The following is a 144,179-nucleotide window of genomic DNA, read 5'->3' on the forward strand; positions in this document are numbered from 1 at the left end:
GTCCATCTCATGATGATGACTAATTGATTTGTTTAAACATGAACTACGGGAACTATATGTGTTTTTGTTTTAGAATTCGAACTCTTAAATATATTTGTGTCAGTTGTGAAATTAAAGACAACCCATATACGATAGTAGTCTAAAAGGATATGAATCAACATCCGATTGCGGATTGATAAACAATAGAGTAGTGAGGCATCCGCCGTGATAAGATGACTCGCTCTCAATTGAGAAAGTCGCTTATCAGTGCCAGACACACATCTAGATACACATGCCACGAAAAAGGGTGTCATACATATCTATATACTTTTCTATAAAATTGCTTAGATATTTTAATGTTCAAACTCAGATAATCAATAGGGCAAGTCTAGATAGATGATCACAACCCCGTGTCCTACTTTTATTATTTGTTAATTATATTTCAATTTGCACAAAACTAACCAATATTGAAATCACATTAGCTAAACATTGTTAGGATAAAACTTAGTACTCATACACATCTTCGGGTGAGCTCGATCTTATTATATTACTTGGCATTGTCATGCACTTTTAGCCTTAGAGCACATCAAGTTTTTGGCATCATTGTTAGGGAGATAATTTGAAATTGAAATTTTATTCCAAAACACTATGAACTAAAGCTTTCTTATTTTTCTGTTTTTATTTGGTTCTGTTTTTATTTTGATGCGAAGAATCATTTTAACAGGAAACTTGGTTGAACCGGTTGATGAGATCGAGCCTTTTTTACATGAAAGACGCTGACTCTTAGCTTTGAAGCAAATGGATGAGGAGGAAGATACCAAACCACTCAAAGACTACGCAATTCCTACCAATGAGGAACCACATTGTAGCATTGTACATCCGCCCATAGCGGCCAATAATTTTGAAGTTAAGCCATCAGTAATAGGCATGATCCAGCATGATCATTTATCACGGTTACCTACGGAAAACCTAAATTTTCATCTATCTATTTTTGTTGATAGTTGTGCACTTTAAAGGCCAGTGGCATCGACCAAAATGCCACCCGCCTTAGGTTATTCCCCTTCTCGCTAAGAGCCCGAGCCCGAGCTTGGCTTCAATCTCTTCCTGCAAATTCAATAACCTCATGGGAAGAATATAAGGCTGCTTTCCTTGTGCGGTACTTCATGCTAAGCAAAACGGATCAAGTGAGAGGCAAGATCAATAACTTTAAGCAGAAAGATGACGAGTCTTTCTTTGACGCTTGGGAGTGTTTCAAATACTCTTGAGACTTTGCCCATTCCAAGGGTTAGATAAATGGTTGGTAAGACACACCTTTTATAATGGTCTCATCTATTTTACGAGGATGACTCTAGATGCAGCCACTGATAGTGGGCTTATGATAGGCCGCAAGATGTGGCTTATAATGTGATCAAAGACATGGCAAATAACCACCATTCATGGGGAAATGCATGAGAAAAAAGTGCTAAATCCCTTCAAAAGGGTGGGTTGTATGAAGTTAGCCAGTTTGATCATATGAATGCAAAGGTACACATGTTATAACAAAGCTTGAACATTTGTCTATAGCCTCAACAACACATGCACCTATAGCTGTTATAACTCCCACCACCCTAGCATGACCTTTTTGTGAGGTCTCTAGGGGGAACGAACATTCTGCTGGAGATTGTCAAGTGATCTTAGTGGGAGGATCCAACCATGACACTATTAAATATGACAATAATCAGAGAGAGAAAACTTATTAGAATACCTATAATCCGAGGTCGAGAGACCGCCCTAACTTCTCTTACAAGAACAATTAGACTCAATATCGTGGGACTATTTGGGTTCCCACAAGGCACAACTCATAGAAATACAAACTTAGAGACCATTATAAAGAGTTTCATGGCAACACAAACTTGAAAAAATGATAACTTCAGAAACCCAAACCTCCACACACATGAGGTGCTGAGGCAGCTGACCACAAAAATTAAGTCTATGTCCACACACAATAAGATGCTAGAGACACATATTTCTCAAATAGCACAACAAAAAGCTTCAACATTAATCCTGTGGTAACAAGAAATGTAAAACATGTGGAAAGTTTTGATAAAGGTAGGGTTCAGGTAGAAAATTCTAAAAATTCCGTTGAGAAAAGGACGGAGGAAAAAGAGAGTGTTAGTAAGAAAGAAGGAGAGATTAGAAGGATGTGTCAATTCCACTTGAAAAAGAGATGGTCGAAGAGGTAGAGGAGGAAACACCATATGGTGCACCTCCTCCATACAAGCCTAAGATATCTAAAGGTGTGAAAAACACTATAAAGGGGGAGTTTGAATAGGGTTTTAAAACACAAAGCTTTTTATAAAAAACATTTCCCCTTTCTTTGAAACAACAAGTTCTTTGCTATTGATAATAACTAAAAGATGCAGAAATGAAAGAACATGTTATTTTTATACTGGTTTACTTGAGAAACCCTCAAGCTAGTCCAGTCCACCCTTCCGAGGTGATTTTGCCTCTCTCAATCGAGGACTTAATCCACTATAACCGAACCAATTACAATCGCACGGGAAACAACCGGTGACTAACGTTTTCACAGACAACCCTATGAATAACAACCGGCACAGGCAACCCCTGTGACTAACAACCTGCACAGGCAATCCATATGACTAACAACCTCTAAGACTCTCTAGTCCTAGACTTCTCGAGACAACTGACTTCACTCGGTCTCTCAAAGAACGATCAAACAACCTTTGATCACGGTTTGTTTACAGTATAAATGCTTTTACACAAGCAGGATGTTTCTTTTTCAAATCTAAGACTAAAAGAAAAATAAAGCTATTAACAATATATACAGATTGAGTGTGTTCGTTGAGGTTCAACTTCTTCTTTGAGTCTTCAAACCCTTTTATAGCCAATAGAATAATATAACCGTTGGAGGGAAAATTCTGAATATTGCAGAATGTTGGCGGCTTGCTTGTAGTTGGAGACAAAATAGTACGCAATGTCCGTCCTTTTCTTGGAATAGAGCGAAACATCTGCATGTACCTTGTACTCTATACTACAGTATAACGTTAACTTTTTCTTCTTGAACTTCAGAGGCTCATAACATGAGTTGGAAGAAAAAGAATGATATTTGAATTCTTCAGAACTTCAAGTCTTCAGATTCTTCAAAACCGCGTCTTCAGAGTCTTCGGCACTTGGTCTTTAGAATCCTTTTGTCTTCAGAAACTTGAGTCTTCAAAACTTCAAGTCTTCAGAGTCTTCAGAACCACGTCTTCAGAGTCTTTTAGCACTTGGTCTTCAGAACTGGTTTCTTTAGAACTTTTATTAGAGTGATTACTTCAGATGCTTCTGCTTCTGAAGTTTTTGCTACTGTTCAATAGAACTTTGTAGCGCGGAAATATAACCTGATGGCTTCTGATGTTTTGGCCATGCCTTCTCATCAGAATCAAACCTGTTTGTTAGGTACTCAACAATAACAAACGTTAGTAAAACAAAATTGTTCATACACATTGTTATCATCAAAACTCAAAGACGTATTGCAGAACCAAATCTTATTCTAACAATACCTTTCCCACAAAGGATTTTCAAAGCAAAGGTGGAGGCTCGGTTCATAAAATTCGTAAAAATGCTTAAAAATCTCTACATGAACGAGCCTTTCACCGAGTTCTTGTACCAGATGTCAACTTATGTAAAATTCCTCAAAGAAATCCTCTCCATAAAGAGGAAGTTGGAGGAACATGATATTGTTGCCATGACGGCCACCCGTAGTGCGGTTATCCAGAGTATGCCGCAGAAATTGAAAGACCCTGGAAGTTTTTTCATTCTTTGCCAACTGGGAAAATGAGCTTTGATAGGGCACTTTGCGATTTGGGGGCTAGCGTTAGCCTAATGCCATCTGTATGTAAAAGGTTGAATATAAGAGAATGAAACCTACTAATGTATCCCTGCAAGTTGCTGATAGATCAACTAAGTACCAAATTAGGGTATTATATGATGTGCCTGTTAAATTAGGAAATCTCTTCATACCCACTTATTTCATTATCATGTATATTTAGGAAGACCCTCATATGCCTATCAATGTTGGTAGTCCTTTTTGTGCATTGTTGGTACAATCATTAATGTGACAAGGGGTACGTTGAGTATGGAAGAAGGAAATGAAAGGATAAACTTTAAAATGACCACTCGATTGAAATAACCGTACATGAAGTTCTCGTGTCATTTGATTGAGGTACTAAAACCTAGTGATAAACAACCCCCCCCCCCCCCGCTCCGGGTGAGAAAGACAAACCGAGTGAGAAGGTCAAACAGGTTAGAAAAGACAAGATGGTTGAAAAAAATGATGAGAATGAAATGAATAAGAAGGTGATTAAGAAGTACATATTTCCCCATAAAAGAAATAAGAAAGGGAGCTCTAATCATGTAAAGTGGTTAGGAAAGTGGCCATGGAGCCCTAAGAAAGAACCACCTTGAGTGTCTGACACTCGGGGACCGTCCAGCTTAAAAGATGTTAAACAAAGCCCTTTGTGGGAGGAAACCCACATTTTGTAGGATCAAATAAACTTTAGGGAAGAAACTCATCGAGAATAAGCTTAAAGGGAAGGAAATTGAGAGAAAAAACAATGTGAAAACCCGACAAAACCAAAAAGGAGCAAAAATCAAGAAAAATGGGCCTCCATAGTAAAAATTGGGATGGACACGGGCTGGTCATGACTGTTTACAAGGCCTATGTTGGCCCAACATACACACCTCTCCCTTAAAAAATAACCCGCCCCATACAAAAAATTGGGAGTGACTCGGGCTGACCTAGGATTTTTTCAAAAATTCCTTCCTCTCCCATGTCGACCCCACTAGCCACAATTTTAGCCAATCACAAGCCACCCCACCACCCTAAACTCCCCATTAATTATATTTTTCAAAAATGTATCAATCATTAAGCATAATCACCATCTCTCTTCATCTTTTACCTTCCAAATTTCTCTCTCAAAATCTCTAAACCTCCATAACCAAAAAGCTTAACCTTTAACCCCTTTTCCCAACCAAAACTAAAACTCCTTTCACAAAACCTTCACCATATCCAACCCTTAATAACATGCCTTAACCAAAAACCCCAACCAATCACTGAAATTTCTCAAAAATTCAACAATGGCACCCAAGAAACCTGACAATAGAAAACAACCAGTGACCGCAAGAGTGAAGAGAAGAAGAAAAATTTCTTTAAATGTTAATCCACATGGCATCGTCTTCACTAAGGAAGGGAACAAATAAAGGTATAAATATCTTTCTCAAAGGTGTATTATTTTGACCCGGTACGCCGATGATCAGACTATTGAAATCCTAGGTTTTTTGAGGTAGATAGATTGCATTCTCTTGTGCATTGTGAGTTTCTTGTTTATGCCCGCTTAAATCTAGAGTTCTCGTGTACTCTGGAGATTAAGATGTTTAAGGAATCAGATGGATCCTTGGTCGGAGGGCTTAAATTTAGAACTATAGGTACCCTGAATTTTCGAATGCATAACTCCGATTATAAGATTCTTATAGATACCTTAAGGGACATTTTGCACCTGCCTACTAATGGGGAGCGCAATTTCCCCAAATCTTTTAGGCTAAACGAATTTTGGGCCTACATTGTTGGAGAGGCCCCTTATAATGCGAATAGTGCCAAAGCCTTTCGCATTCAGAACCCCATTTTCAAGTACATCAACAAAGTCCTGGAGCACATTATGTTTTCTAGAGGTTATATCACAAGGTTCATTACCATTTGAAAGTTGTCTCTTCTCCATGCCATGGTATTTGTTATTGTTGTTAAATAGTTGAGCCGTGTTTCTAATTCTACCAAAGGGGATATAGTAATCGGGGGTTGATTATTCCCATTGCTAAGCACGTTGGTATCCCTTTTAATGAACACGTTGAGCTCCCTGTCATAGGCCACTCCCGTTGCAATATGGAATCCCTCATAAATATGGGGATGATTTATCGCGTGGAGAATATTACGGCTTAGTCGTGCATGGGAAGCCTATATTTTACTTATCAAGCAAGAAAAAAATCAACGTAGGCGTGGAAAGGAAATGGTTGTATAATTTAGATACCTTCCGCCAAAGAGGAATCGGATAAGGAGGGTTTTCCAAACTAAAACTAACGATGCATGTGGCGCCGTGGATAATGATACTGATGCACGTATGCCATTACCTATCATAAAACCGGTAGCACAAGTTAGTATTAAGATTAGTAGGGTTGGATACATTTGGAGATTGAATACTTAAAAGCATAACAACAAAGACAAGGGGTTGAGCAAGCCTGACAAGGTGTTATGGTTGAAGACATTTATAGGTCACTTCAGAACCTCCTGTTGCGTTTCCCACCTCCTCAGTGAGGTGTTCTATGAGTTTTCTCCTTACCTTCCTCTACTTTGATTGAAACATTGAGGCTAACGTCTAGTTTAAGTTGGGGGGGATTTCCTTATTTCTACTTTTATATCACATTTTAATTTTTATCTGTTTGTTGTTCTATTTTAGGATAGTTTATTTAAATATTTCTTGCATCATTGTTAAATTTTCCAAAATTTAAGTTCTTAAAAAAATTATGAAAAAGCTTTTGAGTTTGAGAAATACCTAAGAAAGTATATAGGTTTGAATGAATGATATGCAAAGTTTAGAGACCCTAGGAAAGTTGATAAAATTGGTATTACCCGAACACCCTAAGTTTCCCGAGTAGGATACAAGTCTAATGTGTATTTTGTATCATAGTATTTAGATTCTGAGAAACACTTCCCAAGTAGTTTATTTTGATAGTCTGGCATATACTTGATTAACATGTATGTATGATCGATTGAAAGAAGAAAAAAATTAGCACCAAAAAGATGAAAAATGGCGGTAAAAGGCAACCACGCATTCTAAGTTGGATAACTTTCACCGGTTATTTAGCCCAACGGTGGTTGAACCCCAAACGTCAATAAAAATAAACATATAAACTACGTAATTTCATCTGTAAATAAAGAAGGCAAGTAGCTTCTTATTTGGTGTAAAAACACAAATTCTCGACTGATCTTGTGTGTGTGATGATTATCACAATTCAAATTTCCCTAATTTGATTGTCTGAACAAAAGGGAAGGAAAATCCAGAAAGAGATGTAAGTCCAAAGCATAGTTAGAGAATTAGTTGAAATAAGACCCTTTTATTTGTATCTATTTTACAGTCGCGTCGATTAATACATAGTTTTAATCGATCAAACTATTAAAAAGGCCTAAGAATTGTTTCTTTTTTAGTCAAAATTTTTTTAATATAAAATTGCCTTCTCCTCATTTCAAATCACACCAGTTTTTGAATAAAAATTTCTACTATATTTCCTTCTCTCATTATTTTCTAAAGGGTTAATACATATTTTCACCCCTGCCATATGGACTTGGTTTGAAAAATCCCCATGCCAAAAAAAAAGTTGTAAGAATGGCCTCAATAAATTTTAAAAGTTTCATTTTGGCCCTATATCAGGCCACGTCATCAAAAAGTCTAATGTGCCAATGTTTTTTTTATAACTTTCTTATGAATGGAATTTCCACATCATATATTCAGCCAGTGCAATGACATTAATGCCCTTAGTTATTATATCTTCTTCAACAAAAGGACCATCATAAACTTATATTAAGACAGTGGATGTTGTACACAAACATCAAAACTCAAGTGCACCTTACATAAATCTGCAATATCCTTGGCGCCTTTGTCATTAGCCAAAATATGCATCCCAAATGTTGGATCCTTGTACCATATAGTATGTACTTCCCTATATCCCAGATCCTTAAATATACCTACCAACTCGAAATAATTCCACTTATAAACATCACTTTTCAATTATGAAATTGTAACATCATACCAACTTAGTTCTTCATCTACAAATGACCCTCTGTGATGAATAAACACATAAAAAAACTCTTTAATTTTTGACCTATTTAAAACAAAACCTATATTAGAAAGGAGGAACAAGTGTGAAAAAACCCTAAAATGACCACACATTCCTTTAAACCCTAAATAGAGGTAGCATAAAACTAAAATTTTATACTAGAATTCCGAGATCCGCAAAAACCCTAAAACGACCATATGTTGAGTTAAACCCTAACTGAGAAAAGGGCTAGAAATTTGTGACTTACCGTCTTGAAACCTTGCATATGCGCTCCACAAACCTACGTTCATATAAAAAACGATGTTCGTGTATTCATTAAGTCTAAGTCGTCGTCTTATCCATTGTCATCACGTTTATTTTCAAATGTTTGTGGTTTTGGTTCAAGTCTAAATATGACTCAGTTTGAATTCAGCATGGTTTCTAATTTCATTTTCACATCAAAGTCGTGTGGACAATACATAGTTATTTAATTTGATTTTGACTAACATAACTAACAAAAAAAAAAATAAACCTGACACAGTTTAAAAAAAATATCAGATCAAATAATATTTTTAAAAGTCAATGGATCAAAATAAACTCCAAATAAAAAATAAGGGACGGAAAAATATTAATCATAATAAAAATTTAGTTTGTCTAGGAGACAATTATAAAATAATCATTAATAATATTTGAATAAATAAGAATTTCTTTCCTTAATTTTTTATTAAAAATAGAGGTAAAGACATTAATATAGACCCAATCGTAAATATATATAGATAAGTTGGTTGTGATGTGTATATGAAACCGTAAAGAGGGGAACAGTAACTAAGTAGTAGTTCTTAAAACCAACATGTTACTAGAGATAAGTTTGGTTAAGAAAAATGTCACTATTTATCCAATAACGGTTGGCATTTGTACCCCATCTACAATCCCACTTTGAAGAATCACCATTAGAATTTCTACATTTGGATTAACTGATTAAAGTTATATGTTATTGTCATCTTACCCATAATTTGGTCACTGATTTCAGGATCACATTGATTATGCGTAAAATTGATACCATGATCCTACCCACCATAATTACATCACTCATTCTAATAGTAAATTGGTTAGGTACTTAGAGTTTTTTTTTTTTGACAAAAGGTACTTAGAGTTTATCTCTTAGTAAATTCACTTTATAAAAAAATCATTAGGCAAAGCCTTGATTAACTATTTCTAGTAGAACAGCATGCAAGTAGATAACTTCCTTGTCTTAAACCAAATTAGGAGATATAACTTCTTTCTTTAACAAAAAGCAAAAAATTACATGCTAAATACGAGTGCGAATCACACGAGTTTGTTATACGTACTTATGTCAAGTGTTAGTAAAACATGGAATAAATACTATATTTAATTATTTAAATAATTTATATAATATAATATTTAATCAATATAGTTGTAATTAAAATACATAAGAGACATGTTTTTCATCAAAAAAAAATATTTTTAATGTAATTGAATGAAATAGTTATTATTATCGTAATTCTATTTTGATTACTTCCACTAAATTATCATGATTATTTTTTGCAAATTCTAAGTGGATTTGATTGTGGTTCAATATTGGTCTCCTGTGTGTTTTAAATATTAGTCATAAATTGTTGCGACGCGAAAAATATCCAAGCACGAATATGCTCGAAAGCAATGAATTCGTCATCAAAGTTTATTTTTTAAAAAGGAAAACGTCAATAAAATTTTAAAAGAATAAAAATATGGCCGTCGCAATCAAATTCGAGTATGGGAATCGATTATGCGCGAGGAGGTATTAGCACCCCCATAACATCTGTTGTAAACAATGGTTACCCTTAATTAGTTTTTTCGAATAAATGGTGTTAGCCTAAGGTGTTCGCTTTCTCCTAATTATTACGATGTAAAAAGGAAAAAAAATTATTAGGGTGTTTGACAAGACGTTGAATCTTGCTCATACGCATCCTCATGTGCGATGAGGAATTAAAATCTACTTAGTTCTTTGTAGCAAAAACTTTTGTGTTAGTTGATTTTAAATAAAAGAATTTGATCGCGCAAGGGCGATAAAAAGATTTACATCCAATATCCCTTTTTAATCTGAGGAAAAAGAAGTTATTTGTCATTATTTCTTAAGCGGAAGACAAGTATTTGACCTTAAACAATACGTACGTCTTGCATTCGATTACACGAAGATAAAAGGATATACATCCAGTTATCTCTTTTTAATCCGATATTTTTCGATTTGAATATTAATGTTAACAGAGTGGGAGAACTTAAATAGGACGTAAGTCTTGCATTTGAAACTTCAAAAACAAAGGGATGTATATCTGGTTACGTTACCTTTATTCCGAGTTGTGTTTATGAGATTCAAAACGATCCAATTGTATAATTTGTGTTTTGAACTCTCGAAGACCAAAATAGATATACATATATTTAATCGATTTTTGTATTTTTTTTATTACTATATTGAAGACTAACTTAGTAATTTACAACTTGTGTTCAAATGGCTCAAAAGATAACCAAATTGTTTTATTTATTAAAAAAGTCAAGCTTAGGTTTTTTTAAAGCCTATTTAATTAAATAGACCAGACTTAAGCTATCAAAAAAGTCTATAAAGTCTTATAGGTCGACCTATATTTTCATATATATTAAAAATAGTCTCAATATGATAGCCCATATATGCATATATATTAGAAAAAAAAGACTAAATAGGTTGGCTTATAGATGCATATATATTAGAAAAAATGTTCAATAGGTCAGCCTATATAAGCATATATAGGTCGACCTATAAGGCTTCTGAAGTAATATGGATTAATTGAAAATCTTAATGAGAAACAAGCTTTTAAATAGGTTTTCAAGTCAGGTCAGACTTTTAAAAAGGTCAGGTCAAGTCAAAAAAAAGAGCCTATAGTAGGCAAGCTCAGACCTTATAAGTTTATCGTAGGTCAGACTCAGGCCTTTTAAATCCTAGTCTAGCCAAGCCTATTTTCACCCCTATTTGCGACTCAAATATCATAAGTTCACAAAATATGACGTTCTTTTTTTAATAAAAAATAGTTCGACCATACTACAAAGCAATTATTTTTTATTTAAATTTTTTTATACATAATGAATAATTCTTGCTAAAAGTTAAAACTAGTGTGAATTTAATATAGGGGTAAGAAAAGCAATGGACCTTGAGCCCACACACAAGTAACACATTCGCATATAGTTGACCTAGTTGACCACATGGGACTTAAATCATTAAATAAAATTGTGGTATGTGAGTGATAAATAGAAGTTAGCCTAAACATTTTGTAGTGTTATATTTGTAAAATGTCTCATCTAGAGCGATGCCCTTGGACCACCCCAGAAAAAGCGACGATAGATGGTTGCCCAAAAGGAGGTATCGTCTCGCTCCGTAGTATTTCATCGCCCTTATAAACATGTTATCTTGCCAATTGTGTCGTTTCATTTTTCCAAATAAAGTGGCACAAAGAAACACATAATGGTAAAGTGTCCGGGCAAAATTGGGGTATGATAGAAGTGATTAACTTTAAAGAGACTTTCTCTCCAGTTTTATCGAATGGATGTCAAGACGACATTTCTCAATGGCAACGATGATGATGATGATGATGATGATGAAATGATTTATAAGGTGCAAATTGACAAAATTCATTTTGGTTTTGAGGTGAATGTTGTTGAAGATTGTGTGTATCACTAATTCAATGGGCGCATATACATTTTCCTAATCTTGTATATCAATGACATACTTCTTGCCGCTAAAGATATATGCATGATGCACGAAACCAAGTAATTCCTATCAACAAATTTTGAAATGAAATATCTTGATGACACCTCCTTTGTATTAGGAATTCAGATACACCGAGACCGGCCTTGAGGTATTATAGGATCATCAGAAAGAAGCTATATCTAAAAGGTAATTAAAAAGTTTGGCATGCAGGAATGTAAACTAAGGGATACTCCAATTGCTAAGGGAGACAAATTTTGTCTCAGTCGGTACTCACAAGAAAACTTAGAAATTCAAGAAATGAAAAATGTTTCTTACGCGTCAGCTGTAGGGAGTCCAATGTATGCCTAAGTCTGTCTCGTCAAGATATTGCGCTCATAGTTGGGGTATTGAAAAATATTTGAGCAATCCATTAATGGATTATTGGAAAGTATCCAAAAAGATTATGAAGCATTTAAATAGAAAAAAAATATTATATGCTCACATATGGGAGATTAGACAAGTTAGAGACCATTAAATACTCTAACTCAGATTTTGCTGGATGCCAAGATAGTAAAATATCCACTATTAGTGATTATTGATGGGTTTAGTTATGATTGATATAGTGAAAATCACTTTGATCATGTGTACTGACATAACTAATTGACGAGATAATCTATATATGCTTAAAGAATATAATGGCAAATTTTGAGCTCATGAAGTCTAACATATGTGTAAAGTTACATATGTTACCAGTGGGAAATTGTTAAAATATTTGGGTCACAAATGCAATAATACATGTGTTAGTGGCATTATTTAACTAGCCAAAACTATAGTAGTCTAATTAATATTAAGTTTATGACTAAAAGCATAAATGTCATTAGAGATAAGGTTATTGTGTAAATACCATAAGTCAATATCTAATTCTATAAGGGGCGAAATAAGAATATTTAAAACTAAGAAATAAGTCTAAGGTTATTTATATGGGTTACGGTCCCTATTAGTATAGCAACTGAAATACACTATTTATCAGGATTTTCTCTTCATCCCTATCAGAAGAGGTTCAAGGAACCCTAAGGAACTCTATAAATTGAAAGATCATGTACCCGTAAACCTTCAGCGATTTCAATGGAAAATTCAAGTATACTTCTGTTTTCATTCTCTGATTGAATCCTGGTATAAATTTAAGGGATGTGAGTCGATGACATATTTGACTCATAGGGATTAGTTTAGAGTTGTGTTATTGATTTCTATATCGATAGAAATCATAAGTTTATGAACAGATCTAATAAAAAGTACACATTCATAAAATACATTACACATAGATTGTTTACAAGCTAAGAATACACAAACAAACCAAAAGCAACAACATGACATTCACATATCCATTATCTTGAGAACACGATCCACGTTAATATAGGAATGATAACCCACTATCTTTTTCAAATTAAATTAAGGATGATTTCTTTTACTTGTGTTTGCGCATTTCGAATATTTTTGGTCTTAAGATTGTCCAATTTTATTGAATGTTAAAAAATAATTTATGACTAGAGATAATTTTATAATGGGTGTTAGACTCATAAGTTGTCTTAGCCACTACGAGATATCAATTGACACACACTAAATTGCTTATGGACACACACAAAATTAGCTTATTGTCAGACACCAAAAGTGCAAATTTAGACCCCAAAAGAGAAAATCACAAAATTGAAAACAAAAATAAAAATAAATAGATTTAATAGAGGAAGTAATTGCGAAATGTAGGAAATCTATTGTGGTTTTGAAGGTGGAGGAATAGTTTCAAATATTGCATGTGTGAGCAGCTACAGAGGAGAGGGGTACATAGACCATTGTTAAGTTTGACATGCTAAGAACAATCTTAAACTTTCCATTTCTTGGCAGTGGTGGTTCTGGTGGTGACCGCATTAACAGAAAGATAGACTTAACATTGGTTTATGATGGAGAGAAGGAGTATCCGATAAGTGAATTAGTTCTAGTAAGACTATGAGAGTGTAGTTGAATGGAGATGGGGTGTTGTTCTCCATATAAGAAAAGATGACCATCATATACGTATATACGTGGGAGATTAGAACTATCATATAGGTGGGAGACAGCCACCAAACTCTAATTTAGGAGAAAAATTCGTAAAAAGAAGGGAGAGCGTCTTTCTTCTCCTATGTGTCATTAGTTTTTAATAAAATTCAATCAACCTCAAAGTTATTATCTCAAGAAGATTTAACTATCATCTTATTTGTGGTTTTAAAATATTGTGCCTACTTACATTGAAATTGAATGTTCTTTTATTTGATACGAGAATGAACTACACTTTATGACAATGTACAAGCCTAAACGAATAAAGGATTTGGTTACAAATATGGTTAGTGGTAAGAATAATTTTTTATATTTTGAAAATAAAGTGAAAAATGTGAGACTTTATACGAAAAAATTTATAATTTTGTCATTGTAAAAATTATATGTTAAATAATTAACAAATCTATTGAGATATTGTAGTTGTAAGGATGAATATTGAATCACAACTAATTTATAATTTTTAAAAAATTATTTCTTTTACTTGGTTTGTAGAAGTGCTTTTGCGTGAATAGAGATGCTGTCTTTTTAATACTATTTTTCCAACTATATAAATTATACACACAAAGATTTAATAAAATTCTATAATATAATTAACTATCATCTAACAATTGTGACCTCAACGTGTTCGGTGAACAAAGCCAAAAGTAATTATATGTAATTTGCACAGAAATTGATTTTTTATTTATAATATTTGTAGTATCAACATTTTGAATCAGAATTGGATCCCAAAATATTTAGAGTGAAGTTGAGTTGGGAACAATGTAAAAGACAACTACATTTAAAGTAATCTTGATATTTAAATTAAAAATACTAATATGGAAAACTTGTTCTTTACATTTGATGAATTTGTTCTTTACATTTGGTGAATTGAGTCATGAAGGTGTTACCACATTAATTATAAGAGGATCTGCATGACATGTTGGCCATTGCCCAGTTTCCATACACCTGCCTTAAAATAATATTAAAGGAGTCAAAAGAAAAATAACTTTTTCAGGTTGGTTTTTCATGGCACCCAAGAGTTTTGTGTTAAGAAAATCTAAATGTTAAATGGCACCCACAAACTTTACACGAATTGGCATATCTTCTCATTTATATTCTCTGTGGCAGCCATAGCAACTGATCAATTAATTAGCTTTTATTTGTGTCATTTTTTAAGTTTATGAATGTAAAATGAGTTATCATAGAAGCAACATTTCCTAATGTGTCCTTCAAAAGTAAAATGTTTTATATTATATGTTCAATATATCAACAATCTTTTAAGATTTATGTTTGTAATACATTAAGGGATATGTATAGGATAAGAATGAGAAGATATTGGGAATTTCTATTTATAGATTGTACATAATAAAAAGTACAATGACTGTGACAACTCTTAATAGATAAGGGTTGTCAGAAATTTTAAGATTTGTTGAGATTAGAGTTAGCCTAGTTGATGGAATGAGAAGTTTTTTATAAGTCTTTCTCTATGTTAATAATTAGATATTCCTTAGTATCAAGATAATGATATATTAATAGCCTCCCAGAGGTCTTGAATCGTAAGAACTTAGTCTCTCTAGAATATAGCAACCCTCGTGGAAGTGGGTGGTTGATATCCAGAAATTCAAGAGAGATAGTTAGACTCCCACGACTTTCTAAGTAATGACTATTGACCCAATACACGCTTCCACACAATTGCACGTTATACACAGAGTAATGAGAAGTTGGGCGACACATTTAGATAAGGGGTGATCAAACCAGATGCGGAGTGCTCGAATAAATACAGGGGAGACTCAGTAAGGGTAACACGTAGGCCTCTCGCCCTCGTCCTAAGGTCTTCCTCAATCATTCCACTACACAGTCTCTCAAACACGAGAACTCGTAGAGGCTGGAGTGCTTTAACCTTTCACCTTCGAGTCTTTCGGAGGATCTCGGTTGAGGTGTTTATCCCTACCCTTAGGTGAGAATTGGTCACCATTCTTCTGACGAGGTCCAATGGGATCCTTTGGGTGAGAGTTTATTGAGCCTTTCTAACAAGACTTTGTTGACTCCCTTAGGTGAGATTATGTTGAGTCCCTCAGGAGAGACTATGTTGAGTTCCTCGGGTGATACTTCATTTACTAGGCATCGCCTTGCATGAGTAGTTAAGCCTATGACGTGCACAAGGATGCAACTAGAGGAATTCAAACGTCCATCACCGAAAGAAATGGAACTTCAAATCGCTTTGAGAGACGGAAGCGGTGCTTAAGCAAATCATGCGTTGCATTAAATACAGCTAAACATGAACTTTCTTGGGAAGTCAAGTTTTTCCTTACTTCATGCACATGCATGTCTAATTCAGAGAATCTTTCCCATTTTTTGCAATTTTTGAGATACATAGGTGGGGATATGTTGCCCCTACTTGTTTTTACTCTAATGGAAATTTGCAACCTCTTGCTTTCCATTTTTTCTGCACAGTATTTTTCCTAGAGTCTTGTGCTACTAGTGGGAAATATATCCTCCAAGCTTTTAATAAAAAGTATCAGTACGATTTTCCAGCCCGTTCTTAGCTTTTCTTGGCCCCTTTGATAATGCAAACAGTGACCCAAAGATCTTTATATGTAACATTCTTGTTTCTTATGCCCCTTATCAGGATTCAATGGGAAAGGGCGACAAAAGCATTAAAGTGCGGAATTTTGTGTCCCTGTATTCTAATAAAGAAAGAGTTACAGCCTTTCAGCGGAAAATCGATATCTCCAGTATTGGACACAAAAAAATGTGATCCTAGAACCTTGTTCCAAAGAGAATAGAGCTAACATGTCCATCGTGGGTGGTTCACTCGTTACGTCTTTCTATTTTCATCTTCCCGTTATTTTCGATTTGAGGGTCTTAATCCCTTTTACACAATTTGAGGATGAATTGTTATCAACCGCGAAGATCGCCCCCTCCGAGATTACACCCAACATATGGAGTATTATTAGGGCCTTTGAAATTCCGTGTTTCCAGTTGGAGGTTAATCTCCTTATGGGAATATTATTCTCTTTCTTTAGTGTCATATTGATGTTTGCCAATGGGAAGGCAACTCTTTTTAACCTCCGAGGGAGAAAAATAACGGGCCTTTACTCCAATCCATATATTGATTGGAAAAATAAGTTTTTTAGAGTTGGGGGTGATATAGCACTTCGATGGTTATGAATATGGAGACGGGCACTCCCTACTTACCATTGCCTTAGACGAATGATTTTAAGGGTTCCTTAGGATTTTCTCCTGGTGACCTTAACTTCTTTGAGCGGGAGGTGGTTTAAGAATTCTCTAGATTTCAATATATGAGCTCCCACACCATGATATCCTTAGATTTAAAGGGTGATTACAGCGGGATAGACGGCTATCACAAACATAGAACACACCATCAATATCAGACAAATAACATAAAATAACATAACTTAACATAGATCTTTTATGACATACACTAAATACATAACATAACATAACATTAATATTTATTAACATATATCTACCATGATGTTTCATCACCAACAGATGGTTTAGGATGTTTCATCATATTTAGAGTATTTGTGGTTGTTCTTGCAAGTGTCTCATCCATCTCGATTGGACCCTTAGTTGTGTAACGATGAAATGTACTCCACATAACACTTACATCTAGATTCATCTTCAACTCAAACTTTTTGAACTTAATCTTCTCTTCATTATCAACCATTGGTGAATGATACTCAATCATAACCATTCTTCGACTGTCAATGTCGTGTAAGAGAATCTTTAGTTTGGATTACAAATCTATAATAGAGATATTCTCTATGACCCTAAACTCAAAAGAAGACCTCATGTCGTTGAAGTAAACAAATGCAATATATCAATATTGATCCATTTTTGGATGTTTGTGTTAACAACATACGCGGAATTTTTATATTATTTTTAGATCACTATAGACCATACAAATGTAATCACGTCTGATAGATAGGTCCGAATATTGAAATTTGGATTCACCTCTTTTTATCATGTACAAAGATCATATGTTCTTCTAAGTTAAACAAGCACACGGAAGATCATATGATCTTCTAAGTGTACAACCACATTTTAAGCTATTGGGGTATGCATTCTCTGCTCGCACAACTTCGTGATAAATAAATTTCAATCACGCTCAAGATATATTACCAACCAACTATGAATATAGATTATTGTCTTTGGATTTATGTTCTAATATTGTATGATGTAGCCAAATGATGTTTGTATCTTGCTATGCTGATTTTGAATCATTTCTTTCACTGATTCCCAACCCTTACAAAAATCCCATTTACTATTTCCCAATCAGATTATCAATGTAGCATGAGAAAATTCAAGTCTATCATTTGTAGTATTTCCAAAGTGTCTAACATGATTAATTCATGCACAAGTAATTTTCTCATTCACCTTGTCTAATATAGTGCTTTCAACATATTTCAAGAAATCTGGATATTTCGTGGAAGGCCTTTTGAACTGTATGATAGATTCAACATATAACTTCTATGTATAAGAATTTATAATAGCATTCTAGGCATCCATTATGCTTTCCAAAATATGACTATGTTTAACCATTTTCCCGTCTTCACCCTTGATTTGTTTGGTCTATACCATCGGCTTAAGTTTACATCTCACATTTTTTTGTTATATGATACCTACATAGTAAAACATATGATGTAGGAAACACATTTGAAACCAAATCCATCAATACGGTATCACGATCGGTGATAATCACCTGTGGCATGTTTTCTTGGTCTTTCAACAATTCTTGACACACTTCCAAAGCCCATGTAACATTATCCTCCTTTTCACATTCCAAAAATGAAAAGTCAATTGAATAAGTCATCTTTGTATAACTAACTCCAAAATTTTCCAAAGGAGGAAGTATGTACTTATTTGTCTTATATGTTCAATAATCAACTCAACGGAAAATGTATTGAACAACTTCACGGAATCAAGATGAGCCCAAAATATATCTTGAACAATTTTTGCAAACACTGCATACATGCCTAATTTTTTAGACACTTTCAGGGTTTTTCCTTTTTAAAATTATGAATACATTTTTAGGCTGAACCATGTTCAATATCCTATCCAAAACAAGTTTATTATTTTCATCATTCAGAAGACATACAATTAGATGACCAACTAACTTGTGACCTAAATCATGATTATGTACACCACTAATCACATTAAATGTCCATGTATTATTTGCCTTGTGGTACTCGGGCAACTTAAAAGAACATTCACATTTACTTGTTCTAATGTCATCGTGTTTCAACTTTCAGATAGGTTCTTTATATCATCCATTTTTTCGCATATCATCGTAACAAATGCATGTATTATATCATAACCAGAATATGGCCTCCTCCCGATAACAATGTCAAACTCTAATTTGATAGCCTCCATGCGGCCTTAATCAAGCATATGGCCAGGTAAAGTAAACTCATGTTTATTAGGAAATTATTTCCGAACATCAATATGGACGACAACTTATTAGGGTAATTATGGATTACCATCCTTAGATGCATTAGCCTTAATCACTATATCTGAGTGTTTGATCACATTATCAAGGTTTTTATCACAATATTAGGGTGCACCATAACTAGAACTAATAAAAAACAAGACACTTATACACTGACCAATCCTACATGAATTCAGATATCAATCTCTGAATTATGTGTTCATAGTACCAAAAGAAAAACTAGATTATCTATATGGTGATCAATGATATAAAAATACATTATTTGTAATTCCAGATGATTTTTCTCTTTTTGATGTTGAAATACAATGAAATGTTGTTTGCAAGTGAAAATCTTGATTAATAATGCAAGGAGATTATGGAAAAGTTTGAGGTTTTCTGTGTTAAAATCATATAGTGTACTACTACTGCAAGGTAATGTAACATTCATTTTCCCGCCTGATGTTTAAGATTACATAATCCAAATGGTTTATTTGGATTCTAAAATCTAGATTATTTTTTAACTTGGATGTAATTGCCTTTCTCGTAAAGAGATTTGTTGAATAATTGATGCGTTTGAATTTCAATCTTCAAACAATGCATAAGGACTTTTTTTTTTTTCATTAACTTCTATATTATCATTTAGAAACACAAATTTTCAACCATCTAAGTTTTCACATGGTTCTTTGACCTATTGAACCTGTTATCAATTTATCAATAATCAAGGTGTTTTGAACTTTCCAACTTTTTATAATGCGAGACAATTAAGCTCATTTGTAGTGCAAATTCATTTTTTTATTAATAAGTAATTAAATATAGATTAAGATAGATAAACAATAAAATTTAATGAGATGAAACTGATACAAATATAATAGTCCCTTTCTTATTATTTATTATTTGCAAAAATTAATTTTTTAATTTTTTAAATAATTAATATATCTAATTTATCTAAATCAAATACATTAATTATTTAATATATTCAAAAATAAAATGAGAATAAACTCCTGTCTTGCATCTTTTGAAAAAATATATATATATGAAATTCATGCATTGTCTTTTCTATTCTCTCTGTATTATATTATAAGTAAATTTTATTTTTTAAATTTATTAAATAATTAATGTATTTGATCTATATATAGCAGATATATTAATTATTCAATGAATTTAAAAAGTAAAATTTGCTTATAATTAGGGTTGAAAATAGGTTAGACCGACCTATATGGACCTATAGGCAAGCCTACTTAAGGTCGGATCAGGTCAAGCCTATTTAATAAAAATGTCAGACTTAGTTTTTTTTTTAAATCTATCTAATAAAATAGGTCAGGTCTAGCCGACATATAAGACTTCGTAAGTAATATAAATTAATTGAAAACTTTAATGAAAAATAGACTTTTAAGTAAGCTTTCAGGTCAGACCAAACTTTTAAAAAGGCAATGCCAAAAATTTTTTATAATAGGCCTTAGACCAGACTCAAGCCTTTTAAATTTATCATAGGTCAGACTCAGACTCAGACTCATATCTTCTAAAGTCTAGTCTAATCTAGCTTATTTTCACCCCTACTTATAATATACTCTCTTTATTCTCCTTTATAAACAAATTTTAACTTTTAATTTTATTAAATAATTAATATACTTAATATATAAATAATCTAAATACATTAGTTGAGTGAATTTAAAAATCAAATTTTATTTATAAAAGAGAATGGGGGAGTACTATTCAATTTTTACAAAACAAAAAATTTAAATTACTTCATTAAATGAAGGAGCATTTAAAGAAACTAAAATTGTAATATGTGTCTGGACTGAAATCTTGAGCAGATTGGTGAGAGAAACAACAATTCACAGTCATTCTTACATTCAATTACTGCCTCGTAAAAATAATAAGCATTTTCAAAATGGAATATTCTTAAAAGGTCCTATATACTTTTCTTTATTTTAATGCATAATTTATTGTTGGTTCTAGACTATCTCAAATAATTTTTTTAACAACTACACAACAAACATGTGCGTTCGCAATGCACGGATTCGAGTACGGGACGCGCATTTGTTTCAAATGTGTATTTTTTATTAGAAAAATATTTGATATCTATGAAAAACTAATAATTGAATGTATAGAAAAATGTCTGATACCCGTGAAAAAATAATAATTGAATGTATAGAAAAATGTCAGGTACTTATGAAAATAATAATTGAATGCATAGAAAAATTTTGGTAGATGTGAAAATATAATAATTGAATGTTTAGAAAAATATCTGATACCCGTAAAAAAATTATAATTGAATGTTTAAAAAAATGTCTGGTAACCGAGAAAAAATTATAATTGAATGTATAGAAAAATGTCTGATACCCGTAAAAAAAATAATTGAATGTTTAAAAAAATGTCTAGTACCCGTGAAAAAAATAATAATTGAATATATAGAAAAATATTCGGTACCCGTGAAAAAATAATAATTGAATGTTTAGAAAAACGTCGGGTACCCGTGAAAAAATAATAATCTAAATATATAGAAAAAAATAATAATAATTAAATGTACAGAAAAATGTCTGATACCCGTAAAATTGAAATAAATTGGATAACTATTGAGTCCTATCTACTAATGTTTTCTATGCTAATGTTTTTACAAATTTAAAAATACAAAAATAAATAATTTTTAGTTGGTTTATAAAAAATAAATTATAGTTTTGTTCTTAACTTCTTAAATAAAAGATAAATAATTTAGGTATATTATATTTATGTTTTTTGAAAATGAAGAATTTTTCTTAAAAATATTATAGAAACATAGTTAAATATGGAGATCTCATCAAAACTTATTTTTTATATAGATGTCTTTTCTCTCTCCCAAAAATTAACAAAAATAAAAATTAGTTTTTATGATAATTTTTTAGATCTAAATAGTAAAAAGTAGGTATAATAGGGGAAGAAAAAGTAGCATTTTCTAAGAAATAATTTTTTTAATCTAAAAAAATAGCAGCATGCATTGCAAGATTGAAAGAGTTGGAAAAGAGCCGAAGTTGGTACTAGATTACCCACGTGACAGCACAAATTAAAAATAGGGACAATTACGCACTTTCTAGACCAAACTTATTTTCTTATATTGTAGATTACTCATTTAATAATTTTTTTTTATATTTTTACAATAGAGAAATTGACATTCTTATATTTCACTTCAAATATTTGACTAGGATTTTTTAAAATTCCTGGTTTTCAATTGCGAAAAATCAACATTTGTAATTTATTTTTTCTATCAAATATAATTTATACAAATAAAAGTTTATTTCAGTTGATTAATATTTTGACTCTGATTGATGTTGTAATCTTAAACTCACGTGTTTTCAATAATTAAAAATTGTCACTAAATTAATTATTTAAATAATTAGTTATGAGTTGTCATAATATAATGCACATTTATCAGGTGTGTTCAAATTTAAACCGATCCAAATAAAAATTGCAAACTGATTCAAAAAATCAAAAACTATATAAAAAAAAAACAAATATTATTTGATGTATTTGGATGTCATTTTATAAAAACTGCATGGTTCGAAATAAATTTTAGATTGATTTTTTAAAATCGATCCAAACCAAATCAAAGCTCAAATATATATTTTATATTTATTTATTTATTTATTAATATAATATGTTGTGTTAATTTATCAATGATACTTATTTTATTTAATACTATTTTTTAGTTTAGTTAAATCTATTTATTTTTATTATTTTATTTATTTCAATCATAATCGATTATTCTCATTATCTAATATTAATTTTTAATATAATATATGTTATATATTATATCATCTCTATTATTTATTAGCATTTTTATAATCTTAATCAATAATAAAAATTGTAATTAGAATAACCAAAAATCAATCCAAAACAAACCGCAAGTAATTGGATCGGATCAGATTTTTTTAATTAATTATTCAAAACCGAATTGAACCACGAATAAATTTATCTTTGAAAGAGATGAATTTTTACCTCAAAATTGATCCAAACCGAATTGTAAACACCTCTAACATTCGCGGGTCACTAGTATAAATAAATTTATTTATTTTTAAATACATTTGACAATTAATAATATCCAATTCATATATAAACTAAATATATTAATTATCAAATGTATCAAAAGAAAGTCAAATTTACATATTAATAACTAATTATTTGATTTTTAAATGTTTTTAAATAGAATATCATCGTTGAAATTTTATAAAATTGGATAAAATATAGTTTTCCTTCTTTATTTTATCTTATTTATGATACTAGTCTCCCTACTTTAAATAGTAACACTTCTCTCTCTCTCATTCTAAGAGTAAATTTAACTTATAAATTAGATTTTTCTTTTAGATTTAATTGAATGATTAACTAAATAAAAGTGTTAATCATAAAATATTAATTATTAGATTAGATTCAATATGAAGACTATGATTTAAAATATATATATATATATATATATATATATATATATATATATATATATATATATATATATAAATTTTAAAAAAATTAATTATATTTTTTTAAATGAATTTATTTATTATAAATTAAAAGAGTGATTTTAAAATTTAATAATTTTGATATTCAATGTAAGAACTTTTAATAAATTGAAATTACATGTTTTGAAAAAATTCTTCATTAGAAGCTATTTTAAATAAATTCATATTTAAATTATTTTACTTTATTTATAGAACTAATCTTTAGTATTGGCAATATTTAAATTTTGATCATGTTATTTAACTTTATTTTATAAACTAATTTATTTATATGAGGATTAATTTTGTGAATGGATAAAATAGAGGGACACAAATAATAATTAAACTTAAAATATTAAATAATAATAATAATAATAATAATAATAATAATAATAATAAGAAGTCAAATAAAGTGATAATAGAAATCTTGACTAAAAAGATAAAGTTAAATAATAAGTCAAATAAAGTCAAATATTAAATGTTGATTTAAAGTTAAAAAAATTATTTAAGAAATAAAAAAACATTATTATGACCATATTATATTGATCATTTGTTATCAATAAAAAGTTATAAAATTTTATTTTTTGTGAAAAATAAACTTGTAAAGTGGCTAGAAACTATATATAAAATACTCCCTACATTACATATTGATAGTAAATTTAGAAATCGAAAAAACAACTCATACTAAATGTAGTTTTATATTTTCTATAAGTAATATTTTCTTAGAACTTTTGTCTTAAAAATTTTTGTATAAATATTTTTTAAGTGAATTTATTCCACTATCCATTTATAATAGAGATTAATTGTTATGTAAAAAGTTTTGCACAATAAATCTGGCACTTATCCATAATCTTTATTTTAGATATATTTAATAAAGGGTAATGCTAACGAGTGTCCCGGGGCGCTGATTAAGAGATTAAAAAAGTAAGTAGAGCATTGTTTAATAGATTAAAAAGATAATTTTTTTATCTAAAATATATGTATTTAATGCATTGAAATCATAAATAATTAATTTTTCTAAAGAATATTATGTTTATTCAATGCATTAATCTAGAATAATTTCTTTATTTGTAATGCTTAACCAGTTTTTCCAGAGCACACTCGTTAGCATGACCCTCTAATAAAAGTTAATATTTACTACGCGATATAAAATTTATACTAAATTTCCATTTCAATTAAATTTTTTAAATAATAATAAGAGATTAATTGATATACACAATCAATATTTCAATGTATCAACCATTGTCAATTAATTAAATTTTAATAATAAATAAAACATTAACTAATAAAAACACTAAAAAAATCAACGGAAAACAGGAGGATTTAAATAGTAAGAAAAGGACGAAAAAGCCCCTGATAAATGCCCCTAACTTCTATAAAATGGGTTAGTTTACATATGAAAAGAGAAAAGTGTAAGAAAGAGTTATTAGAGAAAAAAAAAAACATGGGCATGAATTGCAACAGAGTAGAACACTTTGAAGAATCCACCATGAAAATCCAAACTGAAATTCCAATTCATCAAGTTCGTTTACCACCACAGCGAACTTCACTCTTCAAACTCAAACAAAGACTCTCTGAAATCTTCTTCCCTGATGATCCTTTACACCGTTTCAAAAACCAACCATCTTTCACTAAGTTTCTTCTTACTCTTCAATTCTTGTTCCCCATTTTTCAATGGGGCTCCAACTATAGCCTCAAACTCCTCCGTTCCGATATCGTCTCCGGCCTCACCATTGCCAGCCTCTCCATTCCCCAGGTAAAGGTTGCATGAAATGGTTGCATGTAGTGGTTGCATATGTCTCGGTGTCTGATATGTCTGATCAATTAGACCAGACACCAAACACCGAGACATATGTTGTATTAATTTATTTTTATTATTAACAGTATTGTGTTTGGTGTCTGGGTCTATCTGAAACTATTTGTCTATTAAATTGCAGGGGATAAGTTATGCGAAGTTGGCAAACTTGCCACCTATTATTGGATTATGTAAGAATTTAATTTAATTTTGTTTATAGTTTTATTTAATTAGTGAAATGATTATGATGGAAAAAAATTGAATATGATTTCAGATTCAAGTTTTGTGCCTCCATTGATATATGCTTTGCTTGGAAGTTCAAGACATGTTGGAGTTGGACCAGTTTCAATTGCATCATTGGTTATGGGATCAATGTTGAGTGAAAGTGTTTCTTTCACTAAAGATCCAACTCTTTATCTTCAATTGGCTTTCACTGCAACTTTTGTTGCTGGTTTATTCCAAGCTTCCCTTGGCATATTAAGGTTGATTTTTGGTCAAATTCAGAATATTTTATAGTATTTTAAGATTATTTTAATTGGTTTTTCAATTATAAAAAAATTAATGAATGTTTGATTTTGACTATGTTCAGGTTGGGTTTTGTAATTGATTTTCTATCAAAAGCAACATTGGTTGGTTTCATGGCTGGTGCTGCTATCATTGTTTCATTACAACAATTGAAAGGGTTGCTTGGAATTGTGCATTTTACTAACAAGATGCAAATTATTCCTGTTTTGCTCTCTGTTTACAACCAAAAGAATGAGGTAAATATTAAATAAAACTCTTATAAGCAAATATTTTCACTTCATTAAATAATTAATGTATCTTACTTATATCTAGATCAAATACATAAATTATTTAATAAATTTAAAAATAAAAATTTTGTTTAGAATAGTGTGTGTTTAGTTTCTATAAAAAAAAATATTATTTTTTAAGTCAACTAAAAATGATTTATATTTTTATTCAATTTTATCATTATTTTTAGAGAAATAAAAGTACTCTCTTTTATAAAATATGGAGATTAAAAATGGATAAACTTTTTATAGAATAATTTTGCATTTACTATATGGGTTGTCTTTGTCTTCAATACAAATTTGGTCAATATTGTCCTTGCATGATTTCTAAGCAAAGGATGGCTATTTTATTTTCACATATGCTTTCTTGTGGTGCTAATTACAATTATAATAAAGAATCATATTCCAATTTTTTTATCTTTAAAGATTCTTTTTTGCTTGATCACTAATAAGAGTTTAATAAAAAAAATTATAACAAAAGAATGAGGGTATAAGGGTAATTTTTAAATGTTATGATGGTAGTGTAAATTAACTAAAGTATCTTAATTTTTTTTTGCAGTGGTCATGGCAAACTATTGTTATGGGATTTGGTTTCTTAGCATTCCTTCTCACAACAAGACACATTGTAAATTTCTCTATCTTTACATTAAATCATATACTATATGATAATTTTCTTTGGCTATTTTATTTATTCATTTTTTACTTTTTATAAGATTTAAATAAATATTCTTTATGAAAAATTTGCATCAGAGTTTGAGGAAACCAAAACTCTTCTGGGCTTCAGCAGCTGCACCTTTAACATCAGTTATTCTGTCAACAATTTTAGTCTTTCTTCTCAGAAATAAAACTCATCAAATTTCAGTGGTAAGAAAATTTTATACTTACTTCATCGTAACCGTTCGATTAAAATATCGATCGATTTTAATAACCGATTATCTGTGTATTATTCGGCAGATTGGACACTTATCAAGGGGTGTTAATCCACCATCAGTAAACCTGTTATACTTCAATGGTCCTTACTTGGCTCTTGCTATCAAAACCGGCATTGTCACTGGGATTCTATCTCTCACTGTAAGCACTGCATCGAGATTTTGTACTTAGATATATCGCATGATGTTAACTGTGTGATTTACTCGTATTCGACCAAATTTTCGTATGTTTTTTTTAGGAAGGAATTGCAGTTGGTAGAACATTTGCAGCACTGAAGAATTACCAAGTGGATGGAAACAAAGAAATGATGGCTATTGGTATAATGAACATAGCTGGTTCTTGCACTTCATGCTATGTCACAACGGGATCGTTTTCTCGAACGGCTGTTAACTACAATGCTGGAGCACAGACTGCTGTTTCTAATATAATCATGGCTTCAGCTGTTCTAGTCACCCTTTTGTTTCTCATGCCGCTCTTTTACTATACGCCAAACGTTGTCTTAGCGACCATCATCATCGCTGCGGTGATTGGACTGATAGATTATCAAGCTGCACATAAACTGTGGAAGGTTGACAAACTTGATTTCTTGGCCTGCATGTGCTCCTTTTTCGGTGTTCTCTTCCTTTCTGTACCTTTAGGCCTCAGTATAGCGGTAAGCTGATCTGAATATACGAGTTTAAATACCGTGGCATCGGTATTGTAAAACTTTGTTGGTGTTTACGTGTTATTTATAACAATTTTACTGGCGAAAATCTTCAGGTTGCGATATCAGTCTTCAAGATCCTACTTCATGTCTCGAGACCAAACACTTTGGTTTTGGGGAACATACCAGGAACACAAATATTCCATAACATAAACCAATACAAAGAAGCTTTAAGAGTTCCTTCGTTTCTCATTTTGGCTGTCGAGTCTCCAATCTATTTCGCGAATTCAACTTACCTTCGAGAGAGGTTCGATAAAAAGATTTCTAAAATTTGAATTTGTTAAGTTCAGTATATATTTCTTTGAATGAATGCATGATTCATATGATTAAGAGCTTCTCCTATCACAGGATACTGAGATGGGTGCGAGAAGAGGAAGAACGAGTAAAAGAAAATAACGGAAATGCATTGAAGTGCATAATTTTAGACATGACAGGTAATGATTTCATCGCTCTAACATCGAACAACGTGCACTATCGATCGGCTATGAACATCTTCACTTAACAATGTTTTCGTTTTTTCAGCTGTCACAGCAATAGACACAAGTGGACTTGAAACTTTAGGTGAACTTAGAAAGATGCTGGAAAAGAGATCACTTCAGGTACAAACACTAATCGACATTGATTTCAAACGGCCTAAAAAAACTTCGATTATTTGCTTTCTAACATGTTATAATTTGCTACTGCAGTTTGTGTTGGTAAATCCGGTTGGAAATGTGATGGAGAAGTTACATATGTCGAAGATTTTGGATACCTTTGGATTTAAAGGCGTATATCTCACAGTCGGAGAAGCTTTGGCTGATATTTCGACATCAGAGAAAGCTGAACCTTGATTTTCAATCAAAGGTGTTCTAGGATATGGAAGAGATCTTAGAAGAACCGTCGTAGTTTTTTGTTTTTTGCGAGAAATACTCGCTTAAGGGAAAAAAATCTTGTATTTTCTGCTACATAAGCAATTTTTGTACTATCTGATTAGAGGGAAAGTGTTCCTAAGAGAGACATGTTTTGGCATCAGAAATGAAAGTATTATTGGTAATTTGGTATCAGTTTCTTGTTTGCAAGTTGCACATGTTAATAGCAACAAAGTTTAGAGTTAGAAGTTGATCACTTAATCAATTTTGTCCTCAAGCCATGAAGTGATAATTAGGCTCAATAAGCTCTTCATAAGAAGAGAGTGAAAGAACTTTATGGATACATAATTGAAATTTTATAGTTATTTGGTAATTTGATAGCTCTTCATAACAAAAATTATCATTCCAAATTCAGGTTCTGACCAAACCAATAATACTCAAACAATGCAACAAGGACAACAACCAAACACCATGTGGAGTTGCCAACATGAATCAAACCACTAGAACAGTTCAAAAGAATCTGCTGAACCACACCGAAAGAACCGAACTATGACAGTAGTTCACAAACTAAAACTATTCATCACGGTTTAGTTTTTTTCCAGTGCAGTTCGGTTTGATTTAAAGGCTCAATTCATTTTTCGGTTTTTTTAGGAGTTCATATATTCAGTTCGATTTTTTGGTTTTCTAAACAGTGCTAATATCAGTTAATACTAGCAACTTGTCACAGTTCAATTCACAGAGAATCAGTTCGGTACAAAAAGGTAGAATTCAATTTTCGGTAAAATTAGTTCAAAGACACGGAACCAATACACGAACCCTTTACACTAGATTGGTTTAATCTGGATTCTAGTGTAAAGGTTCGTGCATTGGTTCTGTGTCTCTGAACTAACTTTACAACCAAACAATTAGCAGTTCGGTTGTAACAATTCAATTCGACTCGATTTTCCTTCCTGGACCAAACCGTGAAACAGTGTTTGCAGACAAGACAAGATATAATATTTTATCATGTATAATATAACTCTTATCCAAACATCGACACGTGATATACAAACAATACAGTATACAAATATGCAATATGATTGGGTTTAGAATAGCAAAAGTGGAATATAAACAAAAGTAGAATCAAAAAACAATGATAGACAATAAAATATAGATGAGAGAGGGCCCAGTAGCCACTTTCAGCTCATCCATCAAACATTACAATGCACATAGCTGTTCTGAGTTATCATAATGGAGAAACTCTTTTTTTTCCTAACTACAAAACCATGAAATTCGGTTCTTGATAACTAACACATAGCATATTCTGCACAGCAATAACCAAAATCCAAAAGCAAAAACAAATCCACATAGCCGATTGTCTACGCCTTTTACCTTCACAATAGTTTCATAAAAAAAGCATATTATTTGGAAACTTGCAGAGCCATGAGGAAGATATCGTCATGGTAACTTGAGTTAGGAGAGTGCTCTTCTGAGTTATTGCAAGTTTTCTCCATTTCATCTTCTGCGAAAATCTCCTCCGATCGACACTTAAAACTGCAAAATGCTTTCTCCGCACTGCAACATATATATACAATAAATTACGACTAATATTAATGTCTTAACTGAAAAAAACTCGTGATAGAAAAGTGACATGTTTAAGACAAACCTATATGCGTAAATGACTTCCTCCTCGTCTAATTTCTTACTACACGAGTAACAAAAGCTCGTAACACTGTCAAAACGATGAGGCGCTGATTCTTGAGAAGATTTGAAAGCCGGTTCTTCTTTCTTGCTGAACTCGGTAAAGTCATTGTTGTCACACTCCAAAATGCAGTCACCGAATATATGTGTTCGCTTAGGATTTGGACCATGAGAGATTATACAAGTATAATCCTCCGAAAGCTCTATCTCTTTTGCAGAGAGTGAGCCTACATATATCGGAAGTGGACATGATTTGATTTTTAAAGAATCATCTATCTGTGAGCTTCTGTTCATAACCGGAGCAAAGCTCGATGTTGTAGACTTAACTTCTACAAACAAATCATTGGTTCCCGAATTAGAGTTTTGAGTTGAGTTGATCAACGAAGAAGGTTTGGAGGAATCAGGCAAAGATTCCCGATTGACACCGTCGTCAAATCTTTCAACTTCCGATAAGGGACTTTTGGTTTCAGAAGGAAGTGAAATTACATAGTTTTTGGGCAAGGAATTGGTTTTCAAACCAGACGCAAGAGAAAGGTTTTTGTTTGAGAATTGACGCATGCCATTCTTCACCTGTGATCCGAAAATTATATTTTTCCTCTGAAATTCACCAAGGATCTCGTCACTAGATATGGTTTCGTTAACCAGAGAAGTTATGATGCCAAGGCCTACTTTACTTCCATCTAACGGCTTCTTATGCTCAACTTTCCTAGAAGACTTAACACCGAAAACATTACCAAGATTCGAGAAGAGTCTGCAATCGAGAGGAGAAGTAGGACTCCAGACGGATTCAAACTCCGGTAAATTTTTCACACCAACTCCCATGCTTGAACCAGAAGTGTGAAAAATTGAGGAGCATATTTGTCTCGGGCTTATTGTTTCAGAAGATAAAGAGAAATTGGAAGAAGAATCGGCCATGATATCAAAATACTTCCGAGAATTTACCACCTCATTCCTCTTCAAAGGATGAAATCAGCACTTCCTTCCAGCATCATCACATTCTGAAAAACTAACGAAAACACCATTACGTAACCGGTTATCTACTTTGCATTTGCCATAGAATAGTCAAAAAATCGGCAAATCGATCAAGAATATTTGCAACTCCCAGTAAAATCTCCGTTTTAACTAAATCTCATTAGAAATTGAGGAACTGATTCAACTAAAACACTTTCCATAAACATTCCCAACAACAAAATGCTACAAAATCAACTTGAAAAATATAATCTATGAACAAAGATCTAGCAACTAGGAGACATAAAAACAACATAAATTTTTCAGATGATCAGAATCCAACAATACAATGGCAAAAGATTTTTATTTTCCTTTTTAACATAGTTTTCATCAAATACTCCGAAATCAACCATGACTTATACTAACTCAGAATCTGATTATCATCAAAAACAATCAATCTGTCAAAATCTACAAAAGGGTCTCTGATTATTTACTCAAAACAAGAAGAAAAAAAAACCTTCATTACATGAAAAGTAAAAACCGCAACACATTTGAAGAAGCAGAGTAGAAAAAGAAAAGAAAATCCAAGAGCTCATAAGATTGATGTCAGAAATTTAAGGAACAGAAAAAACAGACAAATTTACTATAAATTAACCTATTTTTTTTTCAACAGAAATGCAAAATTGTTGCAATAGAGAATTGTTTCAACACATTTTTCTTACTTAGTTTAAAAAATCAGAAGAATTTTTGCATCATCTTGTTCGGCCTCTTGCATGCATCGAAGTCAGAGAGACACAGTGAACCGCTTATTCTGAAAGTACTGCTTCTCTCTCTCACTCTTTTTCTGTCTTTCTCATCTCTCTTTCATGATTGAGGTCAGAAAATACGTATGGTACATGTATATACAACGTATTTAGTATAATATTCATAATTCTTTATTTATAATGTTTTATTATTATTTATTTATTGATATAATGCTCAAAATAAGATAAATAAAAATAAAATAAAATAAATCAAAATGTTTTTAAATCTTACCCCTCCATTTCTATAGTCAATTTTAATTTTTTAAATTGTATCTAGCTTATATATAATCTAAATATATCATTTATTCAATAAATTAAAAAAAGTCAAAATTTATTTATAAATGGAAATAGAGGGGATATTTTTTATAGACTCTTCTTATAGGAGATTAGCGGCTGTAGCGTAATTTAAATTGATTTTAGGATAAAATTCATCTGACTTAAAAATAAAATTACTCATCGCTTTGTTTTGATTTTGATTTTGAATGACAATTATTTATTTTGAATTGATTTTTAAATATTCAAATTAAAAAATATAATTTTTTAATAATATTAATATTATAAATCCTATAAATAATATATTGTAAAAATATATATTGTATAATATATTAAAAATTAAATTTTTAAAAAAAGAAATATCAATTATGTCTGAAACAAATGAAATATTAAAAAATAATAAATAATATTAAATTAAATATCAACAAATAATAAATTAATACAATATATCATATTAATAAAAATAAATAAATATAAAATATATGTATATAATTGGTTCAGTTTTAATCGATTTTAAAAACTAATATGCATATTGAATTTCTGAATCAAACACATTTAATAATATTTATTTTTTTATAATTTTAAATTTTTTGAATTAATTTATAGTTTGTTAATTTTCTTTTAAATCAATTTACATTTTTTATTTGGATTTGAATACTTTTATTGGAAATTTCATATTTAGATATATTAGATAATAAATATAAATATTTTCTTAACTAAAATTTGAATTTTATATCATTATATTGTAAGAGACTAACCTTTTTTTATATGAAATCTATTAATAAATAAATTTGTTCTTTATAATGTATGAAAAATCTTATGAATAACATATTATGCTTTTTTAAAAGTGGATGAAAGATCATGAGTGATTTATTTTTATAATGATTTGTAATAATGTTGGATAGAGAAGTTCAACCATAAGCAATAAACTATAGCCGTACGAGTTGTTTAAAAGAAAAAGGAATAAAGATGACAAGTTGATTATTAAATAAAATGCTTTTATTAATCTGAAATTTTAACAATTCTGTAAAATTAATTAGACTTTGATTTGGATAAGTTTTCTTCATTGTTGATAATTTTATGGGAGGGTAAATAAGAAAACAAAAAGGACAAAGGAGAAAAGGTGAGTGTGACCAGGCTCAGAAAAATAACTGACCAAAATGTTCACAACTTCATATTTTTGTGTGGGTCCAATCTAAGATGGGCCACAGCTTCACCTTTAGTTTGTTTCAAAAATATTTTGTGTGATAGAAAATAGAGAGAATTAATTTTTTTTCTATATCAATTATTTTGGTTTTTAAATAGTTTAGTGAAGAATATCAAATCAAATTCGTTTCAAGGTGTGAAATTGTTTGGATACAAGGGTTTTTTATGAAGAAAAAAATGAAATGAGAATGATAAACTGTTCAAAGATTTTACAAACACATCTGATTGATTTTAATAAGACATGTTCATCTCTTTGTCGGTGCAAGATCTTTTTATATTTAATTAACTATGTAGCACATAAGGACATAATTTATACATGATTGATCTTGTAACAATTTATTTGTATGACTCGTTTGTTAATGTCATTTACATGAAATTTTATTGAGGGTTTAATTTTTCTGTCATACACATAGTTTTAGATTTTGAGAAGACCACTCCAACAAATTAAATAAATCTTTTTACGGGCCAAAACAATATAGTCGCATGTGGTATAATTGTCTAAATGAATATGTGTTAAGGGGAGACATAAATATGATTCATTTGTCTCTGTATTTTTATGAAAAGATGTGGAAGATAATTTGGTGTAATTTATATTGATGACGTAATATCATCGAAATTCTTAAAGAACTTCCAAAAGTTATAAATCACTTAAAAGAAAGAGTTTAAGATGAAGAATTTGAGAAAGACAGAGTATTATGTAGGATTACAAATTGAGCATTCGAGCAATGATATTTTGTACATTGATCAATGATATTTTCATCGTATTTAGTTTTATGTTTTTAATACTTGTTTTGAACCGAACAAAGGCCCAAATGAGTAAGGCTCAATCCATTTCAAATTCAATCCGCCTGACCCAAAGTATAAATAAATTAGCTCACACGCTAAGAACAAGATACAATCCCTGATCTCCATTTTTACTAGACTCATCTTGAATCATGAACTGACTTGGACGTTGCAAGTTCACCCCACACCACCGTAAAGTAGATCGGAGCCATTGTTCAAGATCATCATTTTTTCAACTGCATCCATTTCTGATTCCCCAACTGTATCAAAACATTTATCTCTGGTTCCAGGACTAATTTTGAACAAAAGCCTATACTCAGTCTTCATGTTCTTCACTTTACCAAAACCTTCTTTGTTGAAAAATAGAAGTTCTTTGATCAAACTTGATTATAGGGTGTCGTCTTTTGTGTTTAGAGCACATCTTCCAATGTCAACCATACCTATCGCAATAGACCTGATTTTCACCTCTTTGAATTCGTCTAGGCCCATTTCAGCCCTAGATTTCCCTTTCAAATCTTCATTTCCAGTAATCTTCTAACTTTCCAGTTTCCTCAAGAGCAGTAGCACCTTCATCATAGACCTCAACCCTAACCCAAAAATCTTTAACTAAGCAATGGTAGGTTGGACCATTGAGCATGTCAAAGAAGTTCATCCATCCTTGAGCTTCGAAATATTGTTGTATATTATACCCATTAACTATAAAAGACTCAAAATCAATAATCTCCTCCACGGTCAACTTACTGAATTAATGTTTAATTTTTATGTGCTTGATTCTCGAATGTTGAATAGGATACATTGCTACATAAATAACAGCATTATTACAAGGTACCATAACTGCTTGATTCTTCTGTTATATGTTGTGAGCAGCCATTGTCCAGGTACCATAATTGCTGCTTTGCTCCACACATCTTTTGCATAAACAATTTGAGATTTAGGTACCCATAATCTTATGGGTCACTTCGGGTTAGTTTTGAAGGACTTTTTCCGATTTTGTACCTAAGCCTTTGTGAAATAAGGCTTTGGATTATTCAAGACTTTTGGTTTAAAATTTTTAGGTCTTAAATTACTTCTATTATTATGTTGTGAACCTTTTATAACTTTAGATCGTGTTGGCTTAGGTTCTGTCTTGTTCAGAACCTTTGACTTCTGAGTCCTTGGCTCTGATTTGTTCAGAACATTTTACTTCTAAGTCTTTGGTTCTCGTTTCTTCAAAACCTTTGACTTTGAAGTACTAGGATTTTAATTATCCAGAACCTTAGATTCTTCAGTTTTTAGTTCTGACTGATCCATAACTTTTGCCTTATCAACAGCTGGTATAGAATGAAAATATAGCCCTTATTTCGCAGAGCTAGAGAAAGAAGTTTCAATTGGATTATTCAGGGTTTACATCCTTGGATTAGGTTTTTTAATAACCAATACCTTCTTCTTTACTCCTGTTAACACCATAGATCATGGAAGCAAGTGTTGTCTTGTTAAAGCTATAAATGACAAACTCCTGAAGAGATATTTCACACTCACTCAGGGGTTTATCAAACACATTTTTAATTTGACTTCTTTCTAAATCATCATATTGAATTTAAATAGATTTTATTTCATTTGTTTTTTGAACAAAATGCTTTTTCAAAATATTCATGTGTCTGGCTTTCTCTTGACAGTGTTCCATGAGGTTTTAACTTAAAGTAATTAAATCCATCAGAACCAGAACCTGATTCATATTCTGTGTTTGAAGATATTGAATCCATCAGATCTAGATTGGCTTATTCTTCATCCTTTTCAAATTCTCCTTCTTTGTCAAGTTCATCCTACGTTGCCATAAGACTTTTCTTCACCTTGTTGCTGAAGTTGTTCTTCTAAAAGCTTTCTTTCATTGGTTAATCTTTTTGCAGCTGTGGACAATCAGCTATATAGTGACCAGGCTTCTTGCAGTTGAAGCATCCCTTCTAGTCATCTTTGTTGACTTTGGAGCTTAACCCTCTGAAGCCATTGCCTCTGCATGAGAATCTTATATTATTCTTATTGGCTAAATATTAAAATTTCTTGATTATGAATGTCATTTATTCATCTTCTAAATCTTCTTTAGAACCTCCTTCATGAGTAGGTTCTTTATATATTTATTCTTGAGAAGATTTTGTTGAATGATCATCAAACTTCAAAGTAAGAGACTTTGACTTCTTGGTTGATTCATCTCCAATCAGCTTCATCTCATGACTTTGCATATTGCTTATCAGACTTTAAAGATTTATGATGTTCAAGTCTTTCGCTTCTTGAATAGCGGTCACTTTTGGCATGTATGTGATAGGAAGACTCCTAAGAATCTTCTTGACATGATCAACAGTTGTATAACTCTTGTTTAAAACCTGAAGTCCAAAAACAAGAACTTAAAACCTTGAAAACATGGTTTCAATGTCTTCATCTTCCTTTATTATGGACAGTTCATACTGTTCGACCAAAAGGTTTGCCTTTACCTCTTTAACTTGTTGATTTTCTCGGTAAGTAGCACAAAGAGATTTGAAAATTGTTTAAGTAATAGATTTGTCAATGATTTTGATGTACTCAAGTAAAGCATCTACCAGAATTTCTCTTACTCTATGATGTTCTATATATATAACTTTCTGAGCAGGTGTGAGACCTTTTTTGTCAACCACCATACCTAATCCATTTACTTCAATGTTAATGCCATATTCAAGAATATTCCATAACTCATCATCAAGACATATGATGTGAGTGTACATTTTACTTTTCCACCAATCAAACGGAATATGATCTCCAATGAAGGTTGGAGGTCTAAAAATATATTTATTCTTCTCAGAAGCACCATAATCATGATTTATATTAGAATAACCAGAGTTGACATCAGATTCAGGTTCACCGCCAGACATATTTTCTCTCAAGATTTTTTATATATCATTATTAAGTGTCAAAGCACAGATTGTGCTCTAATGCCAACTGAAGGTGACAAAAACACAAGATGAGGTTGAATTGTGTTAACTTTTCTTCTTTTACTCTTAAAAATATCTTATCAGATTTTGAACACAAGGTTAGAATCAGAGTGAGAGTCTGAAGTATGCTGCAGAATAAAAGTTCAGAAGTAAAGAAGAAAGACATAAGCAATTATCCTAGTTCCTCCCACAAAACAGGAGTAGTCAAGTCCCCTTGCACTTCCAAGGGATTTTCACTATAACCAAATCTGATTAAAAATTCTCAAGCACATAAGCAAGAGACTTCCAAATGTTCAAACACAAAAGTAAGAGACTTTAATGCTCAAACACACAAGCAAGAGACTTCAGATGCTCAAGCAACAAACAAGAGACTTCTAACAACCTATCTTAAAAATTAAGGATTATTTATTACTTACACTTGATATACAATCAGAAGTGTAAAAAAATACAACACAAAAAGACTATAAGACTTAAGAACTTCTAAGAATATACAATTGATAAGAAGTTATAAGTTTAAGCTTGTGCAATAGTTTTGACAGATTAATGACTCTTTTTTGTCAAGGCGCAGTATTGTGTGTTTTCTCCAAGTTTTCAGCTCCTTTTATAGAGGAACACAAAAGATTCATTGGAGAAAAATTCATGCACAAGGAGTCTTTGAGAGAAGCATCATCAGAGACGTTGGAAAGTTTTCTGATATGGTTAATGCCATTTAGAGGTTATTTGAACATCCTTTGCTACAAGAGGAATTATCAGTTGCATTCCTTCTGTCTCTTACAAATTTTTGCTAAGTCTTCACGTGATCAGAATAGGACAATAAGAAGAAGAAAAAATGTCTTCAGAGTCTCATACTGACCTATCAGAGTTTTTTGATCCTTGAGCTTTGAGTGACTTCAGGTGTTGAGTCTTCAAAAGATGAATCTTCATAAGTAGACTTCATTCATAATCTGGGATCTTTAGGTTCTGATCCTTGGTCAGGTTCAGAGTCCGAGTCTTCAGGTTCTAATCCTTGGTCAAGTTCAGAGTCCAAGTCTTCAGGTTCTAATCCTACATAGGTTGACTTTCTTTAGACCCTGGTCTTTAGAAGTTGACATCTTTAGAAGTTGGTTCTTCAGAGTCTTCTCACTACATGGCAGACTCTTCTCGCTTCTAATTTAATAAACCTCAACAAGGCACGCATAAAACTATTTCATCAAGTGGAAATCCCTTAACTAACCTGGCACTATTATCAATGTAGATGGAAGTTGTAATGACATACCAACTCCCATTGACTTTAGATGTACCTTTCACACATCTTCATGGTCTTGCCAGAATGTGGGCATTACTAATTTGTCTTGTTACACATGCTCTTCTCTTAGTATCAAACTCATTAAGTTAGTTATAAACAAGTATCCCAAATATGCAGTATTGATCTAAAGAATAAAAAATATATTGCTCGAGAACACTCTTTTTAGTTATCCACGTCCTCGAAAGTAATCTAAAGCACATACTACAGGGATAAGCTGTGCGTTTTTTCTATTGAAAATATTCCAATTCACACTTTTATTTTCTGAATTTAGTTACGCCTTTGCAGTTGATGTCAATGGTTTAAAAATCGGACCAGTCATCAAACCATTGAGAGGACTAAGTCACAGAATTATTGGTCAAACTGCATTAGTAAACCAGATTAAACCAGATAATTCAGTTGAATAAACTGGTTTCTATAACAAAACCATATAGTTATTAACCCGCTCGAACCGAATGACTTTGTCTTTAAAAAAATCATAATACCTAAAAAAATTCAAAATATCATAATTTTACAAGTTCATTCTTTAAATTTAAATTTTAAACATAGTCATCATACACAACAAAATACTACAAAATACAAATCCAAATAAGTTTTGAACAAAATATAATTGCAACATAAATCGAATGATAAAAGTAATTGCAGTGTCTGATAAATTTAATTTAAAGAGAAAAAATTATTGCAAATAAGTTTTAAACAAAGTCTCCGTATATTTTAATTTTATTTATTTTTAATTATCAAAAGGACGACATTTTGTCTAAGAAAAAAATAAACATTTAGTTCATCGATTTTCTAAAAAGTAAGTATTTTGCCAATTTTTACGGATTATGTTTAGTTTCCATTGGTTCAATAGCAAATCGAAGACTCTTCGAATTTTTGATTCACCCAATCGAACGGTCACAATCTGATTTTTAAAACCCTAACCCAACACATAAACTCTATTTCTAATAAATTTAATTTGTTTTCTTCTTTCTTTTGTAACAATTTTTTTATATTATCCCTTTTATTACACTCTAAAGTGTATTGCTAGAGTAGTTGGATCCACTTATGAGATTATGAGATGGAGGAGTATTCAATTCAAGGAATATAATTAAATTGAAATATATGTTATAGTACACCCACCGGCTCATGTTAGCAACGAGCATCTCCTCTCTCGATTACACACACTTTCTCTCTTTCTCTTTCTGCGCAACTTGTGATTATACTTTTTCCCAATTCCCTATCAAATTGCGTTTTTCAGGTAACATAACTCCTTCAATTTCATCTCAATTTCAATTTCAATTTCAGTTTCTTCATTGCAACTGCTCAAATCTCTTTATTCTCTTTCTACTGATATAGATTTTTCCTAATTTAGTTTCATAATTTCATTTCATTTTTTGCCATCAATTTTCAGGGTTTTTGCTTGCAATCAACAATTTCCTTTATGTATTGTGACAAAGTTGCATTTTTTATTCCACCCGTCAATGATTGCATGAAGCCATGAAAGATAATTGTGGATTTGAATCAGGAATCTAGTTTAGGGGTTTGATTTTGGAGCAACACTTTAGGAATTAGGATTGGTGATTGGTTGGTAATCACTGAGAATCAATTTTCTATAGTTTTGAATTGTGATTGGATTCTAAATGGATGACATTGAGAATGATGCAATTGCAAGGTATCCCCCTAACCCATATGCTGTTAGTCACCCTCATAATCAAGGTTATGGTTATCAGAAACATCCTTTTAGGAATTCTCCTTATTCTCGTCCCGTTGTGAATGAATCCGCCGAAGATTTTAATGGTGGCAATGAAGAAGATGATTATAGGTTAGATGGGAAAGATGATGTTGTGGATGATGAGGAGGAGGAGGATGCCGTTGATCGAAATAGGAGCGTTCGAGTTCCTCTGAATCATGTTGATGAAGATGATGATGTTGATGATGATATGGATGGGGATGGCGATGAAAATGATGATAATGACCAACAAGAAAATCAGGAGTATGGTTATCTGAAACATCCTATGAGGAATAATCCGGATCCCCAGCCATTTGAAAATGAAGGTAACAATGATGGAGATGAAGGAGATGAAGAAGATGAAGAGCGGTTAGTAGGGGAAGATGAAGGTGACGGTGATGAGGATGTTGATCAAAATAACAACTTTCAGCTTTCCCGAAATCATGCTGATGAAGAAGATAACAATGATGGGGATGGGGATGAGGATAGGGATAGGGATGAAGATGACAATGACGGGGATGAGGATAGGGAGGAAAATGGTGATAACAACGACGGTGATAATGACAATAAGCAGAAAAGCTATGCCATCATGAATGAAGATGAATTTGAGTGGCACCCAAAAAAGCAAAAGCTAAAGAGTTTGATGTCAACTTATGAATTTGCAGCTCGGGTGCCGGAACCATCTGCTGCAGCTTCTTCTGCTACTAAACCATCTTTTGGGGCTAGAAACTCGCTTAGTGAGTGGACTGAGAAAGAGACATTTGTTCTTCTTGATGCGTGGGGTGATCGGTTTCTTCAACATGGAAGGAAGAGTCTTCGATCTGATGAATGGCAACAAGTTGCAGAAAAGGTATCAGAAGTTTCAAAAGTTGATAGGACAGATACTCAGTGTAGAAATCGTTTGGATACATTGAAGAAGAAATACAAAAAGGACAAGATTAAGTTTTCGGAAATGGGTGGCGGAGATAAAAAATGGGTTTACTTCAAAAAGATGGATAAGTTAATGTCTTCTCCACCGCAACAAGCCGGTTTCTCTTGTGGTTTGGACTCAAGAGAGAGTGTTTTTTTGAAGCCTAGAGTTTTTGCTAATCATGCAAATGGATTGGATGACACGAGGGATAATCCCGCAAATACCAAATCCATTGGTGTAGAAGGTTTAGAAAGGCCCCGCGCAAAGAAAAGAAGGAAAGGTAGGGGCAGTGACGAGTCTTCTTCCTTCAAATTACTTGCTGATTCCATTCAGAATTTCGGTAAGATTTATGAGAAAATTGAAAATAATAAAAGGCAGCAGATGATGGAGCTGGAAAAGATGAGGATGGATTTCCTCACTGAATTGGAAACACAAAAGAGAGAGATTTTTGAAAAATTGCAGAGTGAGATTTTAAGATTCGAGCAAAGAGATGATTAGAATGATGATTATGTTGAATCAGGTCTCTTAAGTCTTATGCATTGTAGTTCTCATTGTTGTATAACACAGAATGCAGACACCAGACAGCTTGTTGTTGTATCATATTTGAGGCATTTTGCCTATTCTTCAAATTTCTGAGGCAATACACTTGCCAGCCAGCAATGTTCTTTTTACTGGAATCAGAATTGGGTTCAGCCATATATTATCATTACCTTGTTGGCATTTTTAGAGTTCATTGCTTTCTTATGTCAAATTTATGAATGATAATGTTATATGTTTATTATTTTCTGCTCGTTAAAACAAGCATAATGAGTCGATTGTTTTCTGGTGATACAATTTATACTTGAAACTTTGACCTCTTTTTCATGTTTATTTAAAGCTTGATTGGTCATAGTTCATTTGTAGTTGACGAATGCAGTTTCGCGACAGTTTTGGTAATCGCGGCGACAGCAAAATTTATCCTCCATACTGTTAGTGGATGTTTGGAAACTCAATGATATATCTTCATTGTGCAGTCGTGTAGCTTTTGTTTGAAAAAATGTTTAATGGGATTTGGAAGAAAATTTTTACCCCTCTGAGGCTGTGTCATTCTTGACAAAACTCACCTTTCTTTTTGACAGGAAAAAAATGGGGGCATCTTTAGGACCACAAAGAATTAAAATAAAAAATATGACATAATAGTGTGAGATGTGTAAAATTTGGAGCTTCTGATAGACCATAACGTGCAAAGAAGAATCTTGGATTTCACTTGTGAATGGTGACAAATGACACCCTAACTCATTTGTCGTGATTCTAAATTGGGAAACTTTTCTTTCCCATTTCATCACCATAAATATCATATGAAGTGAAGCATGCTATTGAATAGTTCTCTTCAAGATTGCATAAAATTGGCACAGTTGCACTGAAATACAACCACATCAACATTATTGAAAAAACTATTTTCCCAAAAAATTGATTAGTAGGCCAGTTTTGCTGCATAGTTCTAAACTCTAAATACAAATCATAACATATTACACTGCATAAAGTAAGGAGTCATTTGAATATACAACTTAATTTATAAATGTTAAAAATACAACTTATGACAACAAGCTATTTAGAGAAGCTTATGAAAACAAATTTAAAAGAATACATAGACTAAACAGAAAGCTATTTTGATAAGTTCTTGCAAACAGTTGTGCCAGAGCTTATACCATGATATTAGTCCAAATGAACTTTTATATAATGACTGCTAGACATGGATCAGAAGCCAGAATAAATGTTGTATATCACTTGTTCACTTCGAACATATGCACCGCAGTTCCATGACTTAAGTCTGCTCTATATCAGTGAGTAAAGCAGACATGAAATATTATATCGATAGGAACATGAGTCTGTGTCAAACTTGTACAAATTTCGATCCGATACAAAGATGTGGAATTTAAATTCAATTGTTCTTCAATGATCAATAAAAGGACAGGGATGTCTGTGACATTCGCGTAAGTATCATTACTCACTCCAAATGAAAACAAGCTCTAAAACATACCAGAAATCTCTCAACTCAGATTGAGATTGATTATGGATGAGGTTTTTTTTAAGTCATGCAAATTAAATAGAGTTTAAGTTTTCTTGAATGGTTCCTATACCTTGAACTTCAGAAAAATCGGCCTTTAATTGCCAGAGCCACTCAAAAAGTGATACCAGGTTGTTCTCATGACTATACCAGATTGCGATCTTCGTCAACCTTACCAACAGCCTCAAGTATTGAAGAGTAGGTGATTAGATCATATTGTAATCCCATTGAATTCATTTCTTTCATAAGCTTTGCGGCCTCTTCAAATAGACCTGCACGACTGAAGCAGCCAAGAACGGTGTTGTAAGAAACTGCATCTGGCTTAATAGTAGAATTCTTCATTTTCTCGAACATTTCAATAGCGCGTTTCGGGCCACCGGTCCTAGCCAAGCCATTTAGGATGATATTATGTGAGTTTATATCTGGTGTGCAACCATTTTCTTCCATAGCTCTAAACAACGAAAAAGCTTCGTCCATCATGTCGGCCCTTACCATCCCTGTCATGAGAGCATTATAAGCATAAACATCAGGGACGCATCCGAGTTTTTTCATCTCGTTGAAAAGACTGATAGCTTCATTGAGTCGCCCACATTTTCCAAAATGTTTAATCATGACAGCATACACACGAGCGCTCGAACTTCCGCAGTTCTCTTTCAATTCCTGGAACAGCTCGTTTGCAGCCTCGTAGCGTTTAGCTTTACCGAGGCTATTGATCAGGCTGCAGTATGCAGCAGGACAAGGTGGAAAGCCTTTTTCATCCATCTCCTCAAGAAGCAACAAAGCTTTCTCAACTCGATTTGTTTTGCAGAAACCGTCTATGAGAATTGAATATGTAAATGAGCTGGGAACTACTCCATCTTTTTTCATTCTCTCTAACCAAGAAGAAGCCTCAGAAGGCGGAGCTTTGGCTTCAAATAATGATTTGATAATGGTATTGTATGTAACGACATTAGGTGTGCAATTAAGTAATTTCATTTCAGTGAAAAGCTCAATAGCATCTTTTAAGCGATTTGATCTACCGAAAATGTTAATCAAATTATTCATCAGAACAACATCCGGTCTGCAACCATCTTTCAGCATACTCTTGTATACTCCGTATGCATCTTCAACCCTCCCAGATTTTCCCAATCCCCTAATCAATTCCGTATAAGTAAAGACAGTTGGGGCACACCGCCGCATTCTCATCTCGTGGACTAGGTTCAATGCTTCCTCAACCCGACCCAACTTAAAGTATATTCCCATTAAAGTTGTATAAATTTTTTCTGTAGGCTGTAATCCATTTTCCTTCATCTCATCAAATAATCTAACGGCAGAATCATCGCGATTTAGCTTTGCAAACACTGATATTAGTGCACTATAAGTAAATGTATCAGGGAAACAATAACCCTCGCTGCACATTTCGTTATACAGCTCATGAACTTTCTCATGATGCCCCTCTTGCATCAGCATCAAGATGACAGAATTGTAAGTGCTCGACGTAGGTCTGCACTTGCGACCCTTAACCTGATAAAACACAGATAATGCCTTATTAACCATCTTAACTCGACCCAATATTTTCACAATTTCAGACAACTCAGAAGGATCAATTGCGCACGGACCCTTAACCATCTCTTGTATCGTCCTCCACAGTTCACCAACCAACCTATTTTCATCCAAGCATCGTATCAAAGCCATATAAGTCGTTGAATCGTGTTCAAAATTCCGTTTCTTCCCAGCCCATTTAAAAAACTGAATCTTCACATTAACCTCAACATCTATCTTCAAAACCTCGCGAACCAAGCGAATATCAAGCTTAAGCTTCAGCACTTCCAATGCCTTTTCGGCATCAGGTCCCCATTTAAATATTTTCAAAATCCTAATGAATCTTTCATCCAATGTTCTAGCATTAGGATCCCTCCTCAATAGTACTCTCCCTCCTTTCATGGGAAGACCATCGTTTTCTTCTTGGGAATCAGGCAAGCGAAACATTTGAACAATCTCATTTTCTGCTAGTTTAAACCACACACAATTAGATATCACAAGAAGTTGAACATAAACAAATTATTTCAACTTAATTACTAGCATAAGTACTTGTGAGACCGATTGAGAGAGCTTATAACATGCCCGTAAGTTGTTTTCAACTTATTTCTATAAGTTCTCAAAGATAGCTTATGAAAACAGTACGAGACTTATATGAAAATATTTTAAATTATGCAAAAGCTTAAATGTGATAAGCACTTATTGTGCAAAAGCTCTATAATGAGTTGTTTATCCAAACATGATAATGAACAAGAAAAGACAAGATTAACTACAAAAACAAGAAGAAAATTGATAAAACCATTTTCATAAAGTTGGTGAAAATGCACCCCACCTGTTTGTTTTAATCTCTGAGAGAAAGGGGGCCAAGTTGATATCTTTCTCCTGGCAGCAACGAACCCAGGAAGCATTGTTACTACCCAGAAGGGTTTAAGCTATCAATTTGCTTCAGAGAAACTGAAAGTAACAATTTTTCTATCTCATTTTCATTTACCCATGAAACATTAAAGTAGGGATTTGAAAAGCCACTGAAAAAGGGTGCTTCAAAATTCTCAGTGGAATCAAACTCCGTCGAAGTTGGATTGAATTTGAGGCTCATGTATGAATCAAAGAGGATTCATTTTCGCAATTTTTGGCTTTCAGTTTTCGGTTTTCACAAGTGCAACAATCTTAGTTGGGCATTTATAAGTCAGGCTTATGTATGTATATGTACCCATTTATAAAAGAGATAGTTAATAATATTGGAAATTTTTTATTCCATCCATATTTTTCCGACGACACCACTGAAATTCTAAAAATGCATGTCAAAATAAGAAGTATATTTTTTTTCGCACATATTAACCTTGGAACTAACCAGAAATATAACTATAGCATGGAACCGCAAGTATATTTTTGGTTTGTTGAACACCTAAAAGGTGTGTTGCCTCTTCCCTTCCTATTGCAGTTTCAAAAACAAACAAACACACTCAACTCTCTCAAAATTCTCTCAATCTCATTTTCACTGAATCAATCGCATTTGTAACTGAAGTCGTTTTAAGGCATCAAGCAACCAACAACAATCAAACAACAAAAAACAACAATAATCAATCAAGTAAGTTGATTTTAAAATTTTTAGAGTTTATGTAAAATCTACTTAAATGTGTGTTTTAGGTCAGAAAATAAGTATTTGTGAATTGTTTTGAACATTAAAAATCATTTCTAAGGTGTTAGACATGTATTTTAAATGATCAATGGTTGTGTTCTGGACTGGGCCGAGCAGGCCCAACCCTTGTTACCAGCCGAGCAGGCCCAATTCCCTTGGGCCCAATTGTTGGGCAACCGTTAAGGGCTGCCCCCGCGCGAAGACTCCGGCCGAGCAGGTCCAAATCTTTTGGGCCCACTCACTGGATAACCACCAAGAGCTATCCACGCGCGAAGACCACGCGTCACGTCTCAGCGAAGGATTCGGTCAACCATCTCCGAACCCTACGCTGTGTGCATCCAGAACGTGAGTCTCCTGCTGACTATGCCCTAGCACGGGACGTTCTGGCAGTTCCCTAGCACGTGGGCCTCCAATTGGATCTGGCCCAATTAGGGAACCTTGGCCCAGCGCTGGGGGCTATAAATACCCTCTTTCACTAGAGGGTCAGGTATTCTATTCTTCACTCTCAACCCTCATTCTCTGATAGCTACTAACTTAAGCATCGGAGAACCTTGCAGGTACCCCCCCCCCCCATCTTGCTCTCCAAGCCAGATTCTGCTGCCTTGACGATTCTTCTGATCAGGTACGATCAGTGGCGCCGTCTGTGGGAAACTTGCTCCCCCTTCTTTAACAAAGATCAAAGCATAACCTTTCACGATCGTCATGGCTAACAACAACATCCCAAGCTCCGACCCCTTCCTCCTGGAACATCTGATCGAAGATTCCACCCGCGAGGTGACGAATCGCCGCCGGCAAGAAGAACCTCAACATGCCCTTGCCGGACAGGGAAGGTCGAGACAGGAGACTTCGCAACCTAGGAGGCAGCGGGTCCAGAACGTCCAGCAGCTGCAGGGCCTCCAACAGGTTCAGAATGTCGAACAAAACCCTCCCGAGGGAAACGTTCAGAACAGGGAAGACCAGCAGGCCCGAACCCACAATGGGCCTGAGCGCCCCCAGAATGAGAATGAGACCGACGCCAGAGATGGGCACGCTGCTTCCTCATTCACCCACACCTCCGACAGGCAGAGGACCCGTCATGTAGAAGAGGAGGAACCGCTCAACATCCCCGAGGATGCTGACCCCGTCACTGTCCTCCTGCTCAAAGAACTGCAAAAGACGAACAGCCTCCTCCGACTTCAGGACGACCGTATCCACGAGCTGGAAAGGAAACGACGGTATCGCTCCCCTCCGCGGAGACATTACCGGTCGCGCTCCTATTCCTCCTCGCGCTCACCTCCGAGGAGGCACCGCCGGCGCTCCCCATCTTCTTCACGCTCGCCACCCAGAAGACACCGCCGTCGGAGGTCATATTCCCGCTCTCCACCGAGAAAGAGCAGGAAGAACCAGAGACCAGAGGCCACTGAAGCAAGAAGCCTCTCCCCCGAGCAGGGTCATCAGGGCCCCTCCAAGGCTGTGCTGAAACCCCGCGAGCGTCCCTCTCCTCGGGATAATCGCGCCGGTCCCAACAATGACCAGGAAAGACCCCGGCGAGGCAGACATTCAACTTCACCAAGACCAAGCGACGAAGAAGACTTCCGCAGCCCTCTGTCCGAGGACATCCGAAGAGCCCGCCTTCCTCGAGGGATGGAAAAACCCCCTGCGTTGGACCAGTATGATGGAACCACTGACCCTGACGACCATATTCGGAGCATCGAAGCGGTCATGGACTACCACGTCGTCAAGGGCTCTATCAAGTGCCGCATCTTCCCGACCACCCTCAGGAAGGGAGCAATGACTTGGTACAGAAACCTCCGCCCCAACTCCATCCATTCCTGGACCGACCTCAAGGAACTCTTCCTGAGCCATTTCACAGCCTCCCGACGACAACCAAAATCAGAGGCCAACCTCGAGGCCGTGATACAAGGGCCCAACGAACCTCTTCGGGATTACCTCGACAGGTTCAACAAGGAGGCCGTCCAAGTACAAACAGAAGACTACATGAAGAGATACCTCTTAGAACGGGGACTTCTCCCCGGCAGTGACTTTAAGAAGGCCATTAAGATTGAAAAGGTCCACTCCATGAACGCCCTCCTTCGCAAAGCTTAAGCGTTCATCGCGTTCGAGGAAGGAGAGGCTGCTGCCATCAAAGCCTCGCGAGGCAGTGACGCCGCTCGCAGTTCAAACTACGAGCACCCAGGTTCGAAGAGAGGGCATGAAAAAAGGAAAGACGACAGATCTCTCGACATCAAAGAGCGCCGAGGACCATCTGGTCGCTTCAATGACTACACCCCTCTGAACACCTCACGGGAGAGGATCCTGGCCGAATGCCAGAACACCGACTTCAAGAAATCAAACATCAGGCCCCCAAAGTCGAACCCCGCAAGGCCGGGAACCGACAAATCAAAGTATTGCAAATACCATAGAAGTCACGGCCATCTGACCGAAGAATGCATCCACCTCAAAGATGCAATTGAAACACTGATCAAGGAGGGCCGCCTTTCAAAATACACACAGAAAGGGGAACCTTCCCGAAGGGACGACCACAGAAACTCTGACGAAGGGAATTCACCGGATAACAGGCCCCTACAAGTAGCACTGTCCGTCACTCGTCCAGAGGATTTCGTGCCATCAGCCGGGATCCTCACCGCACTTAGCAAATGGGAGAACTTCCCATTCACCATGGTCGTCTCCAACGGCAGGGATCCAGGCTCCCTCTCCATCAGTTCAGTCAAGAGAAAGTTCGATGAGCTGCTCAGCGCCAACACTGACCTCGGCCCTACACTGCGAAAGTTTCGAGGAAAATCTGAACCAATCACCTTCTACCTGGAAGAACTGCCCGGCGGGGCTCCAAACGCCACGATTCCTCTGCTTGTCCGAGCCAGAATGGCGAACTTCGATGTTCGACGAGTCTTAGTCGATGAAGGCAGCTCGGTCGACATCATGTACTCCCATCTCTTCCGGACACTCCAGCTGGACGACTCGCACCTTACTCCCTATGTGGGTTCAGACCTTCAAGGTTTCAACGGAGCTACCACTAAGCCATGGGGTTACGTCGAGCTGATTGTCACCTTCGGGGAAGGGGAGGCTTCTAGGCAAGTCAAAACCAGGTTCTTGGTGATCGACTGCAAAACCCTGTACAACTGCATCATCGGACGCCCCACTCTGGCCGAACTGACCGCCGTACCCTCCACTGTCCACCTGAAGATGAAGTTCTACACGAGGACAGGACGAGTGGCCACCATCAACGCCGATATTGAAGCAGCCAGAAGAATCTTCGACGCCTCCGTCAAAGGATTAGAACTGATCGCTCCGCCGACCGGCTCCAACAAAAAGCCAAGGGCCGAAGACAAGCATCCTCGAGAAGACCAGCATCAGACAACCAACGTCAGCTCAGTCGACCTGGATGCCCGGTTTGCAGCGGAAGAACTAAAGACTGGGGAAGAGACGCGGTCGAAGTCACCTCACCCCTTCCGACCAGTTCCGGACGGAGATTTCGAGCTGGTCCCCTTGGGCGAAAACCCTGACAAAACAGTGAAAATCGGTAAAGGGATCCCAGACCTTCCGAGGAAGCAGCTCATAGCCTGCCTTCGAGCCAATGCTGATCTGTTCGCCTGGAGCGCCGCGGAAATGCCCGGACTCGACCCTGAGGTCGCCTGCCACCACCTCTCCATCGATCCAGCCGCAAAGGCCGTAGTTCAACGTAGGCGTCGGCAGTCTTCCGAGAAAGCGGAGGCTGCCGAGAAAGCTGTAAAAGACCTCCTACAGGCAAATTTTATTTCCGAGGCCAAGTATTCAACTTGGCTCTCAAACGTTGTACTTATTAAGAAATCTAATGGAAAATGGCGAATGTGTGTTGATTATACTGATGTTAACCGGGCATGTCCAAAAGACGCCTATCCTTTACCAAACATTGATAGACTGGTCGACAACTCGGCCGGCTATAAACTATTGTCTTTTATGGATGCTTATTCAGGTTACAACCAGATCCCCATGGCGAGGAGCGACAAGCAGTACACGGCGTTTATGACCGAGTCGGGCAACTATTACTACAACGTAATGCCCTTCGGCCTCAAAAACGCGGGATCCACGTATCAACGGATGATGAACAAAGTGTTTCGTGGGGAGATCGGCGACACCCTCGAGGTATACATGGACGATATGATCGTCAAATCTCGAGAAGACACCGACCACACCTCCCATCTCGAGCGCGTGTTCGAGCAGGCCAGATCCTGCAAGATGCGCTTCAACCCAGAGAAATGCACCTTCGGCGTCCGGGCAGGAAAATTCCTCGGTTTCTATCTGACCGAACGAGGAATAGAAGCCAACCCAGATAAGTGCCGAGCATTCTCTGAACTCCCTACTCCTAACAATAAAAAATCCATCCAAATCTTAAACGGGATGCTCACTGCACTTTCACGTTTCGTCGCGAAATCCGCCCAGCACGCCCTCCCTTTCTTCAAACTGCTACGCAAAGAAGCAGCCTTGGAATGGTCCGAAGAATGCGAGCAAGCACTTGCACACCTTAAGCAAATACTTTCCGAACCGCCCGTCCTTTCTCGACCAGACGACAACGAGCCTCTGTACCTTTACCTAGCCGTTTCAAACGAGGCCGTCAGCGCGGCACTGATCCGAGAAACCGTAGACGGACAAAAACCCGTATATTTCACCAGCAAAGCCCTACAGGGACCCGAGGTGCGATACCAACAGATCGAGAAAGTCGCCATGGCCCTAGTAATAGCGGCCAGAAGGCTACGATACTACTTCCTCGCCCACACAATCTTTGTTCGGACGGACCAACCCATCAAGCAACTCCTCAGCCGACCGGACATGGCCGGCAGAATGCTAAGATGGTCCCTCGAGCTTTCAGAATTCGACGTACAGTATGAAAGCAGGAAGGCACTAAAAGCACAGGCACTGGCGGACTTCGTAGCCGAGATGACCTCTATCGCCGACTCGCCCGACATGGCCAAGAACAAATGGACCATCTACGTAGATGGCGCCTCGAGCAACTCGGGCAGCGGGGCAGGCATTATCTTGGAAAACGACGAGGGACTTATCATAGAAATATCCTTAGTCCTATCCTTCAACACATCGAACAACCAGGCCGAGTACGAAGCCCTCCTCGCAGGCCTGAGACTCGCTGAGGACGTAGGCGCACGAGAGATCAAGATCTATACGGATTCCCAACTCGTCGCATCCCATGTCAGCGGCGACTACCAGGCCAAAAACGACATACTCGCCGAATATCTCGCGCTCGTCAAGGACAAGATGAAGAAATTCGCCAAAGCAGAAGTCGACCATATTCCCCGAGAGCACAACTCACGCGCCGACATACTATCCAAACTTGCGAGCACGAGAAAGAAAGGGAGAAACAAATCAGTTATCCAAGAAATTCTGCCCAGGCCAAGTATAGGCGAAAGCGCGCGATCTCTACAGATATTCGCCATCGGAGACAACCAATGCTGGATGACCCTAGTGTACAACTTCCTCACGAAAGACGAGCTCCCCGCCGATGCGAAAGAAGCTTCAGCAATTAAAAGACGAGCATGTTCATACACTATCCTCGAAAACAAACTGTACCGACGAGGTTTCTCCATCCCCCTCCTTAAATGTATCGATGCCTCGCAAGCACTGGAGGTGCTCCAAGAGCTCCATGGTGGAATCAACGGCCAGCACCTCGGCGGGCGGTCACTAGCTAGGAAAGCCCTCAGAGCCGGCTATTATTGGCCGACCATGCAGCAGGACGCCAAGGAACACGTCAAGAAATGCGACAAATGCCAGCGTCACGCCGACATGCACCTGGCTCCGCCGAACGAGCTCAAATCTCTCTCCTCACCTTGGCCTTTCTCCACGTGGGGAATGGACCTCCTCGGACCTTTCCCGGTCGGATCCTATCAAAACAAATACCTGGTGGTCGCTGTGGACTACTTCACGAAATGGATAGAAGCTGAAGCGCTCGCTAAAATCACATCCCAAAACGTACTCCGATTTTACAAGCGGAACATACTCGCTCGATTCGGAGTCCCACAGGCGATAATAACCGACAACGGCACCCAGTTTACAGACAGAAAATTCCAGGAATTCGTGGCCAAACTCGGGACGAAGCAGCACTTCACTTCGGTCGAGCACCCCCAAACCAACGGACAGACTGAAGCCGCCAACCGGGTCATCCTCCGTGGGTTGAAGAGAAGGCTGGGCGAGGCGAAAAAAGCTTGGGTCGAAGAGCTACACAGCGTCCTCTGGGCGTACAGGACGACCCCACATTCGACCACGGGCGAAACACCGTTCAGGTTAACCTATGGCACCGAAGCCGTGATCCCCGTGGAGATCCGAGAACCATCTCGTCGGACTGAGTCACCTCTCGAGGAAGAACTAAACGACGAAGCTATGAGAGAAGAGCTCGACATGGTCGAGGAAATCCGAACAGGATCCTCCCTCCGTGAAGCAAAACTGAAACAACAGATAGCCTTACGCCATAGCACTAAAGTTATCAAACGCGGATTCGAAATCGAAGACTTGGTCCTCCGCCGAAACATGAAAGATTCGCGCGAAGGCAAACTAGCCCCAAACTGGGAAGGTCCGTACCGAGTATACGATAAAACCGAAAACGGTGCGTATTACCTCGAGAACCTTCTCGGCGAAAAACTAGCTCGACCTTGGAATGCTGAAAAACTCAGACGCTACTACAGTTAGAAACAACCTAACGCTACCCGGCCGCTCGTGACGAACACGAGGAAAGCTGGGCAAGGACTCGCGCCATGGTACAAGCGCGTATGCTCCACGACAGCTTCAGTCGGATAACCCTACCAGGAGGCAAAGCCGACTACGCGGCGGGCCTTACACGCAGACCCTCCGCGGAAGTACCTGCACGGCAGAACCCCAGCTCGCGATGGGATCGTTCACGCCGCGAGCACCTGGCCCCGACCGCGGCCTCGAGCTCGCTTATAGCGCACACCTGCTCTGCGCACTCGGACCGTTCCCCACACGCCCGGGCCATAAACCTCGGTCGAGCACAAGCATTATTCGAGCATAGACATAAAACATTCAACGATAAAATCAGATAAGCACAAGTAAATGTTGAAACATAAAGCACAATGACATTAAAATCCGACCAAACTGGCCGGGATATCCAAATATTACAAACATTATCCGGGCATCGCCCCATTAAAAACATTGGCACGCAGGCCACAAAATATTGGCGCGCAGGCCACAAAATTGGCACACAGGCCACAACCAAGTATAAACAGATCAGACATCACCGTCCTCATCCTCGGCACCATTGTCATCACCCGGGGGCCCCTGCTCGTCTTCCCAGTCCTCGAACTCCGGGTTTGATTCAATTCGCCCGTCCACGACCTTGTGATATGGACCGATGCCCTTCGTCACCAGGCGCGGGTTGAGGACTTTCAGCTGATCCACGGCAGCTTTAAAACCGACCCCCAAGGTAGCGACACAGTCGATCTCTAGCTCCCGAACCTTGCCCAGAAGCTGAGAACGCGTCACCAAGGCTTTCTCGTCCTCATCCTCCTCGGCAGCAGGGAGATGAGCCCTCTCCAACTCAGCAATTCTCTCGCGGAGCCTTTTTCCCTCGGCCTCCAAGTCCGCAACCTTATTACGCTCTTTAACGAGATCTTCCACTATGCCGCTCTGGACCTCATACTTGTCCTTGTACTGTTCGAACTCGTGCTCCAGCTCATCGTATTTGATCTGGAGAGCATCGTAGTCCTTCTGAGGACAGACATTCTGAGCATTAAGAGCCAAGGCCAAGGCGGCCACCCTCATCATCCCTTCGAGGTCCTCGGACAAATCCTTGTCTCGAGCCACCCGGTCCCGCTTGACGATGTGCCTCACCTCCTCGCGCTCGAGGAGAACATTTTTCTTTGAGAAGATTCCCCTATGCAGAGTACAAGAGGGCAGCACTATGTCTTCCTCGGAGGGGTTGTCAATGATAAGAGGACGAAGCTCTGCGGTCCCTTCATTCTTTTGCTTCTTTCCGGCTGGAGAACCACGCGAGGTCGTCCCAACTGACGAAGGAGAGCCACTGTCGGGGACACTCGCAGCAGCCGCTTTGACCTCCTCAACCCGCGATCGTTTCACGGACACTTTGATGGCCCCCTTGTTCTTGGCCCGCATCTTCGTAACTTTGTCATGCAAGTCGGCCATTTTTCCTGCAAAATAAAGAGTTAGAACCAAAAAGGTATTGTTTAAACAAATAATAGCCAACTCACCTAACAAAATCATAGCGTCCCCGTAACTTCCGCACTCGAGGACGGCTTTGGTGTTGATGTGCCGAGGCTCCAGCATAGGGCCCCCATCTTCCTCGAATAAGGGATCCCCGTTGGGATATGTACAGATTGCCGGTCTAAACCCGTCCACGTAGGAAGCGAGCCGCTGATACCCCCCAGTATCACGCTCATTGAGGTCCTCGTCCCGGAAGATGTAATAGTCGGTCCCCCGCTCGAAATGGTCAGGTTGCCACTCTAACGGGAACCGGGCAGCTGGCCCCACTCTCCTCACCCCATCCTCAATGTACTCGCGCTCCTCGAACAAATGATTCTCGGCATCAGGAGTGAGCGGCTTAATTATAAAATACCGACTCTTAAAATGCTTGATAGAGTCTTGGTAAATGGCGAACAGCTTCTTCGGCTGCTTAAACGACACCCAACTCCACTTGCCGTCCGGATCACGCAACCTCTGCAAATGAAACACTCTGAAGAAAAGGGGCAGAGTCGCTTCGACCTCCAAGTACCCGCATACGATCTCAAAGACCCTTAAGAACGCTAAAGCGTTTGGATGAAGCTGAGACGGGCACAGGGGCAACCAACTGAAGACACTCCGTTGCAAATGAGTGAAGGGGAGACGGAGACCAGCCTCCTTAAAGACGAACTCATACATTGCGAAACGGGGACCGGGGAATTGCGAGCAGATCCTCTGGTGAGATTTGGGCACGAAGGCGCCCCAAGAAGGCTCCTCGTCTTGGTCAAGGTCCTCGATGACGTTAAAGGCTTCCTTAGGACGACTTGTGAAGCGCGATGCAATCATCCTCGGAGCGACGGCCACCCATTCTTCAAGTGCCCTAGGGGAGGTTTCGACGACGGGAACGCCCTCTTGCGAGCCAACAGCCTCGTCCCCATCTGAAATGTCGAAGACGACATCATCCTTGTTCTCATCGGCCATTTACCTGAAAAGCAGAGGAAACCGTGAATTCGACTGGTCAAATCCACCCTTCCACCGCAAGTCAAGTGAAAGGGCGAGGAAAAGAGACGAGGAAAATTCCCACAATCGTCAAATGGCCGACGAGCTAAAGCGCCCAGCATAGTCTTCGCACGCAGCGGAGGTCGGCGAACTCATGCCCTCGCCGAGACATATAACCTCCGCTGCTCGTGGCCTTCATACTGCTCCCTAGTAATCCTAAAAGCTGGACGTCTCATTCAAACGTTCTAGCTCCGTTCACTCAAAACTCACTCGGCAAACGCATGGGAGAAACGATTATCTTCTAGGTTTCCTCGGTTAACTCATAAACCTCGCTCGTCACGCTCATCAATCGCGCCCTCCGCACTCAAAACTAATACATAAAACTTAAATAAAGATATGAAGGAGACGAGGAACTTACTTGAAGAAAGCGAAGAAGATATGAACGAGACGAGGAGGAGAGCAGTGAGCGAATCTTGAAGGCTTGGAAAATGTTAAGTGTCAAATGAGTGACCTCCTCACTCCTTATATAGGGAAAGAAGACCAAAGGGTGTCATGATGGCCTAGGCAGCCTAGGAGACGCCATCATTGCCTACACCCCAAAGGCGGCTCCCTCCACGAAAGGCTGCCACGCGTCCCAAAGGTCTTGGGAACTCCAAAAGACGCCGCCTACTTCCACCCCTAAAAACGGCGCAGTAATGATTATAGCCTGTACAGCTAACACCTGTCAATCACGCTGACGAGTGACAACCAAAATGTCAAAAACCAAAGACAACGGCCGACCAAAGTCCTCGAGTAGCCCAGGATTTGGAATCGTTACCCGTGCTCGGCTAAACCTCCTCGTTAAAGTCACCACCCTTATAAGGCTAATGACTTGGGGGGCTCCTGTTCTGGACTGGGCCGAGCAGGCCCAACCCTTGTTACCAGCCGAGCAGGCCCAATTCCCTTGGGCCCAATTGTTGGGCAACCGTTAAGGGCTGCCCCCGCGCGAAGACTCCGGCCGAGCAGGCCCAAATCTTTTGGGCCCACTCACTGGATAACCACCAAGAGCTATCCACGCGCGAAGACCACGCGTCACGTCTCAGCGAAGGATTCGTTCAACCATCTCCGAACCCTACGCTGTGTGCATCCAGAACGTGAGTCTCCTGCTGACTCAGCCCTAGCACGGGACATTCTGGCAGTTCCCTAGCACGTGGGCCTCCAATTGGATCTGGCTTAATTAGGGAACCTTGGCCCAGCGCTGGGGGCTATAAATACCCTCTTTCACTAGAGGGTCAGGTATTCTATTCTTCACTCTCAACCCTCATTCTCTGATAGCTACTAACTTAAGCATCGGAGAACCTTGCAGGTACCCCCCCATCTTGCTCTCCAAGCCAGATTCTGCTGCCTTGACGATTCTTCTGATCAGGTACGATCAGGTTGCTTAACTGAGTTCTTTTGTGGGGTTGGGGTGCCATTAATGCACCTCTGAAATCGCTGCAGAAAACATAAATATACTTCAGGTTTTCAGCAAGAACAAAATCGCATGTATATTTCCGGTGTTTTCCCCTATGTATTTTAAATTTTTTCAACATTGGTCCTTAAGTTAACATTTTTTTCGTGCTTCTACAGGAGCAATGACTAGCAAAGCATCTCGATTAAGACACGACAGGGTAGCACAATACGCTTCTGTGCGGAAAGAAAGGAGTCAAGAAACTCAGCTTCCTCCTGCATCTGGACAGGCCATATCGGATGCACCAACTTCATCTTTCGGTGTTCCTCCTGCCACTTCCACTACTTCGGTCTCCCGCAGCAGACGGAACTATCCAGTCCATGTTCATCCTTCTCCACCCCCGTCCTCCTGCACACGCACCTCTCCACATACAGCATTTGAGGCGGGAGAGTCCTCAGGTTCTCAAGCGACACCAGATGTACCGGAAGCCCAGTCTCAACCTCAGTCAGAGCCTCCCTCACAACCCTAGACGACACCAGTGGCAACTTCTGCACAGCCTTCTTTTGGAGGAGGACTGTTTGATTTATCCCTTCTTCCTCTTTACCCTGAACATGTTGCTAGACGTATCTAGGGAAGACAAGTATGAATTTTGAATTTTGATTTCTATTAACATTTTATGAATTTTGAATTTTGGTTTGTTGATTAAATCCGTCAAAATATTTATGTAGGTGTCCCATCCGATTAGAGTTACGAGTACGGTTACATGTTATGGTTCTTCCGGATGTTCCATCCATACATGATACAAGATATTCCTGGGAACCCACCGAAGTCATTTCATCTGGAGATTTTAGAGGAGGAGAAGGCTAGGGTAGATCAAGCGATTAATGTGTTGCTCAGGTGTCGTCGTATCATGGAGCTTGCGCGGGATGGTATAGACAAAGGTTTATTTCCTTATAGCACCAAGGTTAGAGGGATTTTGGATGTCATCATGGCGGAGGCTCAGGAGGTTATGCTTTACATGAGGCAGCGGAGGGACGCCTCGAAGGTGACAGATGTAACGCCCTGAATTTGATTAATTATTTAATTAAATTAATTAAGGATTTAATTTTTGGAATTTGTCTAAGTTGGGATTTATCGGAGAAATTGGAATTTTATTGTATTGGAGTAAGTTGCATTGTTAATTATGGATTTAAGTTGTGGAAATAATATAATAATAATATGGGAATAATATTGGAATATTATTATAATAATTATTATTATGAAATTATTGGAATAAGAATGAGTTTGTTGTTTGGGCTTGTTTTGTGATGGTGATAGTAATTGGAAGGTGTATGGAGTTGAGCCCAGTGAAAAAAGTTGTTACAATAATAATAATAATAATAATAATAATAATAATAATAATAATAATAATAATAATAATAATAATATTGTTATTACTATTATTATTTGGATATAAGAAATTATAAGGGAATTAGGTTTATATGGAAACAGGGTTTGGAGGAGAGGTGAAGAAGAGAGTCATGGTGGAAGAGAAAAAATAGAGGAAGTCCAATTTTTGCAGCAAGTTTCTGCAGGGAGACACCTTAGAAAATCGAACATTTCTCCCAATCCAACCGTTGGATCGTCGCAGTTCTTGGACACAACGTTCCAGACTTGTAGAGGTAACTTCTGACCGGTGCGATTTTTGTTTTGATGATTTTAAGTCCGTCTGAAAGCGATTTCCGAACAGGTTTTTGGTGCGTCTCTGCACGTTGTTAGAAAAGATTTTCGGAGAAAAGTTGGAAGCGGCGGCATAAGCTATGGCAACCGGGAGAGTAGAGCAATCTCATATCCAAGGTAAGGGTGGAGTTCTAGCTCTATAAACGGGATTATGATGAATGGTATGTGGGGGGTTATGATTATGTGAATTGCCTCTGTTTTGTGTGTTGTGATTGTATTGATGAAGTTGAAATTGATTGATGCCTATGGATAAGTTATATAAGTTCAATCAATGCTATTGGTTGTGGGGAATTAACCTAGGGTTTATAATTAATATTGTGGAACTAAGTGCAAGAAATTGATATCTATTGATGTTAATTATTAGATGTTGTTATTACTAAGTTGAGAGTTTCTGATGAGATCGCGGCGCCAAGGATGGTTCGCGACGCGTGCTGTACGAGTTTTTGAAATATATTCTGATTTTGGTTGTTGGTTGTGTTGCATAGTTGTTGGGATCAAACCTCATTAGGATTCCCTTGAGTAAGAATTATAATTATTATTGGTGTAGGAATTGGGTTTAATTAATTGAATTAGTATATCGTTGGAATTGATTACTTTAAGAAATAGAAATTATAGTGATGATTATTGGTGGAGTGATAGTATAATTTAGGGTGTTCAATTAAGTTGAATTGTTTCAGTTGGATTTATGTAGGTTATGTGTATAATGGTTGTAGCAGAACAGTAGCAATGATGATGACTTATGTAGCAGTAACCCAAGTAATGAGGATGTTGATATTTAACAAGAGTTGATAATAATTAGTAATAGAAGTTAACAAATAGTAGAGTTGGAATTAGAATGTTATGAATTTTTTAATAGCGGATTAATTAATAAATTGCAGAATTAGTACCTAGAAGTTTAGGGGCTGTTTTGTGATGATTATCTGTTGTTGTTTATGTTGTTGTTTCTACGTTGTTGTGGAATATGTTGTTGTTGAACAAGTTATTATTACTATGTTGATGTTGATACATTGTTGTTAAATTGCGTTGATTAAGTTATAGGTTTTATGACCAACGTTGTTATGTTGTTGTCTATACGTTGTTGTTGGAATACCACGTTTAAGTTGTTGTTGACTAAGTTGTAGGTCGAACGACCAATGTTGGATTAAGTTGATGCTATTGATGCATGTTTGAGTTGTTGTTATCGTTGTTGTTGTTGCGTTGATGTTGTTGTGACATTGTAGTTGTTGTTGTTGCATGCATACATTTGCATTGTTTAAGTTGGCCTTGATGGCATTGATTAAGTTGGCCTGAATGGCACCTGATTAAGTTGAAATGCCTCGATAACCTGGCATATGTTTAAGTTGGGAGCTCTGCTCCAACGGTACCACATGCATGTGCATAGTTGTGTCACATTTTGAGTCGATGTGAAGTTGTTGTTGTTATTGTGTCGTTGTTATTATGAAGTTGTTGTTGTTGTGAAGTTGTTGTTGTTGTGAAGTTATTGTTGTTATAAGTTGCTGCTATGTTGTTATAAGTGTTGTTGTGTTGTTATAAGTTGTTATTGTTATGAGTTATTGTTGTTATAAATTGTTATTGCTATAAGTTGCTGCTCGATACAAGTTGTTGTTATGAGTTGTTGTTTGTTATAAGTGTGGTTGCTATTAAGTGGTTTATTAGTAGTTGTATGACTATTGTCTGGAAGCAGTGAAATAGTTATTATAACTATTATTATAATTGTTGTTACTAATTGTTGTTATACTTGTTGTTGATAATTGTTGTTATAACTGTTGTTGATAAATTATTGTTATAACTGTTGTTTAAAAATTATGAAGTAGTGAAATTGTATGATATAATCCTAGTATATTATTTATCATACGTTTTTTATATTGTTGGATATCTCACCCCTTCTGAATGATGTTTCCCTTACCGTGGGAAACAGACAGGTACTCAAGATAGCGGTGGAAGTTTTGAAGTGATTTTATGAAGTCTTTAGTTGCTGTTAGTCGAGTGGGTGTCTTGCTCTGATACGTAGCACTCAGGGGGATAAAACGATTGTTTTAATTATTATTTCTTTTGCTGAATTTTTAAATGGTTTTGGTTTAAATTGTAACTTGAAGTTACCGTGCAATGATGCTACGACTTGAATCGAATATTTATGAAGTTGTTGATTCCGCTGCGAGTTAATTATTGAATTTAAACAAAGTGATTTTTAGTAATGATTTGATTATCGTTTTAAATTTTTGTGCTATATATTTATGTGAAGGCAAATAAGCCGTAACTATTTTTGAAATGACGAATATGTGATACCTCAAATGAACTTGTTTGGAATTATACTCTGATTTCCGTATAATTTATCGGGTAGATTTGGGGTGTTACAACAGATCGACTCATCATCCGCCATACCTAGTAGTTTTGTTTTTTTTTTGTTATTTAGTTTTACTTTTTTGTTATTCAGTGTACATTTTTGTATCTCATACTACTATAGCTCTATTTATATATTCAGTAGTTTGGGTTCAGTAGTTTTTTGTTATTCAGTAATTCATGGTTTTTTTTTCCAATTGTACAGATATTTATATTTTGTGCGAATGAATCGTAAATATATTAAAATGGTAAAATAGTTCTGATATAGGTAACAGAAGAAACCGAGAATATATTGTCGGTTCGAAACTGCAAATATATACTTCCAATTTGCAATCAATTTTAACAACAAATGGTGCACACCAAAAATATATTTCTGATTTTAGGGGGGCATTTTAGGAATTTCATATGGTACTTATTTGGACCATGGGGTAGAATAAGAATTTTCTATAAAATTTTAGAAAAATGAAATAAAAACGTGAGAATAAAGGATAAAAACCAAGAAATTGGACTCGAGTGGTAAACGAGCTCCTGCTAAAAACAAAATTTCGGGGAATATTGAGTTCAATTCTTGGTGGAAACAATATTTGACCAGTGTTATAACCTCTCTGCACGAAATCTAATTTATTAGTGTCATAACCTCTCGGCACGAAATCTAAATTATTAGGGTTCTTTCTCTTCTGAATTACTAGGACTCATTCTCTTAGGAACCAGAGTGCATAAAAAAATAATTTTTCAATTCTATTTATTTAGACATAATCATAAACAAAAGTAATTTGGGTATAGAATGGACAAATCGGAACCATCCATTTAAAACTAACTGACCTATTATATTTTACAATTAGATTGGATGTTAGGTTGATTTAATTGCATAATTTGAATAACATAAAGTTGAATCTGTCAAATTAGAATATTATTTTAAACTCTTAAAACTTAAACCCAACCTAACCCTACTAAAAATATATATTATTATAGAATTTATTTATTCATTGAAATGATATATTACATATATTAACATTTTATATATACTAGTCGTCTACCTGTGCGATGCACGGACATATAATGTGTTATTCAATTATCATTAATGATACAATTTATATGATTACATATAAAATTTGTCGCAATTTCAAATAAAAAGAAAATGTTGTAAAATAGAGGAAAATAAATGAAAAATATATAACACAAAGCAATTAATATGATGTCATAGTTAAGTAAATAATTGTATTAGACCACTAATATCAATTATAAAATAATTATAAAAAATTGACATAAACTATATTATTTAAACTATATATAGCTTCGGATAAAATGAAAAGGTATTATAAAAATTCATAATGTTAACTACATACATATAAAAGATGCATACAACATTTATTTTTCATGTGCAATCGAAGGGTTGCACCCCTAGTGCGATTTCTTCAATCATTTGCTTATTGAAAAAAAATGGTACTCGTCACATGTTGACATTGAAGGCTACTTCAAATAATACAATTCTTATTCGCTACATCACATATAGTTTGTTAGAAGTTTTCTTTCCTGTAAAGTTTTCAAATAAATATAGCTTGACAATCAATTTTTGAGTTTGTGAATAGTGTAAACCAAGACATTAGACAAATTTTCACAATATAATTTATCAGCGACCAAAATCATAAAAGTTAATTGAAAGGTGTAGCTAATAAGGAAGGAGGCTCCCTAATTATGTCTCATACTCTCATGTGACTAATAAATTAGAAACATGTGGGATTATTATAAATTATTAGCGACCTCATGAAACATAACTTCAAGGAAGAAAAGAAGGCAAATGCATTAAAGACAGTCCAATTGCAGTATAATAAAAACACCATATCATTATCAAAATCCATAAGATAAAACTCATTTTTCAATATACTGGAAAAATTAATTATCACTTATTATTTTGACACTACTTTTCAAAACCTTGATAAACATCACATTGGAAAGAAATAACCATTTCTTTTTTTAAAGAAATTAAACATTATGTTGATGCAACCGAATCTCTTTTCATGAAATTCAACAAAATAATAGATAGAAAAAAATACATTTATTAATTGACAAATTGACAACCACCAGAAAATAAATTCTAATATGAAGATTAAATTATAATAAATATATTTTAACAAAAATGCTTTACCTTCATTTTTTAGAGCATACTTCCTTGATGATGGTGAGTTAACATATATACCTGCAAAAATACAACGTGTTAAGACAAAGAATGATTGATTACTATAGCCTATATATATATATATATATATATATATATATATATATATATATATATATATATATATATATATATATATATATATATATATATATATATATATATATATATATATATATATATATATATATCAATGAGAAAGCAAATGATAGAAAAATACTGTCGTAAAAATTAAAAAAAAATTGAAATAAGAATATGGTTGAAAGGAAAGGAAATGGAGAATATATAGGATGAGTGGAATTGATTGTGGGGGTTAGTTTTTTGTATATTAATTTTTTATTTGTACGTGGGCTAGAAAGTGGAGAGATCACCAATTTAAAATTCTGGTCATGGGGTAGTTTTTATGTATTAGTTTAAGAATTGAAACTAATGGCTTTTGGGTTTATTATTATTATTATTATTATTATTATTATTATTATTATTTTTATTATTATTATTATTATTATTTATAATTATTAATTAATAAATATGATGATTTATTATTGGTGGAAATTTTGGCGGAAATATTTTGGAGGGGAGAAGTTGTAGGATTATAATTTAGAATGATGATGATGATTAATTTTATTTAATAGAAACTAATTTTATTATATTACGATATATAGAAACTAATTTTATTAACATTTTATACATATATTACGATATACATAGAAACTAATTTTATTAACATTTTATACATATATTAACATTTTATATATTACGATATACATAAAAATTAATTTTATTTAATATACTAATTTTATTTAATATACTGGGCATATAAATTTTTTATTAACGTTTTAACATTTTATAAATATTAATGTTTTAACATTTTACAAATATTAATATTTATAAATATTAACGTTTAAAATTGTATAAATTATAACGTTTTAAATTTTTTAACATTTTATTATATTTTATAATACTTTTAAATATTACCATTTTATAATTCTTAACGTTAACTATAACTATTATTTATATTAGACAAGTTGTTAAAATATTAAATAAATAGAGCTACAATATAATATAAAAGTTGGAAAACAAACATATAATATATTATTTAATGAGTAAGAATAAAATAAATAAAATAAGTTGGTTTAGTAAAATTAATATTATAAAAAAATGAAAAAACATTAAATAAAATTAATATACAGTATTAACGTACAATATATACTAAAAATATAAGAAAACATTAAATAAAATTAATGTACAGTATATACTAAGTATATACTAAAAATATATAATGTACATTAACTATAATGTAAATCTTAATATTATACTAAATATATAATATATATTTTTCAGTTTCATAATTATACATGATAAAGTGCCCTAGTGGTTAGCTCTTGTTATTTAACGTGGGTGGATGTTGGTTAATGGCAGGGATAACGGGTAACAGTTATTTATCCCTTTAAAATATGATAAAGTTAATTGCAATTTTAATCCCTCTATTTTATCTTCTTTTATTTATTTTGATCCGTCTATTTTAAAAGTCACTACTTTAATCCCCTTTTTAAATTTTCAGTGCAATTTTCATTTTCTATTTTGTTTTTTTTTTGCAAAATTAGACTGTATTTTTCACTTTTTCAACAGAAAACTCTAAAGGACATCAAAATCGTACTTTTAAAAATGAAGAGACCAAAATAAATAAATAAAATAAAATAGAAGGATATCAAAATTGCAATTAAATCAATATAATAATTTTTTTAATAATAAATAAAAATTTAAATCATTTTAAAATTTGATAAGAAGTAATAAAACTTATAAATTTAACCTGATTAAACAAACTAAATCAGAGTACGCATGAAACTATTTTAATTGAATTTGTTAAAAACAAAAATTTTGTCAGTAAAAATTAAATGTGTGCGCCTAAAATTTTTTATTTAGGTTTGTGATTAAATGTGTGCGCCTAAAATTTTTTATTATTTTAGAGGATTCAATTAATAGCATATTTAAATTGACTTTTAAAAATGTCAAAAGCTTTTTTAAAATATAGAATTAATTTTAAAATACTTTTAAGATGTTTGGTTATTTCAAAATAAAGTTGATTCTAAATCTAAAAAAATGTCAAAAGCTTTTTTAAAATATAGAATTAATTCTAAAATAATTTTAAGATGTTTGGTTATTTCAAAATAAAGTTGATTCTAAATCTAAATTTGAAACTAAAATTTATATTTTCTTGTGATTTTTCTCCTAAAATTTTGTTGCTCTAGACACTGTAAGCCTTCTTTATTTCAGGGGAGATTGTGTTACGGAAGAAATTGAGCAAAAACAAAGTGACAAAAAAGATGGTATCTTTAATGACCGACACTAGCATTCGTTCCAGAAATATTCCCCCTTGTCCTTTTCATCAGCTTTACAAAATATTCTTAATCCATTATTAGAACATCTGGTAAAGGACATTATGTCTAAGCATTACCCACTTTTTCAGGCGTCACTCCCTACAATATGTTAGAAAACAATAGCAAACCAGTGTCAAATGATAAGTTTCAGCTTGTCCTTTACAGGATCTAGCCTGAAAAAATATCTATGCATAATCTTCAAGTAAACATAAATCAACCAATAATGGTTCTCCGCTCTGGAGTTAACCGATTCACAACTCTCAGGGCTTTAACCGATCAAAACTCTATCAATAAGAAATTAATGACAACTCGCAGTAACCTTCACCAAAATGCGAAACAAAATTGGAAGTTAAATTGCCACGCAAAAAGAAAAATGGGGTATTAAATTAAAGGAAAACAAACACCGTAATCCCTTCCACTTGTACGAAATGGTACATAAATAATATCTAAAAACCTAGAGAACGTATATTTGGATGGAAAAAAACCTGAATCCTAAATACCACAAAATAAAACTTGCCTGACAATCCAACTACTATAGCATACAGCATCAGCAGCTCACTGTCAACTCACCCAAACCTTTCTCCCAGGCATATAATCCACATTCTTACACAAGACACTATTGGACTGGACATGTAATGCATTTCATAGCAAATTAAACAAAAATTAGGCTGAGCCGGTGTTCTCCGGTTTGTCAGTCTCCATTGGTTCACCAGAGGCTGGTGGGACTTGATTACCATTTTCCTTTGCATTCCCATTAGAACTGGCATTAGCATCCTCCTGAGGTTGTTGTTCTGGTTGTTGCTGCTGCGGCTCGCCGTCCTGAGGAGGTGGGGTTGCTGGTGTTTCTGGAGTAGCTGGAGAAGCTGGTTTAGCTGGTCTAGGTTTTGTCATAATCGGCTTGCATGACCTATTATAGAGATGTAATTAGGAATTAAAAATCAACTTTGTTTTGAAACAAGAACAATAATTATTTTGTCCAGAAACAAGAATAATAATTATTTTGTCCAGAATCATGGTCTGGATCTATAAAGTTAAAACAAATACCTATCAACAGCCTCAGCTTTTTTTCTTATGTCAGCTGACAAGAGGACGGGGGTAGCATATTTTGGAAGCAAACTTTGTTGTTGCTTCTTCTCTCTAAGCCAGTTCTCAGCTTCTCCACATTCATTCAAGACCTAAAAAAAATTAAATAGAAAACACCTTCAGATTAAATTGCAACTAGAAATGAATCTGGAGTGATAGAATCTGAGACCAATTACCTTCTGTTTCTCGCTGATGTCAATGTGATCGAATTTGGGATCATTAGACAGAGCAACTTCCCTGTAACTGTTGATACAATAGACAAGCTGGTCAATTACTGCATCTCTATCTGTGTGTTCTTTGTAGCGCTCCTCGATTGGATCCCCTTGCTGCAATCATGTAAGATATCCATTAAGATTGCAAAAACTAATGCTGATATATCTGCTTCATGTTTATTATGCAAAATTACAAGAGGCAGAGTATACTTTTAAAAATGTTCATGGCCAAAATGTCTCACCTTCTTAAGTTCTTCTAACTTGGCAACGTACACACCTTTGGTTTCATCTTCACCATCCTCATATAGCCAATCCTCCACCTCCTGAAGTTTGGCAAGAAATTCATCGCTTTCTGAAGCTTGGACAAACTCCTGGTATTTGTCATTCAGCTGAAATGATAACAAGAATCAGTTAAGCAATAATCAAATATTTCCATGTTGAATAGACAAAAAACAAAAAAAAACATGATAAGCCTAACCTTGTTTCTCATGTCATAAACATAAGCCTCAACTGCATTTTTCTTGTCCTTCGTATCCTCCATCACTCGATCCTGCAAAGCCATTTCAAACTCCTTCTCTAAAGCTTTCTGAACATCCGCAGTTGACATTGCCCCATAGACTACCTCTGCTATAGGAATGTTTGTTTTCTTCACTTTTTTCTTTGGAGCCTCAACCTGTTATAAGCAAAGCAGTCAATAGCAAACCCTAATGAAACATACTTGACAACTTAATGAAACTTAAATCCAACAAGAACATAAGGTGGCATATCAGTTGTACTGTTATTGAAACTCTCATTCCACAATGGGAATGACAACAATTAAATCCATACAAAAAAGAACTAACACAAGTCAAAAACATATATTTGTCCGTATCTACCTTGGCATCAGTATCCATTTGCACAGGCTTGTCTCCTGTCTCAGGCATGCCATTTACAGCTCCATTGGTATCAGGCACAGCCTTAGCATCTTGCATATTAACATCGCTATCGTTGGAGCTAGGAGGTGGTGCAGCAGTATCAGCAGAAGCTTCATCAGTTTCCATCTTGGAATTTTCTTCTGCTGATTCTTTGGTAACTGGGACTTCAATTTCTTCCTCTTCGAAGAGCTTCATAAAAAAAGTTTAATAAAAAATGTTATGCGCCATGAACTCTTATGTGCATAAATTAGAATAGGAAAAAAAGAAAGCTATCCCTAGCCTACAAAGACTTACAGTTGCCGAATCAACAGTTACAATTCCATGGAGACTCAAACGAACTTTCACTTTAATCCTTCCCTTTTCACCGTTTTCAGTTTTGAAAGGGCCAATCTGCACAAATGCAAGAGAGTCACAAGACTGCCTAGTTGAAAAAGTATTGTAGAAAAAACAAGAACCTTAAAACTGTCTTACAGTGTATGTGCTGATCTTTGTAGGTGCTTCTAAATCACTTTGATCATGACATTGAACGTCAACAGAAAAGGTTCCTGCCCTGAAGAATGTCAGTACCTTGACACTTGGAATGGAATTTCCCTTGGGGAAAACAAGGGTACTTTGTTTATTGTCTGGTGAATTGTCCTGTGAATCTGAACCAGAACCTTTCCATGAGAGCGAAATAGAGAAGGGAAAGCTTTCATTGACCTTCACATAATGAAAAAAATAATGACATTAGTACATCAAGTAATATGTTGTACCTAAATAAAATATATCTACAATTCTTTGCAAATATAGCAAATGACTGACACAAACATAATCTTGAACCACATAAATCATAAAGGCAAGCAATTTATATACATGACTATAACGCGTAACAGTTCCCCATATGCTGAAATTCATAATTTCTAAGGACCTACTCGGTTATATACCAAATAAACTTGAAACATATCAAAAGGCTTTTTGAAACTGAAAATACAGTGTAAAAACTATTACCTGGAACTCTCGGACTTTAAAAGTTGGACTGAGAATAGCACACTGCAATGCAGCGCCCCTGGCAACACACTCACTAGCATTCATTGTCCTCCTAGGTTCCTTTTTAAAAAACTCTGTCAATATTTTGTTAATTGCTGGTACACGCGAACCAGAACCAACCACCTCAACCATGTGGATATTCTCAACTGTAAGACCAGCTTCTGCCAGTGCCTTCTCCAAAGGCCCCTTCACACGTTCCAATATTGGAAGAGCTAGCTGCTCAAAGTCATCACGTTTGATATGTCCCCTCACATCCTTCTCATCCATTAAGCATTCAATGTTCAAAGGTGCCTCAGGATTTGCACTGAGAACTTTCTTCAGCTTCTCACATGCCGTCCTTAACCTCAAAGAAGCCCTAGCATTCTGGTAAACATCAATCTTGTACTCCTCCTTAAACTTTGCAGCAAAATGATGAAACAAAGCCTCATCAAAATCCCTACCACCCAGGGACCTATCGTACGAATGTGCCAATACTTTCAGCTGCCCCTTTTTAAACCCAGCAATACAAACTTGCATGCTAGCATGCCCAACATCAACAAAAGCAACATTCAGCTGATCATTCTCAGGAAGATCAGTCTTGTAAATCCCATACGCCAAAGCAGTTGCCGTCGTTTCATGAATCAAGTGAAGCGGGTGCAAACCAGCAATAGTAGCTGCATCCAACACGGCTCTCCTCTGAAGATCAGTAAAATAAATGGGAATCCCAATGCAGCAATCAACAACAGCCGCATTCAGATTTTTCTGAGCAATCTCTTTAAGATTCCCCAACATAGTCGCAAAGACTTGAGTAGCAGTAAACACTCTAGGCTCCCCAAGATACCGCGCGTGAATCAACGGATACCCATCAGGTCCTTCCGTAACAGCAAAAGGCAACGACTTCAAATCACTCTGCACTTCCGGATCAGCAAATTTCTTCCCAATCAACCTCTTCATCTGTGAAATAGAATTCTTCGGGTTAATCATAGTAGAAGCAGCCCCAGCCGTCCCAATAAACCGCTGCTTATCACCAAAACACACAATAGCAGGAGTCTCACGCTTGGACTCATCATTAAGCACAACATCAATCCCTCTCTGCCTTGCAACAGCAACAATGCAGCTCTCGTTACCGAAATCAAATCCAACCACACTCATCTTCGATTGATCCCCAATACAAAATCAATACCTAGAAAAAGGAAAACAAAAATTACAACAACTTCACATATAAATCACAAACTCCAATTCACTGGTAAATTAGTATATAACAAGTTAAAGAGTGATAACAACAACATCAACATCAACAACAAAGAAAATAGCACTAAATCAACAAAAAAAAATCTACGATTCACCACACGAAATATAACTACTATAGATTACAAACGATTGCGTAGATCTATTACAAGATGTAGAAATTTTGAATGTAAATTGAAAAAAAAATATCGATGAAGTAGGGTTTATACCTGATGAAGCGATCGAAGAGGATCGTAGAGAGAAGAAAGGGTTTTTCAGGGTTTGTGGAAAAATCTGATAGTTTTTTCTTTTGGAGCAACAAAAACTTTATAAAGGCTAACGGACTTATAAGAAGGGGAGAGAGACTGTTCAGTTTTGGTTTCACTGGGGATATAAATGGAATTTTAGATTTTGTTTGTTATTATTTAATTGGTTTTTAATTTCTTTTTTGTGACTTTTCTAGTTTTATTTATTAATTTATATGAGTTTGAACGAGTTAAAAAGACGTGATGGATTGGCCCCAGAATTGTGTGGAGAAACCTCCTGGCTTCTAGAACCATCTACCACTACGTAGTCTACAGTGGGTCACCGAATGAATCTCTTTTTCGGGAAATGAAATGAAATGTATAGTCACTCACTAGTTGGGCTTATTTGGATATTTTTGAGAATCGAATAGTAAAATCTTACTTCATACCCTAATTAGATCTGTACCCCTCAAATTAATTCAACTTGTTAAAATACCTCTCAATTTAAGTGAGTCATAATATTTTTTCTTCTAAAACTATTCAAATGACTAGTATCTAAAAAATTTAAATAAGTTTTTTTTTAATTTTTAATGTTTTAGTTACAATGTTTTCTATGTAAATATTTAGACAAAGAAAGTATTTTTTTATAATATCACTTTTTTATAAAAATTTATTTATTTTAACATCATACTTTTAAATATATTTTGTCAAGAGGTAAGGGTGTCTAACTAAAATGCATGGCAATACGAATTTATATTTCTTTTTAATAAAAAATTAAATCTTTTTATTTATCATGGATAATATTTATTTTCTTTTAATTTATAATTTCATTTGGAATTTTGTCTGTTCAAATTATTTAATCGGATAACAAGTTGGGTCAATTTATGAAGTGTGTTATTATTTTTTCTACTAATATATTTTATAAAAGCTTTCTCAAAAAGTACAAAAGGCGTACTTTCTCTATTTTTCAAGCGAATTTTATTGTTTTTCTTCTCTTCTCTCTCGCAGCCTCGCTATCTATCTATCTCTTTCTCTTTCTCACTCACTCATGAACCCTAGTCAGAATAATGTTGCAATTAGGGATGGTAAAACAGGCCGCCCGCCCCGCCTTAAGCCCGCCAAAAAACGAGCGGGGCGGACATGCCCGCCAAGTGAAATAGGCACAAAAATCATGCCCGCCACGCCAAGATGGCCGGTTGGCGGGCGGCGGGCTTGCCCGCCTATTTTTATTTATATATTTTTTCATTCTTTTAATAGATTAATAGTTTTTTTTACCTTTTAATTAAATTTTTCACTTATTTTTTAAAACAATTTTTGATAAAAGCAACTTTTTAACAAATTTTACTTTAAAAAATATTACATATATTTACAAATAAATATATAAAATAAACCATCAAGAATTGAAATTACTAGAATTAACTAAAAAAGCTGAAATTTTGGAGGAGCGGCGGGCATTAGCAGGGCAGGCTATGGCGGACGTTGGATTTTGGCGGGACGGGCTTTGGCGAGCGCGTGGGCCTAAAATCCCAACCCAACCCGCCATTTTTTGGCGGGTGCGCGGGGCCACGACCCGTTTTGCCACCCCTGGTTGCAATATGTGATCACGACAACTTTTCTAATATGCATCTCCTTCATTACTCTTAAGACATTGATTATAGCTTTATTTTTCGTCATTGTTGGATTTTGGTAGTTTTTTATTCCGTGTCATTGTCACCACAACCTTTTTATCGTCGTTGCTGAATATTGCTCTTATGTTCCTTTTATAATTATTTTTTAAGCAGGTATTTGTGTGGTTTAAGCTCTTTTGAGAATGGTTGTTCATTTGAATCTCTTTTTTCGTTTTTTTTACATTTGATATTGTACTTACTAAAACTACGATGAGTGACAACTTTTATTTATGTACGTTGTTCGAGGATTTTATAGTTGTTGATGGTGTTGAGCAAGCTCAAGCATGGATGGTATAAAACTATGTATCTATGTACACTGTGTAACTATGTTTGAGGTATTTATATAGGTTTGTTGGATCTGGTTCGTTAGACTCGGGGGATGGTTATTCTACCCCTCTTAGGAACGTTTGATTTTTATTTTCTCATTTTCTCTAAGAGAACGTAACACTACTACGGAAAACACATACAACAACGGCTGCGAAACACATATAATGACGATGACGCATCCATTGTTAAGTAGTATGTTATTGTATGTATGTTGGTTATCACAACAGGCGTGTGACTGTTGTTATAAATTAGATAACACACTGCTTATAACTATAGTTTATGGAAACAACCGTTATAAAATAAAGGAAAAGTCTTGGATTCGAAACCCAACAACGCCATTAATGGGTTTTGTTATTCTGGATAGCGCTCTTCATATAACAACGGTTGGGCCTAATAGTGTGTTAGGACGAGAAATGTGGGGATAAGAGTCAGTAAGCCCATTAAGAGAATTTAGTTGGTAAGAATTTAACAAAACATAGAAAATTAGAAAGTTAGTGAGAGAAGTGAAGAAAAGATGAAAATAGGAGAAATAAGATAAAAGAGAAAGAGAGAAAAATGAGGCAACCCTAGGGGAATAAACAACTAACATAATGGCGTGTCTTCATCTTGTTATGGGATATATGATGTATGTAATGGGCAGCAACATGAAATAGGATTTGGGATTTCAATTTATAAGTTTTGCTATGCTTAAATTTTGCTTGAAAATCCATGAAATTGATGTTTGAATCATGTTTTGATGCTGGTCATTGATGCTATGTATGAATATATATTATAATGCTTTTAATACATGAAATATGGATGTTTGGATGAGTTTTATGGATAAAAATTGAAATTTTTCTGGAGTGAATGTGGGTTGATTTCGTAGATGAAAATTATGCCGAAAACTACCTCTACACAGGAGAAACCAGTTTCCAGTTTCGAGGAAACCAATTTCCTCAGTGAAAATTGGGGTTTCTAGGCTTCTAGAAGTGCAGAAACCGGTTTCCTGAGTCAGACAAAAATATTTTTGAAACTTCGAAAATTCATAACATTTGAACCGTAATTCCATTTGAGTCCCCGTTCAAAGCGTTAGAAAGCTAGCGCTACATTCTTTTCAATAGAAATAGTTTTGTTGGCAGTAGGTGGTTTAATCATTATGTGGTTGTGTAAAATGATATGTATGTGTATATATATGTTGAGAATTAAGTTTAGATGATTTTTGAGACAATTCTTTGTATCAACATAACACTTGATTTGCTAATTATGTATGTTGTAAATTGCAATTGGTTGAGAATAACATTGTCGGATATTGTTTGCCATATGTTATTTGTGGTGTGTTGATTTGGTGAGTATTATGAATGTGTTTTTATGAGTGATTGATAACATGATTATGTGTATGTTTGTGCAAAGGGTGGGATATTTCATATGTAATGAATGGTGGGATATATGTTTGTACGATTAATATTGGGAGATGGTCTTAATCGCATATAATTGTTGGTATTTGCACATGCATTCATTTGGTGTGAAAGAGACAATGTTCGTTAGTTCCGTGCAAATCAGTGACTTGTCCCAAATCTGAGGGATGAGTTTGAAGCTTAGGGGACAGACTTAATATGTGATATGAGGATTAACATGTGATGCCATGTTCACTTTGATAGAAGATGCGCCTGAATTGCTAATAGAGCTTGAAGGAAGTAACAGATGCATGAGTTGGTCATATTGATCTCTGGTGAAAGTGTAAGAATCAACCCCTTGTTGGATTCTCGAGTCATAAGCATCATCATTTTCTTCGTGAGATTTAGTTGTAAAATCGCTCTTTGAGCTCATTCCACACATTAATGGCGTTCTTGAGGAAGACAATGCTTTGTGCAATGGATTCATCAACATAATTCATGAGCCACGTATGAACTAGCATGTTGCAATGATTCCATGCTTTAAAACTCATTTCAAATTCTCCAGGAATTGGAATTGATCACTGAAATCCAACTTATTCTTTCCACGAAGAGCACGTCACATGAATCTCGTCTATACATGGTAATTCAAATAAGTTAACACTAGTTTTACAAATACAGACGAAGATCCATCAGAAGGATGAACGTAATACACATTTCAGATTGCTGCGATGGATCTTGAAACAGACCAATAACAATCGGAGCACCGACGCCATTAACGCCCCCACGAACCATAAAAAAGGAAGTGATGCGACGTAAAGCTCAAAATAGCTCTGCTACCATCATGCACTTTGTGTGAATCATGATAAAGAGTAATGAAAAAACAATTAGAAAGAGAGAAGAGAAAACATTGAACTCATTCATCATCTCAAGTTAGTTACATAATGGGTTTATATAAAGGAGTAACACCTAACAACCTCTAACAAAATTATAACTAACTTATGCTTGTATACAATCCTCTGTATTGTGTCTACACTAAGCTATCACGATCTAGCATTTGAGTGCAGGAGTTTAACCATAACATGATACCTTGCATGGTTAGTTTGCCATGCAAGTTATAATCGCAATTATGCTTCAATAATACTATGACATGATATATGATTTAATGACATGGAAAGATCACTATGAAATGAATTGTAAGAAATTTATTTAAGATTTTAGTTTCAACTTAATAAATGTTTCATTTTGTAATTTAAGTTAATGATAGGTAAATAATTAATATATATGTACCAAAATGAGTGATTTTATAATAGATGACAATTTTATGAAAGAGGGAATTATATGTTGCACTTCATTTTTTTCAAGTCCCACTTTTAAAAAGAAGTCATTAAAGTAGTCATTAGAGCTTATAATTGACATATTAATCTAACTGTGATAGTTGTAAGAATATTTAATTGTAGGAACTGAGTTTAAACATGTAATATCTCATTTATCATTTTCAAAGAGTGAAAATTTGATGCGTTCAATATATATATATATATATATATATATATATATATATATATATATATATATATATATATATATATATATATATATATATATATATATTATAATATAGTAATTTGAGTTTATTAAAAGGGAAATGCTAACGAGTGTTCCAAAGACACAAGTTAAGAGTTTAAAAAGGTAAACAATACTTTTATTTAATGCATTAAAAATAGAAATATTTGACTTTTTTAAGGAACAACGAAATTTGTTTTTTTGAAATTACTTGTATTCAATGCATTGAAAATTAAAACAAATGATTTATTTAAAGAATATTTTCTTTATGTGGAATGCTTAAAGAGTATCATTGGAGCACTTGTTAATATGACCCTTATTAAAAAGACCACACATAAAAGAAATAGTTGTCCTCAAAGAATTGATTAAAATTAATATTCTTTTAATATCGTGGACATACAAATAGGACAAATATTTGTCAGGGATAAAACGTAAATATTTTTTATTAATTAATATAAAACACACAAGACAATATTGTTTATTCATAATAAATAAGGGAATAATATTTAAGATTAATACGTACAAATAAAAAATAGAAGATAAATATTTATCATCGATTAATATAAAATATACGAGAAAATTTGTTGTTAACAATAATTATAACAAAAAAATGCATATAAAAAACTTTTTATTTGAAAAACACGTGATAAATAGTTCTTTGATAAATATTAAGAAAATATTGTACAAGCATAAAAAATTTAAAACACATATTTAAACAATAAAATCGATTTCACTTTCAAATTTACAACCTATGTTATTTTCAAATGCGTTAGTTAATCATTATAATACATATATTTAATTATTAATTTTTTTTTGGGAAATATTAATACTTTATTGCCCAAAAAAACAAATTACAGGCAAAGCGATCCAGCCTCCTTACAAGACAAAAAATCCAGTTAGCAAACTTAAGGCATCATTAGTCTTCTTATGATTCTTCTTAGTTTGGGTTTGCCCCAACACCTATAGATAACAATGTCAATGACCTTTGATCCTATATCGTTTGTGGTCCTCTTGCCCCGAAAACACACTTGATTACAATAACTCCAAAGTTCATAAATGGCCTATGCAAAAGCACACTTGAGTATGATGGTTTGTCCTCCCTTACCTTTGCATCGTTGAGTAACCCAATAACGATCATCCTCCCAAGCTGCAGGGGAGTGATCAACCTCCAGTCAAGATAAGATAACACTTGTTTCCAAATCTCTATCAGTTCCTTGCATTGGAAAAATATATGATTTAGGCTTTCTTTCTCACTACAAAAGCAACAAACATCCGTAGTTATCATCCCGAATATGCATAGTCTGTCCTTGGTCGCCATTCTCCCATGACACGCCAACCAAAGAATGAATAGAGCCCTTGGCCTTGCACAATTTCCAACCATCACGTTCTTCCAACCTACCTTCGGAAAGTTGTCTTTTAAAGCCTCATACATGTTGTGGATCCACTTGATCCACATGTTATCCTTCTTCCCATTTAAGTTCCATAAGAGTTTTGCCATTGTAGCTTTATTTCAGTCTGCTAAATCAATAATGTTCATACCTCCTTGTTTTCTCTTGGAGCAAATTCTCTTCCAAGCAATAGGGGATTTTCTTGTCACTTCATCACCTCCTGACCATAAGTAGGATCTGCACTTGGCTTTTATGTTCCTGATAACTGCTTTTGGAAGAGGTAAGCATTGAAGCAAAAAATTAGTAAGAGCAAAAATGACACTTTGAATTAGTTGATTAATTAATCATCAACATAATCACATTAAAATTTAATGAAATGTTACATTGTTAATCAATTACAACCATTGATTTATTATAAAAGTTTAATTTTTATTATAATTATAAATAAAGTAATATGAATACATGATTATGATAAATTGATTGTATATAACTTTTTTCAATGACTGTGTATAACAATTATTAGAGTAGTGCTATTTAATACGAAGCAAATTGAAGAAGAAATGCAAGAATGAACTCATGTCATTATTTTAGAGTAGAATTTTTAATTTATTTTAAATTTAATTTTCTATTTAATTAGGATGATAGGATGGAGGTGATAATGAATGGTTGAAATATTTCTTGTCTTTCTTGTTATTATTATTATTATTATTATTATTATTATTATTATTATTATTTTTTAACAATAAGCATTTCCCTAATTATTTATACCTATAACTTACCGTGGGATGACTGTAGAGCTGTCAATATGGGCTACCCGACCTTAAACGGGCCGGCCCTAGCGGGCCATGGACTGGGCCAAAAAGGCCCTGTATAATATGGGCTCGAATTTTACTATTCGAGCCCGGCCCTAGATGGGCTTCGGACTACCCGGTCCTAAATGGTTTTTTTTATTTAAAAAAATTAAAATAAAAACTCCATAATATTTATTATAAATAAAATTAAAAATTATGTTATTTTAAACATAATACATTTTTAAGTACTATATTATCTCTTATAAATACTATAATGTGTTTCTAAATACAATATATGTTTAAATTGTATAAAATAATACTTGAATATTTATTATAAGAGAAAAACTAATATAATACGATGAAAAAATGTTGATTATATTAATGTATAATATTTAAAAGAGAATGATTGAATACAATAGAGATAAAATTTAGTTAGGGGTGTTCATTGGTTAGGGTAAATTAGAACCAAACTAGAGTGTTTGGGTTGGACATTTTTTTAGTTCGGGCAAAAAGCGAACCAAACCAATGAAATTCAATGACAATCGATTCGGGCATCGGATTTTCAATTTTCTACCCGCAAGCCCAACCCAAACCAACCATAATTAATTATCATGAAAATTACTACCAAACATTCAACTTCAATAAGAAAAAAATAAAATGTTGTGTGTGGACAAATTATGCTATTTTAATTTGTTATTAGAAAATTGATAGTGTAATATGATAAATGAACATAAAGTTATGAAACACATTCATTATCATATTAATTCAAGTGACTAGTTATAGATTCAAAAGTGTTAAATCTTAGATATTTTTCTTGTTAGATATTTTTGAATCTATTAGATAAAAATTTCTAGTATAATATTTAAATTTGAACACTATTTATACTATATTTTTTATAATATTATGAAAAAATAATTTTTGTAAATAAGTTATTTTTTTAAAATATTTTTTTTATTTTTTTTATCTATCCGATCAATGCAACCCAAACCAATCCGTTGTTTCTCGGATCGGTTCGGTTTGGGTTTTATCGTAAAAATTTGTAAATCCAATCCAAACCAATCCATTTAATTTTAATCGGTTTGGGTATCGGATTCTCTCAAAACCGAACCAAACCGGCCCGCGAACACCCCTAAATTTAGTGAAGTGAGAAAAATTAATATGCTATTTTGGAGTAAAATAATATAAATATCAATATATATTTTAAAAATTTATAATTATGCGGGTCTGATGGGCTACCCACAATCCATATGGGTTAGCCCTAATGGATAGCGGGCTTTTCAGGGCTAGGCTAAAAAGGCTCTGAAAATATGGACTCTAATTTTAAGGCCCAAACCCTATGATTTTTTGGGTCTGGCGGGCCGGCCGGGCTAGCCCATTTTGACAGATGATGTAGAGTATTTATCTAGTTTTATTGTATTTTTATTTAGAAAAATACAAAGAAAGGGGTTTTATGAACGACGACGTTTTAATCAACTCGAGCTCGTTGGCGGGAAAATTTATATCGCTCTATCAACAGCCAGTAGCCAGTGAGAAAATTAGGGTTCAGTATCTTTCTCATTTTCAATTTTCAATCAAAGTTCACTCTAGATTCCAAATACAAATTTTGTGAATACAGTATCGATTCATCTCTGTATGTGGTTTCAAGAGTGAATCAAGAAAATGCCGACGTACAAGGTCAGGGGAATCGACGTTGATTTTCCATATGAAGCCTATGATTCCCAGCTCGTTTACATGGACAAAGTCATGCAGTCGCTTCAGGAGGTAGTGAAAAATCACTTATTCACCGCGCTTTTTTATTTAAGCTATTTTCAATAATCTGTTTTTTCTTCAAGAATCGTGAAAAAGAGAGCTGTCCTGTGACTGTTTGTTGCAATATAATTAAGATCATGATTGATCAGTAGTGAAACTTAGGTCTATTTGTTCAAATAGCTTAATTAAGAACTTATTTATTAAGTCATTCTAGAAAGTTTAATCAAATGTTTATTGATAACATATTGCGATTTATGCGGTGTATGTTTCGGCATGGCAGGAAAAAAATGCATTGTTGGAGAGTCCCACAGGAACTGGAAAAACATTGTGTCTTTTATGTGCTACTTTAGCCTGGCGCAAGAGTTTGGGCAGTTTCACTACTGGTTTAAGCTTAAAGACTAGTGATAAGGGTAAAACTGAAATTTCATCGTCACAGTCTGGGGCTTCAGATTTTCCTGCAATTATATATGCTTCACGTACCCACAGTCAGATACGTCAAGTGATTCAAGAATTGAAACGGACATCTTACAGGTTGAATTATATACTGGAACATCTTTTTAGTACTAAAGTTTATAAGTCACCAATCTATTGTTTCTATGATATACTTCTTTTTTTGGTTGTTGTGACCAATCTATTGTTTCTATGATAGACTGTTTTCTGTTTTTGTTTTTTTGTCTATGTCATGTAGAATGAACATTAGTTCACCTAAAAAAAATAATTTGAGACATTCAGTGGCACTTTCCTCGGAGTATCTTCTTTTTTCAGATTAGGGGTTACGACACTTTTCACTGGTCTTGGCTGATTTTTAGTGTTCATTAGGCTTGTGCAAATTGAGCTGACTTTGTAGTTTACAGGTGTATTGTATGATGATTTAAGTGTTTCGGGCATAAGCTCACCTGGTATTCATTAGTATGCAGACCTAAGATGACAGTTCTTGGTTCTCGGGAGCAACTTTGCATTCATGAAAAAGTCAAGTTACTTCGCGGAAAAACACAATCAAATGCTTGTCGATTTGCCTGTCGAAGGCGTGCAAAGCCGAAGCATAAATGTAACCATTTCCAAAATGTTCCTGGCAAGTTTTTAAAACCTTTTTCTTTGCATACAATATAAGTACTTATCATAAGTGCTTATCAATTATGAATTACTTGTGAAAGTGTTTAGTCAAATTATTGCATTTTGATTTTGAAGTTTTGGTGTATTATCATTATGGCACAGCCTAATTTGGGAATATTACTGAAATTTTATGTAGAGTATTTGAAGCACAATCCTAATCTTGGAGAAGAGCCTGTGGATATCGAGGATTTGGTCAATATTGGCAGGACATCTGGGCCGTACGTTTTCTCAACTGTGCTGTATCCTTTTTGTTTTATTAACAAGTAAAATGGTTGATCACTCGGATATCCATTTCAAACTTTGCCCGCTTATTTTAGGTGTCCTTATTATTTATCAAAGGAGCTCCACAAGGCTGTTGATATAATATTTGCTCCATACAACTATCTTATTGATCGAGGGTATAGAAGTTCTCTGCAACTTTCTTGGAGCAATAGTGTACTCATATTCGATGAAGCTCACAACCTGGTACAACGATATACTAATAAGTTATTGAAAAATGATGTTTATTGAATAGAACATTGTTTGCCGAAGTGTGAACCTGGCAAATTTTTATTTAATATTGTCCTTTTGACTACTCTAGTAATGCATTATTGTCTTATTGATAGTTATTCATGCCATTCAAAATTTCCTGCTATCACTAAACGACAGTTACCTTCTGCAGGAGGGAATATGTGCTGATGCAGCCTCCTTTGACCTGCCTTCTTGGCTTCTAACAGCTTGCATTACTGAGGTCCAAAGTGTTGTTGACCTTTTAATAGTAAGAAGAAATAAATCAAATGATAAGTCACTAGATCCAGATGATTTTGCTATCCTTAAAGGTGAGCTTTTTTTTTGGTCAAAATCCTTAGAGGTAAGCTATATCTTATGAAATGCTAGTATAAATTCCAATTCTCTGTGACAGTATCATGATGCAAGCTTTTACGTAATTTGTTAATATTATTTAGGAGACTTTTCTGAAGTAAAAAGCTTATTTAGTTTTCGATATTAACTGGATTTTCTGGCTAGGCAGACACCTGTATACATAAGACATTATTTTTCTCTCTCTAGATTCTAGGTAGGGTGCTTTGAAAATATTTTGCTATATATTTCCTTGTATCTCAGACACAGGATGATATTTTATTTATTACAGCACTTCTTCTAAAACTTGAGAAGCGTATTGCTGAGGTTCATATTGACTCTAAGGAGTTGGGGTTCACCAAACCCGGGCCTTATATTTTTGAACTGCTGGCTGATCTTAATATCACACAGAAGACTGCTTCTAAACTTAAAAGTATAATCGCTGAAGCTGTAACTCTCCTTGAGGAAGAAAATCAGGAGAAATCAACTGGCACCATCTGCAGATTAGATACTATCAAGGATATTCTTGACATTGTTTTCAAGGATGGAGGAACTTCTCATGCTAAATACTATCGTGTAAATTTTGAACTCTTATTTACACTTCAGTGGCAATTCTTGTTTGTATATTATTGCCTTGTTCTATAATAACTTAATTTACAACTTCACTTCCCTGCAAATAACAGGTTCATGTGAAGGAGGCTGAGGCTTGGGGTGCCAATGGTTCTAAAGGTAATTTTTGACTTATTTGGATGAACTATATATACTCTTGCCGGATTTGTTGTTATTGCCAATTTTCCCACATTTACTTTTAGTTTCAGAGTTTAAACTTTTATCGAATATGTTTGGCCGTGATTTATCGATTCTGTGGCACTTGTTAAGCTTATTGTTTGTGATTTTTATCCCTATTATTGATCAATTTTGCTTGATTTCTTTATTAGGCTCACTTTTTTTAGCTTTTAGATATTTGCACAATGGATATTTTCATGACAAAAAAGGTTGTTTATGAGAACTTTGGATTATATTCTCTTGACTTTTTTTCTATATCGTAAGCACGGTAAAGCTCTTGTGCCTTTGGTTCACGTGTAGCTATATAATGGAATTAGGATTGATAAGTTTAACCTGGGACCCTGTGGTTGTGTAGTACAAGTAGTAGTTACCTCGAGGAAGAAGTTTTCATGTAGAACTTTCATCTCATACATGACAAATATTTCTTCCATTCTAAGACAATCTAACGCGTTTCTAGTGGACATGCACAGTACTTTGTAACTGTAGATGTCCATTTCCCTTCCATTTTTCAGTTATTAGGTCTCTTTATTGTGATGTTGCAGGCCAGGTGTCAAGGACACTCAGTTGGTGGTGCTTTAATCCAGGAATAGCTTTGGAAGGATTTGCCAGGGAAGGGGTTAGATCAATTATATTGACATCAGGCACATTATCCCCTTTGGACTCTTTCGCTGAGGAACTGAAATTGTAAATTCCTTTTCTTGCCTATTGTTTTTCATCTAATATAATATACTGTATTACATATTGGTGTCATTAACTAACTGAGTTGATTATGATTCTGTCAGAGACTTCCCTATTCGGCTGGAAAATCCACATGTAATAGGCCCAAATCAGATATGGGCTGGAGTTGTATCGGTTGGTCCTTTAGGGCGTACTTTTAACTCCTCTTACCGCACTCGTGACACGATGGAGTACAAGCAGGAGCTTGGAAATGCAATTGGTACGTGACAATCTCATGGCTATACCGGGTTTGTTACAATAAAGCCTTGTGCACTGTCTCACCACTCTGAAAACTGAATATCTAGTTTAAAATGTTGGTGTCGCACTATGTTTGATAGTTGAAAAATCTTGTTAATGTCTGGACTGGAGCATTGCATTCTTGATGTGGCTTGATCCTGGTTCTATATTCTAGCCTTCTAGGCCTGTTTCAGATTTGGAGTGCTTTAGATTACAGTTTTATGCTTGATAAGACACATTTAGCTTTTGAATATTGTAACACAGGAACTTTCCTAGTTTGCAGTAGTATGTGAACTGAATCATTCCTAGGAGGTATGGGATATATTTCATGTTTAGATATGGATTTGTTTAACTGGTCGTAAATTTTAGTTAGAGTTTAAGTTGTCCGAAAATTTGATAATTTATGTTATTATCTAGGTATTTATTAGGAGAAAGACATTAGCTGTGGTTGTCTGAGAGGTGGGACTGACGAGTGTAGCTTTGCTTTCATAGCCCTGAGGCAAAATAGTTTCCTGAATAGTATGCTGCAATCCAAGTGAGGAAAACTAATGCATTTTACAAGAAGTTAGTAGTAATATGTAAATTTCATTCATGGTTCTGCTTGATATAATTTCCTTAAGCTACAAAATGTGGGAACTGTTACTGATTGCCAAAATTTTACCTTTTTTACAGTAAATTTGGCTCGAATTGTTCCTGATGGACTTCTTGTATTCTTTCCATCTTATTACCTTTTGGAGCAAAGCATAGGGTGCTGGAAAAGCATGGTAAGCCCTATGAAAAGTTAAATTTGTTCACTCTCTGCTCATTTCACATTGTCTCGCGGTTTGTTATTTTCAGAGTAATGAAAATTCAGCATCAATATGGGAGAGAATTTGCAAACACAAAAAACCGGTTATAGAGCCTAGGGAATCTTCACTGTTTGCCTCATCAATTAAGGTATGCTTTTTATGGGGCATAGTTAACAACATTCTCCCACAAATAGCATTGGATCTATAATATCTTAGTTGGATCTGTATTTCTTTGACAGGACTACTTAACTAAGCTGAACGACACCACTGCATCTGGAGCTGTTTTTTTTGCTGTTTGTCGTGGGAAGGTATGCTTCAATTGTGGCTGTCGAGATATGATTGTATTCTCATATGCATTCATATTATAATGCGTTTTACATTTACTCGTATATGTAGCTGTATCTCTACTAATATGATACAGCCATAAAACTAGGGCTGAAGGGAGGGATGCGACAATGTGGGGAAATTCTAGGATGCAAAAACACATTTTCCTTATAAATTAATTAATCAACATATATTTAACAGGGAAAATGTTCGTAAAAGAAACATCATCCTAGAAATTGTACTGCAAAGCAAATTTATAGCTAACTTCCCCACTCTGATTCATCTGAACCTAAAGTTTATTTGTGTGAATGGATATTTAACAGGTAAGCGAAGGATTAGATTTTGCAGATCATGCCGGTAGAGCTGTGGTTATTACTGGTTTGCCATTTGCCACAAGCATTGATCCTAAGGTTTGCTTATCTTTTCCCATTCTTAGTTTTGCATTGCAAATTTGTATGTTATTGCACTTATTAAGCATTCTGATACTAAATAGTCCTATTACTGGTAGTTTTGTTACTCATTGTTTGTATACACATGTTATTGTTATTAAAATTCAGTCATTGGATTCAACCACTGACAGGTTCGTCTAAAACGTGAATACTTGGATCAACAATCTGGAGCACAAGGACAGTCGATCAAGGTTACATTTTTTTCATTTGACTTAAAAGCTGTACACCTATCGTATGCAGTACATGTACTTATTTATCTGGATTCCGGAACTTAAACCAGGTTCTAACTGGAGATGAGTGGTACAACCAACAAGCTTCTCGAGCTGTGAATCAAGCTGTTGGACGTGTAATTCGCCATCGCCATGACTATGGAGCAATTATTTTTTGTGATGAAAGGTTTTAACTTTTAGATCTTATAAGTAACTCTCCACTCTCTTTTTTGAGTCTTTAAAGCGCTACATTTTGCAAGGAAAAGATATTGACCATCTGTTTTTTATTTTGAAAATAAACGATAAAGTTGGTGGTTTGTTTTGGTCCTAACAAATAAATGTTTTCTGAGTGATGTTCTCTCTCCCCCTCTATCAAAAGTCAGTTAGTGTCGTGATATTTGATATGAACTACTAACTTTTCTTTTTTATAAACTTTTTGAAATAAGTTTCTCAGTATAAACATTAGCCAATACAAAAGTCAACTGATAGTCTGATACACATGTCAAAATGCTAGTAGAAATTATTGTTTATTTTATTTAATAGTTTGTTATTCTATGACCTTGTAATTATTAATCTCGACTTTAGTTTGTCAACTTCTGCCGATGATTATTAAATTCTTGGAGTAATTTACAGGTTTGCACAGCCTCATCGCCAATCCCAATTCTCAAAATGGATACAGCCTCACATCAAGGTGTTGGTCTGTGCCGTTGTTTGTCTTTTTGAGGAACATATTTTTTGTACTAACTGATTTCTGATCTTGCAGTGTTACTCAAGATTTGGAGAAGTTGTTTTTACCCTAACTCGCTTTTTTCGAGATGGACGAACTCAAGGTTCTACAAAGCTGTCACTATTGGAAGCTGAAAATGGTGGTCAGTGTCCTCTAGAAATATCTTTTGTTGGCTTAATTTGTGTTGTATTACACAGAAGTATTATGAATTTATGTCTTGAATTGCCAGTTGAATTTGTAGCAAATTGGATTGGACTTTTGTTATTTCATAGAGGGTGAGTGTTGTTATTAAAACACATGGTTAACTGCTTTCACCAGTGAAGGATAAGGAGGGAAATATGAGTTGCCTACAACTTAATAAGTTGAACGAAGTTTATTTGAACAGACTGCTTTCTCTTTCACCCAACTTGCTAATTATTTGGATACCCCTCTTCTATCTTGCTCCTGCTATTTAAAACCCTTGTAGACAAAAAAATGATGGATTCTTTTCATTATCCACAAATGCCCCCATCTACCCATCTGCTTGAGGGATTCTAATTTAACTAACTGAAGAAGTTGGTACGAGAGAATTTCAGAAAGAAAACTTTAGAGATTGTTCTGAATAATAACTTTCTGTGTTATTAATCTCCGAGCTGTAGTCAGGTATTTATAGTGTATTCAGTTAGTTAAAAACTCGAACAGTTGTATAACTGCAGCTGCAACTGCAACAAATTTGACACTATACACATGCTACCATACTCCTATACTCTAATGTACATCCATACAGTATAGTATGTTATAAAATGCATGCAGAGTATAAACCATATGTTCCCTCAGTTTTTTTTATTATAAGTTGCTTTGGGAAAAAACATTATACCAAATTATAAGTCATTTTACAATATCAATGAATCATTAATGTTATTTTTCCTAATATACATTCTTTAAATTTATATTTTCCACACTATTAATGAGGGACAATTTTGTAAAATCCCTTATAATTTCTCTTTTTCATACAACAATATTTACATATACGTGTGGAAATGGCAAAACGACTTGTACTAAAAACGGAGGTAGTAGTACAAATCATATGCTCCAACTGTCTACCCAACTCTAGCCATTCCCATATATTCTTATGGGTCCTATCATTAACTTATTTTGTGAAACTAGTTTTGTTTTCTCAGTATTTTTATGGTTCATACTGAGTCCTAACATAAATTGTTTGAACATAACTTTTTAAGATTTTTTTATTAGCAAAGAGTAACATTAAAGAAGGGAGTACAAGGGGTACTCCAATCCATTACAATAACGGTCCAGCATCCAAGAACACAAGGAAATACAGGAAAATAGATTCATACACCAATCAGAAAACATAGGAGGGAACTTGGCACATAGTCCGAAAACCAAACCCCCATTCTAACTTTGATCACGTCTAACAACTCTTTTTAGCTGGAAATGAATTCCTAAAATAATTCTATATTGGGCTTTATTCCTTGTTCCATTTCTGCAGTCCTCAATCAATGCAAATCTGGCTAATTACAAAGAGTAGATTCTCTTAGTTTATTGTTTTCTTTTTTTCCTACTATTATAGTACTATGATTGAACTATATGATCCTTCCTCATTCAGGGAATCTGGGAAAAATGCCATCATCAGAGCACTTAACGGAAAAATTTCACATGGAAAAACTTCTGCAGCCTTTGGTAATTCCTTGATGTGTACTATAAAGACATTTTTTGAATTATTAATGCTATTGTTTTACACTCCAGTTTGTTAATGATTGTACATGCAGCCTACACCAATGACTCCAAATTGTACTTCGAAAGCCTCATCTTTGCTTGACACAAAAAAGGGCTACACTTCATTCATGGGGGGAATTCTGCCTGCCAATCGCTCATCACTGTCTTCTGACCGTAGGTTGACTGTAGGTTGCGACAGTTCAAGTGATACCCGCGAGACAATTTTGCATAAAAGGAGGACTGTACTGTCACAAGAACCTGATGGGCTTGATTTGGGTGATAGTTGTCAACTGGGTGAAAAATCAAAGAATATGCTAATAGCACCTTGTTTTACCAAGAAGCGTAGATTTATAGCAGGAGAGTATGACCTAAAGCAACATTTTGGAAATTCTAATGATCAATCATCATCAGGTAGAATTTTTTTCATCACACACCTCTAAATTCCATGTGTAATAAATTCAATCTTGATAAATCATTAGATTTGTCCTATAGGCAGTCAAAGTGCTCAAGGTGATATAAATCTGCAATGTAAAGATAATGTGACCTCTCAAAGTAGAAACACTGAGTTTCTTAGACAAAAAGACAATCTTCCTGCTGATTCAGCACCTTCTACTGCAGATGGAACCCAAGGATCAGCATTCCTTGCTCAGGTAAAGTCATTACATGTGATACATAGTCTGCTTATAGCACAAGATGTAGGGAATGCCAATAACTGGACTTAAATAAAATAACTATCGAAGCCAATCTGCAAGAGAATTCTATGAAATCACGAACATGAACTGCAAGGACGTGATTAGATAGGATCTTAAATTTGATATTGGTTCTTGAAATGACTACACAAGTTTAACTGGAAGTTTCTAGTTCCTTTTCATTTGCTATTTGTTATACAAATATGACAGTTCCTTTCTTAGAGCAAGATTGCTTTGTTAAAATTAGGGCTGTTCATGGTTCAGTTTTGTTAGAAAACTGAACTGAACTGAACCATAATAAAGATTTACAAGAACCAAACTGAACCGTTAAATTTTTTATCAAACTGTACCAAACCAAATTAATTGGTTTGGTGAACCAGTTTTTAATTTAGAACTGAACTGAACCATTACTAAGTAAATTTTTTCAAACCAACCCTTATACAAAAAATAAACGGTTAAGTTATAACTTTTTTTATTTCTTTTATAAAATTTTTTTTTTGACCCTTTTCTTTTTAAATTTTGTTAATATGCACATTTTAATATTATATTTCCAGCATAACTATTTTATTTATCAAATCAATTAGATTCGGATTAACACTGACTTAAAAAGACACCAAGGGAAAAATTATAGATTTTAATTAGTACATGCCTTTTAAAAAAACCAAAAAAAAGTTAAAATGAGAAATCACTGGAACAAAGAAATTTGGTTAAAAAGTTGATATAAAACTCAATAAACAGATAATTTTAAATACCAATTCTATGAAATTACTTATAAAAAAATTAAAATAACTACCTAGCAAAATGAACTAGAACAAGAGATTAGTACTGAACTATAATAATGGTAGAGACGCAGCATAACCAAACAAGTCCTTACTTTACCTCCTACACTGTTTCAAGATATCACAGTATTTGATTTTGTGGAATCTATGCTTGAAAATTCCAAATCTAAACAGAAACACAATCACAACCACAACTAGAATTAAGCTCTTCTCTCACAATATCTTTCAAACCAACAAAGTTTCAAGCAGTTCGTGATTTAGAGTTCTAATTGAGAACTAACTTTTTGAGATTTGAGTTTAGATTTTGGGTGAACTGATTATTTGAGACATGTTGAGTGTTTAACTCTAACCTCTGCGGTTTGGTTCTAAACAGTTTGGTTTAGTTTTTCATGGTTCAGTTTCAATTCGAGAACTATGATTGAATTAATGGTTCGGTTCTTGAACTATTATAATTGGTTCGGTTATTTTCAGTTCGGTTCGGTTCACAGTTATTTTGAACACCCCTAGTTAAAATCATGCTCTGCAGGTCCGAGATAAACTCAGTGCTGCAGAATATATAGACTTTGTGAGTTATATGAAAGCGCTCAAGACCAAAACATTGAAGATTAGTGAAGTTTTACTAAGCATTTCTAGATTGTTCTCCGGTCCTGAGAGGTTACCTCTCCTTAAAAGGTATGTAAATTGTAATATAGTATGTGTGCTTTCTGGTTATGAAGCACTGTCCGTTTCCATTTGTCAATAGTGTTATTATTGAAAATCCTTGATTTGTCCTCGAGACTAGTTACTTTCTTATCTTGTTTTACCATGTGTGTTACACGGGCAAACTCCTTCTCTCTGCTATTATTGTATATGGGCAAAGGCATTATATATGCTAATTGTATAGTATCTGAGAGTGGTCTTCATTCTCACCCTCCATTAAGAGCATCTCCAATGAGGTTGCTTAATGCACACTAGAATTTATATGTTCCGGAACTTCACATTTTTATCAATAGAGTAGATACACGTGGCGTTCTCGTTGCTTAAATATTTGTGGAAGTTGCTACATGAAGCAATCTAAAAAGTGTGTTGCTTATCACTAAATAATATTAATCTTGATAATTTGTGGGGCCAAATACAAATTGATTGGGTCACATATAGATTGCCTGTTAAAATCACCATTGGAGTAAAATTGGTTTAGATTGTTGAGATGTTGCTTAAATGCATTGTGGGCCTGTGGCAATTTGGTCCCACACAAATAGCTCAAGCAATCGAAATAAGTTCTCCCTATTGGAGATGTTCTAAAATTTCCACTCAAACTTATTACTTATGTATATGATTAACTGAAGAAGACAGATTTGAGGCATTTTATCAGATTGAAATTTCGGATGTCTAATCATCTTGACCTTTAGCTATTTCATGCTCAACAGGTTCAAGGATTACATCCCAGCAAAATATCATTCTTTGTATGAGCAATATGTTGAAGGAAAGGTAGATTGAAAGTGCCCAACTCATGACCGTCATTTGATAATTTTTCAGCTAAAACTCAGGTGCGCTCTTAGCATCTTTGCTATTTTGTGATTAATGGTGTGGAGTGGAGTGGACAGGAAAGGAATATATGAAGCAATATTAATTGGAGATTATTCTCTTTTATTTGATAGAAATTGATCTCATAATCTCTGGATGAGGGGTTTAATTCAAACTGATAATTAGTTGGGCACCTTATTGCACAGGTATACTTTTTGATAGTGTCACACAAAGCTTATGTTGTAAAGGGTCATCTATAGATTTTATTATTGACCTTGTGACTTGGGTGGACCAGCAGACCTCATACTTCAAAATGACTCAATATACAACAAGAGAATCAAGAATGGTCATGGAATTTCTTCGGCCAGGCGTCAAATCATTATGGAACGGAACCGTGCTCCTCTCCATGTTACCGAGATTACCTGCCTGTGATAATATATAGCCATTTTTTAAGCAAAGTGTTGAGATACAATAAAATGTATCTCGCAGCAATGGTATTTTGGTCAATAATCCATCAAGATTATTTATCTGTATTTTATTGTACATGCTGCCAGACAACATTGTAATGCGTATAAAGATAAAATAATATTATAAGTTTTCAAGTTTTTTTCTGTATTGTTACTTCAAGTTATTCTATTCGTTTGATAACCAAAGCATGGAATGCAGACAATATGTTGAAGCAAGTATCTCACAAGACGTAACCTTGGCAGAGAATAAAAACAAGAGGTAGTGGAAGTAGAACATTTCCACAAGCGACTCGTCAAATGGGCGTACAAGTAAAACTAACGAATTATTAAGACGTCAATGATGTACGATCGTGCAAAGAGAATAAGTGATCTTAAATTAGGGAATTTTTGGAGTAGATTATGAATCGTGAGCAAATAAATCAATATCCAAAGGAGAGATCCTTGGGTCAAAGTGTGGAGGGAGGATTGAGTGTTACTCACCTCCTTAACACTCACCTCCTTTCTTCTTCTTCTTCTTCATATGAATGATTTTTTTTGGGTAGGTTTAGATTGATAGAATATATCGGAGCGGAATAGAATGAAACATAATAAGTGGAAAATAAGTGGAAAGTGGAATATATATATATATATATATATATATATATATATATATATATATATATATATATATATATATATATATATATATATATATATATATATATATATATATATATATATATATATATATATATATATATATATATATATATATATATATATATATATGGGACGACTCAAGTGAGAACACTTGGTTATTATGAGAAATGAGAACAATGAATCACGACCATTAAATTTTGATTTTGTTGATTTTAATGGACTGGATTGGCTTCTCTTTCTATGATCCTTAGTATTTATTTTAAATCAACATAGAAAGAGAAACCAATCCAGTCCATTAAAATCAACAAAATCAAAATTTAATGGTCGTGATTCATTGTTCTCATTTCTCATAATAACCAAGTGTTCTCACTTGAGTCGTCCCCTATATATATATATATATATATATATATATATATATATATATATATATATATATATATATATATATATATATATATATATATATATATATATATATATATATATATATATATATATATATATGAGAAAAAGGGTGATGTACTGACCGTGTAAAATAATTTTACAATGTCAACTAATTACACCCATGCATTCAATTACACAACACTTATTTTAAAAAAGTTTTAGGATGACAGTGTAAAATTATTTTACAATATCAGTGCATATCCATTAAACACTATTATTTAGATATTTTATTAAAGGCATAAATACACTTTTGGTCCCTGTAAGTTAGCGAGTTTTTGCTTTTCGTCCATGTAAGTTATTTTTTTTGGTTCGAGTCCCTATATTTCACTTTCGCGTTCGTTTTAGTCCCTAAAATCAAAATCCGCAGGAAATTTCGCAAGAAAATCCGCAGGAAACCTGCAAATTTTCCTGCGGATTTTAGCTTTAGGGACTAAACCTTAAGCAAAAAGTAAGATATAGGGACTCAAACCAAATAAAATAACTTACAGGGACGAAAATAAAAAACTCGCTAACTTACCGGGACCAAAAGTGCATTTAAACCTTTATTAAATATATTTCATTCTATATATCTCAAATAGAATAGAATAAAAAATAGAGGACCAGATGGAATGAGATAAATTAGACTCCATATTTTATTCCAGTCGTTCTCAGTTACGGTATTCCGTGCCTCATCTGGTACTAAATGATTAACATAATCATCAAACACAACATCTCTACGTTTCATAGTGGGAGGAGTAGACATAGAAGAATCTTTAGGGATGTATTGCATGTATTCGAACTGGCGCATGACACGCTCATGCAAATAAGGAGACATCAGATGTGACACGCAAGCCAACCATCATGAGTATAAGAATATTTCATAAAAGAGAATTGTCTCATGGTTATCGAAATAAGAATGGAAGTGTACATCCTCTGCTACCAAGTGGTCAAAATACACTATGAACGGTTGCGTCTTCTGGTTCCCTCTGAGCGGGAGAATGCAGAAGCACGCATCATGTCCTCAGTATAAATCGGTAGACATGACCAGCCAAAGATGCATGAGAAGTGTTGGATGATCCAAGCCTGAAAAATGTTGTAGGACACCCGATTCATTAGTTAGTAACTGCATTGCAATAATTTAATGACACACATGCACTAAAAGACCAAGAAATGTTATCGTCAAAAGTGTGATACTTCCTGTCATCTGTTTCATCTTCCACATACATGCTTCAAATAATTTAGAGTACAAGTAAACCAAACAAATGACCCCCTTGTTGTACTCATGGATCGCCTTAAAGTTCTCGAAGTACCGCAGGTAGATGACATCCACGTAAGTGACACTCTTGTTCACAAAAATGGCAGTGCCAACCAAATACAACATGTTCTCATAGCATACGCTCTATGCTGCGCTACCCGCTCATCATCACGAGTCGCCTGCTTTGCTACTAGTATCTCATTTGTAAACACCTTCTCTAAGAAGCTAAACCTAGCATGATCCCCTCGGGTGAAATCAAACTCCTCCATGGAAGCCTCTAGGTCACTCCTAGATAGGCTACCATCAACTCCAATCCATTTTCTTTGTTAATCTTCCCATGATCTAAAATATTCCCCCAACCAAAAGATGCAGTAGACATACGACATCGTCTAGTGTGATAGTCACCTCAACATGTGGTAGATGAAATGATGACGTCTTTGTGTGCCATCTTTCTACAAACGCATTCAGCATACCATGGTTAACTGTAACATAACTGGTCCTGCACAAGTCTCAAACTCTGAATAGTTGCAAAACTTTCAGAAACCACGACTCATTAGGCTGAGGCAGGCTAGTAATCTCTCGCTCATGGTTGTTGATTTTTAGCGGACCACATTTCTGCATACATAATTTAATAAGAATTAATCCAGGAAACATAATTTAATTTTGCAACAAACATAAGTTCAAAAGAATGAATCCAACTAAATTTTATCTCTCCGTCTCAAATATGTCTGGCAACACGGTCAGGGTAAAGAGGAAGCAATGATAAGTCTGACGAGCCTCCTCTAAACCCTTGGGATGCCTGAGGGGCCTTAGATGCCCGAGGTGCCAAGGATGCCTCAAGTGTCGCTTAGGATCGGAGTGCCTTAGGTGCCCCTAGGGTTTGAGGTACCTCGAGTGATTCAGGTACCTCTACTGTCTCAAGAGCCTGAATAGGTGAACTCACGCGTCTATGTGAAGATGAAGGAAGGGGTGCCTGAGGAGGGGACCCTCTCCTGCTAAGGGAAAATGAAGAAGAATGCAGAGATACACGAGCCTTGGAACTTGATGCCTCCACATCAACTGGTCTAGAGGTAGAAGGAGCCTGTGATGATTGACTCTTTTCCCTCAGAACAGAAGCATGTTCTGCAATCCTACCATGTCTCAATCTTGACTGTCTATCAGCCATAATTCATGTTAATAGACAAGACAAATGTTACACAATGAGTTATTTATAAAAAAGGTAAAAACATTGCAGACATATTACTTACAGAGATGCATCTCCTGATTCCGGGTAAACATTGAAAATTTACGGATATGCATCTCCGAAAATTCCTACAACTTTAACCACCGTCAATGGCAGAACGTAGACCCATAAAACAAAAAAAATAATGCATCGGTCATAAAAACTACCTATCTAACCCGATTCTCATTAGATATAAGCTATCAAACATTTACATTTTTTCAATTTCATAACCTAAAAATCAACTTCTACACAATTTTACATAAACTCAATAAAGTTTACAAAAAACTTACAATTAGTGTCTTGAAGTTGTTTGTTGTTGCTCAATGTTGTTTGAAGTCGAATGTTTGATCAAGATTGATGTTGTTTGATGTTGCTTGAATGTGTTATGAGTGAGTTTGAGATAATGGGGGACAGGGAGTGTTTGGAAAAATGGGTTTTGAAATAGTTTGAGCGAGGAAGGGGAAGAGGCTTTGGCGCATATTTGAACAAAGTGCGTTTGGAGTTACATCTCCGTAAGTGTTACAAAGATGTAACTTAGGTAAAATCTTTTCATTGATTCAGGTCCTGGTTCAGAAGTATGTTAAAATTTGGTGCGTATGGAGATGCATCTACATATTTTTTTGGAGATGTAACCCTGGTAAGTTTTTTCCATTGAATTAGGACCTAGTTCAGAAATATGTTAAAGTTGAAGGATAGAAAAACACTTAAAAAGGGGGGGTTTGAATAAGTGTAGTCTAAAAACTTGAACGATAAAAACAATTTGCACAGTTATTTTTATCCTGGTTCGTTGTTAACTAAACTACTCCAGTCCACCCCCACGGAGTGATTTACCTCACCTGAGGATTTAATCAACTAATCGCAACAGATTACAATGGTTTTCCACTTAGTCCGCGACTAAGTCTTCTAGAGTATCCTGATCACAACCTGATCACTCTAGGAACAAATGCTTAGACACAAGCTAAGACTTTCTTAGAGTATCCTGACCACCACGTGATCACTCTAATTACAACTGCTTAGACACAAGCTAAGACTTCCTAGAGTATCCTGATCAACACTTGATCACTCTAGTTACTTACAAATTAATGTAATCAATTCTAAGAGTATTACAAATGCTTCTGAAAAGCTATAATCACAATAGTGATATTTCTCTTAACGTTTAAGCTTAATCTCACTAATATATTACAACAACAATGTAGTGAGCTTTGATGAAGATGAAGTTTCTGAGCTTTGATTTGAACAGCGTTTCAGCAAGTTAATATTCACAGAAATCGTCAAGAAATTGATTAACCTTGCTTCTCATCAGAACTTCATATTTATAGGCACTTGAGAAGATGACCGTTGGGAGCATTTAATGCTTTGCGTATTCCGTACAACATTGCATTTAATGTTTCACGCTTTTGTCAACTACCTCGAGCCTTGTTCACGCTGTGTCTACTGACGTTGCCTTTAATAGCTTCCAACGTTCCTTTTGTCAGTCAGCGTAGCCTGCCACCTGTACTTTCTTCTGATCTGATGTTTGTGTATACAACGTTTGAATATCATCAGAGTCAAACAGCTTGGTGCATAGCATCTTCTTGTCTTCTGACCTTGAAGTGCTTCTGAGCGTGATACCATGAGAACTTCAGTGCTTCTGCTTCTGATCTCAAGTTCTTCTGATGCTTCCATAGACCCATGTTCTGATTCTGCTTTGACCATCTTCTGATGTCTTGCCAGACCATGTTCTGATGTTGCATGCTGAACCTTCTGAGACAAAGCTTCTGAGCGCTGATTTGTGCATACTCTTTATATATTTCCTGAAAGGGAAATTGCAATGTATTAGAGTACCACATTATCTCACACAAAATTCATATCCTTGTTATCATCAAAACTAAGAATATTGATCAGAACAAATCTTGTTCTAACAATCTCCCCCTTTTTGATGATGACAAAAACATATATAAATGGTATGAATTTGCGATCAGAAAGAGCAGACGACTAAAGACAATTTACACAGCTATAGCATAAGCATGTGAATATGTCTCCACCTGAGATTAACAATCTCCCCCTGAGATGAATAATCTCCCCCTGAAATTAATACTAGAAGAATTTTAATAATAAAAGACTTCCGTGAGTATTTCAGTAGAGGCGTTCACAGTGCTTGATCTTCAGAACATTCATGACTTCTGATTTCTGCTTCCATAGGACAGCTTCAGAACATTGAATTTCTTTAGATCCTCAGAACATTCACAGCTTCTGATTCCTGCTTCCATCGGACAGCTTCAGAACTTGAATTTCTTTGATCTTTAGAATATTCCCAGCTTCTGACTTCTGCTTCCATCGGACAGCTTTAGAGCTTGAATTTCTTCTTACATCACTTCATGCTAGATTGTATCAAAATATTGTTGAATGTACCAGAGCATCATCAGAGCATCTCTACATCCTGAAATGTTACAGAACAAAACTAAACGACAAAAGTCAGCATGAATGAGTCAGAACATAGAATATGTTTCAGAACACATAATATGTGTCAGAGCCATATAGAATGTATCAGAACAAATAGACATAATGTTTCAGATCATATTCTGTCATCAGAATATCTGAACATTCTTCCTTCTTGCTTCTGCTTCTGATTCTGAAGCTTCATAGCACTCAGCTTGCTTCAAGAATCCAAGAACTTGATTCATCTTGTTGCTTCTCATGTTGATCTTGAATCTTCAATTCCTGCAACAACACAACTTAAAGCATAGAACTTTGCAAGTTCTGTTAGTAATGTGGGGCCTTTTTACCTGGTAACTGATAATATTTAATCAAATCATTTATCATATATTTTCTCCCCCTTTTTGTCATAACATAAAAAAGAATATAAAAGATTCAGATGTAGAAAACGACAAAGGAAAGAAACAGAATTAAACTTTTCATTGATTAAACAAGCAGGATTACAAAAGATGTATGCAGAATAACAGATGCAATCAAACAAAGGAAACTACAAGGACTTAAGGACTACAACCCTAGCTTAGACATAATCTTAGCTAACATATCATGAATCCCTGCGGTGTTCTCAGTTTGTCTAGCCATGAAAGCTTGAAACTCCGCATGCCTGTCCAGACTAGAACCTCCACTGTAAGAGAATGCATGAATTCAAGGAGGAAGTGAGAGACAGTTCACAGGAAAAGAGCTAATGTCTCAAACGGGGCTTTCCCTTAACATAGGAGTCAAGAACATGATCCTGAACATCATCCAATATCTCAAGAAAGTCTTCTTCCTTTGGATAAATGTTGATAACAGCATCACAGAAGAGATCTGACTTGAGACTTCTTGGAATCTTGAGAGATCCGTCTTGAAATCAATGTCAGCGATCCCCGAGATTTGTTTCTCAACCTGGAACCAGACAACCCTTCCAACCGTTCTATTCAAATAGATCAACCACCCTTGAGCCTTCGTCTTCGTTTTTGGTTTGAAACCATAAGCACCCAAGTCATCAGAGTCCACAGAAGATTTACACAAAACTTCCATTTCTGATGGAGGAATGTAGCGAGTTTTCAGTGAAGAAACCTCTTGAGAGGAACTTGAAGACGGATTCATGGTGAATGCTAGGTTGAAGATGAATAAACTAGGGTTTATGCAAAATGCAGATAAAGAGAGAGAGAGAGAGAAATCAATAGAGGGAAAAGAAACGTTTGAAGAGTATAAAAAGAAACTGAAATGATGAATGGAATTTAATGTTACATGACGTGAGGAGAGATAATAATGACAAAAGAAGTGATTAGCACAGTTACCTAAGTAGGCGTCCCCTCAACTGCACGCACGCTTGTCCAGAATTAGTGAACACGTGTTTACCATCTGGATAGCCAGTTACAGCTGTTTTACTTTTAAAGAGATTCTGAGTCAACTTAGACAATGAAACGTTAGTAATAACAGGATCACTACTTCTAATTGATCACAATCAGAACTTCTTATAAAAGACTAATCCAATCTCATTTCAGAAGATACTCATACATAAGATCTTCTCATCTTCTCATTCTGGGCATAAATCCATACTGATATTCTTCAGAATGAACTTAAACCTATCTTCAGCAAGGGGTTTTGTAAAGATATCAGCCCATTGATGGTCTGTATCCACAAAGTTTAAAGATATAACACCCTTCTGAACATAGTCCCTTATGAAATGATGTTTAATCTCAATATGTTTAGCTTTTGAATGTAAGATAGGATTCTTAGATAAACATATAGCAGAAGTATTGTCACAGAAAATAGGAATGTTACTCTCATATATCTGATAATCTTCTAGCTGACTTCTTATCCAGAGCATTTGTGTGCTACAACCAGCAGCAGCAACATATTCTGCTTCTGTTGTTGAGATGGCAATAGTAGCTTGCTTCTTGCTGTACCATGAGATCAGGTGACTTCCAAGAAATTGACAACTTCCAGAAGTACTCTTCCTTTCTATTCTATCTCCAGCATAGTCAGCATCACAGAATCCTACTAAGTTGTAATCTTTGGATCTTCTGTAAACTAAACCAACATTAGTAGTACCTTTCAGATACCTCAGAACTCTCTTAACCGCAGTTAAATGAGATTCTCTCGGATCTGATTGGAATCTAGCACACAAACAAACACTGAAGAGAATGTCAGGTCTAGAAGCAGTTAAGTATAAAAGAGATCCAATCATACATCTGTACAACTTCTGATCTACCTTCTTACTTACCTCATCCTTACCTAGGACACATGTTGGATGCATATGAGTTTTGGCTTCTTTACTTTCAGAAAGATTAAACTTCTTCAGAAGTTCTTTCACATACTTCGTTTGATGAACATAGGTTCCATCAGAAGTTTGGTTGATTTGAATCCCAAGGAAATACTTGAGTTCTCCCATCATGCTCATTTCAAATTCAGCCTGCATAGACTCAGCAAACTCCTTTCCAAGTGTAGCATTAGATGTTCCAAAGATGATATCATCAACATATATTTGACATATTAAAATATCCTTTTTAAAGGTTTTACAAAAAAGAGTAGTGTCCACTTTTCCTCTAGTGAAACCATTTTCCAGAAGGAAAGAACTTAAACGTTCATACCAAGCTCTAGGAGCTTGCTTCAGTCCGTATAATGATTTCTTTAATTTAAAAACATGATTTGGAGACTTGGAGTCTTTAAAACCAGGAGGTTGATGGACATAAACTTCTTCATCTATATAACCATTTAAGAAGGCACTCTTGACATCCATCTGATAAAGAGTGATGTTGTGTTGAGTGGCAAAAGAAATTAATAGACGAATAGATTCTAACCTGGCCACTGGTGCAAAGGTTTCTGTGTAGTCAATCCCTTCTTGTTGACTATAACCTTGAGCAACCAGTCTGGCTTTGTTTCTTACCACTTCTCCCTTCTCGCTTAGCTTGTTTCTGAATACCCACTTAGTGCCGATGATGTTAAATCCTTTTGGTCTAGGAACCAAGTCCCATACATCATTCCTTGTAAACTGATTGAGTTCTTCTTGCATGGAAATTATCCAGTCTGAATTTTCTAGAGCTTGATCAATAGAAGTTGGCTCGATCAAAGAAACAAGACCTAATTGACATTCTGCATTGTTCTTAAGGAATGCCCTTGTTCTGATGGGATCATCTTTCTTCCCAAGGATCACATCTTCTGAATGAGCTGAAGCAAGTCTAGGTGATCTTCTGACTGTTGGCTCTTCAGAAATCCTGAGATTCTCTAAAGATGCAGCAACTTGATCTTCTGATCCATTGCTTCTGAGACTATCAGCTTCTGCAGCTTTGCTTCTTGGTTCTACTGCTTCTGATATATCAATATCAAAATCTGCAAAATTCTCAAACTGCTTTGGTTTTTCAAGACCAAGCTTATCATCAAACCTGATATTGATTGATTCTTCTACAATCAATGTTTCAGTATTGTATACTCTGTAGCCTTTAGAGCGTTCAGAATATCCAAGAAGAAAACACTTTTGTGCTTTAGAATCAAACTTACCAAGATGATCTTTAGTATTCAGAATAAAACATACACATCCAAAAGGATGGAAATATGAAATGTTGGGCTTTCTGTTCTTCCACAATTCATAAGGAGTCTTATTTAGAATAGGTCTGATAGAGATTCTATTCTGAATATAACACGCAGTGTTTATTGCTTCTGCCCAGAAATGCTTAGCCATATTGGTTTCATTGATCATGGTTCTGGCCATTTCTTGTAGAGTCCTATTCTTTCTCTCTACAACTCCATTTTGTTGTGGAGTTCTAGGACAAGAGAAATCATGGGCAATACCATTTTCTTTGAAGAACTCCTCAAAGAATTTGTTCTCAAATTCACCACCATGATCACTTCTGACCTTTATGATCTTGCACTCCTTCTCTGATTGGATCTGAGTGCAGAATTCAAAGAACACTGAATGAGACTCATCCTTGTGTTTTAAGAACTTTACCCATGTCCAGCGGCTATAATCATCAACGATGACTAATCCATATTTCTTCCCTCTGACAGATGCTGTTTTGACTGGGCCAAACAGATCAATATGCAAGAGTTCTAACGGCCTTGAGGAAGAAACAACATTCTTAGACTTGAATGCAGGTCTGGAGAACTTGCCCTTCTGACATGCTTCACAAAGAGCATCTGATTTGTATTTCAGATTTGGGAGTCCTCTGACCAGATTTAGTTTGTTAATCTGAGAAATCTTTCTCAAACTAGCATGTCCTAATCTTCTGTGCCAGACCCACTGCTCTTCAAAAACAGACATAAGGCAAGTCACCTTCTGCTTCTCAAGATCAGAAAGATCAATCTTATAGATGTTGTTCTTTCTCTTGCCTGTAAATAGGATTGAGCCATCCTTCTGACTTACAGCCTTGCAAGACTTTTGATTGAAGATTATATCATAACCATTGTCACTTAATTGACTTATGGACAATAAGTTATGCGTTAATCCTTCTACAAGAAGTACATTAGTTATGGAAGGAGAGTTACCAAGACTTATGGTTCCAGAGCCAATGATTTTGCCCTTCTGATCTCCTCCAAACTTGACTTCTCCACCTGGTTTAAGCACCAGGTCTTGGAATGTAGACCTTCTTCCCGTCATGTGTCGCGAGCACCCAGAGTCCAGGTACCATGACATTTTGCTTTTTGTCCTCTTTGCCGCCAAGGATATATGCAATAGAAATTATCTTCTCCTTAGGTACCCACAATTTCTTGGGTCCTTTCTTGTTAGTTCTCCTCAAGTTCTGATTGAACTTGGGTTTAGCAAAATATTTAACAGGAGGAACAACATGATATTCTTTAGGTTTGTCAGCATGATATTTCTTAGGATGTGTCACATGCTTCTTGGTGTGAACAGTGTTAAACTTCTGTGCATGTGAAGTGAGCCTAATATCATGAGCATGGCCATATTTGAACTGATCATACAATGGCTTGTATGTGATCTTCAGATCATCAACAGGTTCAAATTTATGTGAGGTATCACCCTCATAGCCAAAACCAAACCTTCTGTTTCCAGAAACACCATATATCATAGAAGCAAGATGACTTCTGCCAATACTTCTAGATAAGAACTTTCTGAAGCTCGAGTCATATTCTTTCAGAATATGATTCATGCTAGGAATGGATTTTTCTGTTTCAGAAGGAGATCCACTATCTTTGGATAGATTTAAAACTTTTTCCTTCAGTTCAGAATTTTCCAATTCCAGCTTCTTAGTTTCAAATTCAAACTGCTTTTTCAGCTTTTTGTATTTGATACTAAGATGAGCCTTAAGTTCCAGAAGTTCTGTTAAACTGGAAACTAACTCTTCTCTAGATAGTTTAGAAAATACCTCTTCAGAATCTGATTCTGATGTAGATTCTGATCCATCATCTTCTGTAGCCATCAGCGCGAAGTTGGCTTGCTCTTCTTCAGAGTCTGATTCTGATTCTGATTCAGAATCGTCCCATGTTGCCATAAGACCTTTCTTCTTATGAAACTTCTTCTTGGGATTCTCCTTCTGAAGTTTTGGACACTCGTTCTTGTAATGTCTAGGCTCATTGCACTCATAGCAGACAACCTTCTTCTTGTCAGATCTTCTGTCACCAGAAGATTCTCCTCGTTCAAATCTCTTTGAACTTCTGAAGCCTCTGAACTTTCTTTGCTTGCTCTTCCAGAGTTGGTTTACCCTTCTGGAGATCATGGACAGTTCATCTTCTTCTTCAGATTCTGATTCTTCAGGATCTTCTTCTCTAGCCTGAAAAGCGTTAGTGCATTTTTTAACATTAGATTTTAATGCAATAGACTTACCTTTCTTCTGAGGCTCGTTTGCATCCAGCTCTATTTCATGGCTTCTCAAGGCACTGATATGCTCTTCCAACGAAACTTCATTCAGATTCGTGGCAATCTTGAATGCAGTCACCATTGGACCCCATCTTCTGGGTAAGCTTCTGATGATCTTCTTTACATGATCAGCCTTGGTGTAGCCTTTATCCAGAACTCTCAATCCAGCAGTTAGAGTTTGAAATCTTGAGAACATCTTCTCAATATCTTCATCATCCTCCATCTTGAAGGCTTCATATTTCTGGATTAGAGCAAGAGCTTTAGTCTCCTTGACTTGAGCATTTCCCTCATGGGTCATTTTCAATGACTCATATATATCATGGGCAGTTTCCCTGTTAGATATCTTCTCATACTCAGCATGAGAGATAGCATTCAGCAAAACAGTCCTACATTTATGATGATTCTTGAAAAGCTTCTTCTGATCATCATCTATTTCTTGCCTCGTAAGCTTTACGCCACTAGCTTTCACTGGATGTTTGTAACCATCCATCAGAAGATCCCATAGTTCACCATCTAGACCAAGAAAGTAACTTTCCAGTTTATCTTTCCATTATTCAAAGTTTTCACCATCAAATACTGGTGGTCTAGTATAACCATTGTTACCATTGTATTGCTCAGCAGAGCCAGATGTTGATGCAAGTGGATCTGTTGGAATTTCACCAGCCATCTTTTACTGAAGCGTTTTTCTCTTCCTGAATCTTTTCTAAACACGGTTAAGTGCTTGCACCTTAGAACCGGCGCTCTGATGCCAATTGAAGGATAGAAAAACACTTAGAAAGGGGGGGGGGGTTTGAATAAGTGTAGTCTAAAAACTTGAACGATAAAAACAATTTGCACAGTTATTTTTATCCTGCTTCGTTGTTAACTAAACTACTCCAGTCCACCCCCACGGAGTGATTTACCTCACCTGAGGATTTAATCCACTAATCGCAACAGATTACAATGGTTTTCCACTTAGTCCGCGACTAAGTCTTCTAGAGTATCCTGATCACAACCTGATCACTCTAGGAACAAATGCTTAGACACAAGCTAAGACTTTCTTAGAGTATACTGACCACCACGTGATCACTCTAATTACAACTGCTTAGACACAAGCTAAGACTTCCTAGAGTATCCTGATCAACACTTGATCACTCTAGTTACTTACAAATTAATGTAATCAATTCTAAGAGTATTACAAATGCTTCTGAAAAGCTATAATCACAACAATGATATTTCTCTTAACGTTTAAGCTTAATCTCACTAATATATTACAACAACAATGTAGTGAGCTTTGATGAAGATGAAGTTTCTGAGCTTTGATTTGAACAGCGTTTCAGCAAGTTAATATTCACAGAAATCGTCAAGAAATTGATTAACCTTGCTTCTCATCAGAACTTCATATTTATAGGCACTTGAGAAGATGACCGTTGAGAGCATTTAATGCTTTGCGTATTCCGTACAACATTGCATTTAATGTTTCACGCTTTTGTCAACTACCTCGAGCCTTGTTCACGCTGTGTCTACTGACGTTGCCTTTAATAGCTTCCAACGTTCCTTTTGTCAGTCAGCGTAGCCTGCCACCTGTACTTTCTTCTGATCTGATGTTTGTGTATACAACATTTGAATATCATCAGAGTCAAACAGCTTGGTGCATAGTGTAACATCCCAATTTTATTAGCTATTTATTTAATTAGTTTTATTTGGTGTTTTACTAATTATTCATGTTATTCAATTATTTAGTATGATATTATTTAATTTGAGATTTGTGCTAATTGGATTAATTGAATTATTAGTAATATTATGAGATATTAGTGGATGGGCCTAATTTAGTTAGAAAGAATAGATTGTGGGTTAAGCCCATTTATGTGAGAAAGATAGTAAGAGAGAAATTAGGTTAGTTCTCATAACATTCATTTTGGAGAAAGAGGCTAGAGAAAAGAGAAGAGAAAAAGGAGAAGAGGAAGAGAAGAGGATTGTGAGATTCTTGAAGATTGAAGGAGTTTGAATAGAGGTAAGGGTTTGAATACAAGTTCTTATAGGCTATATGATTGGGTAATGTGTTTGGTTGTGATTTTATCTTCATCTTTGCAATTTCATGAAAACATAGGAAAGTTAGGGTTTTATGAACAAATACATGAATTTGATGATTTGAAATGTGCTTAGTTGATGTTTGATGATGTTATGATGTTATAAAACCCATAAAATGTGTTGTATTTGTGTGTATATCATGTATTCTGTAGTTGTTTGTGATGTGTGATGTTTTCCAACTTGATTGGGTTAAGTTTGGGGATTTTTGAATGAGTTTCGTATGCTGTTTCTGTGTTTTGGGATTTTTCTGAAAATCGCCAGTTCGCGCCGCGAACCACTGTTCGAGCCGCGAACCTCTTGGCAGAAACTTGGGAAAAACTGGATCTGCTCAGTTCGCGCCGCAAACTATGGTTCGAGCCGCGAACTGCTTGGCAGAAACTTGGGGATTATTTGATTCACTCAGTTCGCGCCGCGAACTATTGTTCGAGCCGCGAACCCTGTTTTACAGCACTTTTCCAAACTTTGAAAGGCCATAACTTTTGATCCGTAACTCCGTTTTATGCGCCGTTCGAAGCGTTAGGAAGCTAATGAGATTGTCTACATGATAGAATAGAATGTATTAACACTTGTTTTATAAATTATGATGATAATTGAGAATAACATTTACCTATATGTGTATGTTATGGATGAATTGTGCATGATCAATGTTCATGGATGTATTATGTGGTATGATAACCGCGAATTATGTGATTGAATTCTAAATGCTAGTTGATGTGGAATAGTTTAAATTGGATGTTAATATATGGATAACATGTGATTACTTATGTGTGTATTATGAATTAAGACTTGTGGTTAATATTCATATATGTGTTAAGTGATGTGATATCCATGATATGTTGGAATGAATATAAATATACATTTATATGTACTATTTGAATGTGTCTTGTTGATAATGATCATTTTAAGGTGTATGTATTGAGATGTGGATTGAATACATGTAAATGCTTTTATGTGCGTTATGTTTTGGTATGTAATGAATAACAACTATTGGTAAGATGTGTGGTAATATATTCATGATGATTGTGACTGGATATATGATGGTTGTTATGCCTTGTTGTAATTGTTACTTGTGTTGTGAATGTGGTGTACAATTGGCGGATAATTCATAGAGTTGGATTATTGTGGTATGCGGTAAGTTAAGATTGATGAGATAATCTTAATTGCATAAGTTGTTGGTAATTGTACATACATTCATAGCATGGTCGGCTTTATGGTGGAAGCGGTGAAACTTGGGTTCACATGGTAAGAGACGTTGATCCTTGAATGGAAACAGGCGTAGCAGACGTGATCCTTAATTGGAAATAGGCGTGTTGGCTTTGATCTTGTCCGGATCGGGAGCGTGGCTTGGATTCTAAACATTGAATCGGAAAGCGGTGAAACATTGGATTCACATTGGGTACCACATGCATAGAGTCACATGTCTTGCATTGAGTCACATTGGAGTTATGTGATGTTTGAATGTATGCAATTATGTGATTGTTATGTGTATATGAGATGTGATAAGTGAATTTGGTGATTCATTTGATATGAATTGTTGTTGTGTTATAAATGTGATATATGTGATTTGGAACACATGTGATATAGATGTGAATTTATACGTATTAATGATAAATGTATATATATATATATGAATATGTGAATCATGTTTGATCACTTAGAATTGAATGAGCTATGTTGTATGACATGAACATGTGAATCTTGATTAATGGCATTATGATGCATGTTTATGTGAAGAGTGATGAATTCTTGAAATGTATTCTTATTGTGTTTTACATTTCCCATCATCATGTTTTCTATAAGAAGTTGAATTCTCACCCTTCTGTTTGAATGTTATCCTTTGTTGGTAACGTGCAGGTTTCATGGATAGTGATGCTTCGAAGGAGGCTTAGCGTCGAGATTTAGATCTCTAGTAGGGTGTCGTGACTAAGTAGTCACTTGTGCTCTGGTCATATGTAACACATGGGAGTTGGGTTTTATGTTTTTATGACTCGATGTTATGAGATATTTGTTTACTCATATTGTATTTGTATTTGAATATGTTATTCTGGTTAATGTGTGGCCTTGAGCCAAGATGTTGAGACATGGTGGATGATGTATGGGAATCATCCTATTTTGCCATTTATTTGATGAGATGATTATTCCGCTGTGGTCTGCATGTTATTTAAATTCCCGTGTTATTTGGAAATGACCATTGCATGTTTAAAGATAAAAATATTTGTTCTATTTTGAATTATGTGTAACGCCCTCGTGAGATGCATGCTTCTTTACTCTGATTTACGCAAATATATGCCTTATTTGTTTAGTATAGAATTGGGGGTGTTACATAGTGGTATCAGAGCACGGTCGGTCAGTTGGCCAGGTCATTTATGTTTTCCTATCCCTTTTGTATTGGATTTGTGTGTCTGACACGATCAATACTGTTTATTTGTCGGTTGTTGGACGTCTTAGGACAATGGCTTCAGAAAGGAATGTTGACATTAATGTTGAGGCGGTGATGAGGTGGACTGGTGCGATTGGACAAGTGCCGCAAGAGAATTCCGGTTATGGAGGGAAGGATGAGTTCTGTGCTTTCGGAGAATTCCTAAGGTGCAATCCGCCGACTTTTGAAGGAAAGTATGGACCGGACAAAGCACATGCATGGATGAGAGAAATGGAAAAGATTTTTCAAATCATGATTTGTACGGATGTACAGAAGATGTAGTTGGGTGCTCATATGCTGACGAAAGGAGCTGACGATTGGTGGAGTAATATTGTGCAGAGATTTGAAAGAGAAGGTATTGAAGTCACTTGGAATCTTTTTCGTGATGCATTTTTGGAAAACTATTTTCCAGAAGATGTGCGTGGGAAGAAAGAAGTGGAGTTTCTAGAGTTGAAACGAGAAAGAGAACAATCCAGTGGGAGACCTTATGATGTCAAGAGGAAACAATCTGGTTTTGGCAAGAAGCTAAGTGGGGGAGAAACTCCTACTCCACTTAAGTGTTTCAGATATGGTGTTGAAAGTCATCATGATGCTGAGTGTAAGGAAGGGGTTTCTACCTGTTTCAAGTGTGACAAGCCGAAGAAGGAACAAGCGGAAGGAAAAGTACTTGCATTGTCTGGTGCTAATACCATTGCTAAGGATAAGCTAATCTGAGGTACGTGCTTTATTATTGATAATGGTGCAACGTATTCATTTATTTCTTTGGATTGGGCTAAGAGGTTGAATCTTGTATTATCTGATATGCGTGGAAGTATGGTTATTGATACGCTTGCTATGAGTTTTGTTTCTACTTCTTATGTGTGTTTGAATTGTCTGTTGAGTATCTGTGGTAGAGATTTTGAGAATTGATTTAGTTTATTTTCGTTAGAGCAAGTTGATGAGAATTTTGGTATGAATTGTTTGGAGTTGAAGCAAGTAATTGTAATCTTAAGAGGAATTTTGGATCTTGGTGTTTTAAGTAATTTTGAGTGCGAGTTCGAAAGGAACACTATTATGGTTTAGTAACGACGGTTTATGTTTCACTATGATTTTCGATTGTCTATTGACAAATTGAGGACTTGATCACCCTTAATCTATTGTTGATAGAAAACGAGATCTTATTGGACGAGATAAACTTCTCTTACTAACTTGGTATTGTGTAAAGCGACTAAGAAGAAGTTGAAGAGTCGAATTGAGGAGTTGTTGAGAAGAGGTTCATTTGTCTAAGTGTATGGTCATAGAGTTGCACTTGTAGTGTCGAGTAAGAAGAAGGAATGTCCTAATGAGCTAATGTTTTAAGGATGTTTTGATCCTAAGAGTGAAGATGATACTGCTGAGCATTTGAGGATTGTGTTGTCGGTGTTGAAAGAGAAGAGGTCGTTTGCTAAGATTTCTAAGTGTGAGTTTCGGTTAAAGGAAGTGAGTTTTCTTGGTTTGGCTAGTTATTACAAGAACTTCATGGAGGGATCTTCTAAGTTATCTTTGTCGTTGACGTTGTTGACTAGGAAAGGACAAGCTTTTATGTGGACTTCGCAATGTGAATCGAATTTTCAAGAGCTTAAGAGAAGATTGACTTCTGCTCCTATTTTGATTTTGTCGGATTTGTTTGAACCGTTTGTGGTGTATTGTGATGCTTCATTGTTGGGTTTGGGAGGCGTTTTGATGCAAAAAGAGACAAGTGGTAGCTTATGCTTCAAGGCAACTTAAAGTTCATGAGAGGAATTATCCGACACATGATTTAGAGTTGGCCGCCGTTGTGTTTGTTTTGAAACTTTGGAGGCATTATTGTTTGGATCAAATTGAGGCGCATAGTGACTACAAGAGTCGAGAATGAGGTAAAGAAGATGGTTAGATTCTTGAGGGATTAGGATTTTGGTTTGAATTACCATCTTGGAAAAGCGAACATTGTAGCCGATGCATTGAGTAGGAAATCATTGCATATTTCTATGTTAAGGATTCAAGAGTTGAAAATTGTTGGAACAGTTTTTGAGATTTGAGTTTGGTTGTGAAGCGACGTATTCTTGTGGTAAGCTTAGTATTATTGAAGCCTACGTCTGGTGTTCTTAACGAGATTAGAGAGAGTCTGAAATTGGATTGCAATTGGTTGACGAGATGACATCGATTAATCAAGGTAAAGGTAATCACTTTCGGATTGACGAGATTAGAGTCATGAAAGGTCATGATCGAGTTTGCATTTTGATACTTCGAAGTTGGAAAAGAGAATTTTGAATGAAGGACATCGTAATGGTTTGAGTATACATTATAATGCTACTAAAATTTAACAAGATTTGAGGAAACTGTTTAGTGGTAAAGTATGGAGAGGGATATGGTAGAATTGTGTATATGAGTTGGACTTGTCAGAAACTGTTTAGTTGGTACAACAGTTATCTATTCCCGAGTGGAAGTGGGATCGTATTTCTACGGATTTTGTTTCAGGTTTGCCGAGAACGTCGAAGAATTGTGAAGCGATTTGGATTATTATGGATAGACGGACAAATGTGCTCTTTTTTTTTTGTGTGATAAGGATGGATTATTTGATAGAAAGACCTGCTAAGTTGTACATCGAGAGGATTGTGTGTTTGCATGGTATTCCGTCAAGTATTGTTTTGGATAAACTCCGAGGTTTTCTTTTAGATTTTGAAGAGGTTTGCGGAGTGATTTGAGATTAGAAGAGAAGATACTTGAAGGTTGAATGAAGGATTTGTACTTGGGGTTAGTTGCTTAAAGAGAATTTTCGAGGACGAAAATCTTTTAAGTGGGGGAGAGTTGTAACATCCCAATTTTATTAGCTATTTATTTAATTAGTTTTATTTGGTGTTTTACTAATTATTCATGTTATTCAATTATTTAGTATGATATTATTTAATTTGAGATTTGTGCTAATTGGATTAATTGAATTATTAGTAATATTATGAGATATTAGTGGATGGGCCTAATTTAGTTAGAAAGAATAGATTGTGGGTTAAGCCCATTTATGTGAGAAAGATAGTAAGAGAGAAATTAGGTTAGTTCTCATAACATTCATTTTGGAGAAAGAGGCTAGAGAAAAGAGAAGAGAAAAAGGAGAAGAGGAAGAGAAGAGGATTGTGAGATTCTTGAAGATTGAAGGAGTTTGAATAGAGGTAAGGGTTTGAATACAAGTTCTTATAGGCTATATGATTGGGTAATGTGTTTGGTTGTGATTTTATCTTCATCTTTGCAATTTCATGAAAACATAGGAAAGTTAGGGTTTTATGAACAAATACATGAATTTGATGATTTGAAATGTGCTTAGTTGATGTTTGATGATGTTATGATGTTATAAAACCCATAAAATGTGTTGTATTTGTGTGTATATCATGTATTCTGTAGTTGTTTGTGATGTGTGATGTTTTCCAACTTGATTGGGTTAAGTTTGGGGATTTTTGAATGAGTTTCGTATGCTGTTTCTGTGTTTTGGGATTTTTCTGAAAATCGCCAGTTCGCGCCGCGAACCACTGTTCGAGCCGCGAACCTCTTGGCAGAAACTTGGGAAAAACTGGATCTGCTCAGTTCGCGCCGCAAACTATGGTTCGAGCCGCGAACTGCTTGGCAGAAACTTGGGGATTATTTGATTCACTCAGTTCGCGCCGCGAACTATTGTTCGAGCCGCGAACCCTGTTTTACAGCACTTTTCCAAACTTTGAAAGGCCATAACTTTTGATCCGTAACTCCGTTTTATGCGCCGTTCGAAGCGTTAGGAAGCTAATGAGATTGTCTACATGATAGAATAGAATGTATTAACACTTGTTTTATAAATTATGATGATAATTGAGAATAACATTTACCTATATGTGTATGTTATGGATGAATTGTGCATGATCAATGTTCATGGATGTATTATGTGGTATGATAACCGCGAATTATGTGATTGAATTCTAAATGCTAGTTGATGTGGAATAGTTTAAATTGGATGTTAATATATGGATAACATGTGATTACTTATGTGTGTATTATGAATTAAGACTTGTGGTTAATATTCATATATGTGTTAAGTGATGTGATATCCATGATATGTTGGAATGAATATAAATATACATTTATATGTACTATTTGAATGTGTCTTGTTGATAATGATCATTTTAAGGTGTATGTATTGAGATGTGGATTGAATACATGTAAATGCTTTTATGTGCGTTATGTTTTGGTATGTAATGAATAACAACTATTGGTAAGATGTGTGGTAATATATTCATGATGATTGTGACTGGATATATGATGGTTGTTATGCCTTGTTGTAATTGTTACTTGTGTTGTGAATGTGGTGTACAATTGGCGGATAATTCATAGAGTTGGATTATTGTGGTATGCGGTAAGTTAAGATTGATGAGATAATCTTAATTGCATAAGTTGTTGGTAATTGTACATACATTCATAGCATGGTCGGCTTTATGGTGGAAGCGGTGAAACTTGGGTTCACATGGTAAGAGACGTTGATCCTTGAATGGAAACAGGCGTAGCAGACGTGATCCTTAATTGGAAATAGGCGTGTTGGCTTTGATCTTGTCCGGATCGGGAGCGTGGCTTGGATTCTAAACATTGAATCGGAAAGCGGTGAAACATTGGATTCACATTGGGTACCACATGCATAGAGTCACATGTCTTGCATTGAGTCACATTGGAGTTATGTGATGTTTGAATGTATGCAATTATGTGATTGTTATGTGTATATGAGATGTGATAAGTGAATTTGGTGATTCATTTGATATGAATTGTTGTTGTGTTATAAATGTGATATATGTGATTTGGAACACATGTGATATAGATGTGAATTTATACGTATTAATGATAAATGTATATATATATATGAATATGTGAATCATGTTTGATCACTTAGAATTGAATGAGCTATGTTGTATGACATGAACATGTGAATCTTGATTAATGGCATTATGATGCATGTTTATGTGAAGAGTGATGAATTCTTGAAATGTATTCTTATTGTGTTTTACATTTCCCATCATCATGTTTTCTATAAGAAGTTGAATTCTCACCCTTCTGTTTGAATGTTATCCTTTGTTGGTAACGTGCAGGTTTCATGGATAGTGATGCTTCGAAGGAGGCTTAGCGTCGAGATTTAGATCTCTAGTAGGGTGTCGTGACTAAGTAGTCACTTGTGCTCTGGTCATATGTAACACATGGGAGTTGGGTTTTATGTTTTTATGACTCGATGTTATGAGATATTTGTTTACTCATATTGTATTTGTATTTGAATATGTTATTCTGGTTAATGTGTGGCCTTGAGCCAAGATGTTGAGACATGGTGGATGATGTATGGGAATCATCCTATTTTGCCATTTATTTGATGAGATGATTATTCCGCTGTGGTCTGCATGTTATTTAAATTCCCGTGTTATTTGGAAATGACCATTGCATGTTTAAAGATAAAAATATTTGTTCTATTTTGAATTATGTGTAACGCCCTCGTGAGATGCATGCTTCTTTACTCTGATTTACGCAAATATATGCCTTATTTGTTTAGTATAGAATTGGGGGTGTTACACATAGCATCTTCTTGTCTTCTGACCTTGAAGTGCTTCTGAGCGTGATACCATGAGAACTTCAGTGCTTCTGCTTCTGATCTCAAGTTCTTCTGATGCTTCCATAGACCCATGTTCTGATTCTGCTTTGACCATCTTCTGATGTCTTGCCAGACCACGTTCTGATGTTGCATGCTGAACCTTCTGAGACAAAGCTTCTGAGCGCTGATTTGTGCATACTCTTTATATATTTCCCGAAAGGGAAATTGCAATGTATTAGAGTACCACATTATCTCACACAAAATTCATATCCTTGTTATCATCAAAACTAAGAATATTGATCAGAACAAATCTTGTTCTAACAAAAGTTTGATGCGTCTCGAGATGCATCTCCAAAAACTAAAGGCATAAATATATTTTCATGAGGTATCTTAGTAATTCATAAAGTGCATTAAGAAATTTTAAACAAACAAATCATTAAATGTCTAGGGTATGGTAGCCCAGTGGCATTGGAAGTTTTTGTATCTTATTGTACTTTTGGAGTTTTATTTTTGTAACTCTCTTAACACAACACCCATATAGTGTGTAGAACACCCTTGAAAACCCTAAAGTACTTTTTGCATGTGCATATCCGAATACACATTTTTTCACATTTTCAAGATGTTTTGGACAGGGACGGACCCAAAAACTTTATACAGTGGGGGCAATATATATAAGATTAATTGATATGTGTCCGTGTATAAATATTTACATCAGCATTGCATCATAATCATTCAATTGTATTATTTTAAAAGAATTTAAATTACATTTCAAATTAATTAACAATTATGGTTAATTGAAAAATTATGGTTAATTGAAAGTATACAATTTCTTTACTGGCTATTTCAATTAAATTCATAATTTCATATACATAAATTTGAAGAGTTATTTTTAGAATCAACTAACTCCACATTATATTTATATAAATAAAATTTATTTTCCGACAATTTATTTTATTTAATTAAAATTACATAACTTTATTAGTTTTAATCTCAATAAAACTATTTATATATAACTAAATTATTATTATCCTCTTAAACATTTTACATTTAATTCTTCATAATGTTTATGGTTGAGATAATGATCACAATTACAATTATTATTAAAGCTATTTAGCTATTATAGATAGTTCTAAAATAATATAATATATTTTTTTATTGCTACAAACTTTAATTAAAAGTATATCAATTTTTTAGGATTTTAAAATTTAATTTGTACCATATAATAATATAATAATATTACATTATTATTATTTTATAAAGAGAAATTAAATCAATTAGAATAAAATAAAAATGATGAAAAAGCCAATAATATTATACGTTTATGTATGTCAAAGTTTTGTTAAGTAAATATATAATTAACCATTAACTAATCAATCTACATAGTAAATAATACATGTAGTAGTATATGATGTAGTGGGGGCATGAGACCACACCATACATAAAGTTGGTCCCTCACTGGTTTCGGATATGCACATCCGAAATGATTTTTTTTTCGATGTTTTATTATTTAAACGTTAGAATTAAAATATCAATGTTTTTTCGCATATGCATATCCCAAATAGCCTAATATTTCATTTTCAGGGGTTTTATGATATGCATATGCGAATGAATCAATATCCCAAATTTCTTTTGATTTTATTTTAAAAATATATTTATTTATAATATAATTATAATATAATTAAAGTGAGTTATTATTAATAAAGAATAACTTAAATAAACATTGTTATAAATAAGAAATAAAATTTTAATTTTGTAATAATTTATTTGTCATAATTTTTTTTTAAATTATAAAAATAATTATTTTTTAAATGACTACAACATTATGCATTTGGTGCATTTCGAATAAACTTGAACTCTATATTATTAAGGGTGAAATGAAGAATCCTCTAATCAGTAAAAAAAATATTAGAGTACTGTTGTTAGTTAATGAAATTATGATGTTAAAAATATATGTTAAAAATATACTTCTATTAGCATTATAATTTTTAATTTATATTAATTTTTTAAATTAATTTTATATGAGAATGTGTTGATTTAAATATTTAATAGGTTGATAATTGTTATTTATAAATTATGATTATATGTTAATTAAAATGACATATATTTAATTATATAACTTAAATAATATAATTAAATATATAATTAATACAATTGATTCACCTTAATTTTAATTTTTTAAATAAATATTAGGTTATTTTAGAAACGCATCCCCGAAAAATTTCAACACTAAATATTATGATATTTCGAAAATGCTTCTCCAAAATACCATTTTCGAAAAAAAAAAAAAACAAAATACAGCGCGTTGCATCTCTAAATTCTGGAGGAAAAAAACAATTTTTCGAAAGATCTCTAAAAAAATGTATGTGTGTTAAGAGATTTCCTTTATTTTTATCAAAATTTCCCATGCTTTTTATCAATGTTTTTCATGACTAATATGATTTAACAAATCTGATTTCATTGTCATCATATTTATAGTAAAGTTAATTATTTATTTTAAAATTTCAAATATTCTTTTAATAATTTTTTTTAATAATACATTGATATGTTATATTTTATTTTTTATTTGATAAAATTATATATAATTTTATTTTTAATATCTTATCTATTTTTTGTTTGGTCATAAATAGAAAAGTCTTAAGTTTTTTTATAAGCCTATATAGTTAAAAAGGCCAGATCTCAGACCCTAAAAAAAAGCCTTTTAAGTCAATCAGACCGCTCTATTTGAATAAATATGAATAATTTTTTATTATCATCATGTTTTGTACTTTGATTTAATATACATAAATAAAACTTGATTATCTTGAAAACTTTGTGAAAATAAGATGAAAATACGTGATGAACATTATTTTCATAAGTTCTCTTAAATAAATAGTCTCACATAACTTATGCTAATAGGTAAGTTAAAATAAGTCAATGTAAACAAATTTTTAGTCTCTTGCTTTTTTTAGTTAGTTGGTCTATTTAAACATTATTTTAATTGCTTATTTACATATGTCTAAAACAAATAGGCTTTTAAGCAAACTAACAGGCTAACCGGGCCTTCGAAAAGGCCAGACTCAGGCCTAAAAATAAGCCTACAACAGACTACAAGCCAGACTTACTCTTCTATTTTTTTGACATGTCAGACTCAGACTTGACAAAACCTAACCCGACCCAACCTATTTTCACCCTTAGTCATAAATACTGTTATTATTGTTTATATATATTAATAAAAACAAATATTTTTAATGAATAATTTTTAATTAAAAATTTAAAATATTTTTCACTTTTTAATATAATTCTTAAATTATAAAAATATCATAAATAGTTATTTGTAGTATATAGCTCTCTCTATGAAATATAGTACTTTCAGAAATGCATCTCTAAATTCTGAAAGAAAAAAGAATTTTGCGAGAGATCCCTAAAAATATATATGTATGTTAAGAGATTCCCTTTATTTTTATCAAAATTTCCCATGCTTTTTATCAATGTTTTTAATGACTAATATGATTTAACAAATCTGATCTCATTCAATAACCTTGACATCATATTTATGGTAAAGTTAATTATTTATTTTAAAATTTAAAATATTTTTTTAATAAAAAAATTAATATTACATTTATATGTTATGGTTTATTTTTTGTTTGATAGAATTATATATAATTTTGTTTTTAATATCTTATCTACTTTTTGTTTGGTCATAAATACTGTTATTATTGTTTATATATTAATAAAAACAAATATTTTTAATAAATAATTTTTAATTAAAATTTTAAAATATTTTTCGCTTTTTAATATAATTCTTAAATTGTAAATATCATAAATAATTATTTGTAGTATATAGGGCTCTCTCTACAAAATATAGTGTGTTCAGAAATGCATCTCTAAATTTTGGAAGATTTTTTTTTTTTGGCGAGAGATCCCTAAAAATGTATATGTGTGTTAAGAGATTCCCTTTATTTTTTATCAAAATTTCCCATGCTTTTTATCCATCTTTTTAATGACTAATATGATTTAATAAATCTGATTTCATTCAATAACCTTGACATCATATTTATGGTAAAGTTAATTCTTTATTTTAAAATTTAAAATATTTTTTTAATAAAAAAAATTAATATTACATTGATATGTTATATTTTATTTTTTATTTGATAAAATTATATATAATTTTGTTTTTAATATCTGATCTATTTTTTGTTTGGTCATAAATACTGTTATTATTGTTTATATATATTAATAAAAACAAATATTTTTAATGAATAATTTTTAATTAAATTTTTTGAATATTTTTTGCTTTTTAATGTAATTCTTAAATTATATAAATATCATAAATAACATGATAATTTTTTAAATTTTAATTAAGGATAAAATTAATATATTTTAAATACTATTAATTAATTTTATGTTATTTAGAGACTTAACTGAAAAAAAAAATCAAATTTAAGAATTTATTGATGATTTTTTTAATTTTAAAATAAAAAATTAATAATTTTTTTATTAATATAGATTTTTAGTTTTTAAAAACTTTATCTTAAATTTTATCTTATGCCTATAAATTTGTTGAATCAATCTTAATTTAAATAATATAATCTCATTATTTACTATTACATTTCATTTCATTATATCACGTACCTCCATTGAAATTTTAAGAAGAACCAACCAATTAAAAAGTGAATCTCACTAAATTCGAGGTGTACATCAATGTGAACACTGTGGCTTAAGAGGATATCACAAGAATTTTCGGAGTAATACATAAGTAATTCTTAAAGCAAGGCATTTTCCTAATGACCCTTTTATGGAATCCAAACTAGATCAGACTTCCTAGTTATGCATGGATGTAGGTGGAAGATAAACAATGGAACTAATCAAAGTGTAATGAATGAGCCTTGACTTCAACTACTAGATAACACTTGTTGGATTCCTTCACCACAGTCTAAACACATCCACTCACTTCGTGTTGATCAACATCTCAAATCAAGGTGTGAAGATGTGGAACATAAATGACATCACTAATATGTTTCTGTTAGATGTGTGTGAAATCATAATCCATACAACTCTACCATTCAGATCCTAGTTACTTCATGTTAAAGTTGAATTTGAATGATAATCCCACTTTGAGTCCATAAATAAATTCATTTTTTGAACGGTTGAAAATCAATTTGACAAAAGCCTTATTTATTAATTAAAAAAATTAAATCAAAAAATTCATATTGATAAGAATATATTCCAAAACCATAACATAAAAACCTCCCTTACATTTACTCGTGCACTATTCAAAATATTTTAAAATAAGTTGTATCTAAAATATATATAATTCTTTTTAGTCGAAAATGAATATGTATAACAAAATTTATTAAAATAAGATATCTTTATAAACACAAAATTTATCTTTAATTTATACTTTTTTTTATATTGTATTATTTTATAACTCAATTTATAAAAACACGTACACATATATGCACAAACACTCAGTTACACACTCGCACAACAATTGTAATGTTTAAAAATAATAATGACCATGCTTGTGATATGCCACTCAAAAGATTTTTAGTCAATGATTTGTAAAGAAAGTGATGATTCTACCTACTCTTTGAGTTAGCTCTCTTTGATCTAATGGGACATATAAATTTTTAAGGATATTTTCTCGGATTTGACCAGTCCAACCTCGCGCCATCAAGGATCATGGTGGATGACTCATATTTGGAAAATATCTTGACGTGACAACGCCATCCACATGTCGAATACGTGATATAACTTGCAAAGTTCCATTTAAGACCTCTCGTACATCTCACATGATTACAATTGAATGAGGTGGAATAGTTGATACATGTGGCCTGAGCTATAATATACATGACAATTCACAACCCCCAAGCACGAGGCCTGTAAGAGAGAAGTCGTTTGAGGGTAGATAAGACAGTTCACAATCTCCTAAGCACAAGGCTTACAACGCCAAAGTTCTTGAGAAGGCGATGCTACCCTTGATGATATAACTTGGGCCAATTGGCATTTTGAGATCGAAATTGTTATGGTCGTAGGATTGGAGACATTTTGGGTTCCCTATCTAATAGTTCCCTGTGAAATCTGTTAGTTTTCCCCATCAAACAACCCAAATTAAATCATCCATTTTGAGAAAAGAGTTTGCTTTAAACCCTTGGAAGCGGATCTAGTGATCTTCTTACAAAACATGATGATTGTTGGCTAGAGAACCCAACTCATTTTTATTTTTCTCCTATGTATTTTAGGACAAGTTGTTCAAACATCATTGTCATTTCTTCATTTTTCTACTATTATGATGTCCATTTCACCATCTCGTAGCAATCTAGATATCTTCATACCATGCCCCCACATGTATATTCTCTTTTCCTTTTATTCCTTCCATTTCTCTCATTCGTCAAACATAGTCTTACTTAAGGAGCGTGACGGAAACAAAAATAATGGTTGAACCCCAAAGTAAAAAAGAAAGGTATATGTTGTGGACTCGTTGTGTTGAAAACTCAAAACGAGCAAATAAGAGTGCTGATTGTGACATAGTTAAGAGATAAATATTTAGGAGTAACAACTTTAGTAGTGATAGTAATAGCTAAGATAATGACTCAACTAGAGATAAAGTTCCTATGGGATAGAGCCAGGGCGTGTCTACTGTTGAAGCGGTAAAGCGGCAAGCAAAAGTAAATATTTATTTAGTTTTATCATATCGTCTCCATAGGGATTAGCGGTTATCGGATTGCCGTTCGACGGATTCTTAATTCTTGAGCTTGGGTTAAATGGATTTTAAGTAAAAACGAAAAATATAACATATGAACATAAAATAATACATTCTTGATAGAGAATAACTTATCTGGTTTGAATCTAAACTACTCCTCACAAACTTAGATTAATCACTCCGCCGCACTCAATTTACAATACTCGTCAAAATCACAACGTATCTCTCATATCAATGTCCATTTCTGCAACACCAACGAGAGTTCAACTATATTGCTCTTTCGACGATGTCTCAACCGATCAAACAACACATAGGCATTAAACTCCGATATTATGTGGATGTTAACCCCAATTTCTATCACTAGAATCTAAAGCTAACAGATATCCCCCTAATCAAGACTAGTGATGTCTATTTCTATAACAACATAAATCCAAAGCATTTAAGCAAAAAGATTAGAAAAACACCGATTAAGATTTGTAAAGCAAACTTTATACAACTAATAGAAAGAGTAACAAACATCCATTTGTTTAGAGTAATTTACATACAAGCTCAACAAAAGAGAAATACAAAGAAAAGAAAAGAAGAAAACCAAACATCTCACGGTTTATCATCGCCGATTGATGAGAAATCAACTCCCGAATCATCCATTTGCAAGTCCCAAATGTTGTTTCCAAGCTAAATCTACCAAAAAATGAAGGTTGATGACTTGGAGTTCAAAAACACCCAAAATATAACCTAAAAAAAAATTTGTTTTTCTCCTATTTATACACTTGGAAACTCGCAGAGCGCGCGTCGCGCGCTGAGACGTCTCAACAAAAAATAGCTTTAGTAAAAATGCCATAACTTGAGAAACGTAACTCCAATTTGCGTCCGGTTCGAAGCGTTGGAAAAATTATTCAATTTCCTATCTAATAATGAATAAATATCAACAAAATTGATGAATTTTCTCATATTTTTTTGAGCTTTATCCGTTGACGAGCTGCTCAAAATCGCGCGTTTGAAGCCGTGTCTTCGACACTTTATTGCTCATGCTCCAAATACACATCAATACCTATAAAAAGACACAAAAACTATCAAACAATATAAAAGTATATGAAAATACAACTATTCACAAAGTATACGGATTTACGAACAAAACGGGGAATTATTCAAACTGTATTAACAATAAGTATTGATAAGGGCAACAAATTATATACACAAAATAACGATATTTTTGCACTTATCATCTACAGACCATTCCATCAAATTCCATTATGACATAGAGTGAACTAAAAGTTAAGTTCCCTGCCTGATACTTTCCATTTAGAAAAACAACAAAATTAAGGAACCAGATAACTTACTTCAAGCAATCTGATGGTGAATCACTCTTCGAAGCTTAGGAGCGATTCAAGGAATTGACGTTGTTGTGTCCACACTATGGGCTGGAAAATGGCTTATAGTACATACCTTTTATAATGGTTTTATCTGTTCTTTGAGAATGACATTAGACGTTGTTGCAGGACGAGACTCAATGAATAAAGATTATGACAAAGCCTATGTCCTTATCGAGGATATGAAACAAAACCACTACCATTGGGGAAGCGAATATGCTCATATATAAAAAGCCCCTATAAAATAAGTAATATATGAAGTTAGTGCATTTGATTATATTAATGGTAAGGTAAATGTCCTGTACAAAAAAAATTGACAATCTAACGGTTAATGTGTAGCCCCCCCTTCTACCCCAACATGCAAAATCTGCAAAGTAGCCAACCACGTTGGTATTATATGCGAAGTGATGACCGTAGGTGAACCCAACCAAGATATGGCAAATTTTATAAACAATACCCAATGGGGGAAACCATATTCAAACATTGACAACCTTGGTTGGAGAAACCATCCAAACTTTTCATATAGGAACATCTATCATCAGTTTGTAGCCAATCCTATCATAACTACTACCCCACAAAGTTTCTAAGGAAAAAAGGGTGTTCATACTCCCAAAAAGTTTAATCTTAAGATGTTGATAGAAAAATTTGTTACGACCCAAACCCGATAAACGAGGACTTTAAGAACAAAAAACTTCATAGTAAAAATGTGCTTAGACAACTTATTCCTAAGATCGAGACTATGGCTACCCACAATAAAATGCTAGAAACAAAAATTTCTTATGTAGCTCAACAATAAGCATCGTCATCTGCCATGTCGAAACTCTGGGACAACTTGAGCCGAACCTAAAAGGGAAGATAAACATTGTTACATTGCAAAGCGAAAAAGATCTAGAAAACATTGGTAATAAGAGTGAGGAAAAAGATGAAGAGAGTGAACCGACTCAACCTACTACAGATGTTGCAGAAGAAGAAAAAGAAGAACCTTATGTCGCTCCACCATCTTACAAACCCTCAATTCTATTTCCAAAAATATTCTCTAAGGAGAAAATTGAGGAAAAAATTAAAAGGTTTGTAGAGATGTTGAGAAAGATCCATATCAATATCTCATCTGCAAGGGCTCTATCACAAATTTCTTTTTACGTTAATTTTCAGAAGGAAATCCTATCAAACAAATGCAAGCTTGATGATAACGGAACTACAACGCTTACGAAAGAGTCATAATTCAAAACAAGCTATATCCAAAACTGAAGGACCCAAGGAGTTTTTAATTCCTTATGCAATAAGTGAAGTTATCTCTTCCTCCTAGGGTTTATATTTTGGTTTCTTTTCAATTTAGCTTTTGGTTTGATTTTTTCATTATTGAGTCTCCTAACATGATTACATATCTTAGGGTTGAGTTCTTAATTCATTTTTTTACGCATGTATAAATCAAACTGTTTGATTATAGCCCTAACAATATGCTTCTAGTCAAATAGTCTAAGTTTTGAATCAAGAAGCATATTTGAGAATGATTTAAGTCATACCAAGTTCGATTAAAAATAACACATCATTTTGACAAAATTGAAAATCTAAAAGTGCGACTTAAGTCACATGCTAACATGATTCAATTTTGTGTGTAGAGAAACCAGGGTTTTGCTTTTCTGATTTTATTTGAACCTCAAAAGTTCCTAATTCAAATTAAATATATTACAAAAAAAGCAAAATTTGCTTATGTTTGTTTAATTTGAAGCACAACAGTCCATTATTCGAATTAGAGAGATTTTATTTCAATCACATATATTATTGACTAAAATAAAACATATATATAATATATTTTAGCTTTTGTTTTGTGATTCTGATTCGAATAAGAGGTTTTGATTATGAGAATCACATAACTCGAATCATAAAATGGGTTAATCCGAATCATAGGAGCAATTTTTCTTTGTTCTTGTATCTTGATTCGAATCATTTACTCTCTTTACTTGACTCATACTTCTTGCTTCTGAATTAAAACAAATAACATTTTTCTTCTCTTTTTTTGTGCTATATCTCCAACACGTATATAGATCTTTTTCTTAAATCCCTTTCATAGTTTTCATAACATACACACCCACTTTATGATTTAGAACTCACAACACGTTTTTTTCTCTCAACTTTAATAAAAGTTTTTGAATCTTGTTTTGAGTTTTAAAAATAAATCTTGCATCATCCATTATTGTTTGGATCAAGTTCTCATCTTAGGGTGTGCGGTATTTGAGGAGTACTGTTCTTATGATTAACATTTTGTGAATATATCTTGAGGATTTCAAGTGTTTGCACCTGTATGTATGGTTGTGGCTGGGATCGACAAATCCATCAGAAAATAAAGAAATTATTCTCTTCAGGATTACTTTGGTAGAGCTGTGTGAAATCCTTCATAAAAAGTTAGATTTCTTCTCATCTTCAAGCAGTTTAAGGTTCAAGGAACAGGCAGGATCTACTAAAGATCGTGACAAAAAATTGGAACAAAGTTCTTAAAGCTGGAAGATTTAAGTCAAAGTCGAGTAAATATTTTGCAAAGATGTTTGCCATACTAGTGGAATACTTAATCTTGTTTATAAATCGTGCCTCCCTCATATTTTTCACCTTTTACTCAATAACTATTTAGTGGGGACTAACCTCTCCGTCCTCAGTGAAAAAGGTTCCTAAGTTTGTGGTTTGGAAACTTTGAGGTCCAATTTGGACTTCTTTAATATATTATTTAGGGATTAATTTTTCATCCAATTATTCTTCCAATAGGTCAAAGTCCACAAAGTTAACATTTTGAGCGCTTGATATGGGCACTGGTTTGCTAGTCATTACCGCCTTCTTTATTTTGAGGCTATACTGATAGGATTTCCTAGATACCTCTTAATATCCCTTCACGATCTATACATTTCCGATGTCTAGGGGTTATTTCATGGTGAGATAAAGAATGAATAGAGTTGCCTCCAAGATATTGAATGCAAAGCGTTGAATAATTATGTTGTACATTTACCATGATATAACAAACTTTGATGATTTTTACGTTATCACTCACTCTGAAAGTTGTCTTAATGGTAATGTATCCCTAGAGTTGTACCTTCTCGCCTTATAAACCTAATAAGGAGCTTTTTAAAGGCTGTAGGCGTTCAAGATCTTACTGCAGCCGTTCAAAGGCATCCTTAAAGGACGTCAACAAAACTATTAGAATCTATAACGACATGCTTTTTGTTTTGGTTGAAGATCTACACACTAATGACCATAGGATCATCCTCTAGGGGTAGGATTTTAGAGATGCCGCTCTGCGAGAAAGTAACCTTGGGAGCAAAAGACGATTGGAGTTTTGAGGGCGAGTCAATAAAATGCATTACTTGATGAACATATCTTTTGCACGAGGAGATCGAATTGCCCCATCTATAAATTCCTTCAACTATGATGTTGAGGATGTGAATAATAGTTTCCCATTCATTCATTTATTTTTTCTCTTTATCGCTTCTAAGTCAGGGGCTTCTAAGTCTATCTCACCTAAAATATCGAGATCTTACTCCAAAACTAGTTGTTGCGCTTTGAACACCTTTCTTGAATATGGCGTTATATCTCCTTCTTCAGCTAGCGGAAATCATCTCTATGGTGAGATTTTACCTTGTGGTATTTACACCTTTTGATTGGGTTGTTTCCCATAACAAGTCATCTTGGGACTCAGGATTCGGGAATGACTCTCATGTGATAAGGCTCTCGCCATATTTGTTCTTGAGTTATGTTCAAAGTCATGTAATTTTCCACATGCCTCATAAATGGAGGTTTAAAAGTCCCACAATCTCTAATTGGTTGGGGATAATTGCCATTGCATTGATTGAAAGAGTCTAATTCGCCATTGTGGCTCATTTCCTCCGCATCCCTGGCTATTTTTTCTCCATTGTTCTATTTTCCAATCGCATAACACTCTATTATTTCCATTATCTCCTCTAACGAGTCTGTGGATTTTTGGATGAGGGACTTGTTGAAAATTTTGACTTTCAACTCATTCTAAAATTTTCGACTTTCAACTCTTATGGTTAGGGTTTACCACCTTGATAGTGGCTTCATCCAAATAAGCCACGTACTCATGCAAGGGCTTGAAGTGTCCCAAACACACATTGAAGAGACTCGTGGTGGACGCATTGCAATGTTTCATGGTTTAAAACTAGTGTATTACTTTCCTAGGCATGTCTTGATAGTGGTTATAGAGAATTTAAGAAGATTCATATTGTGATGCAAGACCATCTCCTTTAAGGTACTGGATAAGAGCTTTCATTTAAGTGAGTCAACCACACTTATGATTGCTGTAACACCCGAGGCCGAAGAAGGCGAGGGGTGGTTGCACCCCATGTAACACCTGAGGCCAAAGAGGGCAAAGGTGGTCGCCACATTAGAATGAGAGGGATCCTGAGGCTGTGCAGGTATGAGACTACATGGTTGAAGGAAAGCTTATAAGGATTGATGGGTACTACCTATACCAATAAGATGTATCTTCTTTTCGGTAGCTCATTCCATAAGAACTCCACAGTTAAGCGTGCTTGACTTGGAGCAATTTTGGAATGGGTGACCTTCTGGGAAGTTTCCCGGAAAGCGTGTGAGTGAGGACAAATCATGCTGAAAAAACCTATAGTGCATGTTAAATGCGGTGACATGCTCATAAGAGTAGCAAAGTCGCCCATGTGACGAAAACTTGATATAACTCGCTAAGTCCCATTTAAGAACTCCCATGCATCCCACGTGACTGCAACTAAGTGGACCAAGATTAGTGATACCATATGAGTCTAGACTATATTTAAGAGTTTTCAATTATGTTGATTGGATCGATTATCATTCCGAATTTATAATACTTCTAAATAGTCAAACACAATCAAAGTACATTATATGCATAAATGAAGCTATCATTTATTATCAATTATTATACAATTTATCAAAATGAGACAATCTAAAACTTCTTTGTGTACTTAAAACTCATTACTCTCGGCCCTATAAGATTTATCTTTATCTCTACGTACTGATGCATGTTGTGATAATCAACCATGTTTGTTCATCATCTATTTTTCTATAAACACACAAGACAAGAGACAATATCATAAACCAATTGAGGCATTGACAATTTGACATAAATATAAGTGCATGTTTTAATCATAGTCACTTGCGTAGTGTGATATGTCAAAATATAAGAATTATAATAAAAAGTTGTGTGACTACAAATATTAACTTATTATCATGAAATCCGGTGACATGTAAAAATTAACATTTGGATGGAGTCTCCGAGTAGTATTTCCTGGAAGCACGCAAACCAAAGAATACACAACACCCAACCCTAACCCCAAAGTTAACATAATCCCAAAGCAAACAAACAACTCAAGAAGGAATGGATGCAATGAAAATAAATTGACATCTTACTAAAAGGCAAAGAATGTATATTATTAATTACAAATATTGAGAGAAATGGAAGAGATTGACATCACCAATTGTTCATCAAATGTCACAAGAGAATGTGAATTTTTCAAATGTTAATGAATGAAGAGAGAAAGTTAACTTGTAACATATTAAGTGTCTGAATGTCCAAATTATATGTCCGAATGCTCATATTTGAATAATTTCTTTGATCATTTATTGATTAACGAGATCATATGGACAACATGATATCCCGTGAAGCCGAAATTTAATTGATTTTCGAACAAGGACATTTGTAAACATCTATAAAATTGGAGAGAAATGCATAAATTATTGAAAAGGTCAAACACAACCTGAATACATTGTATGCATGCATTGTATGCAGAAATGGAGATACCATTTATTCCGAGTTATTATACAATTAATCAAAATGGGACAATCTAGAATAATTTATGCACTCAATTTCCATATCCAAAGTCTATGACACGGCAACCTAAGAGATAAGCAGTTAGGTGCAGAAATACAGTTAACCATGCATATTTCAAAAAAAAAAAAGAGAAATACACTGATACGCATACACAATTTAGTTTACCAAAATAAAAATTGACATGCTTTTGAAGCATGACTTTTATGCATAACAAAAACTACCATTCGATCATACATAACTAGACTCAAATATCTCAGGAATTTCTACTTGGGAACCAAAATCCCCTTTCCCTAATATTTTATTTTATTCTATATTTTATTCATGAAAATTAAAAAAACAAACTTCTGGATTCGATCGGTCCTAAGCAGAGACTCGAGACTCGAGAATTAGTCTCTGCAATTGGACGCAGATGATACCAGATACCAGTTTTCTAAGAAAATTAACAAAACAAAACTAAAAAGAAAAAAAGAAGTTTCTAAGACCCAAATTCAATGGTGACTTGCTTAGTCTTCTTCTTCCTCACTTCCCTACCAATCCTAACGGTTCTCACGCTACACGGCTTCGCCGGAGCTGCTTCCGAATTCTGACTCTGACTCTGACGCAAAACAGTGATGAGATCAACAAAAGCACTTAAAATAAACTTATGAGACTTTTTCTCATTCAGATTCAGGTAACAAAACAGCATCTCCTCCATGAAATCCCAATCGATTTTCATCTGATTCAGTTCAGTTTTCCCGTACTTGGATTCCACCAATTCCTGCATGGATCGCCTGAATTCGTCGTAAGGAGTCGGCGAATAGGATAACAGAGCAATACAGTTTTCAGGAAGAGTCTGATTATGATCATCATGAACTTTAACCACCTCTTTTGATGGCGATTCTGTTGAGGATGAATTCAAATTACTCGAATCACCTTCATCATCGCTGTTTGTTAGCGATAAAGCATCTTCCATCAACGATCCAGAGTTTCCCGGTTTCACGAAGAATCGCGCTGATCGGGAGAGATTCGGCGGTGGTGATCGATCGAATCGCGGTGATTCGAGCAAAGAGGAGGAATTGAATTTCGGTGGTTCGCGGTGGTTTTTTTCGTCGGAGATTCTTTTGACGGAGTTTTCGGTTTCGTCGTCGTCTTTGAAATAGAGAGACTTGAAATTCTCGAAGAGAAAACGGTCAACGTCAGCTAGCGTTGCTGCGTCGTTAACGGAGTTAGATGATAAGTTTCTGCCGTTATCTAAAGAAAACGACGGCGTTTTGGGGTGTTTGCAGCCAGAGAGCATTTTGGTTAACTTGATTTGAGGGTGAGGGTTTTTGTTTTTGAGTTTGTTGAGGTAATCTTGAAGGGTTTTTTGAAGCTTCTTAGGCATGGTTTTTTTGTTTCTGTTGGTAATGAAATGAGAGTGATGAAAAATTTCAAGAGAGGAGTGTGGTTTATGCAAATAAATAGAAGGCAAAAGAAAAAAAGATAATAAATAAAAAGAAAATAAATAATAAATGAGTATAGATAAATAAAAAATGAAAATAAAAAAATAAAAAAATGATGTTAGTTGACAAATCTATGTTTATGTTAATTTCATTATTTTTAATATATAGTTAATATAGTTAGGGGAGAGTTTGGTGAAACGCATGGTCTTGAAATGGTTGAGTTGAGAATCATGCTTCTTGCCAAATGCCATTGAAAAAGTATAAATTTGATTCACTGCATAAGAACATATTTTTTGACAAGATGCATGCGAATTTATTGATATTGACCAGTGATCTTTTTTTAACATTAGTGAGTAATCAAGAAAATTTTAAGACTGAGCTTCTTAGATTCTCTAAGATTGATGACCGTATGTTGAAAATGAATTTTATGGGTTGGATTTTTTTTTACGCAATCACGGAGTTACGATATTTGAATCACAATCATCCGATTTCTTTGGACGATTTGCGTGACTGCATGTCGAATTCGATTTTAAAGATAACATTCAAACTAATAAATATTATATCTATTCATTGAACTAAAATTTACAAAAATAGATTCTTTGCCGTCAACATTTTAACGTATTTATGCAAAATAATTAAAATGTCTAGAGAAGTTTTAATTATATTATATAAAATTAATATTATTTTTATATAATAATTTACAAATGTTAATTTTAAATAAGAATCGTCTGATCTTGATCGGACAGTCTGAGAAATTTAATTGTGTCGGTGCAGGGTCTTTTTGCCTACAATAAATTATAATTCAAAATTTACATATGAGATATAATGTTAACATATCAAAACAAATATACATTTCTTAAATATGTTTTTTATCTTTTTATTATTTTGACAGGTAGGTGTGTAAGTTTTTTTTAATATAAAAATAAGAAAAAAAAGTAGAGTTTTATATGTTGAAATAAGTTTTTTCTTATTTTAAGAAAAAAAAAAGTTAGAAGAATGGTATTATGCAAATAATAAAAATAAAAATAACTTATTATTATTATTGAAGAATGATCTTCCTAACATGTCTTCTAGACAATTTAATTTTTAAACGTGTTTGATTTAATGGAAACTTATGCATAGTAAAAAACTAATAAATATATTTAAATTAATTTTTTTGGATGGATGAATCCACCCACTTAAATTAATGGATAGATTTAATAAGTTTTATCTCTAATAAATGAATTGGATTGTATATTTAAAAAAGTTGCAATTGATTGTTAATGAATTAATAAATTGTTTTGACTCATTTATATCTATCTAATCCATCCATTTTATTACCCTAAACTTATAAATAAACATGAAATTTTAAAAAAATTACAAGAATGTAATAATGGCGAATTTAATATTTCACATGTTATTCAAACTTTTTTTTATTTCTTGATAAAAAACTTTTTCTTATTTTATTATTTTATACTATTTAAAAATTATAATCATAAATAAATAAAATATATTTTATTATCAAATTAAACTAATGAACCTTGTCATAAATTAAATTAAAAAAAGTACTTCATGTTTTCTATTATAAGTTATTTACAAAAATTGGACAAAATTTTATATCATTTATAATTCAAATAAATTATTAATGGAGATTTCTTTTTTATATTTTTAAATATTATTATTTTTTTCTTCTTTCGATTCTTTAAATTTATCTTTTTAATATTTTTAATAAATAAAAAATTTATAAAATAAGTTTTAATTTTTCTTTCTCATTTAAATTAACTATATTTTTTAATAGCATAAAAAGTTAAAAATGCCTTTAGTAAAAATCAAAATTATATATAATTAAAAAATCAATTACGTAAAGTTATTAAGGTTTTGTTAGGGGAACTAAAAAATAGTATTGATTTTTTTTAAAGAATTTTAGAGGGTTTAAACAAACTGTTTAAATATAATATATATTATTATATTATAGTATTTTAAAAGTTAAAGATTTATTAATGATAAACACTTTTTTTTATCTTTTAAAAAAATAAGAAAGATTCTTAAATAATATTAATGATAAACACTCTTTAATTTAAAAAATATTAAAGTTTTTTTTTTCTAAAGTCCTTTATTTCTCTTTCCTCTAAACTCTTTAACAAAACCTAAAACTTTGTTTAAGAGTTTGATGGGAAGGAAGAAATAACATCTTTAAATTTCTTTTTTTAAATAGAGAAAAATAATAACATTTATTAAGATATAGAATAATCTAACAATACTTATCATTAACATATATTTAATGTCACAAGTCATAACTAAGGATGACAATGAGTATCCATAAACACATATAGTATTAATTTTCCGTTACTCGTCCCGTTGAATAAATATGATACATAAAAAAAAACATCAAAAAAAGAGCGGGACAGACAAGTGAAAATGGGCATAAAAATCTAGCCATCCTCACCAAGGTGGCGGGTTGACGACTTGCCTGCCTAATTTTTAATTTTTTTTTTCTTTTTTCATTTTTTTAATAGATTGGTAGCATTTTTTTTTACCTTTCAATTAGATTTTTCATATCTTTTAGAATAATTTTTTATAAAGCATCTTTTTAATAAATTGTACTTAAAAAATATTGTACATATTCACAAATAGATGTATAAAGTTAAACCATGAAGAATTAAAATTACTATAATTTACTAAAAAAAGACGGGTTTAAGGTGGGACGAGTTAAACGAATAGGCGAGTCGCACTTTGGCGGGCGGCGAATTTTGGTGGGTTGAGTTTTGACGTGCGACATGCTTTGGCGGGGTAGACTTTAGTGGACGGAAGACCCAAAATCCCAACGCAAAAATGATTTTATATTTTTGTTTTGTTTAATAACTTTCATACGTGGAATACCTAGTGGAGAGGGGGATGGGTTTTGTGTTAAAAAGGAGGACTAAATTCTGAGAATTCTATTATTTCATTTTCTTCTTCTCTTCAAATCATCTTTTACAAATTCTTCCTCTCCAAATAGTTAAAAGATGTTAATTTTAAATAAGAATCGTCTGATCTTGATAAGAGACATTGAATTATGTTATTTCAACATCTCTTTGGCTCTAATAAATCATAGTCCAGAATTTAGTGATGAGATGATAATGTTAACATATTAAAACAAATATACATTTTTTAAAATGCATTTTGTCTTTTTATTATTTTGACAGGTAGGCGTGTAAGTTTTGTTTTACTAGAAAAATGAAGGGTTAAATACGTTTTTAGTCCCTATAAATATGCGATCCTGCAATTTTAGTCCCTTTAAAATTTTTCTCCGTCTCCAACATTGGTTCTTCCCGTTAGTTTTCACTAACGGAGGCTGATGTGGCACGCCACGTGGAAGACAGTTTGAAAAAAATCTAAAAACGTTTGAAATTGTGGGGGTTTTAAACCTCCTAGAAACTAACCAAAGAAAAAAACAAAAATATAAATTCTGAACTTTTCTCAAACACTTTGCGAGCAAGGTTGTCATATCGGTTCAACAACTCAAAATCTGGGGTAGAAACTTAGTATATAACTGAACTCCTAACCTTAAACACATTTAAACTATACCGTCTACCCATAATGATATGCCATGTATATAACTTAATGGAAGACTCGTATCGTTAAGAGAAGCACACTTGAGCATTGTTGAAGCTTGTTCTGATTGTCAAGATGTGAATGTTACATCTTTCTGAGTAAATGGATGTTTTCTTGAATCGATGGATGTTTGCTTAAATAGATGCTTTCTTTAAAACCCACGCTCCTTTAGTGAAACAACCACATTGCCTCATCACATCACACCAAGCTCCAAAGTGATGTGGTTTGGGAGCTTACTTCCTCAACTTGCTTTTCTCCTCCGGACAACTAACAAACTAACATAAAGAAGCTATCACCCTAATCCTACCCACATAATCCTTTTGAAATTTATGCATGAACTAGTTTCAGCTAGTTCAATAGTAATGGATTTGCACAAGCTAAACCTCTAAGTATCAATAGCAGCGTAGCAACATCATTAGTTGGTTTTTGACTAGCTTGATTGAAAGTGTTCAAATTTGTACATTAAAAGTTGGTTTTTGAAAGGCTATCCACATGTTGATTAAATAAGTATCTGAAGTCATGTTTTCTAAAGTTTCAGTATTTTGAACTGATATGCCAAACATGCTTGCAAGGTGTTTGAGAAAAGTTTAGAACCAATATTTTTGTTTTTTTCTTTGGCTAGTTAGAGGAGGTTTAAACCCCCCACAATTTCAAATGTTTTTAGATTTTTGTCAAGCCGTCTTCCACGTGGCGTGCCACGCCATCCTCCACTAGTGGAAACTAACGGGAGGGACCAATGTTGATGGCGGAAAAGTTTGTGAGGATCATTCATTGAAGAAAAATTTTAGAGGGACTAAAATTGCTGGTTCACATATTTATAAGGACCCATAACATATTTAACCCAAAAATAAAAGAAAAAAATGTAGAATTTTATGTGTCGAAATATTTTTTCTTATTCTAAGAAAACAAAAGTTAGAAGAATTGTGTTATGTGAATATATTATTATTATTGAAGAATGACCTTCATAACATGTCTTTTAGATAATTTAATCTAGACAGTTTAAATGCATTTGATTTAATGAAAACTTATGCATAATAAAATATAATTTTAAAAAAAAGAAAACAATGAATTTTTTTGAAAATTACAAAAATAAATTTTTTAAATACAAAAAAATTGACTTTTCTAAAAATAAAAATCAATTTGTTTTGAAAATAACAAAAAAATGATATTTTTCGAAAATAATTTTTATTTTGAAAATTAAAGAAACCGTTTTTCTCAGAAATAATTTTATTTTGAAAAAAAATTTAAATAACATATTTTTTGAAAATATAAAAAATTGTTTTTTTTAAATAACAGGATGTTTTTTAAAATTACATTCTCTATTTTTTTTATAAATAACATTTTTAATAAAAAAACTAATAAGTATATTTAAATTAAATTTTTGGATGGATGAATTTATCCATTCAAAAGATATTAATGAATAGATTGAATGTATTTTATCTCTAATAAATGAATTGGATTGTATATTTTGAAAAAAAAAAGTGGTAAATAAATAAATGGGACTGTTTTGCTCCATTCAAATATATCTAATCGATCCATTTTATCATCCTAAGCTTATGGATAAACATGGAACTTTAAAAAAAATTACAAGAATGTAATAATGGCGAATTTAATATTTTACATGTTATTCAATTTTTTTTATTTCTTGATAAAAAACATTTTCCTATTTTATTATTTTATACATTTTAAAAATTATAATTATAAATAAATGAAAAAATAGTTTATATTCAAACTAAACTAATGAAAATATAGTTCATTATTGTCATAAATTAAATTTTAAAAAAGTACATCCTTTTTTCTATTATAAGTCATTTATAATACCAATAAATTATTAATGATGATTTCTTTTTATATCCTTAAATATTATTATTTTTCTACGTTTGATTTTTTAAATTTATCTTTTCAATATTATTAATAAATGAAAATTTTATAAAATAAGTCTAAAATTTTCTTTCTGACTAAAATTAACTATATTTTTTAATAGCATGAAAAATTTAAAATAATTTAAATAAAATTAAAAGTAATAATAATTAAAAAGTCAACCACATAAAGTTACTAAAGTTTTGTTTGTGAGTTTGAAAGGAAAAAGAGAGAATGACCTTGAAAAAGGAAAGAATTGTGCGAAAAGAATGACCTTGGAGGATTTACTTTTATTTAAAAAACAATTTTTTTTTTAATTTTTGGGAACTAAAAAATTGTATTGAAGAAAAGTTTGAAGGATATTACAGGGTTTAGATAAATTGTTCAAATATAATATATATTGTTATAGTATTATGAAAGTTAAAGATTTATTAATGATAAATACTTTTTTTTTATTATCATTTTAATAAATAGTAATGATATTAAAGATTTTTAAAAAATATTAATGATAAATACTCTTTTATCTTTTAAGAAAAATAATCTTTTAAAAAATATTAAAGATTCTTCTAAATTTTTAAAAAATTATTTTTCTAAAGCCCTTTATTTCTCTTCCCTCTAAACCCCAAAACAAAACCTAAGACTTTTGTTAGACGCTAGGCTACGATCTATGGGGTGAATAGATCCCACTAATTTTTTTTTTGTTTTTAAATTATTTTCAAAGATGGCTTCCGAAAGCACTCTGGGATCGACTTGTGTCTATTCTGAACCGCTATTGGTAGAATCGAATGTGACTAAACCTTTAATAAATGTGAGAAATACTAAAGATGAGAAGTAGCTTGAATGAATTGGTTTGTAATAACCGGTATCATCGCTACCTAATGGCTAATTACCAATTTAATTAGTAATGCCTATTATAGAGTAATTATGTTAAGTCCTTTTAATATTTTGAGAAATAAAAGAGACAATAGGGATGACAATGGACAGGATACTATAGTACTCATCCCTATAATTGAAAAAATCCCTGTACCCGAGCTTATACCCGCTTGGATAACAACTTTAACACCCATACCCGTACCCGTTACCCGCATTTCGAGTAAAAAGTAAATATATCAACTATAAAATATCATATCATTTTAAATTTTTAAGAATATTTAAATATTTTTAAGAAACTTATTGTTAAAATCTGAAATAAACCAACACTTATGTTACATATGTAATGGTTTAATATCAATGGATTTTTATAAATTGATAGACATTTATTTTAATATAATAATATAAATCAAAATAATATATATATATATATATATATATATATATATATATATATATATATATATATATATATATATATATATATATTGTGTGGGTATGGGGCGAGCTGAGTACTAAGGTGCCTATATTCGCACCTATACCCGCTTATTTAAGTGGGTAATTACCCGAACCCGTACCCATTTGTGTAGGTTTCTACCCTACCCGTTATGGGTATTTTTGTGGGTACCTACTGGGGATGAGCCAAATTGCAATCTCTAAGAGATAATGAGTAGTAAGGGGTATATTGGACTTTTCACCTCTTAAATTGACTCACGAAGGGTTGTTTGGCTTGTAATTCTAATTGGTCTTTGAAACAAAAACTAAATTTGGAAGCGAGGGAGAGAAAGAAACGTGAAAAGGAGGAAAACCCATTTTTGGTCCAAACTCAAACACCACCTCTTGCATGCATCAAGACCTCATCCAAGTTTGAAGCTTATCATCACCTCCTTCTATTTCATCATCTTCTTCTTCAAGGTGAGTCTCTAGATAGAGACTTGGGGTTTTGGGATTTATGTTTGGGATAAAGGGTTTGGGTGAAATTGTTCATTAATAATCTCTTATAATGCATGATATTTGGGTTAGAATGAGAGTAATTTATTGCATGCTTGATTAATCCATGAATTTGTGTTTTGAAATGTCAGTTTCATGTTGCTATTGTCAAAATTACTTAGGTATTGTTTGGGAAGTCTTAGGACACGAGTAAAATACTTTGGGACTGGTTTTATGCAGGAAATATATCATTTTTAGCTCTGGTTCAGTAAGCAATCGACTTCTGTATTGGTGCAATTGATTGCTCCCTGTATGAAATATACTATTTTGCTTCTGTCAAGAAGTGCAATCGATTGCTGTAATGGTGTAATCGATTGCTGACTGTGAAAAATGTGTTTTTTCTTCTGTTTATCAGTGTAATTGATTGCTGTTGAAAGTATTTGTGAGTAAATATTTTCGGTAATATATCGTATCCACAGGGATTGGTTAATATCACTGCCGTTTTATAGTTGTTTATTTTGAGTTAAGAAATTTGGTTTGGTTTGTTTTATACTAATAATAATATCAAAAGCAAATAATAAAATAAAAGCAAGTAAAGGACTTTGTGTTAACAATTAAAGAAAGATGTTGAGTCTTTAGGGTTCATCAACCTAATCCTATACAATTATCAATTAATTCTCAATAGAACAATCCTTTGAATCATTATCTTCACTTATCCTCAAATAAGATTCCATGTCTGCAAATCAAATTAGATAACTTTTACCGGTATGAGATTCGATCTCTCCAAATCACAATAACGATAATAGTAATTAAGAACGATAATTATGAAAACCAAATTACAATTCCATCTCTGCAAATTGCAATTGAATCAATATAGTAACCTAGGGCAAAAGTTAAATCCTTTCTTTCGATCAAAGATTCAACAATGATGTAAATTAAAAGCAAGGTTTCTTATTGATAATAAATTCAAACAATTGTTCACAGGAATTAATCAATGGTAATGTATATTCATAGGTTAACTACTACCTTAGACTCAACAAGAGGGATTTAGCTCTCCATAGACATGAAGAACATACAAGAATCAATGGAGGAATTCATCTTCATCAATAGAATGTCTTCGATTGGTAAAGAATCCACCTTCAATTGTTGTTCTCAACTTCAGAATCAGATAGCTCTCCTAATTTCGCTCCCACAAAGTATCTCTCACCACTTGGAAAACTAGGGCTTTAAAACAGAACTTTTGGGCTTTTAACGCCGAGGCCGCGGCGCGGCAACGGGCTGGCGCGGCGCGCCCCTCAAACAGAAGTATTTTCGCGGCGCGCCTAGGAACTCTCGCGGCGCGCCCTTTGTACTTTCCATCTTTTTCTTCAGCCTTTGAGACTTCCAGCTTTCTTTCCTCCTCATGTTCTTCTTAAGTTCTTATTCAGCTCAAAACCTGCAACAATAACACCCACAAGTGATTCGATTTGCTTTACGCACGAACTAAACTTATTCAGTTCAATTCTTAATAAAAACCTATGGATTCATCACATTTTTGCATTGGTTTAGAGAAGAAATCACTTATATTAACACATGAATTTACCATTAATTTACTCCTAACAAACTCTCCCCAACTTAGAGTTTTGTTTGTCCCTAAACAAAATTACTTACCTCCAGCAAAGTTTACCGACAATCAAGCAACAAGTTTTTCAAAAAGTTTTTCTCAAGTGGTTCAATCCAGTAACTAAGTCAAATACTCCTCTTCTACCTGCAAACTCAGAATATACACATGAAACAAACGTTGAAAGCAAATTACCTTCAGAAGTTCAAAACACTACACAATTGTAATTGAATCAGCACTAATCACTCTCATCAAAAAGTATGATGAATAAAAGAGGGGTTAAACACTCATCCAAACAATTAAATCAACAAAGATCCATATCATACGTTCACCAAATTGCTCGCATCAAGTCTTGTGGAATATGAGAATCAGAAGGTCTTTCTATGATTGTAATGTGGTTTAGATTCAAAGAAAAGAAGATAATCAAGGGTTGTTCCTAATATAGGGAAGCATCCAATTCATAACTTATTTCTTTTTCTCTAAAACTCTACTTCCTTTACCTGTCCATCTTTTTTCATTCGTAGCTTGGTTTTTCTTTTTCACTTTTTTTTTTCAGCAACCGTTATATTCTAACGTTGTTACTTCTCTTTTTTTTTTCTCAAGCTACGACTTCTTTTATCTTTCACCGATTACCATAAGTACTTACTCTTCTTTTGAATGTGACTCTCCCCAACTTGGAGATCAACCTGTATTCAGATTATATGAATGCTCCCCTACTTTCTAAAAAGGTCAAAGAGAAAACACATCACCAAATTTTATGGTTGATGGTCCAAAACAAAACTTTTTATTGAGATCAAACTCACCAGGTATTTCCTTGGTGCATATTATGATACTTACCTTGACCTCAGGCTCAAAGAATGGTTAGCAAAGGATCACACTCTCACAGAAGCAAATAAGTTTTTTCATTGGAATAGGCTAAAAGAACTCTCAGATTCAAACAAGTGCCTCAATCACTTTCACAGATTTCCACAAACGATGCAACAAACGGTTTAGCATGATACAAACACGTCAAAATAATTGATGGTCTCCTGCATATAGTAAATAATGGAAAGCTTTCCTCACAATGGTTAAGGCTAAGCCGATCCAACAAACAATGTACCATAAAGAACTTCTGACAGTATTTACTAACACCTTAAGTTTCATTGCACACATTAAGAGTTTGAGTTCAAAAATTCATACCTGCTTTGTTACTTATTGAAAAAAAAAGTGAAAGTGAAAATTTTTTGAACATTCACTTACTACCACTTTCATACATGTTGCTTCATTGTTGATACTTCGCTTGAGGTTCTCGCTTTGTTACGGGACTACTTACTCTAACTGGGAGTACATAACAGACATAAAAACATAAAATTGAACATAAAAAATGCAAAGAGTAAATCCACCCCCAAACTTAAACTAAACATTGACCTCAATGTTTCGTAACAAGCCCGAGAGGGTTGACTCACAGAGGGTATTACAATATTACTTGCCTCTTCCTAGCTTTCACCAGAAAGGTTCCCTTATTATTTCCTGAAATAAAAATAGACAAAAATAAAACATTAGAAGTGTGGGTTACCTCCCACAAAGTGCTTCGTCTAACGTCGCATGGCTCGACGGTCCATTACCCCTTGTTTTATGGAGGGTATTTCCTTTTCCAACACTCGCTACTTTGTACTTCCATACCCACAAACTCATGAAGATAAAAAGCATGGATAGCTTTTCTCTTCACTTTATCTTCCCCATTCTTATCACTCTCCTTAGCCCTCTTTTGACTTTTGACATCATCATAATTTGGTTTCATTGGAGAAGATATGTTAGAGACTTTTTCTTGGAGGTTTTTGAGATTTTTGTTTTCTTGTGCACCTTCCGGTATACCAGTTGAATTTTTCTCATTTACCCCTGACCTGTGTTTCTTGACTCCCAGCATCTTCAAGGTTACTTCTTCATCAAATGATTTTAGCGTTAGCGTCCCCTTTTCAATGTCAAGATTACAGCGTCCTGTCGACAAAAAGGGTCTCCCAAGAAGGATCGGAGTTTCTTCATCTTCCGGAATGTCCATGATGTGGAAGTCAACAGGGAAAACAAACTTATCAACTTCTACTAGTACATCTTCCGCTACTCCATAAGATTTCTTAATAGTGTGATCGGCGAACCGTAATTGCGACTTACTTTCACTAATCTTGTCTAATTCAAGCCTTTTGAAAATGGATAACGGCATTAGACTCACACTAGAGCCAGAATCGAGAAGTACCTTTTTAAATGATATATTCTTGATAGTGCATGGTATCGCCACCGCCCCAGGGTCTCTTCTCTTAATTGGGATTTTTCTTGCTGCAGCGACTATACTACATTTTTCGATTGCCATTTTTGGTTCTCCCTCTAGTGATCTTTTTTTCGCCGATACCTCCTTCATAAATTTCTTATACACAGGTACGTGTTCCAGTGCTTCAAAGAAAGGTAAATTCACTTCTAACTTTTTGAACAAGGACGTAAATTTCCGAACGTCTTTCTCTTTTGAATCCTTCTTTGTTACTCGCAAAGGGAGGGATGGTTTAATCACCTGTTCAACATCTTTCTTATTTTTTTCTTCAACTGGTTTCATTGGTAGTATTACAACTTCTGGCTCTTTTAGGTCCTCTCTTATTTCCAGATCTACCTCCATCGCCATAGGGTCACCTATCTCTTCTTTCTCTTTTTCCGATTCTGAACCCCTTTGACTCCTTGTTGTAACAGCATTGATTTTCTCCTGGTCTTGCGGTTTTTTTTCGGTTGAGTTTGGTAAGGCTCCTTGTGCCTGTAGAGTAAGTTGATGTGTTATTTGCCCCACTTGAGTTTGCAGGTTTTTAATTGCCGCTTCCTGGTTCTTCTGATTTATTACTGATGTTTGAATGAACTGATTCACTGTCTCCTCCAACTTGGATTGTCCTCCTTGCTGTTGTTGTGGTGGTTGAGTGTATGGTTGGAATGCTTGTTGTTGATACCCTTGATTCGGTGGTCTTTGTTGGTACCCTTGGTTGTTGTATCTTGGGGGATAACCTTGTTGGTATGGCTGATTCTGATATTGATTCTGCCTTTGTCCTTGGTTATTGTTCATGTAATTCACTTCTTCTTCTTGCACTGGTGGACAGAATCCTGTTTGATGATCTCCCTTGCACAATTCGCACTTAGCAACTTGATATGAATTAGATACCCAGTTCAGCTCCTTGATCTGTTGTGGTAATTTAGACATTTGTTGTGTCAAAAGTTCCACTTGTGAAGTTAGCAATTTGTTCTGAGCAAGTAGAGCATCACTGTTGTTCAACTCTAACATTCCGGGTTTCTTATCTCTTACCGTTCGATCATGATTGCCTTGACGATCATTTAGAGCCATTCGCTCTATTATCTGAGTAGCTTCTTCAGGTGTTTTGGACACGAGAGAACCACCAGCTGTGGCGTCCAAAAGTGTCTTGTTTGTAGCTGTGAGACCGTTACGGAACATATGGATTTGGTCAACGTCGGAAAAACCGTGTCCTTTGCACTTTCTCAACATAGCTTTATACCTTTCCCATGCTTCATTCAAAGATTCATTACTACCTTGAGAAAATACTGCTATTGCTGTTTTTGCTTCGAAGAATCGGTTTTGAGAGTAAAACCTTTCCAGAAATTTTTCTTCCAATGTGTTCCAATTTGTCATCACTACCTCGGGTTGATCCAGATACCAATCCTTTGCCTTAGATAGCAAAGAGTGTGGGAACAACCTCTTAAATAATGCTTCCTCATCAGCTTGAGCGACACCCGTAGTACCCGCTAACTCATAGAATCGAGTAAGATGCGTGTACGGGTCTTCATGGTCCAATCCGGCGAAAGGACTTGCACAAATCAATTGTATGATACCGGTCTTCAGTTCTGTCGGTCGCCCGTTGGCGGCAGTTCTCGCGAACTGAGGATTGAGTCTTGGACTATTAGCACATGGACCATTAGCAGCCATGTTGCCAACAGTAGGTTGTATAAAAACTTCCGGTTCTTCCTCCGTGAATAGTTCGTGAAAGAAGAATCCTTCTTGCGACTCGTCAATGGTTTCAAGTTGTTGTGACGATGTCGCGGTTGCGTTGTCTCTTGCTTTTGCTATGTTCGCTCTTTTTCGTGCTTTGCTATTTAACCTCCTAGCGGTCCTTTCGATCTCGGGATCAAAAAGAAGTTGATCGCTAGAAACTTTGCTGCGCATACACAATCTTCTGCAAAACTAGCAAACACGTAAAACAACCAAATAGAGAAAATAAAAATTAAAACTCAAAATAAGAACTATTGCAATGCATGCAATATTGACACCAATCCCCGGCAACGGCGCCAATTTGTTGAAAGTATTTGTGAGTAAATATTTTCGGTAATATATCGTATCCACAGGGATTGGTTAATATCACTGCCGTTCTATAGTTGTTTATTTTGAGTTAAGAAATTTGGTTTGGTTTGTTTTATACTAATAATAATATCAAAAGCAAATAATAAAATAAAAGCAAGTAAAGGACTTTGTGTTAACAATTAAAGAAAGATGTTGAGTCTTTAGGGTTCATCAACCTAATCCTATACAATTATCAATTAATTCTCAATAGAACAATCCTTTGAATCATTATCTTCACTTATCCTCAAATAAGATTCCATGTCTGCAAATCAAATTAGATAACTTTTACCGGTATGAGATTCGATCTCTCCAAATCACAATAACGATAATAGTAATTAAGAACGATAATTATGAAAACCAAATTACAATTCCATCTCTGCAAATTGCAATTGAATCAATATAGTAACCTAGGGCAAAAGTTAAATCCTTTCTTTCGATCAAAGATTCAACAATGATGTAAATTAAAAGCAAGGTTTCTTATTGATAATAAATTCAAACAATTGTTCACAGGAATTAATCAATGGTAATGTATATTCATAGGTTAACTACTACCTTAGACTCAACAAGAGGGATTTAGCTCTCCATAGACATGAAGAACATACAAGAATCAATGGAGGAATTCATCTTCATCAATAGAATGTCTTCGATTGGTAAAGAATCCACCTTCAATTGTTGTTCTCAGCTTCAGAATCAGATAGCTCTCCTAATTTCGCTCCCACAAAGTATCTCTCACCACTTGGAAAACTAGGGCTTTAAAACAGAACTTTTGGGCTTTTAACGCCGAGGCCGCGGCGCGGCAACGGGCTGGCGCGGCGCGCCCCTCAAACAGAAGTATTTTCGCGGCGCGCCTAGGAACTCTCGCGGCGCGCCCTTTGTACTTTCCATCTTTTTCTTCAGCCTTTGAGACTTCCAGCTTTCTTTCCTCCTCATGTTCTTCTTAAGTTCTTATTCAGCTCAAAACCTGCAACAATAACACCCACAAGTGATTCGATTTGCTTTACGCACGAACTAAACTTATTCAGTTCAATTCTTAATAAAAACCTATGGATTCATCACATTTTTGCATTGGTTTAGAGAAGAAATCACTTATATTAACACATGAATTTACCATTAATTTACCATTAATCGATTGCTCACTGACTGAAAAATAATCTTTCATAACTTGAGTTTTACAACTCGAAATGAAGCCCAGTTGGAAGCATTGAAAAGGTTTTTTAATGATCCTTAGGAATATGCTTAAATATAATGCTTTTAGTTCAGTTATGGGATATGGTAAGTGAATATCTAATGGTATGATATGATCACTTTATGCTACTCATGTATGTGTAAAACATGTATTTATGTTTGTTTCATTATGACAAATGCTATATTGTGATTATTACTTGTTTTCATTGTTTCGATTAAACATTCAGAAATTGTTGACTTGTATGGCTCGATGTGATCAGATGTATGCTTGAATTGAAGTAGGCCTTGCTATTAGGTGGAAAATCACGTATGACCTTGATTTGTGGTTGACGGGTCTGTATCGTTGCAATGTGCTAGGAGGGTCTATAATGGCATTTTCTCCAGCAGATAAATATCAACGTTCTTGGTATGTATTATGCACATGAGCTACCATTACGATATACTGAGAGGGTCTTGTAATGGCGTGCCTCAAGTGGATAAAACATCAGTGTGCTTGGTATGGTGGGGTTGCAATGCCATGTAGGCAATATCGCTTCAGATCAAATCACCTCTAGTGGTGCCATGTAGACTATACCTCTAGGATTTCTCTCGGTGTGCTTGTGCTGTCATGTAAGCGTTTTCGCATTTGCTTAACCACCTGCATACATATGATTGACGGGTAGCGACACCATTTTAATACGTATATCATAGTCAATGATATGTGTGGGGTGTTACAGTTGGTAACAGAGCAGGTCGATTCTCGGCTTTACCATGAAAATCATAAGTTAGTTTAATTCCGCCTCATATGTGTAATTGTCAACATGATTCCTTATGTCTTACTTATGGCATTGAGCCTGATCAACTTAATTTTGTGTGTAGGACAAACAGGAAGATGGTTGATGGACGCAGAGGTCCCGGAAGGCCCAAGACTAGGAATATGGAGCCTGAAGCTGCAATTGAAAATGAGGAAGATAAGGAAGCCTTTGTTGTACAAATGATGAAAGGGCCAACTGGTAGATGGTGGGATACTGCATCCATTTATTTTACCTCTCAGATGATTCAGAATGATTGGAAACATTTCAAGACAGCTTTCTTGGAAAAGTGTTATCCCAACATCTTGCGTGCTCAGAAGAAGCGTGAGTTTTAGTTGTTCAAGCAAGGCAACATGTCAGTGTCAGAATATGATGAAAAGTTTGAGGACATGGTCGCTTAATCCAGACAAGTTGTTTATTCCCCAAATGAGCTTTGGAAGATTGGTCTGTTTTTTTTTGGATGAATGTTGATGTTTCTCATTGTGTGTCTCAGAGGGAATTCACTTCTTATGCTGAGTGTTTGAGGCAATGCTATGTCCCTGCGTAAAGAACAAAGAAAAGTGGGACAATATCTAAAACCCCATAATTCTCCAACAGGAAATAAGCCAGCTTATGGTGATCGGTCAATTCAACCTCCTCAGTGTGATAAGTGTAAGAAGAGGCATAATGGGGAGTGCTTTATGGGTCAGAGGACATGCTACAACTATGGATCACCAGGTCAATTTAAGAAGGATTGTCTTGTTGGTGTGTCATTATTGTCACAAAACATGACACATACAAAAATATTGTTATAAATGGAAAAGGGATAGTAAAGGTAAGAAAGATAAGTCTAAACGAAGAGATAATGAAGATCACGATGATGATCGTGTTCCTACTGCAACTTGTGATAATCTTGTTATATTGCGTGATCATGACTCTGTTAATCTCGTATCAGACGAGAGCATATGGATAATTGACAATGATGCTACATTGCATGTTACACCAATGAAGGATTTCTTCACATCTTATACTTCTGGTGACTTTGGAGTGTGGATGATGGGTAACGATGACATATCTAAGGTAATTGGTGTTACTGATTTTTGCTTGTAAACTAACACGAGTATGAAATTTTTGCTTATGGGTGTCAAACATGCTTCAGATGCCAGTTTAAATTTGATATCTGTGTATATGCTTGATGATTGTGGTTATGACAATAACTTTGGTTATGGAAAGTGGAAACTCAACAAAGGTAACTTGGTTGTGGCTAGAAGGGAGAAGCTTTCTGAACTCTATTGGACAAAAGCTTTGGTTTCTAGGGACAGTGTGAATGCCATCGACATGGAAGAATCTTTATGGCACCGAGTTCTTAGTCATATTAGTGAAATGAGGTTGAATGTTTTGGTAAAAAAGGATGTGTTTCTAGGATTAAAGAAT

At 34.4% G+C, this 144,179-nt stretch overlaps 8 protein-coding genes and 2 non-coding genes across 14 annotated transcripts; 4 read left to right on the plus strand and 6 right to left on the minus strand.

Moving 5' to 3' along the window:
- Positions 1-1,160: 1,160 nt before the first annotated feature.
- Positions 1,161-1,262, minus strand: LOC131654427 (small nucleolar RNA R71). The gene has a single exon (XR_009299466.1). It is a non-coding gene; the product is annotated as a small nucleolar RNA R71 (small nucleolar RNA).
- A 23,680-nt stretch (positions 1,263-24,942) lies between these two features.
- On the plus strand, positions 24,943-28,786 carry LOC131654117 (probable sulfate transporter 3.4). Its single transcript, XM_058924539.1, has 12 exons — positions 24,943-25,280; positions 25,462-25,510; positions 25,594-25,801; positions 25,909-26,080; positions 26,670-26,735; positions 26,861-26,974; positions 27,065-27,181; positions 27,279-27,692; positions 27,800-27,990; positions 28,092-28,177; positions 28,266-28,342; positions 28,430-28,786. Exons 1-12 carry the CDS (start codon positions 24,969-24,971, stop codon positions 28,571-28,573), a joined length of 1,950 nt encoding a protein of 649 aa, XP_058780522.1. The 5' UTR covers positions 24,943-24,968; the 3' UTR covers positions 28,574-28,786.
- A 922-nt stretch (positions 28,787-29,708) lies between these two features.
- Positions 29,709-32,097, minus strand: LOC131654118 (FCS-Like Zinc finger 10-like). Of its 2 annotated transcripts, none has more exons than XM_058924540.1 (3): positions 31,942-32,097; positions 30,237-31,269; positions 29,709-30,145 (listed from the first exon to the last, which is right to left on the minus strand). In XM_058924540.1, the coding sequence occupies exons 2-3, from the start codon at positions 31,184-31,186 to the stop codon at positions 29,992-29,994; spliced, it is 1,104 nt and encodes a 367-aa protein (XP_058780523.1). In that variant the 5' UTR covers positions 31,187-31,269; positions 31,942-32,097; the 3' UTR covers positions 29,709-29,991. The 2 variants fall into 2 exon arrangements, with proteins under 2 accessions (XP_058780523.1, XP_058780524.1); XM_058924541.1 differs by having other exon boundaries at positions 30,237-31,277; positions 31,942-32,094.
- Positions 32,098-39,570: 7,473 nt separating this feature from the next.
- On the plus strand, positions 39,571-41,835 carry LOC131654120 (uncharacterized). Its single transcript, XM_058924543.1, has 2 exons — positions 39,571-39,745; positions 39,899-41,835. Exon 2 carries the CDS (start codon positions 40,128-40,130, stop codon positions 41,622-41,624), a length of 1,497 nt encoding a protein of 498 aa, XP_058780526.1. The 5' UTR covers positions 39,571-39,745; positions 39,899-40,127; the 3' UTR covers positions 41,625-41,835.
- An 812-nt stretch (positions 41,836-42,647) lies between these two features.
- On the minus strand, positions 42,648-45,867 carry LOC131654119 (pentatricopeptide repeat-containing protein At3g16010). Its single transcript, XM_058924542.1, has 2 exons — positions 45,524-45,867; positions 42,648-45,158 (listed from the first exon to the last, which is right to left on the minus strand). Exons 1-2 carry the CDS (start codon positions 45,597-45,599, stop codon positions 43,318-43,320), a joined length of 1,917 nt encoding a protein of 638 aa, XP_058780525.1. The 5' UTR covers positions 45,600-45,867; the 3' UTR covers positions 42,648-43,317.
- Positions 45,868-47,032: 1,165 nt separating this feature from the next.
- Positions 47,033-53,373, plus strand: LOC131651519 (uncharacterized). Its single transcript, XM_058921177.1, has 2 exons — positions 47,033-47,979; positions 53,370-53,373. The coding sequence occupies exons 1-2, from the start codon at positions 47,033-47,035 to the stop codon at positions 53,371-53,373; spliced, it is 951 nt and encodes a 316-aa protein (XP_058777160.1).
- Positions 53,374-65,932: 12,559 nt separating this feature from the next.
- Positions 65,933-70,371, minus strand: LOC131654121 (heat shock 70 kDa protein 15-like). Its single transcript, XM_058924544.1, has 10 exons — positions 70,218-70,371; positions 68,743-69,943; positions 68,227-68,454; positions 68,050-68,145; positions 67,717-67,944; positions 67,320-67,514; positions 67,084-67,230; positions 66,806-66,955; positions 66,591-66,721; positions 65,933-66,453 (listed from the first exon to the last, which is right to left on the minus strand). The coding sequence occupies exons 2-10, from the start codon at positions 69,910-69,912 to the stop codon at positions 66,210-66,212; spliced, it is 2,589 nt and encodes an 862-aa protein (XP_058780527.1). The 5' UTR covers positions 69,913-69,943; positions 70,218-70,371; the 3' UTR covers positions 65,933-66,209.
- An 8,459-nt stretch (positions 70,372-78,830) lies between these two features.
- Positions 78,831-90,909, plus strand: LOC131654123 (regulator of telomere elongation helicase 1 homolog). 4 transcript variants are annotated; one of them, XR_009299227.1, is made up of 25 exons: positions 78,831-79,099; positions 79,368-79,618; positions 80,005-80,159; positions 80,337-80,418; positions 80,518-80,665; positions 80,862-81,018; positions 81,330-81,613; positions 81,721-81,766; positions 82,366-82,507; positions 82,606-82,760; positions 83,450-83,541; positions 83,615-83,713; positions 83,805-83,873; positions 84,213-84,299; positions 84,470-84,529; positions 84,619-84,734; positions 85,181-85,238; positions 85,311-85,416; positions 86,878-86,951; positions 87,041-87,398; positions 87,480-87,637; positions 88,982-89,127; positions 89,862-89,981; positions 90,093-90,164; positions 90,257-90,906. XR_009299227.1 is itself a non-coding variant. In XM_058924545.1 (24 exons), the coding sequence occupies exons 1-24, from the start codon at positions 78,998-79,000 to the stop codon at positions 90,216-90,218; spliced, it is 3,060 nt and encodes a 1,019-aa protein (XP_058780528.1). In that variant the 5' UTR covers positions 78,831-78,997; the 3' UTR covers positions 90,219-90,909. The 4 variants fall into 4 exon arrangements, 1 of the variants encoding a protein (XP_058780528.1); XR_009299228.1 differs by lacking the exon at positions 90,093-90,164 and having other exon boundaries at positions 90,257-90,905; XR_009299226.1 differs by lacking the exon at positions 90,093-90,164 and having other exon boundaries at positions 90,165-90,902.
- Positions 90,910-120,301: 29,392 nt separating this feature from the next.
- LOC131654424 (small nucleolar RNA R71) lies at positions 120,302-120,408 on the minus strand. Its single transcript, XR_009299463.1, has one exon. It is a non-coding gene; the product is annotated as a small nucleolar RNA R71 (small nucleolar RNA).
- A 5,717-nt stretch (positions 120,409-126,125) lies between these two features.
- On the minus strand, positions 126,126-127,603 carry LOC131648392 (transcription repressor OFP14). Its single transcript, XM_058918154.1, has one exon. It carries the CDS (start codon positions 127,540-127,542, stop codon positions 126,655-126,657), a length of 888 nt encoding a protein of 295 aa, XP_058774137.1. The 5' UTR covers positions 127,543-127,603; the 3' UTR covers positions 126,126-126,654.
- Between the last annotated feature and the right edge of the window lie 16,576 nt (positions 127,604-144,179).

Source organism: Vicia villosa, linkage group LG2 (assembly GCF_029867415.1).
Source record: "Vicia villosa cultivar HV-30 ecotype Madison, WI linkage group LG2, Vvil1.0, whole genome shotgun sequence".
Classification (NCBI taxonomy): Eukaryota; Viridiplantae; Streptophyta; class Magnoliopsida; order Fabales; family Fabaceae; genus Vicia; species Vicia villosa.

Coding starts and splice junctions, on each gene's coding strand:
- LOC131651519 (XM_058921177.1), top strand. CDS start 47,033: ATGGCTAACAACAACATCCCAAGCTCCGACCCCTTCCTCCTGGAACAT.
- LOC131654121 (XM_058924544.1), bottom strand. CDS start 69,912: ATGAGTGTGGTTGGATTTGATTTCGGTAACGAGAGCTGCATTGTTGCT. Junction 68,146..68,226: donor CAAAGATCAGCACATACACT/GTAAGACAGTTT, acceptor GCATTTGTGCAG/ATTGGCCCTTTCAAAACTGA. Junction 67,945..68,049: donor TAACTGTTGATTCGGCAACT/GTAAGTCTTTGT, acceptor TTTTTTATGAAG/CTCTTCGAAGAGGAAGAAAT.
- LOC131654118 (XM_058924540.1), bottom strand. CDS start 31,186: ATGGCCGATTCTTCTTCCAATTTCTCTTTATCTTCTGAAACAATAAGC. Junction 30,146..30,236: donor GAAGTCATTTACGCATATAG/GTTTGTCTTAAA, acceptor TATATGTTGCAG/TGCGGAGAAAGCATTTTGCA.
- LOC131654123 (XM_058924545.1), top strand. CDS start 78,998: ATGCCGACGTACAAGGTCAGGGGAATCGACGTTGATTTTCCATATGAA. Junction 83,714..83,804: donor TGTTTGCCTCATCAATTAAG/GTATGCTTTTTA, acceptor TTTCTTTGACAG/GACTACTTAACTAAGCTGAA. Junction 83,874..84,212: donor TTGCTGTTTGTCGTGGGAAG/GTATGCTTCAAT, acceptor GATATTTAACAG/GTAAGCGAAGGATTAGATTT.
- LOC131654117 (XM_058924539.1), top strand. CDS start 24,969: ATGGGCATGAATTGCAACAGAGTAGAACACTTTGAAGAATCCACCATG. Junction 27,182..27,278: donor CTGGGATTCTATCTCTCACT/GTAAGCACTGCA, acceptor TGTTTTTTTTAG/GAAGGAATTGCAGTTGGTAG. Junction 28,343..28,429: donor TGGAAAAGAGATCACTTCAG/GTACAAACACTA, acceptor TTGCTACTGCAG/TTTGTGTTGGTAAATCCGGT.
- LOC131654119 (XM_058924542.1), bottom strand. CDS start 45,599: ATGCTTCCTGGGTTCGTTGCTGCCAGGAGAAAGATATCAACTTGGCCC. Junction 45,159..45,523: donor TCAGAGATTAAAACAAACAG/GTGGGGTGCATT, acceptor TTAAACTAGCAG/AAAATGAGATTGTTCAAATG.
- LOC131654120 (XM_058924543.1), top strand. CDS start 40,128: ATGGATGACATTGAGAATGATGCAATTGCAAGGTATCCCCCTAACCCA.
- LOC131648392 (XM_058918154.1), bottom strand. CDS start 127,542: ATGCCTAAGAAGCTTCAAAAAACCCTTCAAGATTACCTCAACAAACTC.